At 41.2% G+C, this 124,646-nt stretch overlaps 4 protein-coding genes and 1 long non-coding RNA gene across 6 annotated transcripts; 2 read left to right on the top strand and 3 right to left on the bottom strand.

The window, feature by feature from the left end:
* The first annotated feature begins 20,430 nt into the window (after nt 1-20,430).
* Nucleotides 20,431-29,250, top strand: LOC136695735 (E3 ubiquitin-protein ligase RING2-A-like). The gene is made up of 7 exons (XM_066669997.1): nt 20,431-20,583; nt 21,990-22,084; nt 22,827-22,987; nt 23,561-23,776; nt 24,542-24,823; nt 25,015-25,246; nt 25,390-29,250. The coding sequence occupies exons 2-7, from the start codon at nt 22,007-22,009 to the stop codon at nt 25,540-25,542; spliced, it is 1,122 nt and encodes a 373-aa protein (XP_066526094.1). The 5' UTR covers nt 20,431-20,583; nt 21,990-22,006; the 3' UTR covers nt 25,543-29,250.
* Nucleotides 29,251-29,488: 238 nt separating this feature from the next.
* Nucleotides 29,489-33,218, bottom strand: rps18 (ribosomal protein S18). The gene is made up of 6 exons (XM_066668290.1): nt 33,159-33,218; nt 32,237-32,335; nt 31,645-31,731; nt 30,964-31,065; nt 30,250-30,341; nt 29,489-29,612 (listed from the first exon to the last, which is right to left on the bottom strand). Exons 1-6 carry the CDS (start codon nt 33,159-33,161, stop codon nt 29,537-29,539), a joined length of 459 nt encoding a protein of 152 aa, XP_066524387.1. The 5' UTR covers nt 33,162-33,218; the 3' UTR covers nt 29,489-29,536.
* Nucleotides 33,219-33,886: 668 nt separating this feature from the next.
* Nucleotides 33,887-62,678, top strand: vps52 (VPS52 subunit of GARP complex). Its single transcript, XM_066668289.1, has 20 exons — nt 33,887-34,007; nt 36,091-36,175; nt 37,654-37,706; nt 37,799-37,874; nt 38,146-38,213; nt 38,694-38,869; nt 40,556-40,706; nt 41,332-41,432; nt 42,498-42,630; nt 43,282-43,339; nt 43,707-43,840; nt 44,169-44,324; nt 45,213-45,331; nt 46,324-46,447; nt 47,628-47,723; nt 50,696-50,803; nt 51,325-51,390; nt 53,317-53,428; nt 56,948-57,066; nt 61,705-62,678. Exons 1-20 carry the CDS (start codon nt 33,915-33,917, stop codon nt 61,849-61,851), a joined length of 2,175 nt encoding a protein of 724 aa, XP_066524386.1. The 5' UTR covers nt 33,887-33,914; the 3' UTR covers nt 61,852-62,678.
* A 17,570-nt stretch (nt 62,679-80,248) lies between these two features.
* On the bottom strand, nt 80,249-82,034 carry LOC136695373 (uncharacterized). The gene is made up of 3 exons (XR_010802278.1): nt 82,012-82,034; nt 81,862-81,897; nt 80,249-81,577 (listed from the first exon to the last, which is right to left on the bottom strand). It is a non-coding gene; the product is annotated as an uncharacterized lncRNA (long non-coding RNA).
* Nucleotides 82,035-103,575: 21,541 nt separating this feature from the next.
* On the bottom strand, nt 103,576-109,172 carry LOC136695326 (butyrophilin subfamily 1 member A1-like). Of its 2 annotated transcripts, none has more exons than XM_066669355.1 (6): nt 109,037-109,172; nt 107,678-107,743; nt 106,181-106,546; nt 106,028-106,063; nt 105,884-105,919; nt 103,576-105,359 (listed from the first exon to the last, which is right to left on the bottom strand). In XM_066669355.1, exons 2-6 carry the CDS (start codon nt 107,724-107,726, stop codon nt 105,280-105,282), a joined length of 567 nt encoding a protein of 188 aa, XP_066525452.1. In that variant the 5' UTR covers nt 107,727-107,743; nt 109,037-109,172; the 3' UTR covers nt 103,576-105,279. The 2 variants fall into 2 exon arrangements, with proteins under 2 accessions (XP_066525452.1, XP_066525453.1); XM_066669356.1 differs by having other exon boundaries at nt 105,896-105,919.
* Nucleotides 109,173-124,646: the final 15,474 nt, after the last annotated feature.

The following is a 124,646-nucleotide window of genomic DNA, read 5'->3' as shown; positions in this document are numbered from 1 at the left end:
AGAACACAATAAATAGCTGTTGTTTATAAGTAGTATCTCAGTTCCCCAGTGTCTCTGGTGTCAGAAGTGGGAGGGATCACCTACTGCACTGGAGGGATATCACCACCCTCGAAGGTCCAGCAGCAGAGTAGTGAACTCACAGGCACCTAGAGACAGAGGGAGGTGAAGCAGCCGGGGATAAGTGGGCCAGCAAAAGCAACTGTAGTGGTGCAAGGAGTGCAGCAGCCGGTGACACCGTGAGAGCAATAACAGTGCTTGATGAGGACTACAGTTACAGTGTCAGGACTGTGGAGAAGGTAGCCAACAGTGAATACAATGGCAAAAGTCCAAATCTGGTTGGGACAACAGTGGCAGCAGAAAGTGTGCCACTTCACATCCCACACTATGATATATATGACTGGCATTTCCAGGTTGAGGCACAGTCCCATGTGATCACTGAGATCTACAGGTGGACAGCTACAGAAGGAGCAGTTGATCTCTGTGAAGCATTAGCGGTGTTACCATCAGAGCTTTGTGGTGGTTAAGCAAAGCACCAGAGTCCTTCCAGACATTGCCTATAAAGTGCTGGATGGTTGATAAATAGAATGGCAAGGCTCAGGTCAGGTCTCGACATCATGAGTTGACTTGAAAGGACTGAAACAGCTCACACTTGCGATGAAAGGCTTCAGCCACCTGCAAGGGTTTAGGTTTGTTCTGATTCAGTGCAGACTTTTATAGTAGTGAGCAAGGTTGTGCAGGACCTAAAAGAATGAATTTTGACCCTATAAAGGTAGTGTCTTGAGCTTTTCATGATGCCAGGTTTGATTATAGTAATGCAGCTGGAACTGGAGCTGTCGCCTAATGGAGCTATATCGGCCCGGGGATGCTCACCACTTCCGCTGTGGAAGTGAAAGTCACCGGAAAGCAGTTGTAAAGAACAAAACGAGGAAAACCAACTCTCTAATACTAGAGAGCGATTGGGGTTTAGCATTGGGCCTACAGCTAGCATTTAAGCAGAGGCTAATTTTAAAAGAGAGGCAGCACAGACCAGAGCAGAGCTCCCTGGCTGTCAGAAGTGTAGTATAGGTTAAGATGGTGGATGTGGGCAGAGCTGTTTGAGGTTTGTGAGACAGTAAGAGCTTGGCCAGTCCAACCACACACCAAGCCCAAATATTGCTTTGTTCCCTTATGTTCTTTTGAGGTAAAAATAAAAAGCACTTGTTCATAAGTGGTATGGCTGTGTCTCAATACCATCACCACATTATGTTTTCTGTAAAAGAAACACAGAGCATAAATAGAGAGATTTCTTTATTATTATTTTACAGTATAACAATGAAATGAATGGTGGGACTGATTCATACGTTCATGCATTCATACGTAACAGACAGTGATTAAAAAGTAGAAAAGTGTACAACTGTGAATGTTTTTAATAACACAATAAGTAACATACTGTCAAATATAAAAATAGAAAATTTAATTTAAAAGTTGTGTAGTGTCGCAGTCACACAGCACCAGGGACCTGGAGGTTGTGGGTTCCATTCCCGCTCCGGGTGACTGTCTGTGAGGAGTTGGTGTGGTGTCCGCGTGGGTTTCCTCCGGGTGCTCCGGTTTCTTCCCACAGTCCAAAAACACACGTTGGTAGGTGGATTGGCGACTCAAAAGTGTCCGTAGGTGTGAGTGAATGTGTGTGTGTCTGTCTTGCCCTGTGAAGGACTGGCGCCCCCTCCAGGGTGTATTCCTGCCTTGCGCCCAATGATTCCAGGTAGGCTCTGGACCCACCGCGACCCTGAACTGGTTACAGATAATGAATGATTTACAGTGATTTCATGAAAATAAGGGCCGAATGTTATTAAGGATTTTGAAAATGTTTTGGAAAAAAGAACAATATCTTTACACTGTGCACTCGTAGCATGTCTTTTATTATGAAAAATTACAATAATTATAAAACACATTCATGTCATAGTGGAATCCAGCTTAGACCAAAAATCCCTTATATGGGCATGAGCTGAAATCGTAATTCCTTTTGTATAGAAACCCGCTTTTTTAAAAAATAAACCCGCCCACTGCGGCTGTAATCTGGCGTAATCACATCTGCAGTGACCGATTTGGCTGTTACTGACCCCAGTGTCTCTCTCTCTCTCTCTCTCTCACTCTCTCTCTCTCTCTCTCTTTGTCCTTTTTTTGTCTGTCTGCCTCCCTCTCTCTTTCTCTCTCCTCTCTTCAAGTTCAGCCCACCTCTCATGACCCCAGAGCCACAGGCGGGAAAGAGTGGCTTTTGTCCCGATGCTAATCGCTCGACCAATTCAATATCATTCGATTCCATTACAGACAGCTGCATATTGGGCATCTGCTCCCAGATCTCTCCAGCACAGCCGTCTGCCCCTAACTCCCGCTCAGACGGACCCCCGTGACCCCAGAGCCGCCCTCGACCTGAGACTAACTCCCCCAAATGGCCCGCCGCGGGGCCGGGCATCAGGGGTTTAATATGCAGCTGTGTATATAGGCTCTAAATATAAATTAGAGATTCTATCATTATTATTATTATTATTATTATTATTATTATTGTTGTTGTTGTTGTTTCTGATGTTGTTGCTCTTCTCCTCCAAATTGTGTATAGTGTCTTTCAGTCATTACACTGGAAATTAAACTGGAGTTTAGTATGTTTAGACACTGTGTATGTTTAGTCTTGTGTTGAGGGGAACTCTCAGGTTGTTTACATTCAGAAGATGGAGTGAGTTGGAGGAAAAAAAAGGGTGTTTGTAACTTGTTTGTAAGCTTTTATTCACTGTTTGTATTACCACAGAAACTCATTTGTTACTTGAGTTGTTTAGTTTTGAAGCACTTCCACTTTAAATGATTTGAAACAGCTAAAATGAGTCATTAAGGACTGAACCAATATAATGTGCAATTATTATCGGTCATTGTAAATAAAATATATGTTGTAAAATGTGTCTTCTGCATTTATCTGTTGCAGTGAACACACACACACACACACACACACACACACTAGTGTACCAGAGGCCGTGAACACACATCCAGAGCGAGACCCTCTGTGGTGAGGAAACATCTTCTGAATTATATTACGTTTTTTGATTATGCCGCCTTTGTCGTGTGTTGTCTTACTACATTTACTCCTAGTGTGTATTTTTACAACAAATAACAACAGTGTGAATTAAGTTTCTACCATTTCAGCTAGAAAAGGTTTGCTGTTAATGGTAGCTTTTTGCTTTTTTATGACAAGCCACCTCAGACATACGAGAAAATAACAGTCCACACCTTGGTCAAACCCTGGGTTTCTAGGTAGAAGTTAGAGGTATTCTCCACCGCACAAACCACCACAGACTGGTGACACACTGCAGGGTGTGAGTAGGCAGTTTACAGCAGATGTTTGGATGGTTGAATGTGTGTGTGGGATAGATGTGGATTGTATACAAAGGCTAATGAAAGTTCTTTGGTGCGCATTAATGAAAGCCCCCCACCCCCTTTCCTGACCCTTCGAAGGAGACGGAGTGGACAGGGTTCAAGGTAAAGGTCCTTCTCTTTCTGTTGCTGCCTGACCCAGGCCTTAATCATATGCGCCACTCCCTTTTTTGTTTTCTTGCTCTCTTTCAGGGCTTCTGTCCATCGGGCCCCCCATCCACACACACACACACACATGCAAAAAGCCAGACTGAAAATGGCTTTAAGGGCATCCATTTTGATTGTGCCCTCCTTAAACGTTTTCCCGCTTTTTTGCCTCAGTTGCGATTGTTCACTTCTCCGTGGGTTAGAGGTTAATGCAACACAGAGCAGAGTGAAGTGAAAAGTTCCTCCAAATTATATCAAGAAGAAGAAATAAAGAAAAAGAGAGGGAGCTGCTTCAGAAACTACACAGAAGCTTCATTTAATCACAAGAGTGTAGAGTGAGCGTTTATTACAAGACACTAAGTTATTAACAGAGAATTTGCTCCTCCTTTTGCAGCTATAACAGCTACTTAACCATACTTTAGATGTTCGAACATTACGCTGTGGATTTGATTGGAGATACATAAACACGAATGAAGTCATGTTCTAATTCGTGGTTCCACACGTCCTTGTTTTCCTGGGTTTGTACTCTCGTGTTCGAAAACGAAGTGAAAACTCACTCCCTAGAGCTGCTAGAGTTAGTCTTCAAACTCTACCCCATCAGTAATGCATACAAACATTCATTCACAAACACACACACACACACACACACACACACACACACACACACACTCATTCACTCACACCAGGAGAGTTTAGATTATAGTCTTAAATATAAAGGTGCTTCAAAAGGTTCTTTGAGAGATGCCCAATAAAAAAAAAACATTTTTAGTTCCATAAAGAACATTTTTTCCCGATAACATTAAACGAGTAAGGAACCTTACAATTAAGCGAAGGATTTACAAACCTTTAAATGATTCCTCACACTTACGCAGCACTTTAACAAACATTTTGTGGTTCTTTTATGGAACCAAAAGTGGTTCTTCTACATGAAATCACTCAAATAATACGTTGTAGCACCTTTCATTTTAAAAGTGAAGTCAATTCATTTAACCTATATGGTTTTGGACTGTGGGAGGATACCCGAGACCCAGGAGGAAACCTACGCAGACACAGGGAGAACATGGAAACTCCACCCTGATGGGTCTTGAACCCAAGGTCCCAGCGTTGAGACGTGAAAGTGCTGACAGCCAAGACACCGTGCCGCTGGGTTTTGATGCACTAGCCGATATAACAGAAGTGTCAGTTAATGGTCTCCTCCAAGCACGTGGAGCTCAAGTTATGTTGTGTTAGTAACAGTTTGCAAGGACGTGGTGGAGCTTCACATGTCTTGAGTTTGGCTTTAAAAAATGTTGGAAATTATACAATGCATTTGAAGCATGTTTCAAATATACAAAAGCTAATTTTCCATAAGTGGAATAAGCTTGTTCCGATAGCTACATAAGCTAACACATAAACCCGAGGAAGAAATGCACACACAGAAAAGACGCAGCGACAAAGCCCTGAGAAGGACATTGAGACGTCACGTCAGGACTTGCTCTCAGTGTGATTTACTACTATGTCATTACACACGTAAGCAGCTTGGACGTGACGGCTGGAGGGCTTTTATTGTGAAGCTCCAGATTTGCGTCTTGTTTCTTGTTCCAAACGGTGGTGAATGGGTTTCTGCCCTGAGAAAACATTGTTCTCTTTAATCCTGTTACTGACGCTCCATACTGCACGGATCCGCAGCCTTTATCGCTCGGCCTGCTGGGATTTCCCCTGTCTGCACATGTCCCCGAGACATTTCCTCGATGGAGTTCACTGCGCAGACAACTACATGAGAAAATAAGACTGAAGAAGGACTTTACTGGTCTCAAAGGAAATTGCAGTGTTACAGCAGCAAGAACATTTTCACGTGAACGGGAAATAATATTTAAGAAAATTACACTGATATTTACCTTATGGCATTAAGCAGACACTCTTATCCAGAGCAAGTTACAGACGTGCTTTGTGATCTACTCAGAGAAGGCATCCTACTTTTATATTATTATTATTATTATTATTATTATTATAGCCTCCTCCAGGGTGTGTTCCTGCGCCCAGTGATTCCGGGTAGGCTCCAGACCCAGCGCGACCCTGAACTGGATAAGCGCTTACAGACAATGAATGATTATTATAATTAAAACACCCTTACACAGAGCAGCATTACAGAAACTGAGAATTAAATCAAGATTTAAATGAATATCCCCAGGTGAACAACCAAAGGCAAAAACTCCTTCGAAGCTGGAGGAAGAAGCCTTGGAAGGAACCAAGACTCACTGGGGAGGCCCATCCTCCTCTGGTAAAACAAATAATAAACCATATTTAATTTAATTTAAAACTGCCTTGGAGTCTTTATATGTAATAAATATAAAATAGGGGAGAAATACAAAATACACATAATGTGCAATGCCAAGCAACAGTGTGTGTTGAGACAATGAGTACCTGGGAAACACAAACACAGCAGTGCACAATTAAAGTTACCTCAGCTGCTGTTCAAGACGTGAAGGAGTAAATGAGAGACAAAAGGAGACAGTGGGAGACATTGAGAGACAGTAGGAGACAGTGGGAGACAGACAGAGACAGTGAGAGACAGTAGGAGACAGTGAGAGACAGTTGGAGACAGTGAGAGACAGTTGGAGACAGTGAGAGACAGTGGGAGACAGAAGGAGACAGTGAGAGACAGTGGCAGACAGAGGGAGACTGTAAAAGACAGTAAGAGACAGTGAGAGACATTGAGAGACAGTTGGAGACAGCGGAAGACAGTGAGAGACACTGGCAGACAGAGGGAGACTGTAAAAGACAGTAAGAGACATTGAGAGACAGTGGGATACATTGAGAGACAGTTGGAGACAGCGGGAGACAGTGAAAGACAGTGGGAGACAGAGGGAGACTGTGAAAGACAATGAGAGACAGTGGGAGACATTGAGAGACAGTGAGAGACAGTGGGAGACAATGAGAGACAGTGGGTGAGACAGTGGGAGACAGTGAGAGACAGTTGGAGACAATGAGAGACAGTGGGAGACTGAGGGAGGCCATGAGAGACAGTTAGAGACCGTAGGAGAGTGTGAGAGACAGTGCGATACAAGGAAAGATAGAGTGAGAGATAGTAGAAGACAATGTGAGACCGTGGGAGAAAGGTGAAGCATATTGAAACATTAGACAGTGAAGCATATTGAAAAACAGTGGGAGACTGAGCAAGTAGGAGACAATATGAGACACTGGTATTCAGTTGGAGACTGTGGGAGACAGTGAGAGAGGGTGGGAGACAGTGGAAACTTTTCTTTCTCCATCTGGAAGCCTGATCAGAAATGATTGATTCCTCTCTTGCTCATGACTTGAAGGATGGTGGCTCAAGCCGAGACGTAGTTTAAGGCCAAACGGCTTGAGAAATGAATCAGGAAGTGTTCAGAGGTACTTTATAAAGTTAACATTTTTAATTTGCATTTTTAACATGTTCATTAACAAGAAAATGATGTGAATAACAGACGGTTGCAGATTTTATGTTTTTATTCCCAAAATTCTGCCCCAAAATATACACAGCACAAAGTTATTATCAAAAATTATTTTGTTTTGTTGACGTCAATAAGTTAAACTTAGATTCTGTAGTGTGTCATGTTTTCTTTGCTCTAGTGTCTGGCATGGAGGTCTCATATGAGAGGCATTCACGTGATGCTGCCTGTAGTGTGTGTGTGGTCAGAGCAGACTTCACATCCTGAGGTCCAGGCTGCTACAGACACTGCTGCCTCTTCTTTGTTACGGACAATCCTTTGTACAGGATTTCAATCCTTATTTTTTATTTAGGTTTTGGATTTCTAATACGTATATTTATCATTTGTAATAAAAATAGCTTTTTTGAACAATCGTACATTGGAACTTAAATTCATTTGGATCTGGCACGTCAGACATTTTATCTCAGCCACCAGACTGGTAATTTATAGACCAAGAAATTATAGTTGTTTTAGGAAACATTATACTTTAGATGTTTCTTGCCTTCAGATAAATAACCAGATATGACCCTTTCCAGATCATGTTGTAAAATATAATAAAAAAAATAGAATCTGTGGTGTGTTCGTTCAAATAAGGAAGTTTTTACTCAATAACTCATATTTTGTCAAATTTAGAATTTGACACCTGCAACACACTCTAGAAAAGTTGAGACAGAGATGTGCATCCTGCTGAGTTATATCACCATTTCTTTTAATGGGGTCCTCTACGATTGTGGGAAAAAAACTCAATTCTCTCTGCTTCTTTTAAGGTGGAATGTTATTTTTTGATGGGAAGAAACGACTATTGTTTGTAACTTGTCTGTAAGTTTTTGTTTACCATTTGAATCACCACAGAAACACATTTGTAACTCGAGCTGTATAGATTTGTAGCACTTTCGGTCTGGGTTTACTTTCATTCAGTTAGCGCTCTCCTGAATTTGGAAACATTTCAACCTTAAGTAATAATTACAACAAATACAAGTCAATACCACCCAGCTATGCAGCAGGAATAGAGCAATATACTCATCTCGGTTCATGATTTTCAACATTAGAGTTCTCTACATTCTCTAAAATACTACAGATGCAGCTGACATGAGCAGAGAGAGAAAGCCTAGCATACCGGACTGAGACATTTTGTTGTTTTTTTACCCATCTATAGTCACTGGGGCTTCGTAAGCACATTTTATAAAAAGTATTTTTTTTTATCACAATCGTGGATGTCTCCTTTAGTGGCACTGTTTAAGAGTTTGGGAAATGAGAATACATTTGTTGCAGTTTTGCAAGTGTAATTTTCTCTTACTTGCTTGATACAATGCTTCAGCTGCTCAAACATCTGTGGTCACTGTCACCCGATTCTCCTCTACACAGATATGACCTGCAGACTGACCAGTCAAGCACACGCACTGCGTCTATGAAAACAACGTTGGTGTAGCACCTGCAGAGTGAGGCCTGGCATTGTCTCGCTGAATTATCCATGGAAATCCTCACAAAGATTTCACTTTTAAGGCAGCATATGTCTCTCTTATATCCCAGTAAACACCTTCACACATGGGTACATTCTCAAATATGAAAGTAACTCACACTGTGGGCAATGAAGGACCCCTATAGACAGACATAAACTTTTCCACATTCCACAGCTGATCGTCTTGATAGTCCCAACTCTGTATTTACATGTGCTGAAACATCTGGCCACAGCACAAGATTCCTCTGTCTTTGGGACCATCTGAAATGAGCTCAGAGACCTCAGCACTGTTTTGTCCTAGGATTCATGTATGGCTTTCTCTTTCTACGTAGATTTTCAGGTTGCATTGATGCAGTCAGGGACTGTGTTAAGTAACAATGGTGTTGGGATGGTGCTGTCTGGGGGCTCGAAATTCATGCACATTTAAGAGAGGTGTCTGGCCTTGCCCTGCACAGGGTGAGATTTTTCTGGAATGTTATGTACAGAGGATGGTGGAAAAACCCATATTCTTTTAAATCTTGAATTACAACAGGTTTTTTTTTATTTTTGACTATTCAGAGGCAAAGTTTAGCACCAAGGTTCAGCCACATGGCTTCAGCATCTTCGTGGAAGACTTCATTTGACCTGTGTCAAGAAGATTTTTGTGTCTCTGTAGAGTACTTTTAATGGTAATGTAGTAATGTGTAGTTTACTGGTGGCTGTGCACAGGAAATAACATATGTTTTTATTGTAAAAAATCTATCACCAAAAATGTAAATAAATCAAGGTCATTCTTTCATTGCCTGTTTATCCAGTTCAGGGGCGCAAGGGTGCAAGGTGGGAACACACCCTGGAAGGGGTGCCAGTTCTTCACAGGACGACATGCACTCACACATTCACTCACACCTACGGACACTTTTTGAGTCACCTATCCACCTACCAGTGTGTGTTTTTGGACCGTGGGAGGAAACCTGAGTGCCCGGAGGAAACCCACGGAGACACAGGGAGAACACACCACACTCCTCTCAGACAGTCACCCGGAGGAAACCCACGCAGACACAGAGAGAACACACCACACTCCTCACAGACAGTCACCTGGAGGAAATCCACACAGACACAGAGAGAACACACCACACTCCTCACAGACAGTCACCCGGAGGAAACCCACGCAGACACAGAGAGAACACACCACACTCCTCACAGACAGTCACCCGGAGGAAACCCACGCAGACACAGAGAGAACACACCACACTCCTCACAGACAGTCACCCGGAGGAAACCCACGCAGACACAGAGAGAACACACCACACTCCTCACAGACAGTCACCTGGAGGAAACCCACGCAGACACAGAGAGAACACACCACACTCCTCACAGACAGACACCCAGAGTGGGACTTGAATCCACAACCTCCAGGTCCCTGAAGCTGTGTGACTGAGACACTACCTGCTGCAGCACCGTGCCACCCTAATGTACAATCAATGACTTAATAAAAAAAATGATTGAGTTTATCTAAATTATGCAAAAAGTGAAAAAGAAAAATTGGCACCAAATTTGGCCCTTAATTTTGACTGTTTTTTTTACTGGTGCTTTTCCAGAAATGCTTTTGTATGTAATGGAGAATGGGGGATATGATCGGGAACCTAAAAGAAATGTTAGCCAATGGCCCAGTCACTGTCTCGAGCATCGGGTCACTCCTCTGTCCGAAATGGGTGGCGGTTTTTTGGAATTGTTTACTGGGCCCATATTTGTGCCGACATTGACCGGAGTCAATTGCCTGTCAAATGCTAGCCGTGGCACGGCTAATACAGGGAGCCCACCACAGAGGAGGTCTGGGGGCCTCCCTCTCTCTCTCTCTGTAATTCCCTCTCTCCCTGTATCTTTCAGTCTGTCTCTCTCACTCCTTCCTTTCATCTCAGCGCTCACAGTTCAATGTTAAATGTCCAGTCTTAGCCCCGCCCCCTTTTCTCACCCTCGTCTCCCCTTGTGCTGTCCAGCTGGCTGTGACCCTTGACCTTGGGACCCTCACTCCTGACCCCTACACCCGTTCCCACGCCACGCCCTTTTGTATGGATGTCACTATGGCAACGCCTTGGTCAGTATTTCCACGGTAACAGATGGACAGGGCCCTGGAAATAACTTCATTCAACTGGGCAGCGGACAATCTGCCCCCAAGACCCCCCTCAGTAAAACACACACACACACAAACACACACGCACACATACACACACACACACAGACATATATACATACATAGACATCACACTAATGTACTTACATATACACACACACACACACACACACACACACACACACACATTCATTCCAGTACATATATTTGGATGAAGTCATTACTGTTACACAGTTTCACTTGACAAGCACACACAGCCTTAATGACCCACAGTCGAGAGAGAGACAGAGAGAGAGAGAGAGAGAGAGAGAGACAGAGAGAGACAGAGAGAGAGAGAGAGAGAGAGAGAGATTGGCATCACGCTGCATGGCACATGAAAAACATCCAAAATCCTCTGAAATGTGACATTTCTTTTAAATAATCCCAAGCAAACTGACAGTTATGATGTTTCATGTTATGATTCGTGTTTAATAGAGATGATAATGATAAAAGGATCAGATCAAAAGTGCACTCTAAACCAGAAAAAAAACATATTTATTAAAAAAGAAGAAATGCATCCATTAAAAAAGAAAACAAATATATATTTTTAAATCAAATATTTATAATGTATCATCTTTCATAGATCTGTTGTGAGACATGATGCCACATTTATTTTAAGCTGTTAATGATGATAATAGTAATGATAACAATAACAATATTATTATTATTAAGAAATAATATTATTATTGTAAATTTCTATTGAAAACATCTACAATTGATTTACAGATCAGTTTGAAGAGGTTTTCAGTCTTCTTTCCAAAAGCTTTGATGACATTGATTTTATTGATGGCAGGTTATAAACTTGTCGAAGTTAAAATGATCCAGATTGTTTCTTTAAGTGTGAAGTGTAAAACAAACAAAGTGAATTGTTTCTTTATTGCTGACACTTCCTCTCTCTACATAGAACTGGACTGACCCCTGACCCTTACAGTGAATACATAAGTAAACACACACTTAGTACTGTGTGTGTGTGTGTGTGTGTGTGTGTGTGTGTGTGTGTGTGTGTTTGTGTGTGTTGTAGTAGTAGTAGTAGATCAGCCCCTGCTCTACAGCCATTATCTAAATTACAATTAGAACCATATGAAGACAAATGCAGTGTTAGGTGTCTTGCCCAAGGACTCTAATTATATAAGGTGCTAATCTACAAATTAAGTAACAAATAAGTTACAAATTAAGTTTGGACCCCCTCTGTTGGTCTGTTTGTAGTGAAATGTTGGGGCAGAGTAAATAGTGGTTTTGTTTTCAGTGAAATACAAGCACTGAGATAAAGGTTTTGTTCCTGCTGCATATTTCACTGCAGTATGTGTTTCTCTGTTGAAATGAACTCATTGAACGTCTATCACTCACACTCCTCAATCCCTCCATCCTGCTTCTGCACCTCTCTCTCTCTCTCTCTCTCTCTCTCTCTCTCTCTCTCTCAATGTATTGTAGTGGGGAAGATTTTCTCCATTGAGGTCCAGTCTCTTAGGTAACCCCAGTGCTGCATGAAATAAGTGAAAAGAGAACAGGAGAGAGAGAGCGAGAGAGAGAGAGAGAGAGAGAGAGAGAGAGAGAGAGAGAGAGAGAGAGAGAGAGAGAGAGAGAGAGAGAAGGGGGGGTGGGGGGTAGGAGGACAAGTAAAATAGAGGGGACACAAAATCGAGGGGACAGAAGGAGAAAGCATCAGTTGAGCCTCATCTTGGCCGGAGCACGGACAGAAAAAGAAGTGACTGATGGTCAGCAGAGAGAAAACGAAGAATAGAAGGGGAAAAAGGAATAAGTAAGAACAAGTGCTCAAGGAGAAGAAGTGTGTTTAGCTTTTATTTTCATGTTTTAACGTCATTTTCGCTCCCACAGGCTTTTCCTTCAACTGTGTGCTTTTCTCCAAGGAATTTCTAATGAAGTGCTTCAGCTAACACTCACTCCTATTGTGTGTGTATTTTAACCGGTTTCTCTCATAGCATTGCTTTAAAATTGCACATTTTGTGCAAAAACCTGCAAAGAAATGTGGGTTTCTATAGACACAATGTTATTTTTTAATCTCTTGCCTGGGTCTGTGGTATGGATGTAGGCTTTAATCCCTTTCACTTAAGGCCTGTTTAGTTATGAGGCCTTAAAACAACAGTTAACTATTTAGTAGCTATTTAAACAATTGAATGCACTAAAGGTTTTGATTAATTATTTATTACGTTTTGCTATTTTAAGTAATACTTCTAAAAGTATTAATTGCGTATCATAAATAGGTGAATTACTAAATGAATTTGTTTTCAGTATTACCTACAAGTTCCAATATTATAAATGATCAGGAAATGTCTATGAATTATCAATCAATTACCCTTGAACATTAAGTGCTATGAATGATTGAGCAACTACTATTGATTTTTAATTACTCAGCTACTTTTAAAAAATGCTGAGTAAATTTGAGAAATTATTTATTAATTACTATAATTTATTTTATAACTACTTACTACTAAATATAACATTTCAGTTACAATGTGTTCAGTTGTTAGGTAAGTGAGTGAGTGTTATGTAGCTTCTCATGTTGGTAAATGTAGCTACTACCATTGTATTAGAAGTATCTACATCTAATTACTACAGAGTTTGTAGCGGTTCCTTAAATATACAGAGTAATTATGATCAACTATTACAAAATTACTGTGTAACTACCATTAATAAGTAAATTATTCATTAAAAGCATTTTTATCAGTCTACCATTATTCCAGCATTTTCTATACATTACTACTATAGAGTAGTTAATAAATATTTTTAAGTAAATTCTAAAATTTATTAAGTAACTATGATAAATAATCATATAAGCTCTCTTAAAAATGGAGTCATTTTAGATGTTTCAAGACCAAGCTAAATTAAAATGTAAAAAGGTCTTGTTAGATTTAGTAAACTGTGTTAAAAATAATAGAGATGTGAGAAATACTTTAAAATATTAAGTGCTTGTTAAAATAATGAATTGCATATTATAAATTATTGATCAAAGTAAATTAAAAAAGTAATAATTTTAATACATAAACATTACTACTAAATTATTAAGAATATATAAAGGTTACTTTGATCTACATTATTTATTATGAATGAATAATTAATTGGGCAGTGGTGTGGCACAACATTGTGGTTCACTTTCACAAAGCTCCATGGTCCAGATGTTCTGGGTTCAATCTACTTCTTGATTTACTTGAGAAGTTTAGTGTGTTCTCCCAGTGTCTGCATGGGTTTCCTCCTGGGAGTGCAGTTTTCTGCCTTCCTTCCTACAGTTCAAACACATGTTGGCAGGTGAATTGACTGTGTGACATTTTTACAAGTTTTTTTTTATTTTTTTAAGATTTTGTGTGTGTGTGTGTGTATGTGTGTGTTGTGTCAGTGGTGTGTTTTTTTAAGAGCTGGTGGTTCTGGTTGTTTGGAGATAATGGTTCCTGGAATCTAGAGCTGGTGGTTCTGGTGTTTCAGAGCTGGTGGTTCTGGTTGTTTGGAGATAATGGTTCCTGGAATCTAGAGCTGGTGGTTCTGGTGGTCTGGAGATAATGGTTACCGGAACCTGGAGCTGGTGGTTCTGGTGTTTCAGAGCTGGTGGTTCTGGGGTGTGGAGATAATTGTTCCCGTCATCTAGAGCTGGTGGTTCTGCTGTTTCAGAGCTGGTGGCTCTGGTGGTCTGGAGATAATGGTTCCCGAAATCTAGAGCTGGTGGTTCTGCTGTTTCAGAGGTGGTGGCTCTGGTGGTCTGGCGATAATGGTTCCTGAAATCTAGAGCTGGTGGTTCTGGTTTTTCAGAGCTGATGGTTTTGAGATAATGGTTCCCAGAATCTAGAGCTTTTGGTTCTGGTGTTTCAGAGCTGGTGGTTCGGGTGGTCTGGAGATTATGGTTCCCGAAATCTAGAGCTGGTGGTTCTGGTGTTTCAGAGCTGGGGGCTCTGGTGGTCTGGAGATGATTGTTCCTGGAATCTAGAGCTGGTGGTTCTGGTGTTTCAGAGCTGGGGGCTCTGGTGGTCTGGAGATGATTGTTCCTGGAATCTAGAGCTGGTGGTTCTGGTGTTTCAGAGCTGGTGGTCCTATGTTGTGTGTGTGTATGTGTGTGTTGTATCAGTGATGTGTTGTTGGTTTAAGGTTGTGTGTTCTGTGTGTGTGTGTTGTTGGTTTAAGTTTGTGTGTTCTGTGTGTGTTGTATCAGTGGCGTGTTGTTGGTTTGAGTTTGTGTGTTGTATCAGTGATGTGTTGTTGTTTTAAGGTTGTGTGTTCTGTGTGTGTTGTGTGTGTGTTGTATCAGTGGTGTGTTGTTGGTTTAAGTTTGTGTGTGTGTGTGTGTGTGGTATCAGTGATGTGTTGTTGGTTTAAGTTTGTGTGTGTGTGTGTGTTGTATCAGTGGTGTGTTGTTGGTTTAAGGTTGTGTGTTCTTTGTGTGTGTGTGAGTGTGTGTTATATATCAGTGGTGTGTTGTTGTTTTAAGGTTGTGTGTTCTGTGTGTGTGTGTGTGTGTATCAGTGATGTGTTGTTGTTTTAAGGTTGTGTGTTCTGTGTGTGTGTGGTATCAGTGGTGTGTTGTTGGTTTAAGTTTGTGTGTGTGTGTGTGTGTGTGTGTGTGTGTGTGGTATCAGTGATGTGTTGTTGTTTTAAGGTTGTGTGTTCTGTGTGTGTGTGTGTTGTATCAGTGATGTGTTGTTCGTTTAAGGTTGTGTGTTCTGTGTGTGTGTGTTGCATCAGTGGTGTGTTATTGGTTTAAGTTTGTGTGTGTGTGTTGTATCAGTGGTGTGTTATTGGTTTAAGGTTGTGTGTTGTGTTTTGTCAGTGGTGTGTTGTTTGTTTAAGGTCGTGTGAAGTGTTGTGTGTGTGTGTTTTGTCAGTGATGTATTGTTGGTTTAAGGTTGTGTGTGTGTGTGTGTGTTTTGTCAGTGGTGTGTTGTTGGTTTAAGGTTGTGTGTTGTGTGTGTTTGTTTTGTCAGTGGTGTGCTGTTGGTTTAAGGTTGTGTGTTGTGTGTGTGTGTGTTTTGTCAGTGGTGTGCTGTTGGTTGAAGGTTGTGTGTGTTTTGTCAGTGGTGTGTTGTTGGTTTAAGGTTGTGTGTGTGTGTGTGTGTGTTTGTGTGTGTGTGTGTTTTGTCAGTGGTGTGTTGTTGGTTTAAGGTTGTGTGTTGTGTGTGTTTGTTTTGTCAGTGGTGTGCTGTTGGTTTAAGGTTGTGTGTTGTGTGTGTGTGTTTTGTCAGTGGTGTGCTGTTGGTTGAAGGTTGTGTGTGTTTTGTCAGTGGTGTGTTGTTGGTTTAAGGTTGTGTGTTGTGTGTGTGTTTTGTCAGTGGTGTGTTGTTGGTTTAAGGTTGTGTGTTGTGTGTGTGTTTTGTCAGTGGTGTGTTGTTGGTTTAAGGTTGTGTGTTGTGTGTGTTTTGTCAGTGGTGTGTTGTTGGTTTAAGGTTGTGTGTGTGTGTGTGTGTGTGTGTTTTGTCAGTGGTGTGTTGTTGGTTTAAGGTTGTGTGTTGTGTGTGTGTGTTTTGTCAGTGGTGTGCTGTTGGTTGAAGGTTGTGTGTTGTGTGTGTGTGTTTTGTCAGTGGTGTGCTGTTGGTTGAAGGTTGTGTGTTGTTGGTTTAAGGTTGTGTGTTGTGTGTGTGTTTTGTCAGTGGTGTGCTGTTGGTTGAAGGTTGTGTGTGTGTGTGTGTGTTTTGTCAGTGGTGTGTTCTTGGTTTAAGGTTGTGTGTGTGTGTTTTGTCAGTGGTGTGCTGTTGGTTGAAGGTTGTGTGTTGTGTGTGTGTGTGTTTTGTCAGTGGTGTGTTGTTGGTTTAAGGTGTAGTAAAGTAAAAGTTGATAGTGATCATTTATATAACTTGCTACAGCTCCACTGTGTGATAACACATCTGAGGCTCTGAGCTCTTTCTGGAGCTTCTTTAGCTCGATGGCATCACGGGTCGCACTGAGGAACCAAGTCCTCTTTGGGTTCTGCTGGGGACACACTTAGTATAGTGGGCACACCAGTTATATTGGTGGAAACATGCAGAATGAATGGAAAAAGGGCTACAAACGTTGTTTTGTTCTGAAGGAAAATGGAGTCCTCTCTTAAGTCAGATTTTATTGAGCATTTCATAAGTCCAAATTTGTGTTCAGAGCGCAGCCATGTTAACTGTCATGGTAGGAAAGCAGCTGTGATGATTCTAGTGGTCTGAAGCTCACCTTTTTAGTAATCTGTAACTGGTGGTTTGGTTAGCCTGGAATTTATGGTTCTTGTGGTTCAGAGCAAGTGGTTCCGGTGGTCTGGAGATAATAGTTCCTGAAATCTAGAGCTTGTGTTTCAGCTGTTTCAGAGCTGGTGGTTCTGGTGTTTCAGAGCTGGTGGTTCTGGTGTTTCAGAGCTGGTGGTCTGGAGATGATGGTTCCTGGAATCTAGAGCTGGTGGTTCTGTTGTTTCAGAGCTGGTGGTTTGGAGATAATGGTTCCAGGAATCTAGAGCTGGTGGTTCTGTTGTTTCAGAGCTGGTGGTTTGGAGATAATGGTTCCAGGAATCTAGAGCTGGTGGTCTGGAGATAATGGTTCCTTAAGTCTAGAGCTGGTGGTTCTGATGTTTCAGAGCTGGTGGTTCAGGTGGTCTGGAGATGATGGTTCCTGAAATCTAGAGCTGGTGGTTCTGGTGTTTCAGAGCTGGTGGTTCTGGTGTTTCAGAGCTGGTGGTTCTGGTGGTCTTGAGATAATGGTCCCTTAAGTCTAGAGCTGGTGGTTCTGGTGTTTCAGAGCTGGTGGTTCTGGTGGTCTAGAACTGATTCAGATGGTCCGGTTCAGATGGTCCGATGCTGATTGTCCAAACGCAATTCTTGTGGCTGTTTGATGTCAGGAGTTGTGGATGGACATCATGCTTCTGGCCATTCAAAAAACAACAGATGGACCTCCAGGTAAAAAGATAAAAATCACAAGATTCATCTTCTTCAGAGAATAGAAAAAACCCCAGAGATATTGCAAAAAAACCAGAGAGGGAAAAATGAAGACAGAGAGAGAGAGAGAGAGAGCATTAATATGCTAATAGTTCGGCTAAATGTAAAACAGGTTCACTGACCACACTAATCACTGTTACACACACACACACACACACTAACACACGGGGTCTAATCCGTTACACCCCGCCTCACACACACACTCTCTCCCTCTCTCTTTTTCTCTCTCTCTCTCTCACTCTCTCTCTTTCTGAAGACCCCCGAATATTTACAGAACAGATTTACAGAAGACCATCTGCGAGTCTGAACCTCAGAGAAAGTCTCACAAAACGTATAATGAGACTTAATATTACAATAATAAAAGAATAAAACAAACCTGAGTCTTTCTCTGTGAATCTACTGTCTTTTTCATTCAACAATGAAATTCCTTTCATTTGTGTTTGTTCTGTTCCTGTGTGAGGAATATAACTATTTAGAGAGAGAGAGAGAGAGAGAGAGAGAGAAAGAGAAAAAAAGAAAGGCAGCATGAAAAAGAGACAAATGCTTGTGTGGGTGAGAGAAAGAGGGTGAGGGTAGAAAAGAAAAGCTAAAACCAAACAGAGTGACGGAGAAAGAAAAAAGGGGAAAAGGTCAACAAAGTGTGAGAGAGGAAAAAAGAATGAAGGAAATGAGGAATAGAAAGAAGTCTGTTCACATTTATTTTAGGTTCTGGAACAAAAGCAGAAACACATTTAACATAAAATAACACACAGGCCTCAACAACTTTACAACAATACGAGGTAATTCAGTGTTTACTGTGTCGACTCCTCAGTTTTATCACAGTTCACTCTCTCTCTCTCTCTCTCTCTCTCTCTCTCTCTCAGTTTATCAGAGCTACATCCACAGCCACACCTCAAAGCTCGGTCTCAGACACTGGTTTACACTTCCTGCTTCACACAGTCCAATTAAAACAGGCCACTTCAGTGATGTTGAGGATCTGGACTCTGGGGCGTTCAGCTGATTGTTCTGAGGAACACTAGCAACACATATCTTTTTTTCTCTGTCTGTCTGCCTCTCTCTCTCTCTCTCTCTCTCTCTCTCGGTTTCTCTCTCTCTCTCTGTCTCTCTCTCTCTCTCTCCCTCCCCCCCCCCCTCTCTCTCTCTCTCTAGCTCCACATCCTTTCAGACCCACAGTGTTCTTCTCACAGTGGAAGGAAGGAAGGACACAGGTGTGGACGTGTTCAGATTTGAAACCAGAGTGACGTTTGACTCATAGCACAGTTTTATATTCTTCACAAGTTATGATTATTCAAGTTGTTTATTTGTGAAAGACTCTGCTTAAATAAATGGGACCTTTATTTGACACTTGTGATTGTTCAGTGGTTTTTAATCGTTTATTTGCCTTAACATTAGGGCTATCATTATAAAGATATATATATATCATTTAGAAGATAATTCAGTGTTCTCCCCGTGTCCGCGTGGGTTTCCTCCGGGTGCTCCGGTTTCCTCCCACAGTCCAAAAACACACATTGGTAGGTGGATTGGCGACTCGAAAGTGTCCGTAGGTGTGAGTGTGTGAGTGAATGTGGGTGTGTCTGTGTTGCCCTGTGAAGGACTGGCGCCCCCTCCAGGGTGTATTCCCGCCTTGCGCCCAATGATTCCAGGTAGGCTCTGGACCCCCGCGACCCTAAATTGGATAAGCGGTTACAGATAATGGATGGATGGAAGATAACTCATATCTTCAAAAAAGTTGTTAGGGTCATTTTTAATAAGTCTGAGATGAGTTCGTGTGTATTTTGCTGTTTACGTAGCATCTGAACAAGGTAAAAAAAAATGATTTAATTTAGTGTTTTATTGTGTACTTTTTAAAAACACCATGCTCTTATTTATGTTTCTTTCCTTTTTATTTATTTATTTGTAAAACATTCTATTAAAACAAAGTTATTTCATGGATTCTCATATATATGTATTTTTTTTTCCATGTATTTCCATGTTTCTGTTACTGAATTGAACTTCCTTGTTTTCTTGTGCTTTTGTTTTTCTTTTCTTTGTTTATATTAATAAAGATCACCAGAGATTTCATGATTGCGTTGTTGATTCACTTACTGATATCACCAATTCAAAAATGGTTTACAACAGGAACAGCACGGGTAAAATAAAACAAATACATACAACGAACACATCACAAAAACCCAGGAACTAGGTGTGTTTATTAGTGTCATAAAAACACTAAGGGAAACGGTATAAGAAGAAGACTGGGTGTGAATAATAATAATAATAATTATTAATAATAATAATAATAATAGCGCCCAGTGTCTGGGGAGGCTCCGGACTCACCACAAACCTGAACTGGATAATGGTTACAGACCATTAATGAATAATAATAATAATAATAATAATAATAATAATAATAATAATAATAATTTTGCTATTAAGTCATTTAGGTTAATTAAATACAATTTACGTGCTTAATTAGTTTTTTATTGAGTTTTGTATTTAGTTTGTTTTACTAAGAAAATATTTAGCAATAAAGTCTTCTAAAGTTCTGTTGTCCATATCACACTTTATTAAACGTTAAATAATAGTACATTTCTGCTTCATTTTCTTCACCCGGCCCCTTTCACACGAATCACGTCCATATCTGCTATTTATTTTATCTTGCCTTTATTTTAATTAATTTATGATTAACTTTTAATTTATTTTTAGCTGAAAACACATTAATACAGGAAATAAACTGCTTGTCTGGTGTGTCACGCACTAATACACGTTCCTTGTGTGTGAACAATAAAGGGATTCTGATTTGTATAGTCGTAATATACATGTATATTTAATATTTAAAGTTCAATATTGCAGTTTGAGAATGTGTTCTGAAGAGCAGTACCGCGGCTGGCCGCTGGTGGCCGCCACGATGCGAATGAGGTGGTGCTGGAGGAAGCGTGAAGCAGGAAACAAACGGGGCTGACTCAACTTAACAACCAAAACATCAACAGCAGCAGTGAGATCAGAGGAGTGTTTTTAATCAGAAACAGCCTGGACCCCCCGGCACGGCTGGAGATCAGGAGCAGAGAGACATGGAGCACTAACTCCTCTGAACACCTTTAAACACATCTGGAGGTAAACAGAGCACCAACAACAACAGTGACTGGTTTCTCTCCAGAAACACACACACACACACACACATTCACACATATTTAAACACAACATACACACAAATACCAAACACACTGCTGGGTTCTGTCTCCTCTGCTGCTGTTATTGAAGTGTTCTTCCTAACTGCTTCCTTTATGTAGATTTATTTCTGCAAATATGTCTGGCTGATTAATTGATTAATAGATTTATTGATTGATTGGTTGTGAGAGCTGATGTGAGTTCTAAAGGGAAAAAAAACAGGTTTTACTGTCTTTAACAAACAGATTATACAACCAATTAGGACTAGGTGAATTATTTCTGGCTTTGATAGCTATGAATGATTGATTATTGATAAACTGAGTGAGTAATTGTTTGATTGATTGATTGATTGACTGTGAGCATTGGAGTTTTTTTGTTTCTCTGATCCTTAGAGAAACCTTAATGTAAATGTTGTATTCTCAGTGTTATTACACCTGGCTGAATGAGGGGATGTGAATTAAGGTCCTATCTCTTAAAATCCCTCTCCAAACGATGGCTACTAATCAAGAGGGTACATTTTAATGGTTTATGTTTTTGAATTGAGTAACATGACTAAGATCATGACAGTTTATCACTAAACCACTTTAGGAATCTACATCCTAGAAAAAAATCACCTAATGCTTTAAAAATCCCAGCCTCTATCCCCCCCCGGCCAACCACCTACAGCCCAAGCTCATCAGGGAAAGCCCCACCCCACAGTCTGACAGGATTGGTTCCTCAGCTTTGTGACTTAAGGAACCCTAGCTGTTTTTTGTGTTTGAGACTGTCACTGCGTCTTCACTAAAACTGCTCTCAGACGGATTTGGGAGAATTTATTTAATTTGGTTGCTGCAAGAATCCTATGCCTTGACTAATCACCAGTAACCATCTGATGTCCTTAATCACCCACTGAGCAATATATATATATATATATATATAATACTCATATCTCAAGTAAATAGCTAATGTTTATATAGAAAATATTTAGTTTAATAAAGTAAAAAACAAATTACAATTTCCACCAGCAAGGAGTCGTAGTGCCCTCTGTTGGTCAGCTGTGCCTGAAGGTACAACTGTTCCCTGGGCTCTATGGCTCCCACTTCTCCGGTTGTGTGTGTGTGTGTTCACTGCCGTGTGTGTATTTTCTCATTACCATGGTTAGGTCAAATGCAGACATCCATTTTCTCTAAAGGTATAATAAAGTAACACATCCCCCTGTGAAGCATTAACTGTCTGAATCTTCATGTCATGCTGGTTGTACTTTGAATGAACACATAAAAATGTTCATAGTTATCAATTGTTCACTATGTTTGTTGGTTAAAATGACTTACTGTGCCTTTAAGACCCCTCTTTTTGTGTGTGTTGGTTTTCAGGCTGTACACAGGCTGTGATGGCGAATCCTCTCAGTTTACAGATTCCCAGTAAAACATGGGAACTCAGTCTGTACGAACTGCACCGAACTCCTCAGGTACCACAGCAGAGGAATGTTTCCTTTCTTCATCAAGAAAACCTCAGAAAAGTTCCCGAAACATTCTGAGTGTTCATCCTGTTCTCAGGAGATCACGAGATCTGTTTCCAATAATGCTCCATCCATCTCTCAGCCAAACAAGCCAGTGTAACAGAGTAATGCAGCTGTTGTTCTCCTCCAAGCGTGTTGAGCTGATGTAACCATTAGAATTTTAATTTCTCCTCCAAGTGTGTTGAGCTAATATAACAGAATTGATATTGAGTGTCCTCCTGTGAGTTTGTTTAGCTTATGCAGAGCTTATTCAGCAGAGTCTGTATTTGGTGATCTCCTCCAAGTGTGTTGAGCTGACATAACAGGACCATGTTGAGACACTCAGTCTTAGATTAATCCTAGTTGCCATGATGATATATCCCAGAATATGATCTACCATCAGGAGTCCAGGGATAGATCAAGCTAAGCTTAAATTTTGCTCTCTGTGTGTTTTTAAGGAACAGTAATGTGGTGTTGTGTGTAATCTTGAATTATCTAAGTAAGAAATCCTGCTTCATTAGACAGACGAGATGTTAAATCAGTGATATTTATCACATTGTTTATTTATGGTCTGTATGTTTTATAGAAAAGGAGCATTGAACCAGAAGACAGAATTCATTTTTACATTGAATATCCCCATTCACTTTAGGGTCAGACTGTACATCATCTAGTTAATGAGTGTTTGTGCTGTCGTTCTCCTCCTGACCTGTAGGAGGCGATAATAGACAGCACAGAGATCGCAGTATCTCCCAGAAGTCTCCACAGCGAGCTGATGTGTCCCATCTGTCTTGACATGCTGAAGAACACCATGACAACCAAAGAATGTCTCCACCGCTTCTGCTCCGAGTGCATTGTTACTGCGCTCAGATCAGGGTGAGACTCGCAACACGGCGCCCCCCTGTGGTTGATATTTTTCTTTTTATTTCTATGTTTACTGCACTACACTAATCTTGTGCATATTACAATTCTTGGTCACTGAGTGGTAATGTAGGGTTAGGAGTCTTGTCCAAGGACCCATAGTTTTAAAGAGTATTGTACTTGGGCTTTTCTTGTGTTACCCACTATGCTGCTCTTACCAAATGATACTGAATTTCAAAATACTGTATATACAGCAGTTAATTCTGACCATGTGATTGGCTGAAGAGCATTTTAGCCATCCTGAAATTAGTGACAGCAGTATGTTTTCTTCACAATAACAGTATTATTCTACTAGTCACTTGTTACTAAGCACTGACTCTGTATACGCTGCAGCTAACCGTTACTAACTTTCTAAAAGTTACTTTTAGCACAAAAGGAAAGACAAAATGGAAACTTTAGTGTACTCTTATAAGATCATATATGAGCTGTGGCCCATTCAGTCTTTCTGAAGAAGGAAAGAGCAGAATATCAAATTCAAAATATGTCATCAAATTTCTCTCTCTCTCTCTCTCTCTCTCTCTCCTGCAGTAATAAAGAGTGTCCGACCTGTCGGAAGAAGCTGGTGTCTAAGCGCTCTCTAAGGCCGGACCCCAACTTCGATGCTCTGATCTCCAAGATTTATCCACAAAGAGACGAGTACGAGGCTCATCATGATCGGGTTCTGGAGCAGCTCAGCCGCCTCCACAACAACACGGCACTGAGCTCCAGCATTGAGGAGGGGCTCAGAATACAGGCCTTACACAAGTACAAACACACACACACACTCGCCATGTGTAAAATAAGGTTTAGTGCTGAATCTCTGATGCATTTAGAGCCACTAGTTGTCAGGGTTACTGCAGTTCCCTCCTGTAATAGATCTTTTCCACTGACTGGTACCTACATTACTGGACTCTACTCACTGTTTGGTACTTTGTCCCTGGTTCATTCTCCATTATCACAGCTCCACCCCAAAATGTATCTGGTCTTGTCTCAAAACCCCGTCTCTAATGGGTACAGGGGGCTTTGGAAAGCACAACAATGGTGGCTATAACGTTGTTACATTCGTGTTGTTGTTTGGGACTGAACACAGCTCCTTCATCAGTTCAGACAGATCAGTAGAGTGTGTTCCTTCCTTGTTGCAGCGTCCAGCTCTCGCTGGATTCTTTCGTCAGCCACCGATCCAAGGAGTGTTTGAACCTCTTCAAAAGACCACGGCGTAATTTTACAAGTTGCCGTCGTGAGTCGGATAAAAACAAATGTGATTTAAATACATTTGTCTGACTAGTCAGCCCTGTGCAGGGTTTACATGTCACTGTTTAGTCCCTACTCTGCTCGCTAGGAACCACAAGAGGGCAGGGACTAATAAAGAACCCGGTTTCAGGGACCAAATATTCTGAATGGAAAAACAGAAAGGCAAAATAGAGCCGAGGTGAATAGAGCTGGTACCATGCAGTGGAAAAGCTCCATAAATTGTTTCGACCTATGTGAGATCCAGCTTTGTGACGATGGCCTGTGTGTGTTTGTGTCCAGGCCTCAGCGAGTACGGAAGAATCAGCAGGAGAGTGATAACACCACTTTCAGTGGCGGAGAGGACAACGCTGACTCGCGCTCACACGTCTCCCATGACTCTGCACCCTCGCATCATAACTCTGCCCCCTCTAGCCACACCCCTGAGGCCGGCCCGAGCCGCAGAAAGAGGCCACTAGGGTCAGACGAGTCTGAAGGTGAAGGAGAGAATCCCACCTCTGAGATAGAGCTCATATTTCACCCACACCCCCTACTGGCCAGCACGCAGCACTACAGCAACACCAGGTCTGAATCAGTCCGTCATTCAATTTATTTATTTTCCTTTAAAACCTTGTTTGTTAGGTGTGTTACAGTAAAATATTTCACTCACCTAGACTAATTCCTTGTATGAGATATCTTTGTGAACACAAGGATAATGAAATAATTCAGATCATTTACAAGTTTTAGGAACTCTGCTGTTGCTCTTGTTTCCTCAGGTTTGTGAAGACCACAGCCAACGCAACAGTGGATCATCTGTCCAAATACCTGGCCCTGCGGATCGCCCTAGAAGAGCAGCAGAGAGACACACACTCCAACACTCAGCAAAACACACAGAGGCCTGCTGACAGAGAGAGCGGACCGAGGGATGAGCAAGGAGAGAGCAGTCTCCAAAACATCAGCGAAAAACAGTACACCATCTACATCACCACAGCTGGAGGACAGCTGTCTGTGAGTACAAACAGAAACACACACACACACACACACATAAGAAAAGAAAAACATGTGTCACCATTTTTGTGGATTATTAGTTTAATTATTACTTATCCTCAGTTATATTAGTTATCCTCTCTGTCTCTCTTTTGATTGGACAGACACTAAACGGCTCCCTGACTCTGGAGTTGGTGAATGAGAAATACTGGAAGGTGAGAAAACCTCTGGAGCTTTACTACGCTCCAACCAAAGAGCAGCAGCAGCAGCAGCCCCCGCCACAGAAAACACAACCAACCGGTCCCTCACAACCATGAAGCCCTATTAAAACACAGCACAGATTCACTCCAATTCTTTACCGGAACATACTCGTGAATTAGGCCACGTCTTTAGTGTGTTAGCATCAGCTAACCTTTGACAGAGATTCACTTCAGTTCAAACAGAAGACTGTGGGGTTTTCCATAAAGCAGCCTTCTGACAGTGACAGGGATTATATCCTCCTTCTAATAAAAATAATCTAATTTCAAGCTTTTTCAAGATTCACACAAAAAAATGTTTAGCTTTTGAGTAAAAATGGGTCACTTGAATAAAAGTATACAATTAAATTCTTGATGAATTAGGTATTCTTTTCTTATAAAGATTTTAAGCAAAAATTGAAGTTAACCAGATAGTTTTCCCCGAACCTCAGACTGTGACCTAGAGCCCGCCCACACAGCTCCGTTTTTATTTAAAAATGGAGATATCCCTCTTTCTGTTTTAGAAAATAATCTCGTCCAAACGATTAAAATAACGGCTGCTTTCTCATCTCGAAGCATGAAAGAAACGGAAGTTTAATCCCAAACCACTCCATGCTCCCTATGTAGTGCACTACACAAGTCTTGAAATTACTGCCTGTAGATCTTAACAGTGAGGTATACTTTTCTAATACAGCATCATTTATATTTATTCATATGTGGGAATCTGGAATCTAGTGCTAGCTGCATGTACAGTGTCTTTTAATGCCTTGTGTACTTCACTATAGAGAGGGAGTGAGGAGGGAGTTTCAGCCAGAGACAGGCGCGCTTTGTGACGTCGGCGTTTTTTGAAAATAACCGTTTACCTTCGTTCGCTCGAGAACAATGAGAACGGCGTTTTCGTGTGGACAGGAGGCCGAAACGCAGACAAACGCCTCCATTTTTTAAAAGTAAACGGATCCGTGTGGACGAGAGTAACATCATAAACCTATATTAGGGTGAACGTGTCTAAGGGTTTTCTATGAGACAAAAATCATTGACAATGTATTGCACACTGTGAGAAACAAAACTTTGCCGTACCAAAACTGTCACTGGATCCTCTGAGGTTTGAGGTCATGAAGGAGTGCAAATATGAATTTTGTTACATGCTAACAAGCTAACACCGCTGAGCTTGTGTCACCAGAAAAAAACCCCAAATCTCTCGCACGCACCAGCAAACTTAGTCCAGGTTGGGGTTAAGAATATTTGGCACTTTCAGGCTACAGTGTGAGGAGCTGCAATTGGTTTAGTCCAGTGTTATTTCAGTGCACAGTGGTGTTAGCTTGTATCATAAATGACGCGTTCCTATTATGCTAAACAACTTTCTGATTCAGAAAATTCACTTAGATTCAGTGTCAAGATTGAAACCTCCCTGTTTACGACAGGGGTCCTTTTCAAAAAGCTATAGAGAAAAACCCTAGACAGTGAGCATATATCGGTCTGCTGACCACTCAGATTACTGTCCTGTACAGGATATAACTCATTTATAATCTCCTCAAACTGATTTTACACTCACAGAGACTTTTATTCTGGAAAACACACTAATACAAATATTACCAACAACTGTGAGAGATATAATAATGAGTATAAGACTGATATAAAATGATTAAATGATAAAAATGTTGACACTGTGCTGATTTAAATGATTTACTGATCTTATTTATAAAGAATAACAAAAAGAACCTAATGAAGGAGAAAAATGTAAACTGGACTGTGAATGGAAAAGTGATAAAATATTGCATATTGTCTAAAATTCTGTTTAATCACCAGTGGTCCGCTCAGAAAACACTGTGTAAAGCACTAGTGGACCTCCAACTTTGTCCTCAGTGGAACTACAGTGGTCCACCGTCTCCTTGCTGTCTTCCCTTGATTTCCTAATGTGGGCATATGACAGAGATGAGACAAATCTCTATCCCCTTGTTAAGTCGTGATGTATCGACCTGTCATATCCAGGTCCAAACCGCTGCTCAGTGTGGCCAACTTAGTGATTTTGCAGTTAGATTTAGTGACCTTTCAGACTATCTGGCTAGTTATTAAGAAAAGCCGACTAGCACCAAATGTTGCGACTTTCTGTACAAACCTACTTTATATCCGATAATCGATAGCACAACTCGTTAGTGCTCATTCAGCTTTATTCAAACCGTAAACACGTTTTATGAATGTATGAGATGGGACCAAAGGCGCGATTGGACCCGGAAATGGCAAAACGTCACGCGTGGCGTCACACTTAACAGGAAGGATCATCCTACAACTGGGACTTATTCAGTTTACTGAGAAATGCCTCTCTCGTGAAATACCCAAGGCCCAGCTGACACTTAACAATGACACAAGGATTTTATATTAATGTATATATAATATTTATAGAGACCTCACCTTTAGAAATCACTGGTATTTTACTTCCAAATAATTCTCCTGCAGGATCGTTTAGACAGAGCACCTTCCGACGTTTTCTTTCTCATGAGACGCACACAAAATGTAATTAATTTAAAATAAAACTAATTTCCTCTAAAATTAAAAGAAGTAATCGGGTTTGTCCCACTTTTGCTTATCAGTGAGGATTTGATGGCATTTAGTCATGAGATGCAGATGTTGGGTGATAAGCTGTGGAACACATGCACCATTCCAGCTCACCCCAAGAGGACTGCTCCACAGTCCAGTGCTGTGGATGATATGCCTCTAGCAGACGGCAGGCCTTGAGAATGGAGTACTGAAAGAAGCCCATGTGTGGCTGCTCTAGAGCTTCCTTTTCTATCTCATGTCGTTACAAGTTATACGTTCGCATCGCCTGAACCTTATAAACAAACCCGGTTTTTAAATCTCCAATAACTACACGAATTTGGAACTGTTGATTCCCTTGAAGCTTTCTTTAACTGAGTTTGTGCCAAACTATTCAACATCTACAGCACATATTACTCTGAAAACAATCAGGAGAAGTCTCGGTCTGTGGAGAGCAAGGTTAGACACCACTGTTGAATATGTGACCTCTGAACCCTCAGACAGCACTGCAGGGGGAGGCGTTGGTCAAATAAAGCTACAGAAATATTAACACTTACAAGGTTCCTGTTTTTATTGCATTTTACAAAATAAAACCCAACTGTTTTTGATGGGTGTTAAGGTGTTTACACACGTCTGGGCAGTGTATCACATCAGTGACCACAGTTTAAAAATGATTGCAGGATTGTACAAATATTAAATACACATTTATTAAACACAACTCCCATAAATGATTGCAGCATGGGCTTTTTGACCTTGTATTGAACCTCCTGTTTATGTACAATTACATCAGACCTCTAGTTACCAGATGAACGTAAACCTGCAATTTAGCCACTTCACCACCATCCCTTAAGACTATGTTTTAAACCATGATTGGGTTTTATACTGTGATTTTTAATTATTAAAACCAGTCACTGTTCTGTGGTTCTACAACCTTAATTCTCTTCCATTTTTTGTCTGTAAATGTCCTTTTACTGTTTGTAAATTTTATTCACTTCCCGTTAAACACTGCTCCACTGTCTTATTGCTCTTATACACATTTTGTAGTCTTTAGTAGACACATAATTAACCTTGTTTTGAAATAAAGTTGTATATAAACTTACTTTTTGTTGTGCACCAAGAGCTAGAGAGGATTGTTACCGTCAGTCTGATTATTTATGGAACATTGTTGGGAAAAATATAGGCTACAGAAAGTGTCCTAAAGTAGTTTGAAACCCCTTTGTTTTTATAAAGACCTTTAAATAAAAGTTGCAATATCATTAAAGACAACAAAGGTTCAGCCTCCATCTGTAAGCCTTCAGAAAGTGTGCACAAACATATGAAATGATCACAGAATACAGAAAGGAGGATGCACTTGTATCCATATTTAACGCCGGGCATAGGTCGGCCTCAACTGCCTTTTTCAAAATCACAGGGATTAAATGCTTGTCTTTTGATGTGAGAGATTGTTTGAGAGAGTTTGCATCAGGGGCAAGAAAAACAAGCAGAACACAGGTTTTTATGAACAGTGTGATTTTTATTAACACCAGGGGAACAGGGAGAGCATTTACTTCTTCTTGGACACACCAACGGTACGCCCACGACGGCCTGTGGTCTTAGTGTGCTGACCACGCACACGCAGACTGGAGAGAAAAAAGTAAAGTTAGAGATGAATATCATGTGTCAAAGTGCAGTAAAACAGTCAAAGAACAAACATTTAGAGCACATCCTCCACTTCATTTCCGCGAGCACAAAACACCATCTCCCTCATGTTTAATAAAACCTGCACTGTATAAACATCTTTCAGCTAGAATCAAAGAGATGCAAACAAAGCATCCCGTCTTTTTCAGTGGCTTGCTGTTTATACTGAAAACTCGAGGCAGTTTGAACACGCTGCATGTTCAAGATGCTGATTGCAGGGCAATGAAATTGTCAAACAACTCTTTAACCAATGAGCACAGATTTTTCTTCAAACTTGCCCCTAGAGCCGACTGTGAGAAACGCGCCGCTTAACACTTTCCAAGTCGACTCCACGCACACAATAACTACGCAGCAGTCACCATGTGGAGTTAAATATTTCAGAGCCTTTACTCAGGATCATGACCCACCCGTGTTCAATTAGAAAGAAACGTCACATTTGTTTACATCAACAAAAACACTGACCTCTCTCCATCACACATCCACATAAGATACATTTAAGTGTGCCATGAAATGGGTCGGGTGCATGAGGTAAACAAAATAAACAACCGATAAAGTTTAAAAAGATAATTAGCTGCTCACCCCCAGAAGTGCCTGAGACCACGGTGGGCCCTGATCTTCTTCAGCCTCTCCAAGTCTTCTCTCAGTTTGTTATCCAAGCTGTTGGCCAGGACCTACAACACATACACCATGAGTAAGAGCAGCAGCTTCTCTGCAGTCTCTGTGCTGCTCAGGAATCAGTCAAAACCGCACTGTGCCGTTCTGAAGAATTTACAGTACATTGTCAGGCGTAAGGTGATCATGACACCCGCGTAAACTGTTCATGACCACCGTCAAACATCTGTAAAACTAGTATCAAGAAGAACGCCTTGGTCAGTTTCTCACCAACGGATCCTTGTTAAAATAATTCCCCATTTCTCTTTTCATACAAATTCAATGCCTGTGTCATGCAGCCTTATGAATGTAGACTCAAAGTTAAACATCAAACACTGTACTTCTACATGGTTCAGTGTAAACTGAATGAATTATTACGTTGACAACTGCACCTCTAGAATTAATCCACTGAACTATTCAATTACTACAGTGTTTCCACTGTGTTTCTACCTTCAAGTGGAATCCCAGTAACAGCCTTGACAGCTCATACACTGGAATATTTTAATATTGGATTGAATGTAATAATAAATAAGTGACACTGATAATGACTAAGTCAATCTCTCAAGAAGTCTTGAGAATGAAAGGTTTTTAAGGAGAAGGGGAAAAAAAAAAAGAACACAACAGGGAGGAAATAGTAAGTACCTGGCTGTATTTGCCGTCTTTAATGTCCTTCTGCCTGTTCAGGAACCAGTCGGGGATCTTGTACTGGCGAGGATTCTGCATAATGGTCACAACCCTCTCAACCTGAAAACATTACATAATGAACACTGTAAAATAGACTGGTCTGACATCAGCCACTGACACACGTTTTTCATTAAACTGACTAATTAGTCTATAATCCTGTCAGACCAGGGTCACGCATCCAACTCCCCTGCTCACAGCGTATATGTTCAAGAAAACCGTAATAAGTGTTTAACTGAAGTCAAACTCCATTACGTCTGGAAGCTGGTGGCCCTGTGTCTCACCGCTGAAGATCATGGCTAGCGACTACGACAAAAGTGCTAGGGCTTAAACGTCAATGTTTTCTATAACGCAACTAATAAAATTCCCTGTTGATGGGTTCAATCAATCAAAACCACAACCCAACAGATCTTAGATCTTGAGTTATGGAAAATAACCATAAGAAAATATCAGCTGCTGAATGGATCAGAAAATTAGGTGTCGCTCAGTCCTATAACCTACAGTGCTTTACTAATACAAACCTAAACGTTTCATTAACAAAAAAGTTCATTAACAAAACTAACTGTCAAAGCCCAGTCAGGATTAAACCCTGAGCTCCAGACTTTACAGTGATGCTGCAGAGAAATTAGTCTTTAGTTTTACCTCATCTTCAGTGAGTTCTCCAGCTCTCTTGCTGAGGTCGATGTCTGCCTTCCTCAGGACGACATGGGCATATCGTCTACCTACACCCTGTGGAGAGAGGGGGGAAAAAAAACCAAAACATTTAATCCTACCGCAATAAACAACAGCTAAAAGAAAGACTAAATCAGACAAACATTTCTTCATCTTCAGAACACACAATTTATCCCAAAGGAAACTGCAGGGATTAAAGGACAGAAGCGTGTCATGGGGCAGGAACATGGCGTTGCAAGCACCTCATGAATATCAAACATTATACATTAACCTTGTCCGGTTTTGCCCTGATTACTTGGTGGCATGGAGGTGTATTCACACGAGTTTTCTAATTTGCTTTAAGACACTACATGCATTTTGGTAGCTGACACTCATGATTTATTGTGTGGGTCCAGTGTAAATATTCAAACTTGCTTTGGCCCCTACAGTAAACCATACCATTTCACACTGAGCTGGAAAATTACATTCTGTTCCAGTGTATACAAGTCACGCTGAGAAATGAGAAAGACGCTTAACCTTTGTCTAAACCAGTCTGATCTCCCCAAATACCCTTGAACAGTACCTTGATGGCGGTGATGGCGAAGGCGATCTTCCTCCTACCGTCGATGTTCGTGTTGAGAACACGAAGAATGTGCTGGAACTTCTCTGGGATCACGAGAGACTGAGGAGAGAACAGACACAAAACACCCAAAAGGAAAGTAAGGAAGGGGTTGCTAGGGTGAAGCACTTGACCATCATGCTGCACGTCTGATTACCCCACGGCTCACCTATGGGAACCAGGTGGGCCAACTATTCACTGTATAACAAATAGCACTACGTTCCCCTCCCTTTAAAACCCATAGAAAAATGTGCTCTTAATAGACAAGTAGCTTTGTTTTCCAAACACTTCATTTCATGCCTGGCCCACTGTGTTTTGGAGGTAGATGAAAATGTGAGCTCTTTGGTGGACTGCACCTTTAAGGCAGATACTAATGCTATAAACCAGAGACTACAGACAGACATTTAGATCCAGATTACGGCTAGAATTCACCATTTTCGGGTCAACAGCCAGTACATTAACGTGTGCTATTTATTTAAAGTGTTAAAACCCACCACAGCAGACAGCGTAGGTTTTCCCTCCTCTTACACTCTGCTCGGTAACACCAGTTAACTTCAAGAACACAATAAGCCTCCATTTAACATTGTGCGGCAGTTTTATTTTTCTGGCCGCATATATAGTCTCTAAAGGCAATAAATACGAACAACCCCGAGTATGAATTCTCCATTAGCCCGCTACAGTCACTAGCGGCTAATGCGCTGCACATAGAACAGCACTCGGATCCATTTATCTCCGATTCTTCTAAAATCCTACTTTTACAGACACCATACACATCAATAATTAATACTTAAAGTGTCTCCTTCACATTAATGCCCGTTACACCGCACTTTAAATCTTTAAAAAGCAGATGTTTGAAGATTATTCTCTGAGTTGATTTCGCACTCACCATCTCGGCGCTGGATCCGCGGAAAAAGGACAGAGGCGAGATCTCGCGAGAACTTCAACGACATCTCAGCGACAAACGCCTCTTAATAAAAGTCCTAAAATGTAAAACCTATAATAATAACAACGAATCTCTATAAAAGTATTCATTATTATAATGTAATCTAAAACAAATATATACATTAAATTAGAATTTTATATATATATATATATATCATACCAATTACCAATATTGTTGACAAACATCGTCTAATAAAAAGGTAAATGTTAAAAAAATAAATAGATCATAAAAATTAATTAATGAAAAACAGTAATTATTATAATAATAAAGCGTATTTCTTACAAATAAAAGTGTAAAATTAGTGTTGATGATATCAAATAAATAACATAAAAATATATTTCAGGGGATACATTCCTAATAATGCAGATAAAATTACTTCAGTAAATAGGTATTATGATAATAAATGACACTATAAAATAAATGATAAAATATTTTATCTATTCAAATATTTTATATTATTCCATTTAAGCTCAGAGTTGGAAAAATAAACAAAATATACCAACAATAAAATAATAAAGCTCTCAAATAAATAGTTAATGCGGAAATAAATTATAAAAAAATTACACAAATTTCTACCAATAACCAGCTATTTTGACGCAGGAAACCAAAGCCAGTGACAGAAATGAGAACGGACTTGTATTTGTAGTTTTTTGTTTTTTTTTACCGGTAGTTGTAGTTTTTTGGTGTCAGACTGTGAGAATGGCGGAGGAGTTGGGTTCTGTCGACGCCGCCGCTGAAATAAACACAGCGAGAGACTCTTCAGCGTCGGTCATGGCTTATTTACAGGACGAGGTGAAGAGAGCTTATCTTTACAGCCACCGTTACCTTTAATCTGACGAAGGCGTCGGCAGAATCATACTGGAGTTGTCCGTTCCGCCTTAAATAGTAACGCAATTACGTGCAACCATTTAAGGTGGAACGGAGAAGTCTTATGGGGTTTTTAGACAAAGATATGGTTTACACACTGTATCACTGCTTTGACTTAATGTAACTATCGGGTAAATGGTGGAAGAAATGGTGTTTAAGGTCTTTTTATTCTGAATGATTCTAGATTTGGGTACTATAGATTCCTGTAGGGGATATTACATACTGTCTTTTTATTATATATTAGTCATATATTTGTCAATTAGTTCTTTAATGGTTCTCAGTTTCTAGGTTTGATACTTTTTTATTGTTGTCAATTCAGTTTATTTGTTGACACTGGTTTGTTGTAATATAAACATTTTCACATTCTCTTCACAAAAATGTGAAGAGCCACATTCTGTATTCAGTCATTCATTCATTTTCCGTAACTGCTTCATCCAGTTACATATTACGGCCCTGGTGTGTCCGGCACCCACTTGGGTTCACTGGGTGCAAAGCAGGAACACACCATGGACAGAGCAGCAGTCCATCACAGGGCATCACTGACTCACACACTCACACCTATGGACAGTTACACACACTCACCCAGTCACTCACACCTGTGGACAGTATCACACACTCACCCAGTCACTCACACCTCTGGACAGTTTCACGCATTCACCCAGTCACACACACACTCACACCTGTGGACAGTATCACACACTCACCCAGTCACTCACACACACTCACACCTGTGGACAGTATCACACACTCACCCAGTCCCTCACACACTCACACCTGTGGACAGTTTCACACACTCACCCAGTCACTCACACCTGTGGACAGTATCACACACTCACCCAGTCACTCAGACACACTCACACCTGTGGACAGTTTCACACACTCACCCAGTCACTCACACACTCACACCTGTGGACAGTTTCACACACTCACCCAGTCACTCACACACTCACACCTGTGGACAGTATCACACACTCACCCAGTCACTCACACACTCACACCTGTGGACAGTATCACACACTCACCCAGTCACTCACACCTCTGGACAGTTTCACGCATTCACCCAGTCACACACACACTCACACCTGTGGACAGTATCACACACTCACCCAGTCACTCACACACACTCACACCTGTGGACAGTATCACACACTCACCCAGTCCCTCACACACTCACACCTGTGGACAGTTTCACACACTCACCCAGTCACTCACACCTGTGGACAGTTTCACACACTCACCCAGTCCCTCACACACTCACACCTGTGGACAGTATCACACACTCACCCAGTCACTCACACACTCACACCTGTGGACAGTATCACACACTCACCCAGTCACTCACACCTCTGGACAGTTTCACGCATTCACCCAGTCACACACACACTCACACCTGTGGACAGTATCACACACTCACCCAGTCACTCACACACACTCACACCTGTGGACAGTATCACACACTCACCCAGTCACTCACACCTCTGGACAGTTTCACGCATTCACCCAGTCACTCACACACTCACACTCTTGCCACATTCATCTTTAGAAGTTCCTACTTAAGAATTCGAAGGGCATAATGACAGCATGACATTGTCAGGGATGAGTGTGCACTGTTATGCGATTGACTTCATTTAAAAATGATTGGCATGTGCCCCGCCCCTTAACACACACAGCGTCTTTCCTCTTCTCTGTGTTTTAGCGACATGACCCTTGTTACTGAAAAAAAACAAAGTTCAGAAAGGCAGGGCTCTTTGAAATATTGAACTAGTAAATATTGGTGTTGTAATAGTGGTGCTGTTGACGTGAACTTATGTCAAAGCTGTGATATAAACCAGCCTTAAAAGTGTTCCTCAGGGAACTCAGCCTGCAGTCCTGGAGAAGATGATTAGGGACGGTGTATAGTTTTAAATAACGACATAAAAAATCAGGAAACTGAATCCTTGTGCTAGCTCTGTTTAGCGTCAGATTGATCACTAATGTAAGAATGTATTTTTTATTGGTGTCTTCTCAGAAGTCTGACGCTGACATTCTTCCTGCACTGAATTTGGGGGATTTGGACTTAACAACAGACGAGTTCATTCTGGACGAGGTGGACAGTAAGTTCAATTACTAAATGAGTGGCGCTTTTCCACTGCATGTTACCTACTCAACTCGGCTCGGCTCTACGCGCTTTAAGGGCCTAGTCCCTGGTAGATTTTCCACTACTAAAGCCCCTCAAAATGTTGCTGGTGTCATCGCAAAACCCCATCTCTAAAAGCACCCACAAACTTGGAAATAACAACAACAGTGGTGATAAGGTTAATCGCTAAGCACCAGCTCTATGAAAGTGTCAAACAAATAAATACAGTGGGATTTGAGTTCCTAACTTGTGTTTATTGATAGTCAGAAAACATGTTATTTCTTACTTCTTACTAATTCAAGGAATAAGGTCCCCCCCCCCCCCCCCCAACGTTGTTCGGAAACTCTAATAGGCGTCTTGCCTGTGACGTAGATGGTGGACAACAACTCTAGAAGCTGCACTTAATTTAATGCAAAATGACGAAAAGGTGTGTTGTTTTTGGCTGCAATCATTCAATGTACAGTGGGACATCTGTGAACAAATGGCCCAAAGATCCCAAAATATCCAGAACATGGACTACATTTGTTAACTTTAACCGGGCACTTTGGAAAGGACCATCCGCTCACTCCGTTATCTGTAGCTCATTTCACTGGCGCTTTTCCAACAATATGGGCATGTAAGGACACCAACGAAAGGGGTTCAAGAGCCTCTGTAACATGGAGGTAAACAGGGTAAGGACACTCACTTCGCCTGTTTTAGTTGGTGTTAGTTAACGTTAGCTTGACTTGCTAAACTCGGTGTCTCAGATTATACTCGGCTACGTAGCTGCATTACGGAGGTTTATAGTGTCGAAGGAATTCGAGTTCGACTTCGATCACATTTACAAGAATAACGGTACCTCTACATTTGAGTTTAGCTTATTGCTAGGCTATTGTCATGAATAATGTTGGTTATTTAGCTAGATACTGTCATAACAGTCAGTCGTAACGGTGTTTTACCGCGGTGTTGTTCTGCTGTTGTCCACCAGTGACGTCACAGTCGCGTTCAAGAATTTCCGTAGTGAGCTCGGGTTTTTCCGTCAATTTAATAAAGTTGTCAGTTTTAAAGTAAATTAAGCTGCTATTTTCATTTTAATTCATACTTATATCTGTCAGTAACTACAATAATGTGGAATATTAATGGAGGTCCATTAAGTGGTGCTTAGTCTTTAAGCGGTGTGTACTCATGTTGTATTGGTGTGTTGTTGTTTTTGTTGTTGTTTGGGACTGAACACAGCTCCGTCATCAGTTCAGGCAGATCAGTAGAGTTTGTTCCTTTTTTTTTTTCAACAAGCTGCTGTCGTGAGTCGGATTAAAACATGTTATCTCTGCTGCAGCTGGATACTTTACAGATGGAGAGTTGGTGCTGGACGTCTGCGTTGCGTGGTGTGTTGCAGGATGTTGCAACATATTGTTTCTTTAAAATCATTGTGCACTGAGATAATCTTACTGAATGTGTTTGTGCTTCTCTCCTCAGTCCACATTCAGGCCAACCTGGAGGATGAGCTGGTCAAGGAGGCACTGAAGACGGTGAGATATGGATTAATTTTCTTCATTAAATTACACTGCTTGTTGAGTATTTTGCCCGGTTCCTGAAACCGTGTGTGTGTGATCTTCTCCAGGGCGTCGATCTGAGACAGTACTCAAAGCAAGTGGAGGAGGAGCTTCATCGAATTGAACAGGCCTCCATTAAAGACTGTATCCATTCCTTACTAAACATTTAACTCAGCACGTTTTCAAACTTCATTCATAAGTCGTACAGTGTCAGAAGCCACACAAACAGTGCACAGTTCGAGGTGAGTGTGTGATGAAGGTGTGACTGTGCTCTCTGAAGCACTGTAAGCTTCCAGCACTTGTTAGTGACCCGATTAAAGCAGGGGTCACCTGTCTCACACTTTCTCATGGAGAGCAGAGATACAGTAAAAATATGACAGTGATTTCTCATAGTCCTTGATCGTAAGGTAAACAGATATCAAAGAGAGTCAGAACATTGCGTCACTGCACAACCAGATCACAGCCTGCGACTCCATCCTGGAGGTGAGTCCTTACAGCACTGAGCCCCTGACTCTGGACTAATCACCTCCACACTGCAGAGCTTCAGCAGGAATCCAGATACACACAGACTCTCTGTCTCTCTCTCTCTCTCTCTCTCTCTCTCTCTCTCCCATTCTATTTCTCTCTAGTTTCCTCTCTCTTTCTCTGTTGCTCTCTCCTTCATTTTCTTTTACTTTTTTCTCTAGCACTCTGTCTCTTCTTTGTCCCTCTTTCTTTTTCTGTCTTGCATTCTCTTTCTTTCTGTAGCTCCTCCTCTCTCTTTTTCTTTCTCCCACTCTCTTGCTTTCTGTCTCTCTGTAGTCTCACCTCACTTTCTCTTGCTCTCAGTAATTTTCTTTATTTCTCTCTCTCTCTCATTCTGTTTTTCTCTAGTTTCTCTCTCTCTGTTTCTGTGTGAATGTATGGTATGGAGGAGATGCTGAGTGGTAGCCTGATGTCTCTCACATGTGTTTGTGTGTGTAGCGTATGGAGGAGATGCTGAGTGGGTTCCAGAGCGACCTGTCGTCGATCAGCAGTGAGATCCAGACTCTGCAGCAGCAGTCTGTCAGTATGAACGTGAGGCTGAAGAACAGACAGGCCGTTCGCAGTCAGCTCAGTCAGCTGGTGGACGAGTTGGTCGTCCCTGGCACCATGATCTCGTAAGATGTGTGTGTGTGTGTGTGTGTGTGTGTGTGTGTGTGTGTGTGTTCATAGCAGAGAGAGAGAGAGAGTCTGGGTTGTCTATATAAACGTTGATATTTGTCAGGTCTGATGTACAGTCTTTACTCCAATCCCTGGAGATGCCACAGAATTTGTAATCACAAGAATACAATCTCTCTCTCTGTCTCTGTGAGTGGGCACAGTACTATTCAATTCAGGCTCTTATTAACTTATATAACATGGCTGGATAGATAAAGTGCTCCTCCAAGTTCCTCAGGATTTTCAGACTCTTAAGGAACAAACTCCACACACTGTATTATTTCCTCTGGCTCTGTCCTGAGTGGGAGTCTCCTCCCGAAGGAAAGGCGTCAGAAATAAAGTTTGCTGTTTTCCTCCGATCTTCAGAAGCTGCTTTACGAATTAGTTAGCTAATACTTATTTTACGATCTTCACTCTATTCCAGCGGTGGCCCTTATTCTGGCCAAAATAAGTTTCACCTGCTTTGATCAGTCGTGAAATTAAACTTGGACTGGGCTACAAACACGAACACAAATAAAACAAAGAAAAGATTACTGACAATTACTCTACGTTTACTCTTTTAGCTCCTGTATTGCACTGCTCACTGACACAAGGCGTCCCCTGTAAGTTGCATGAAGGTCTTTTTCTTTAAGAGTCTTTTTGGAAGAGTCGGCTTGTCAGCGTAGACGAGAAGAAAAAGTGCAAGAGAAAATGCGAAGAGTAAAGAATTCGAAGCAGAGTGTCAAGAGGAATGTAAAGATTTCGGTCACAGCCATTTGGGAGGTCTCTGTTCTCTGATTGGTTCCTGGGTCTGGGGTCCACGTGACTATCTCCAGTTTCACCTCTCCAAAAATTCACATTTTGGATGGATACATAGCCTTAACTGAATAAAAAAATACTTCATACATACTTGAATATATCATAATGAGTGTACTGGAGTATTTTTATCAAAAATATATATATATATGGAGTATATTATCAACTATTCTAGATGTCGGAGATCTTTCTAATTTTTCTAAATTGAGACCTCGTGATTGAAACAGTAATTCACATCACTCGGTTAGTTAGTAGACAGTCACCTGACAATAACAGAGGATAACATTAATAACACATTGCATAATGCGTGTTTTAGTAACAAAGAAATAGTCGTCCGAGATGATGTTTAGAGGGAGAGAGGGCGAAAAATGATTTCGCAAATGTCCACTTGGGGGCACTGTCGGTCCATGCTGTTTGTCTGGTTTGAACTCGCGTTGGAGGTCACCACAAGGCAGTCCTGGGGCCACCTGTTGATTTTGGATAAGATAAGGGTACCAGTCGACGCTGATGGTAATAAAGCTGGGGGTTCTTTAATCCTGGTCTCTAAGGCTCTGATTGATCCTTTAGGCTTAATGGGGTCATAACATTGGGTGTTCCACTTTACTGTCCAGAAGAAGAAGGGGGAGTAGTCATCTGGTGTCGTAAAGTTTGCAGAGTCTTTCAGCACACACACACACTCTGTGCAATGCAGGTCCTGTCCAAAACTTATCATCAGAGTGGAGAGTCAGAGTCTTAATTTTTCATTTCTATATCTGGGTCCATACTCCACTACATAGTCTTCATTCTCCCATCTCTGTCTGTCTGTCTGTCCCTGTGTCTGTCTTTATATATATCTGCCTCTCTGCCTGCAGTGTCATTCTGGACAGTCCCGTGACGGAGCAGGAGTTCCTGGAGCAGCTGCATGAGCTCAATAATAAAATAAACTTTGCTAAAGAGCTGAGCTTCAGGGAGACTCTGGCCTGCGCCGACATCCAGGACATTGTGGACCGCCTCAAAATCAAGGTGCGTGACCAGAGGTTGGACTGTGTTATTCTGGGACTGGTATCTCCCATTTATTTCCCATCATTTGTCTCTTAATTTTGTAATATTTGACAGATTATTGATTAATTACTCCATAAAATGTTTTTACAGGTCTCTCCTGTAGTTTGTAGATAAAACTCATAATGAGTGAATTCAGCTGTGTTAAGCGGCACACACTGCTGACACGGCTTGTACAGTTTACAAAGAGAAGCAGGAAATGTGTAGCTCTGGAGCAGCTGCACATGAGGCAAAGACATCAGTGCTCAGTTGCAAGCAATGGATGGAGGAATGTAAAGCTTCCCAGCATGGGGCTGAGGAACTGAGGAACTGTGTTCAGTAGAACAGAGACTACGGGATGAGTTGTAATGTAGTGGACATTAATCCCAGCACCTGGTCTCACTATTGTTTATATTTCTGCCATGAAATCTTTAAAAAAATGTTCTAAAGTTTAGTGAAAACCTTTCTAAACAGAGGCTACTGCAGCTGTAAATTCGATATTGACTTTTTTATTAATAACCTCCATTACGTTTCACCCTACAGTCCTGGTATTGTGTTGCTGTCTGTAATTTAACACGCCTCTGTTCTGTTTGTTGTCTGTGCTCCTCAGGCCGTGAGTAAGATCCGTGAGTTTATCCTGCAGAAGATTTATTCCTTCAGGAAGCCCATGACCAATTACCAAATCCCCCAGAACACACTCCTCAAGTACAGGTATCAACACTCAGTAGTCCCTGTTCACACCCGGCATTAACATGCGGATTCTGTGATCTAGTCACAAAGGACGGCAAGAAACGCACAGCCGTTTACACACAGTGAAGCGTTTGATTTGGAGGATACTACATTGCTGTCAGAGACTCATCAGGATGCGCTACCATTCATACTACGGATGTGATGAGGCCCTAACACGCTCTGAGTAAATGTATCATAACGTGTCTCTGAAACATCCTTCGCCCTGTTCACACTTGTTCACAGTGGAACCAAAACCAGGTGTGAGTTAGGCTTTTACTTCTTCATCCTCACAAGAAAATAAAGGGCAATTTTAAGCCCGAGACTAACGCTTGATGTGGTTTTTACTGTTGTTCTCTTTTTCTGCATCTTTCATTATTCACAGTTTGACAGAATTCACAGGTTGTGTTTCTGTCTTTCACCAGTTTTCCTTTGATTTGAATAAATACCTCACACACAGTGCTAGGGCGGGGCAATTAATGGAACATGGACTGAAATCAACATTCAGTGCTTCTAATCGACATAAACATGTCTATATCGATTATTTTTATTCTGTTATGTCCCCACTGTGTGTTTATGTACTGTCCCTTTAAAACCACACTAACAAGCTGTAGTCACGTGATTCTGCCACATGAAGCCACAAGAGGCCGACCGAGCGACTCCAGTGACTCGTACCAAACAAAAACAGAGCGTTTTGACTAAAATTAAAGATGACACTAAACAAAAAGAAGTCAAATGTAAACACTGAGAAAACAGTGCCAGCCAAAGCACAATCACACACCAAATAGAAACAAAAGAGGATCAAGCTCCCAGCAACATTAGAAAAAATATCCCAGCTTTAACACTGGAGCATGTTTACAGCACAAGCCTCGTCACTGAACTGTGAGGGTCAGAAATACAACAAGTAATCGTTCAGTAATCGTGGTGAAATGTACAATCAATCGTGATATTGATTTGTGCTCATATCGCTCAGCACTACACAGTTCCTTACACTATTGCATATTAATAATAATAATAATAATAGAAATGACAAGTTTTTATTCTCTGTAGGTTCTTCTACCAGTTCCTTTTGGCCAATGAAAGGACGGTAGCGAAAGAGATTAGGGACGAGTACGTAGACACCATGAGTAAGATCTACTACAGCTACTTCAAGTCCTACAGCAGCAGACTGCTCAAAGTCCAGGTGAGAGACGAACGTTACGGTTTATGAGTTCAAATACCAGAAAATGCCAGAGTCTTTCACAGCTCGGTTTAAAATACTCCTCACTTTTAATTCTGGAACAGCACTTTAGTTTTTTTTTTTCTTTTATTATATCACTTTAATTGTTTGAGTTGTTTTAATCGTGTTTTCTTTTATTGCACTATTTTAATTGTTTTCAGTGCGTTATGTATTTTTCTTCTATTCTTGCTGTTATTTTAACGTCCTTTATTTACTGTTATTTGAACTGGCCTTGTGTGTGTGAAAAGAGCTCTGTCAATAAACTTGCTTTGCCTTGCCTTTTTGTTTGCTGTCTTTCTGTTCAAATAACCCTCGTCTCTTTTCCTTTTCCTGTCTTTATTCACTCTGAATGTTTTGTATTTTATGATTATTGATGTTCTCTAACACAGTTAAAGAATAATTTAAAACCATTTATTTCCAGTGTACAGTAGGACTTTAAGAACATTTTTAAATACTAAACGAATAGCTATTTCAGAATTACACTGTGTCCGTGTCTACGGAAGTCAGTCGTGTGTTGGACGTGTGTAGCTCATGTAAAGTCAGTGTTCAGTGAGGGATGCTGAAGCGCTTTGAGAGACGTTAAAGCCGTGTGTTTGCTCTCTGTGTGTTTTTCAGTACGAAGATGTCGCTGATAAAGACGATCTGATGGGAGTGGAAGACACAGCCAAGAAAGATATCCTTCACTCCTCTTAAATATAGTGTTCATTAACTTCAATCACTTTATAAAGAGCAGATGGATGAATAAAATCCACATTGGTCGTGGTGGAAGGGATCAGTGTGTCACTGTGTGTCTATCACTGTATAGTAATACTGTGACGCTGCCTTTGTTGTTGGATGCACTGTGAAAAAGTGAGTGCGTATTCACCGTGGAAACACTGTTAGTTAATTTGGTTCATGGAAGTGCGGACTAAAGTTTCTGGTCTGGTATGAATCTCACAGATCAACGCAGAAAGTCCTCTGTCTTTGACACTGTTGTCCACTTCGAGCTCTGTCCCGTCTTGTCCACAACGACCCGTGACTGATCCTTAACTCCGCTGCAGGTTTCTTCTCCAAGCCGTCTCTGAAGAGCAGAAACACTATATTCACTCTGGGCCAGAGGGGGGCGGTCCTGAGCCCCTCAGAGCTGGAGGGGCCCATCCTCATTCCACACGCTGCACAGAGAGGAGACACCAGAGTGAGTTAACAGACATAGGGCAGATGAATGGAAACATCAGACACATAAATATACTGAATTATTACAGCACAGGGAGCAGTCGGTTTTTACAGAGCGCTCATCGAAGACAGTCGGTCTCTTTTGGAAACACTGCTGTTTTCTCTTCCAACTTTATTCCACTTTAAACTGTGCAGCAGTTGCAGTGCATTCTACTTTAAATCACGAGGCAGTGAGATTCTAATGAATTGTTTACTTAGGAACAGTACCATAACTGCTCTACCATTTAAGGTGGAACAGAAATGATTTTATTAAGGATTCTTATATTTTACTCTCTCTCTCTCTCTCTCAGTACCCCTATGAGACTCTATTTCGGAGTCAGCATTACGCTCTGTTGGATAACGGTTGTCGTGAATTCCTCTTCCTGTCCGACTTCTTCATGGTGGCAGGAAATTCAGCTCTGGATCTTTTCAACAGCGTTATGGGCAAAACACTCAGCATGTTCCTGGTGAGACACACACACACACACACATTAAAAATAAAAGTTCAGCTGTACACAGTCACCATACTGTCCCTGACCAGTGAGTGTCAGTAGAGTGTTTCTGATAAAGTGGCAGGATGAGTGCAAGGGTGATTTTTGACCAGTAGGTGGCGCAAATACCGTGTTGTACACACTTTAAAAAATATTTTTATATTAGATTCAACTTTATTGTCATTGTGCAGAGTACAAGTACAGGGCCAATGAAATGTAGTTAGCATCTAACCAGATGCAATACATAACATTATTTACATAATTTGCATAAAGTGCAGTTGTGATTATTTACATAAAGTGCAGTTGTGATATGACATTGTGATTATGGAAGTTAAAGTAACCATATATACATACTGAAATATAAAACATGTAAACAAAGTAACATTGTGTAGGTGATGCATTTTGTACTGAAAAATAATGGTCCCGGTGTTCGGATCATCTCTGGTGGGAGCTGGTTGAAGTCGAGCTGATGCATGAATCCGGTGTTTGTGCAGTGAATGTTAATTTCCAAAAGTGTCTGTCTGTCGTAGCTGTAGTTCGCAAGAGTTATTTGCGCAAGAAAACTGGAGATAGCTAAGTAAATAAGTATAATATTACAAAAACTGGTTAGACGCTGGGCCTCGCGGTGTGATCGCGACCCCATCTTGGTCAATGTTTTTCAAGTAGGTTTCTGCTTATACACTGTTTAACAAGTTATTAATATCTAATGTTAGCTTTCATTTTTCTTTCTCTCTGCCTCTGTCTCTCTCTCTCACACTGTCTATCTCTCTGTCTCTCTCTCTCTCTCTCACACACTTTCTCTCTCTCACACATTGTCTCTCTCTCTCTCTCTCTCTCTCTCTCTCTGTGTCTCTCTGATTGTAGAAGAATATGTCGACGTATGTGTCGGACTGCTATGACAGTATTGCAATTTTTCTGTGTATCCACATCATCCTTCGCTTCAAAGCAATCACAGCCAAGAGGAACATCCCTGCTCTTGATAAGTGTGTAACACACACACACACACACGTCACGTAATCATACATATATGACTGAACGTTAGTTCACAATGAATTATTCTGAAGTGAGATGTAGGCTTTACACCAGATTCTGGATCTCTTGCTGTGGAAATTGAATTGCATTCAGCCACAGAAACACCCGACAGGTCCGGTATGGATGATGGATGAGTGGATCTGGTACTCCAACTCCCAGCGTTATCAGATCCACTGCTCTAGGGCCAAATGCTGGTGGGTTCTATACCCATCTGGTAGAACAGGGCTGTTTGATCCTGGTCCTGGAGATGTACCACCCTGCACAGTATAGCTCCAACTCGAATCAAGTTTTACCTGATCCAGTTACCGAAGGTCTTCAGGGGCATTAGAACACTGGAGCTGGGTGTGATGGATCTCCAGGACCAGGTTTGAACAGCTCTGTGGTAGAGTGCTGGTACTGAGCACGGTGACCTTAGTCTAGAGCATGGTGTTTTATCCATGTTTCCTATTGAGATTATTATCAGGAAAAAATAAAAGTTAAAATGTAAATGTAATTGTACAACTCTTATTAAGAATGATGTCAGATGATCTAATGTTTCTACTATTTCTTTGAGATTATGCCTCAGTCAAATCTCTGATTTCAAAATCGCTCTGTTACATTTAAAAAATTTTTTAGTTCCTTAAAGTCCTCGTGAGTTTGAAAAATATTGGACTACTATAAAAAAACACACAAACACACACACACACTCACTCACTCACACACACATATACATATGACCATATGGTCATCACAAGGACTTCTTCTTTATAGTAGGAACCTACAGACAGGTGACTGGGACACAAGGAGGACTGTCTTCTAAACATGTGAATGTTATTATTACACACACATACACAGACACACACACATCATACATCACACACCGTTTAAATAACCAAAATTCACACATTTACACAGTGTGTGTGTGTGTGTGTGTGTGTGTGTGTGTGTGTGTGTGTTTGTACAGGTACTGGGAGGCTGTATTGGAGATGCTGTGGCCGAGGTTTGAGCTCATTCTGGAGATGAACATCCAGAGCATCCGCAACACTGACCCTCAGAAACTAGGAGTCCTGGACACCAGGCCGCATTATGTATGAACACACACACACACACACACACACACACACATTGATCCTGCTATATTTGTGAGGACCTCAACTGAAATAATGGTTACTAACCTTAACCTCAGTCATTTTGAAAACTCCTTTCACTCTTAGTTTTTCACATTAAAAGAATGGTTTAGTGTGAAAAATGTCCTCACAGTATCACAAAATGATAGACAAAGTGAGATACTTAAAATGATAGACAAAGTGAGAATACAGTGGACCTTCTACTTGATCCGTTCCATGACCTGGTTCGTAAGTGGAAAAGTTCGTTTCTTGAGTCAATTTTCCCCATTTAAAATAATGGAAAAGTAATTAATGTGTTCCAGACCCCACCCCCCGAAAGTCACTCTATTTGCACTGATATATGTTTACAACACTCTCACATTAGTAAAAAACATACATGTAGCATTACTAAAAATAAAAGAGAAATACAGTGGAAACAGTAATAAACGACTGGCTGGAGGAGTAACACAGGCACTGGCTGTATGACGGGAGGTGGGGGGTGGGTGGAATAACGGAGAGTAGGCGGTGAATGTGGGGAGACGAAGCGTAGATACGGCTTAACTTAGCACGAATTTCGATGTCTTCTATTTACACTAATGCTAAATTGCTAAAGCTACAATGTGCTAATCTTAAAAGCTCACTCAAGTCTGGGCGCTGGGAGACTCACCTATTGGGGTCAGGGGCCATTTCCAGCCGCCGGCTCGGCAGAGGCTCGGGTTCGTTTCTAGAGCCGTGGTTCGTTGGTGGAGGCAAAAAATATTCAAATGCCCGGATCGTGTCTTGGAAAGTTCGTTAGTGTAGGCGTTCGTTAGTAGAGGTTCCACTGTATATGATAGACAAAGTAAGATACTCATATCTTTGTAATATTTTGTCCTCACAAAAGACACATAAAACACACACACTTCTTTCAGTTAAAAATTAAATTGAAGTGGAGGTCTGGACTCTTTTTCCTTGTTCCTCAAACATTAAATATTAATTTTGTTTTAAATGCTCTGAACCTCACGGAAACATTTTGTAACTTGCTCACATACATAGTCACTCGGGGCTGACACACACTTCTACACAACGTCACACTATTTACGTCATGTTAAGGAACTGCTCCAGAATGGGGGTGTTATTCAGTGCTTTTTATTAAAGATATTTTGTCCTTGTTTTTCTGTAGATCACTCGGCGCTACGCTGAATTCTCTTCTGCTATTGTCAGTATAAACCAAACCTTCCCCAATGAGAGAACCAACGCCCTGCTCGGACAGCTGCAGGTAACTTACACCTCCCTCTGTTACTACCGGTGGTGCACAAAGAACATCAGCCGTGTACTTGAGTAAAAGTGCAGATACTCAGGGTAAAACGGTACTCCAGTAAAAGTAAAACCAGTGCAGGTTAAGTGAAGATTTTTTTTTTACCCAAGGGAATCACTTATACGTGAGTGATTCGACTGTTTCCCTGACAACGACATTAACGCCACAAACACACGGAAAAGCCAGTGTTCTGACGAGTTGCTCTGCCTTGTGGGAATGTGCTACTCTGCAGTTCTGTGCATGTGCAGCTCCAGAAATTATGTTTTCTGGTGTTTTTTACGTGATAAATCTCTTGCTCAACCCGGGATGCAAACTTAACTACTTTATTTAGTCGTTGGCAAAGAGCGGCTGCCACTCGGCGAAGAACCCAGCACACGTACGACTTGTGGATATAGAAAACGTCTCGCAATTATTTTTGCGTCCCGTAAATAATTCTAAGGGAATCAACAGTTAAGGAATTTATGCAACACTGTTTTTAAGGGATCACTTAAGATACATTCGATACTTAAGGCAGCATTTAAGGGGGTTATGAAGCTTTCCCTTAAGGAAGCCCCTAAGTTCCACTTAAGGCGTTTTTTCTGCAACACGCTTAACTTTAAGGGATGTTTAAGGGAAATCTTACGATACATTTTCACGTTAAGGTTTTTTAGGCAACTGAGCACTCTTGAGTAAAAGTATTAAAGTATTTACCTTCAAATGAACTTAAGGTTTGAAAGTAATAGGACCATGTACTTATACAGTGTTATAGCTCTAACGTCCTGTTATCATTTCTGTAACATGACTCATGTCTAACACATTGTAAAGGAAGAAACTGTAGTGTCACTCTTGGTTCCCCAGTCATTTAATAGATTATAATTAATGAGTCTGACTCAACTATTACAACACCCAAGGTGCTGCCCTCCAAACAGTGGCATAAATTTACCTCTAGTTCTTTGCACCAAGACATTTACTTTTAAACTGTAGTTTCAAACGCAGAGCTAGAGATGATTATTCATACTTTTATTTCATCTCGCAATGACTATTGTAATGCACTCTTCTCTTAGCTTAGCATATCTGCTAGTAACCGATTGAAGGCAATACAGAACGCTACAGTTAGAGTGCTTACTCGCTCAAATAGACAACCTCATATAACCCCTTTATTAATAGTTCTGCATTGGCTTTGCATTGAGCGAAGGATTCAGTTTAAGATTCTTACCCTTACTTATAGAACTTTACATGGTCAGGCTGTCATTTATATAGCAGATCTACTTCATCCACTTGTATCAGCGTGTTCTCTTAGGTCATGTACCTTGAATCTGCTCTCTGTTCCGCGTTCCTGACTGAGGACCCATAGGGATTGAGCATCTGAAGTTGTTTCTCCTAAATTATGGAACACGTTACACAACTTTTTAAGAGTGGCTGATTCAGTGGAGTCTTTTCTGAAACAATTAAAGACTCTTTAAGCAAGCGTTTGGATAATGCATCAGGTACACTGTCTCGTATTTTAAGGTCTTGCTGTGTGTTTCATGTTTTGTTGTTGTTTGTTTATTTCAGATTATGTAGGATGACCTAGGTTGTAAAGCACTTTGTGACCATTGTCTGTGATGAGGGCTGTATAAGTACATTTTACCTACTTACTTATGTACTTATTTAATCATTTAGGGAAACTAGGTAAAATTTGGTATTTTTTTCTGCTCCTGGGGCTCCCCTTTGTGTAATAAATTTCCACAGCACAGTAATACATCAGGTGGGATGGAAGGTGGTTTCCTACCCTCATCCAAAATGTTACATTGATGAGCCGAGCCTGTAGTGCAGGTCAATGAAGCAACACAATGATTTTGAAGCTGTAATTTTAAGGTAAAAATATTACATAGTGGTTCTTTAAGCTCTCTGTGTTGTCTACATAGTTGCGGAGTATAGTTTGAGTTGTTTCTGCAACTTTGAGAAAAGCTGTTTCTTAAACAGGCTGCGGTTTTGACTTTTTGCCTGATACTCGTTTTTTTTTTTTTACTCGTTTCTCAGCTGTGTGAACGTAGACCATGGGTCCTGCTGTGGGGCAGCTGTGGCCTGATGACTAGAGGAGCAGGGTTGTTACTGGAATGTCACTGGTTTGATCCCCACTCCCTCAGGAACAGTCATGGCTGAAGTGCCCTTGAGCAAGGTTCCTAACCCCCAAAGTTCTCCCTAGGCATAAGGATGTCTGCCCACTGCGCTGTCTCTCTCTCTCTCTCTCTCTCTCTCTCTCTCTCTCTCTCTCTCTCTTCTATGTGTGTATGTGTATGTATGTGTGTGTGTGTGTGTGTGTGTGTGTGTGTGTTCACTGCCCCTAATTACTAGTGTGTGTGTGTTTGTGTGTGTGTGTTCACTGCCCCTAATTACTAGTGTGTGTGTGTTTGTGTGTGTGTGTTCACTGCCCCTAATTACTTGTGTGTGTGTGTGTGTGTGTGTGTGTGTGTTCACTGCCCCTAATCACTTGTGTGTGTGTGTTCACTGCCCCTAATTACTAGTGTGTGTGTGTGTGTGTGTGTGTGTGTGTGTTCACTGCCCCTAATCACTAGTGTCACTGTGTTCACTGCCCCTATTCACTAGTGTGTGTGTGTGTGTGTGTGTGTGTGTTCACTGCCCCTAATTACTAGTGTGTGTGTGTGTGTGTTCACTGCCCCTAATTACTAGTGTGTGTGTGTGTGTGTGTGTGTGTTCACTGCCCCTAATTACTAGTGTGTGTGTGTGTGTATTCACTGCCCCTAATCACTAGTGTGAGTGTGTTCACTGCCCCTAATCACTAGTGTTATATTCGTTGATGACATCAGCCTCTGGTTGTGTATATTTGGGTGTTCTGGAGGCAGTTAATGAAGCACAGTGGGTAACATCACAGCTTTACAATCACCATCAGAAAACACTTCATTACCACTCTGTCTGCTTACTGGATAAACGCATCTTCACCTGTGTTTCAGATTGAGGTGGAGAACTTTGTGCTAAAGATGGCTGCAGAATTCCCCTCCAGAAAAGATCAGCTCATCTTCCTCATCAATAACTACGACATGATGCTGGGGGTGCTGATGGTAAGAGGTTATTTTTTCTGATGGTCATTTTACTGTATGACATTGAAGCTACCTCCTTGTTTCTGCACTCAATCACTGCCCATTTTATCAGCTCCAATGACCACACAGGAGCACCTGCCAGTTCTGACATTACAAACTGTAGAACATATATGTGGCTTTGTTAGCCCATTTTTACCCTGTTCTTCAATGGTCAGAAACCCCTAAAGACCCCCACAGAGCAGGTGTGATGTGGTGGTGGATCATTCTCAGTGCTGCAGTGACACTGACGTGGTGGTGGTGTGTTAGTGTGTGTTGTGCTGGTGTAGAGTGGATCAGACACAGCAGCGCTGCTGGAGTTTTTAAACCCTGTGTCCACTCTCTGTCCACTCTGTGAGACACTCCTCCCTCGTTGGTCCACCTTGTAGATGTAAAGTCAGAGACTGTAGCTTATCTGTCGGTTGTAATAAAATTGTGGACACTCGGAATAACACTTTTGTCTCATTATTTTAATTATGATAATTAATATTGTTCCTGTGTGGTAGGAAAGAGCAGCTGATGACAGTAAAGAAGTGGAAGGATTCCAGCAGCTCCTCCTGGCCAGAACACAGGTAAATACAAGCATGAACTTCAGTTAATATGATAATACCACAGACCTTTTACAGAACATGTAAATTATATTCAAATAGCAAACGCAGAAAGTCCCTGTGAGCACAGCAGCGCTGTCTCTAGACTGTGTTTATGAGTACAGTAAAAACATAATCATTATAATGAATTGCTTTGATATTTTAATATTGTTTCAGGCTACAAAACTGTTAGTGTGTTTTTGTGAATTATTTTATTACTGGTGAGCTCAGTTTTGTAGATTTGATCACTAAGGTGTGTTCTGTTATCTTTTTGTTTATGACGTTTTATACGTGACAGACACAGTGTGTGATGGCATTTGTGTTATTTGAATTTCCATAAAAATGTCTGCAGAAGGGAATAACCAGCTTTTTATGTTTATTTTTATTTTATTATTATTATTTATTTATTTTGCTTAGGCCAGTGTTTCTCAAAGTGTGGGGTGTAGGTATTGCAGGTGGGGCGCAAGGAATCTGTCTTTAAAGATATTAAGGCCTGTCTTTATTAATGCCTTTCTGTTTTGCCAATAAAGCTTATTCAGTAAAAAACACCCACTCTCAATGGATTCATTAACAGCTTTTAAACAGATTAAAAGAACATCAGAGAGGAGACCAGAAAAGTGTAGCTTGCCTGGGACCATGATATGCTTTTTTTTTTTCTACAAACTTGTATTTTGAAACTGCACCATCGAGATTAAAGTGTTGAGTCAGACATGGTTGGTCTTATTTAATCCTTCATTAAGGCTTCTATTCAAATATAAATTTGCTCTAATCATCAGCTTCACTGGCCTTTGATTCACCGTCAGAGTCTGGTTTATAAAGATAACAGTGAGGGATCACTACAGTTCTGAAAGAGGCCTGTATTTAACCGTCAGTGAAACAGAGGAGGAGCTGAGAGTCAGTGAACGTTAACATCAGCTGTGTTCAGGTCGTGAGGAAGCGCTCTCTCTGACCGTGTCCCAAACCGCACACTGCTGCACTGAACAGTGGGGAAATATACACACACCACCCTCAGCAGTGTCTCTGTAGTGTGTGAGGGTCCACAGCCTCACTCTCTAACGTTAATGTGAATCTAACACTGTTCCACATCGTTATAAATGCAGTACTTTACTGCCTCCTCTACATAGGAATCAGCTTAGAGCTAATACTGTGTGTACGGGGTGGGCATTGACTCAGTAAATATGTCCCCCTCCAAATATCAAACTCACTCCTGCGCCCTGCACCTGCCTTTGCTCAGTGTTTCAGACTGAAAAGTGAGGAACTGGAGCCCAGGTTAAATATGAGGCCAGTTCTCTGTGTGTGTGAACACTGATGTTAATGTTGTATTAATATAATGTTAAGCTACTGATTGTTAGAGAGAGAAGGTGGTATTACTTCTGTAAATTTGAAAATTGTGAGGGATGTTAGAAAAACTTTGAGAGCCACTTGGGGTTTACACTGAAACTACAGTTTCGTTCCACATATGTTCTTAGTGTTTTTGTTTTTCATTTTCTATCATGGGATTATTCCCCAGTGAATGCTTGAGGTTTGTTATGTACACAGATGCTGGTCATAAAATTAGAATGAAAAACGTTGATTTATTTCAGTAATTTCATTCAAAAAGTGAAACTTGTATATTATACTCAAATTAAAAGAAATAAACAGTTGAAATATATCGGTCTGTGTGTAATGAATGAGTATAATATACAAGTATCACTTTTTGAATGGAATTACTGAAATAAATCAACTTCTTCATGATATTCTAATTTTATGACCAGCACCTGTAATAAATATATAACAAACCTCAAGCATTCTGTGTGTGTGTGTGTGTGTGTGTGTGTGTGTGTGTGTGTGTGTGTATTAAATCTGGACCTGCTTGTTTTTCTTCCTTGCTTACCTTTGTTCTTATTTTTTGTGTGTTTGTGTGTGTATCAGGAGTTTATTGAGGAGATCTTGGCACCCCCCTTCGGAGGAATGATTACATTTGTGAAGGAGAGTGAGACTCTGATGGAGAAAGGGCAACTGGACAAACTTAAGAACGACGAGGGTAAGAAGACAAAGCCAAGATACATTTTCCTACTGTTTCTTTTCTAAAGGGAGACATAAACCCTTTTATATTGTATTTCTGCACAAGTAAAGATTCACATGTGCAATTCTAATTTGTTCAATGTACAAACAAACGATTATTCCACATTTAACCCACCTGTGGCAGTGAACACACACACACATGCGCACACACACACTAGTGAACACACTCCCGGAGCGGCATCAGGATAGTTTTCAGTGTTGCCTGAATTTTCACTGTCATCTTGTTTGCTGGCAGATGTGCATGGCGGAAGCAGCCAGAATAGCACTGTTTTTTTTTGTTTGTTTGTTTGTTTGTTTTTTTCCCCCCTAGGCTTCTGTCTGACCAACATGGCCTTATGATTAACGTTATATTGCTAGCCTGCTTGTTTGACAGCTGTTAACAGCAGGTTTTCATGTGGATGGAGATGTAAACAGTGATTGTGTGGACAGGATTATTTAAAGAAGAGAAAAAAAAAAAAGATAAAAATACCCATGTTTGTTTGGCCTGAGGAAACACACAAGAAGCAAAACTAAAACAGCAGGTATTAAAGCAGTAATCTGATGCAGGTTTACCAAAAAAGTCCCGAAAAGTCCCTATTGTTCAATATAGACAATTCCCTGGAGGTTTTGTGTCTACAATCTACCACTTCCCACTAAAAACTATCCCAGCACCTTTGTTTACATCTCAATCGGGAAAAAAATACATTTTGTGGAAGGTCAGTGTTGTTCTTCTGTTTAGTCTGGCTCTTCATCCGTGTCAGAAACCACCCAGTTAAGTACAGAAGCTGTGTTTGTGTTGATCAGTAATCAATACAGTGCCATTGTAGCTATTCTCTTTAAAAAGTACAAAGCTAAACAGTAGGAACAGACTGTATTATACTTGTGTTTATACAGCATCAGTCTTTTTCTCCTGTGGTGATGATTCTTCACATTATGAAACAATTAATACAGGGTGGGCCATTTATATAGATACAAAGATAGTGGGGCCATTCTTCATCAATGGAAACCTCAAGGCCACTGGATATGCGAAATTACACATAATAATGTGTTTTCCTCTTTATACACTGAAGCTGGCACGTTCCCTGAGTTTGTCCAGCAAGACCACATCATGGGTGTCAGGTCCAAGCATTCCTAGATGAACAGTTTCCTGGAAAGTGGATTGGTCGTCATGGGCCAGCTGAATCTCCCGATCTGACCCCCTTAGATTTTTATCTTTGGGGTCATCTGAAGGCAGTTGTCTATGCTGTGAAGATACGAGATGTGTAGCACCTGAAACTACGGATACTGGAAGCCTGTGCTAGCATTTCTCCTGCGGTGTTGCTATCAGTGTGTGAAGAGTGGGAGAAGTGGGTTGCATTGACAATCCAACACAATGGGCAGCACTTTGAACACATTCTATAAGTGGTCAGAAACTTGTAAATAACTCATAAAAGAATAAAGTTACTTTAAAACCAACTTTACACACTTTTGGCCGACTTCAAAATGGCCGCCATGGTCACTGCCCCTCTTGAAAAGTTTCCCCCCTCTCATATGTGCCACAAAAAGTTGAGAAGTTAATATCACCAGCCATTCCCATTTTATTAAGGTGTATCCATAATAATGGCCCACCCTGTAGACTGAGACCTCATACTGTAACTGATGAGAAGGGCATATATAAATATGAATATATTACACAGCAGGACAGTTTCAGTTGTGAGAAACCCTTAGTAAATATTTAGGTAGATGTATTAATGTTTGACAAACATGGGGAAAATGTGTTCTGTAACAGTTCACTGGTGCTGTTCATAGAGCTCATTAGCTCTATGAAGCATGAAGTGGTTCCTTCAACAACAACTTTTAAAATGAGTGAGCTGTCAGCTGTGATCATCAGAACCCATTTTAATACTGTATGATCATTTGTGGTGGTAGAAATGATTGATTTAAGCTTTAATATAAAGCAGGACCTTAATTATACTGTGAAAGTCTGTGAAAGGATAGTTGCTAACACTTCCTATGAATCTTGTGTGCATAATGCTTTGTAAATGCATGCATACATAATACCATATAATGATTGCCTTATAAGCCTGCACAATTACTTATAAATATAGCTTCCTTCTACATTGCTGCACTGTACATTGTTCTTATGTGCATTATAACACCTGCCTTTATAAAGTCACACACTCATCTTATAAAGCAGGGGTAATTAATTACAATTCATTAAGGTCCAGTTAGAGAGAAAATTTCCTCAAGCCAAGGTCCGGAACATAATGTATAACCTGCATATGATCAGTGCCAAGTCCTGCATATTGTAGTAGCCTTGTACTTATAGCAACATTTTATGTTGTTAACAACTGAATGTCAAATCAAACTATCCTGGAGGAGTGGGACTTTATCTGTTAACAGCAGGCTGATTGTCTCTTTATGCTGAAGGAGGGGAATCCATGTTCAGCGTTATGAGAATTTCAACCCGTAATTGTTCCCTTCTTTTTGAAGTTTCTGGTTGTAACTCACACAACACTGTCGTCCTGAAAGGGCCCCAAAAGAGCTTTTATCACGTCCCTTGGGCTATTTTCACTGGCCCCAGGACAGCGGTGTATGGAGACCTGCCCTCTGTGTGTCACTCAGTGGAGTCCCAGCACTCATCATAAGATCAGCAATCAGCAGATCTGATTGGCTGAGTAGCCCCACGTGTGATATGCAGAATAGAGTATCAGTTTCCTGGAGCGCTAAACCTGAGCCATAACAACTAGAAGAGTCACACCATTTAAAACAAACAGTTCAAAATTAAACAGCTCTTTAGTGTTCATCAGTTACAGGTCCAGGTCCAGATCGGACAGCATCTAGGTCTGGATTCGTACCGTGGGCCGCTTATTCCTGAACCATTATAAAGTGTTATGTATGTAGCTACAACTAATTGTGAGTAATTATAGGTGTACAGCTTTCATTATAAGTTATTATTTATGGCATATATTATGCAGTATGAATACAGTGTTAACAGGTATGTTATTGAATGATTACCGTTAATTATACATATACTGCATCATAATTTACCTTGTAAGTCGGTGTCAGAGCTGGGAATGACATCACACCTCAGCTGACTGCGCTCCAGTTAAACATTCAGAAAACCCAATATCCCGGGTAATCATTGTTAGCTTGTTTCCAGTTCATATTGCTAACGATATCAGTTGATAACAGCACAAGATGTGATACTTTATGCATCTAAACACCATGGAAACATGTTCACATGCAGTAGTTGGACAGTACTTAATGAGACACAAGTAGATAGAAGCGTGAATAAACTGTATAAACCTATTGCTTTTACAGTGTTGATGAGCTGGCAGCAGGCTTGGATTCAGATCTCAGGGTTGGTGTGACTCTCCAGACTTTCAGATTAGGAAATCTGACTAGTGGCTGCATTACTGTTGAACATGGAACTTGGAAAATCTGATATCAAATGGGACATAGCATAATATCTCTCTCTCTCTCTCTCTCTCTCTCTCTCTCTCTCTCTCTCTCTCAGTTCGTATCACTCAGCTGGTGAGGGGTTTCTCCAGCTCATGGAAGCAGTCAGTTGAGGCTATGAGTCAGGACGTCATGCGCTCCTTCACCAACTTCAAAAACGGGACCAGCATCATTCAGGTAACATTCGTTTATTAGTCTCCTTCGTTCAGGTAACACTCGTTTATTAGTCTCCTTCGTTCAGGTAACATTTGTTTATTAGTCTCCTTCCATCAGGTAACATTCGTTTTAGTTTCCTTCCTTCAGGTAACACTCGTTTATTAGTCTCCTTCGTTCAGGTAACATTCGTTTATTAGTCTCCTTCCTTCAGGTAACATTCGTTTTAGTCTCCTTCCTTCAGGTAACATTCGTTTATTAGTCTCCTTCCTTCAGGTAACACTCGTTTATTAGTCTCCTTCGTTCAGGTAACATTCGTTTTAGTCTCCTTCCTTCAGGTAACATTCGTTTATTAGTCTCCTTCCTTCAGGTAACACTCGTTTATTAGTCTCCTTCGTTCAGGTAACATTCGTTTATTAGTCTCCTTCCTTCAGGTAACATTCGTTTATTAGTCTCCTTCCTTCAGGTAACATTCGTTTTAGTCTCCTTCCTTCAGGTAACATTCGTTTATTAGTCTCCTTCCTTCAGGTAACACTCGTTTATTAGTCTCCTTCGTTCAGGTAACACTCGTTTATTAGTCTCCTTCGTTCAGGTAACATTCGTTTATTAGTCTCCTTCCTTCAGGTAACATTCGTTTATTAGTCTCCTTCCTTCAGGTAACACTCGTTTATTAGTCTCCTTCCTTCAGGTAACACTCGTTTATTAGTCTCCTTCCTTCAGGTAACATTCGTTTATTAGTCTCCTTCCTTCAGGTAACACTCGTTTATTAGTCTCCTTCCTTCAGGTAACACTCGTTTATTAGTTTCCTTCGTTCAAGTAACATTCGTTTATTAGTCTCCTTCCTTCAGGTAACATTCGTTTTAGTCTCCTTCCTTCAGGTAACACTCGTTTATTAGTCTCCTTCCTTCAGGTAACACTCGTTTATTAGTCTCCTTTTTTCAGGTAACATTTGTTTATTAGTCTCCTTCCATCAGGTAACATTTGTTTATTAGTCTCCTTCGTTCAGGTAACATTCGTTTATTAGTCTCCTTCGTTCAGGTAACATTCGTTTATTAGTCTCCTTCCTTCAGGTAACATTCGTTTATTAGTCTCCTTCCTTCAGGTAACATTTGTTTATTAGTCTCCTTCGTTCAGGTAACATTTGTTTATTAACACTCGTTTATTAGTCTCCTTCTTTTAGGTAACACTCGTTGATTAGTCTCCTTCGTTCAGGTAACATTCATTTATTAGTCTCCTTCGTTCAGGTAACATTCGTTTATTAGTTTCCTTCGTTCAGGTAACATTAGTTTTTTAGTTTCCTTCGTTCAGGTAACACTCGTTTATTAGTCTCTTTCTTTTAGGTAACACTCGTTTATTAGTCTCCTTCCTTCAGGTAACATTTGTTTATTAGTTTCATTCGTTCAGGTAACATTTGTTTATTAGTCTCCTTCTTTTAGGTAATACTCGTTTATTAGTTTCCTTCGTTCAGGTAATATTCGTTTATTAGTTTCCTTCGTTCAGGTAACATTTATTTATTAGTTTCCTTCGTTCAGGTAACATTTGTTTATTAGTTTCCTTCGTTCTGGTAACACTCGTTTATTAGTCTCCTTCCTTCAGGTAATATTCGTTTATTAGTTTCCTTCGTTCAGGTAATATTCGTTTATTAGTTTCCTTCGTTCGGGTAACACTCGTTTATTAGTCTCCTTCTTTTAGGTAACACTCGTTTATTAGTCTCCTTCGTTCAGGTAATATTCGTTTATTAGTTTCCTTCGTTCAGGTAATATTCGTTTATTAGTTTCCTTCGTTCAGGTAACACTCGTTTATTAGTCTCCTTCGTTCAGGTAACACTCGTTTATTAGTCTCCTTCGTTCTGGTAACACTCGTTTATTAGTCTCCTTCCTTCAGGTAATATTTGTTTATTAGTCTCCTTCTTTTAGGTAACACTCGTTTATTAGTCTCCTTCGTTCAGGTAATATTCGTTTATTAGTTTCCTTCGTTCAGGTAACAGTTGTTTATTAGTTTCCTTCGTTCAGGTAACATTTGTTTATTAGTTTCCTTCGTTCAGGTAACATTTGTTTATTAGTCTCCTTCTTTTAGGTAACACTCGTTTATTAGTCTCCTTCGTTCAGGTAATATTCGTTTATTAGTTTCCTTCGTTCAGGTAACAGTTGTTTATTAGTTTCCTTCGTTCAGGTAACATTTGTTTATTAGTTTCCTTCGTTCAGGTAACATTTGTTTATTAGTCTCCTTCTTTTAGGTAACACTCGTTTATTAGTCTCCTTCGTTCAGGTAATATTCGTTTATTAGTTTCCTTCGTTCAGGTAACATTCATTTATTAGTCTCCTTCGTTCAGGTAACATTCGTTTATTAGTTTCATTCGTTCAGGTAACATTTGTTTATTAGTCTCCTTCTTTTAGGTAATACTCGTTTATTAGTTTCCTTCGTTCAGGTAATATTCGTTTATTAGTTTCCTTCGTTCAGGTAACATTTATTTATTAGTTTCCTTCATTCAGGTAACATTTGTTTATTAGTTTCCTTCGTTCTGGTAACACTCGTTTATTAGTCTCCTTCCTTCAGGTAATATTCGTTTATTAGTTTCCTTCGTTCAGGTAATATTCGTTTATTAGTTTCCTTCGTTCGGGTAACACTCGTTTATTAGTCTCCTTCTTTTAGGTAACACTCGTTTATTAGTCTCCTTCGTTCAGGTAATATTCGTTTATTAGTTTCCTTCGTTCAGGTAATATTCGTTTATTAGTTTCCTTCGTTCAGGTAACACTCGTTTATTAGTCTCCTTCGTTCAGGTAACACTCGTTTATTAGTCTCCTTCGTTCTGGTAACACTCGTTTATTAGTCTCCTTCCTTCAGGTAATATTTGTTTATTAGTCTCCTTCTTTTAGGTAACACTCGTTTATTAGTCTCCTTCGTTCAGGTAATATTCGTTTATTAGTTTCCTTCGTTCAGGTAACAGTTGTTTATTAGTTTCCTTCGTTCAGGTAACATTTGTTTATTAGTTTCCTTCGTTCAGGTAACATTTGTTTATTAGTCTCCTTCTTTTAGGTAACACTCGTTTATTAGTCTCCTTCGTTCAGGTAATATTCGTTTATTAGTTTCCTTCGTTCAGGTAACATTCATTTATTAGTCTCCTTCGTTCAGGTAACATTCGTTTATTAGTTTCCTTCGTTCAGGTAACATTTGTTTATTAGTCTCCTTCTTTTAGGTAATACTCGTTTATTAGTCTCTTTCTTTTAGGTAACACTCGTTTATTAGTCTCCTTCGATCAGGTAACACTCGTTTATTAGTCTCCTTCGTTCTGGTAACACTCGTTTATTAGTCTCCTTCGTTCAGGTAACATTAGTTTTTTAGTCTCCTTCGTTCAGGTAACATTTGTTTATTAGTCTCTTTCTTTTAGGTAACACTCGTTTATTAGTCTCCTTCCTTCAGGTAACATTTGTTTATTAGTCTCCTTCTTTTAGGTAATACTCGTTTATTAGTCTCTTTCTTTTAGGTAACACTCGTTAATTAGTCTCCTTCGTTCAGGTAATATTCGTTTTTTAGTCTCCTTCGTTCAGGTAACACTCGTTTATTAGTCTCCTTCGTTCAAGTAACATTCGTTTATTAGTCTCCTTCCTTCAAATAACATTCGTTTATTAGTCTCCTTCGTTCAGGTAATATTCGTTTTTTAGTCTCCTTCGTTCAGGTAACATTCGTTTATTAGTCTCCTTCTTTTAGGTAACACTCGTTTATTAGTCTCCTTCGATCAGGTAACACTCGTTTATCAGTCTCCTTCGTTCTGGTAACACTCGTTTATTAGTCTCCTTCGTTCAGGTAACATTAGTTTTTTAGTCTCCTTCGTTCAGGTAACATTTGTTTATTAGTCTCTTTCTTTTAGGTAACACTCGTTTATTAGTCTCCTTCCTTCAGGTAACATTTGTTTATTAGTCTCCTTCTTTTAGGTAACATTCGTTTATTAGTCTCTTTCTTTTAGGTAACACTCGTTTATTAGTCTCCTTCGTTCAGGTAATATTCGTTTTTTAGTCTCCTTCGTTCAGGTAACACTCGTTTATTAGTCTCCTTCGTTCAAGTAACATTCGTTTATTAGTCTCCTTCCTTCAAATAACATTCGTTTATTGGTCTCCTTCGTTCAGGTAATATTCGTTTTTTAGTCTCCTTCGTTCAGGTAACATTCGTTTATTAGTCTCCTTCTTTTAGGTAATACTCGTTTATTAGTCTCTTTCTTTTAGGTAACACTCGTTTATTAGTCTCCTTCGTTCAGGTAATATTCGTTTTTTAGTCTCCTTCGTTCAGGTAACATTCGTTTATTAGTCTCCTTCGTTCAGGTAACACTCGTTTATTAGTCTCCTTCGTTCAGGTAATATTCGTTTTTTAGTCTCCTTCGTTCAAGTAACATTCGTTTATTAGTCTCCTTCCTTCAAGTAACATTCATTTATTAGTCTCTTCCTTCAGGTAACATTCATTTATTAGTCTCCTTCGTTCAGGTAGCACTCTTCATTCAGGTAACACGTGTTTAAACTGCTCTTTTGCAAAGCAGCAATTATTATAACACCCCTCATCAGTTTCTGTTTCATTCATGAGACAGAAGAACACTAGGCTGCCTCGCAGTGCTGTGCCTCAGATCACTGGCTTTTCTGAACAAACCGAATTCTGATTGTGTTTGTCCTTTAGGGGGCGCTGACCCAGCTAATCCAGTACTACCATGGCTTCCATAAAATCCTCTCTCAGCCCACGTTTCGCAGCCTGGCCGTCCGCTCAGAACTCATCAACCTCCACCACCTCATGGTGGAGGTGAAGAAACACAAGCCCAACTTCTAGGAGCCACTTAAAGACTCGCTGAAAAAAAAGTGGTGGGAAATTTAGAGGAAGCAGGAATGTGAGGAGAAGAACGGTGTAGGGACCTTCAGGGGTCTTTCTTCTCGACAAAGAAAAGTCTGGACACTACTGCACCTTTTGGAGGACACCGCTGATCATAATTCCTAATCTGCTTATTTAATGTTAAATGGGAGCTGGACCAAGAACAGTAACATGTAGGTGTCTAGGACTGGACCAGGATGAAGCCTAGTCTTAAACTAAATACTTTGTTCAATGGAGAATCCCCATGTAAAACCCTTTCTGGACCAGGATTAGGCTTAATGCCAGAGGAACTGGATCACTGTTGCTGTTGATGTGTTTGAGTGTCTGTCATTAAGATATGAAATTCATAAAGAAAATCGCAAAAATACAGATGTTGTATAATTGCCATGTGGCATCAAGGACTGAATTCAGATCAATGTGTGAGAAGCACAGAGCTTCACACCTCAAATAAAAAATATGGCAAGAGACTACATTGCACAAGTATGGTTTTTATTTTTTAACTTTACTTCTACTGAACTACCACAGCTGAAATCCTGTCCTGTCTAAGCTTGTCCGACAGTTTATTTTACATGTTTTATAGTCACATCATACCTGTACTGCATTCCCAGCTTTAGCCTCTTGACCGCCTGAATTTTTTTTTTGTTTTGTTTTTATTTTGGTTTGTTTATCTTTGTTTGTAACTGGTAGAACAATTAACCCTTTAAAGCCTGACACATCAAATAATAATAATAATAATAATAAAACAGATTTTCAGATTTAAAAAAAAATATCACACATTTTGTGGCCTTTTAACTAAAACTTTAATTGTTAATTTATAAATTTTGGATCATTAAATGCATCTGAATCACTGAATGCGTCATTATTTGCCCATATTTTTTTTCATTAATTGGTCTTTCACTTAGTTCACTGCATCAGTTAAAACTGTTCTTCAGACTTTTACAGTTTTTTCTTAATTTTCATTCATTTCAATCAAACAGTGAATAGCAAATGATTGTCTCTCTTCTTCAGAACTTCTCAGTAAAATGTAACATTGAGCCAAAGAGAAACACTGCTCCAGATGTCCTTTATCTATGAGTACTCTGCTCTTCTCTCTGACCTTTTTACATTTCATAAACTGGTGGCAGTAAAAACACCAAAATCACGTTTCACATGAAACTACAGTTGTTTCTGTTATTGTCTGAACCTTAGAGGAAAGTGGAACATCTGGTAAATTACCTCAGACTGAGTCGTCATCATCGTCTTCCTCTGGATCTGTCTCACAAAGTCTATGTCAACAACTGAGCGACAAATTTCACACACAAAGGCTTTTGGAAAACTACGAATACATTTTTGTTTCATAAAACTACTTTGCAAAATTGTCAATGTGTTTTGCTGCTGTAAAGAGCAGATTTTCTGAATATTTATTATAATTAATGAGCATTTGACAGCTACAATACACCACATCAGTTTCATGATTTTAGCAACAGTTTTGTAATATTTTGGTAAAGGCATGTAAATACTTCCACTTCATTCACAGTTCAGTGGAGAACTCAGAACACTGCTCAAAAAGGATGGCTGTGTGTTACTGTGTTTCTCTTCATTAGATGATGATAGAGCCACCTCTAAAGATCATGTATCATGTGTAAAGGCTTTAAAGCTCATTTATGTTCAGAGTTAAAATACAGACACGGATAAACATGAAGCCTTCTGTCCGTACTCTGCCTTCATTTTGTCAGTATTTGTGAACGTTCTCTGAAAGCTTAGGGATACAGACAAAATGGAGCAGTTCCACTAGAAACTTTAGGGGCAGTGCAGTCAATAGTTCAAATGAAATGCAACCTCTGGTAAAGTACCTGAAAAGAATTCTCCATCTCCATTTTGCAAAGTAGCTATTTAATGGCCTCACAGACCACTGCCACTTACATCCTGGCCTCTTTCACCTTTTAACGTTCCTCTACCCTCATTATGAATGAATAATGAATTATTGGATTCATTGCTTAACGTCCACTCTCAACTGAGGTTTACAATTCATATTTTACATACGTCAAGGGATAATTAAAACTTTTAAAACTGAAACTGAGTTTCATCAGCTGTAGAATTGTGATGTGGAGAAAACCCAAACATGTGACAGATGACAGTTCAAAGTGAAATTAAATTAAATACATAAAGGCACTAGTCACTAAAGCAGAGGTTCCCCAGCGGTTTCTACACTGAATAACGTTTAAAGCTGCTGACTTTTGTTGACTAATCACAGTGTGGTAGGATATGTGGCTATGGAGCACTGGGATTAATGAGGGAGATCTTTTGGACATTAATTAATACAGGAAAATGTACTCATTCATTGTCTGTAAATGCGTAACCGGTTCATGACAAGCATTTCTGCATGAAATATAGTTTCTCTTTCATTTGACATGTTATTGAAACACTCTGCTGTGTTAAACTGTGTTACTGTGTTTACTGTGGTAAACAGTAACACTGTGTTAAAGGAAAAGTTAGGGGATTTTTTACTGCAATGAAACTGTCAAAAGAAAAAAGAAGAAAAAATTCCAATACCGTAATACATTGTTGTTGTTGTTGTTTTTTTTTTACTGGCGCCCCCTCCAGGGTGTATTCCTGCCTTGCGTCCAATGATTCCACCATTGACTGGTGTTCAGTTTTCTGTCTAAATTTCCAGATGCCTTTTCTGTGCCATGAGCAGAGAAAGAGAAAGTCTAGCGACAGGTGTTCAAGACTTAACACATTTCTTAACACATTTACTGACACTGGCACTTCATAAACACATTATACAGGTTTCACACGCAGGCCAACCTTGACTGGAGGCCAGCAAATGGTGAGGAAACATGCTCCGATTTTATAAAAATTTAGTTTATTTCATGAGGCACTTCTCCATCTGTACAAAACTGATCTTCCTTTGGGCTGTCGAGAAAATAAAGAAAGGAAAGAAATGGTACAGTTTGAGACCCTTACAGATGATTTTAATGTTCTGTGAGGTTTTGTAATGGTTGGTGTGGTGTAGTGAGTAACTCCTGACAAACACTAATATGAGTCATTGGACAAGACTCCTAATGCTACAATAGTCTGCAAAGGCCCGGTGGTTGACTGGCTGACTGGGTTTCATGTTAATAAATAAATATGGGGCATGTCTGATCAAATGAATGGTTTCACCAACTAAGAATGAAAAGGCTCACATCCATCACTGACTGATTACTGAATTATGTTTTTCTTCGCTCAATGACTCGTAGTATAATATGCGACGCTGTCTTATTTTATTTCCAAACCAGAAAAAAAAAGAGTCCAGAAGCCACCATTTTATACACTTCCTCTGCTGCTAAAATTATTTTTCTTCACACAGATATTCCACTGATATTAGTGCAGCTGGAATCTGTTATGAATTTTATCACAACAAAGAGAGTTGGCCTGAAACAGCAAGATCAGAATTCATGAGAATTTCACACAAATCCAACGCATTCTGCATAATTTCATTGCTGCTTGGTCTGTTATATTTACAAACAACATGTGTATTTCCAAATAAAACAGGTCATGTCAAAACAAGTAGGAACCTCAGACCCACGTATTTTCTGACATGGCTGTTTTACCCTAAAATAAATGTTTAAATGGAATAGACGTTGACTTGTGATCCAGAAGCACTCTCTTCAGCTTTTTCTGTAGGATGTGAAAAGGCATTGAAAAATAATGGAATAATTAGTTTACTACAGCCTTCCTACACTTTCAGACTGTATTTAAGTTTTGACTCTTTAAAGTTTTAATCCAAATACAAGATTCCATCTGAAAAGTTACAGTATTTAGTAAAAAAAAAAAAAGTCAGATTACAGAGACACTGGGGGCATATTCTGCCCTTCTCCACGTGTGAATGAATAATAACCCACAAGGGTTCTCCCCCTATCTAAACTTCCCTGTTCAGAACTTCCGCTTTCAGCACCTGTTCCTTTAAATGATAATGAGCCACTCGCTGTTCACCAAGACCCCAAGCGCACAGCAGTGAGGAGCAGAAGCTCTGTATTTTAGTCGTTTTCACTCAGTTCTTTATTTTTCCACTCTAATTTGCTTTGTTTTCACTCTGTTAACTTATTCCTCTGCTCTTATTAATTTTTTTAATTAATTCATTCATTATCTGTAACCCTTATCCAGTTCAGGGTCGCGGTGGGTCCAGAGTCTACCTGGAATCATTGGATGCAAGGCGGGAATACACCCTGGAGGGGGCGCCAGTCCTTCACAGGGCAATACACACACACATTTACTCACACACACACACCTACGGACAATTTTGAGTCGCCAAACCACCTACCAACGTGTGTTCTTGGACCGTGGAAGGAAACCGGTGCACCCAGAGGAAACCCACGTGGACACAGAGAGAACACACCACACTCCTCACAGACAGTCACCCAGAGGAAATCCACGCAGACACAGGGAGAACACACCACACTCCTCACAGACAGTCACCCGGAGGAAATCCACGCAGACACAGGGAGAACACACCACACTCCTCGCAGACAGTCACCCGGAGGAAATCCACGCAGACACAAGGAGAACACACCACACTCCTCACAGACAGTCACCCGGAGGAAATCCACGCAGACACAGGGAGAACACACCACACTCCTCACAGACAGTCACCCAGAGGAAACCCACACAGACACAGGGAGAACACACCACACTCCTCACAGACAGTCACCCGGAGGAAACCCACACGGACACAGGGAGAACACACCACACTCCTCAGACAGTCACCCAGAGGAAATCCACGCAGACAGAGAGAACACACCACACTCCTCACAGACAGTCACCCAGAGGAAACCCACACAGACACAGAGAGAACACACCACACTCCTCACAGACAGTCACCCGGAGGAAACCCACGCAGACACAGGGAGAACACACCACACTCCTCACAGACAGTCACCCAGAGGAAACCCACGCGGACACAGAGAGAACACACCACACTCCTCACAGACAGTCACCCGGAGGAAACCCACGCAGACACAGGGAGAACACACCACACTCCTCACAGACAGTCACCCAGAGGAAACCCACGCGGACACAGAGAGAACACACCACACTCCTCACAGACAGTCACCCGGAGGAAACCCACTCAGACACAGGGAGAACACACCACACTCCTCACAGACAGTCACCCAGAGGAAACTCACGCAGACACAGAGAGAACACACCACACTCCTCACAGACAGTCACCCGGAGGAAATCCACACAGACACAGGGAGAACACACCACACTCCTCACAGACAGTCACCCAGAGGAAACCCACACAGACACAGGGAGAACAAACCACATTCCTCACAGACAGTCACCCAGAGGAAACCCACGCAGACACAGAGAGAACACACCACACTCCTCACAGACAGTCACCCGGAGGAAATCCACGCAGACACAGGGAGAACACACCACACTCCTCACAGACAGTCACCCGGAGGAAATCCACGCAGACACAGGGAGAACACACCACACTCCTCACAGACAGTCACCCGGAGCGGAAATCAAACCCACAACCTCTAGGTTCCTGGAGTTGTGTGACTGAGACACTACCTGCTGCTGCACCACCATACCACCTGTTTATTTCAATTTTTTTCTTTTCAATTTTCAATATTCATTTACTTTTTTCTGCTCTCATTTATTTGTCTGTTTCTCTTATTTGTCCACTTTATGTCTTCCTGGTGATTATATGTAAGGGGCTTCAGCTGTGCAGTCTCTAGCCTTCATGTCAGTCAGTTTCTTTGTCTTAGTTTCATCTGCACCACTGGCACATCACCGTGGTGGATGCAGTTATAGTCTTAGACCAGGGCAGCTGCAGGTTTCAGAGTCAGGCGTAGGAGAAATGTACATTTCTTGCTTTTGTTTCTCATTTTCTCTTCAGATGATGGTGCAGGGCACTGTCCTGCTCCAGGATTTCGAGTCTTTCTTCTTGTGCTCACTTCTCCAAGTAATCGACAACACTGTGTGACCTCCATCATCTCTCTTACAGACTCTGTATGTATGGTAGCAATGTTGTGCTCGCTAGTAAAATTTCTTTATGTTTTTAAATATATTCCATGTCATAATTATCATGTCATAAAACGCTGCAAACTCTGTCATAGTTCACGTTGGCCGCTGGCAAATTCACATTATACAATAATCAATATATTACCAAAAAATGCTAGTTTAGATTTTTTTTCTTGTGATGCCCTGACCTAGAGCAGTTTGGGATGTTTGGGATTTGTTACAGTGTGGTTGTTACCTTCATGTTTTGCTGTGAGTGCAAAATTAACTACATTCACACCCACGTCCTGAAAATAAACTATGAGAAATATGTACTGTTGGATGTCTGATCATGACATTATAATGGTATAATCTCATTGGTCAGACATAATCTTTAATCCTCAAACAAAATGTTACATTTCTGTTTAGTGAACACTTCCACACTAATGTACAAAGAGCAGAGCCAGTGCAGTAATGTTATACAACTCCTTCAAGCCTCTCTCAAATATGCCCATGTCCTCTTAATATAAATATAAATGAACTGACAGAGCTCTTGTGTGTGGATCCAAACTGTGGTCCTCTTTAGCTGCAGTAGCAGCTTCTGTTCTACTGACCCATAAACAATTTTCTTTGGTATCCTGTGTGATATTCTGAACACAGCCGACCCACTTATATCAGATAACTGCTGCAGAGTAAAAAAAAAACAGGCTGTTCCACTAGCAGGATTACAAAAGAAGTGTTATACAAAGGTAAACATTTCTATGTTCCATCTGAAGCGATTACTTCCCTTTTTGCTGCTGCAAGGACAAGGTCAATGCTGGCCACATGTTCCTCGGAAACAGGAATTCTGTAATTTGTTTATGAACCTACTGGACAAAAACAATCCACAGGCAGAATCTAGTTCATGTTGCTTCCTCAACCAATTGTAAATATATTTTCTCTTGTGGTGAAGCAGTTCTTTCAGCTCCTTTGCATGAACTAGCATGACTCAGCAGCATGCTAACTGCACGTGAAAACAAATAGTCTCACTGCCCAGGATTCAGACTGTATCTTCAAAAACCATCTCAGTTATCACTCTGTATTTGAATTAAGGCATAGATCTGTTCTATCCCCATAGATCTGTTCTATCTATTCATTTGCTGAAACTGACCGAGGAGATGACACATTGTAATGAACATTGTAAAGGGGTGGGCTCAGTGAAATCGGTTGGTATTAGTATTACTTGATCTACATTTTGTAGCACAGGACATACATTTTAGTGGATAATCCTCATCTTACACTGTGGTTTGACTGATAGCTACACCAGGAGTAGTTGCTAATTATAATTACTTAAGTACATTTATTTCAGTAAAAAAAGTGATGGATTTTTACTTTGTCCAAGGCAGGACAACCAGTGAACTGGCTACAAGGTCATGGGTGTACAAGATTTGAGGGAGCAATAGCGAGCCTGTCTGGTCAGATCATGTTACTGTTGTGCTGCTGTAGCACAAATTGGTAAACAAGTTATTGTAATGCTGACTGATGGAAATGTGTCAGAACACATCTCTGTTTTGACAAAATTGCAGTTTTCATTTTGTTGCTTTTCACACTGGTTTCCCAGTGGGAGGAGCCTGGGGTTGCGGTGCCAGGGTCCGACTGCTCTACGGCAGTGCTTTATAAATGTGGGTAAATCTATTCAGACTCGTTTCAGTTTCACTCGCAACAGTTGCTGATGTAATGACTTCAGTAAGCCAGAGGTTTCCTGTTAAAGTTCAACAAAAAGCTGTGTAAATGTAGGTTATCGTCAAAAAGTCAGCAACACCTTCAGATGTGTCCAGTGCATTGATGGGTATTAAATCTATTAAGACACATCCCTAACATTTTTGTCAATCTTGGCCTGAAGCAATTTTTAGGTCCCAAGAAAGAGGACATGTCCAGGGAAAAGAGGACATATGACCTCACTACATTTTCCCAGCTAATGGAAATGAGGATGAATAAACTGGGGAGAAAACCTTAAAAATACAACTAGAAAAGTAGTGTATTATTACTGTCATTTAATTAAATTATTCCTTGTCTGAGGTTTGAAATAGTTAAACATACCATCTGACCTGAGATCAGGTTTTAAAGTGTGGATTCATTTACACTCACTGGGTCTGTACTAAGTTCTTTGAGGATGTCATAGAAGAACCATGTTTCTTAAAGAGACGTGAGAGTGTGAAGAATCTTTTAAAGGTTTAAAAATCCATCACTCGATCTTCAGGTTCTTCACTCATTTAAATGTATCAGCAAAAGTGGTTCTTCTATGAAATCCTTATCTGTTTGGCTTTAAATCAAATGTGTTTCATCTTTCACTAACATTATCTGTTTGTTTCTCAGAATCTTGTGTTCTCAAAAAGAACATCATTCTAACAGCTAGCTTTCATTCTGTTGCTTTCTTTTAGTGTGAAACTTTCTGCATTCTCTGGGTGCTCCGGTTTCCTTCCACAGTCCAAAAACACACATTTGTAGGTGGATTGGCGACTCAAAAGTATCCGTAGGTGTGAATGTGTGTTGGCGCCCCCTCCAGGGTGTATTCCTGCCTTGCGCCCAATGATTCCAGGTAGGCTCTGGACCCACCCCGACCCTGAACTGGATAAGCACTTACAGATAATGAATGAATGAACTCTCTGCAGTTATTATAGAGTGTGTGTGAGTGACTGGGTGAGTGTTTTTAATTTTCTACAGGTGTGGGTGTGTGTGAGTGATTGGGTGAAGTTGAAATTGTCCACAGGACTGGAGCTCTGTCCAGTGTATGTTCCTGTTTTGTGCCAAGAATTCCAGGGGTCTCTGGACCCATCGTGACAATTATCTGAATGAAGGGGTTAGAGAAGATGAATGAATGAACAATTTCAAGTGTGTTCCTCTTTAGTGCAGTACAGTAATCCCTCGTTTTTCATGGGGGATGCGTTCCAAGACCACCCGCGAAAAATGAATTTCCGTAAATTAGAGGAAAGATTATTTTTTTTTATGTATTTAACGAGTATTTGGACTTTTAAAACCCTCCCTGTTAACAACCCACCCTTTGCATTAAAAAGTCATTCTATAATGTTTTTTCAGCTGGAACTACATGTGATGTCCTACCAGTTTCTTTAATAGAGTCATTCCTAAGCTGTGATTTAGCGTAAGTAAATTTCACTCGGATGTGGACATGAACAATACATGTACTGTACGTAAGAAATACTTGTAAATGATATCTTTTGTCACCTACAGGCCTAGTCTAATACATGTAAATAATAATAAAAAAATATTTTGGCTATTCATCTTTCACGGTTTTCCTAGATTTTCCCTCAATATCCGCGATATAGCGGCCTTAAACCCCCTTGAAAAACCCACAAAGTAGCGAATCCGCGAAAGATGAACCGCGAAGTAGCGAGAGATTACTGTAACAGTCTCTATTCTTCTGGAAGAAATTACAATAATTCTTGTTGAAACATAGCTGTGAAGATTTGATGGCAGTCACATAGACATTAGAGAGGTCAGTTACTAGAGAGTTCAAACTCTCTGGTTTGTTTATGTTCAAAAGCTCCAAATCATTTAAGGTGCAACAGTATGTTTGTACGGTTGTTTGTACATTTAACTCGTTTGTAAGTTGTTATTCACTGTTGGAAATACCATAGAAATTCATTTGTAACTCGAGTTGTTTAGTTTTTTGGTTTGTGTTTATTCGCTCTGTTGAATTTAGAGTTGGTTCCTACCTAAATAATCTGAAACAGTAAAAATAAGCCAAAATCTCTTTTCATGTTTGTAGGTCTCTCTTTGCTGGTTCTCTGCCATGAGCAGAGAGAGAAAGCCTAGCATGTCTGACTGAGCCACTTTGTTTTTTACTCATTTACTGATCCTCTGGCTTTTTAAACACATTAGACCGGTTTAGAGCGCAAACAGACTGCAGAGCAGCAAATAACGTGGAAACATCTTCTGAATTATTATGTTATACTTCAGCCATATACAAACAACATTTTTCTTCCTTTAACGTACAGCTCAACTTAAAAGACATGGTGCTTTTGAATATAAACACACCAGAGAGAACTGCAATTCCCTTCAATTGTAGACATCCCCTTTAAGGCTTGGATCAGCTTTTGTTCACTCTTTATCAGCCCACAAGCCAATATCTGTTTGGTTATGAACCAAACATATATCAGTACAATTATCTTTTGTTTTCGCAGAACTGGAGAACTTGTGTTATCAAGGACATCCTTCCTGTAACTCTCACTGACATTTGAGAGCTGTGAGAATGTGTATTTGCAGAACAGGGAGTAGAGGGCCAGAGGTGTGTAGTAACTCATTACATTGTGTACTTATGTTTACCCATTTTTAACATGTGTTTATTGCTTCCTGGCTGGTTAACTATGATACGGCTTGGTTTGGCATTTAGCTGACTTTATAAACTGAAATTGGGCAGTGATCCAATGTGAAAAAATAATATATTTAACGTTGTTTCAATTAGCTACACCAGAAGTAGTTGCTAATTATAATTACTTAAGTACATTTATTTCAGTAAAAAAAAGTGATGGATTTTTATTTTGTCCAAGGCAGGACAACCAGTGAACTGGCTACAAGGTCATGGGTGTACAAGATTTGAGGGAGCAATAGCGAGCCTGTCTGGTCAGATCACACTACTGTTATGTTACTGTTGTGCTGCTGTAGCACAAATTGGTAAACAAGATATTGTAATTCTGACTCTGATGGAAATGTGTCAGAACACATCTGTTTTCACAAAATTGCAGTTTTCATTCTGTTGCTTTTCACACTGGTTTCCCAGTCTATTCAGACTCGTTTCATATATAGAGCAACTCTTGCTGATGTAATGATTTCAATAAGCCAGAGGTTTCCTGTTTTCATGTTAAAGTTCAACAAAAAGCTGTGTAAATGTAGGTTACCGTCAAAAAGTCAGCAACACCTTCAGATGTGTCCAGTGTATTGATGTCTATTAAATCTATTAAGACACATCCCTAACATTTTTGTCAACTCTGGCCTGAAGAGGTCCCAAGGTCCCAAGAAAGAGGACATGTCCAGGGAAAAGAGGACATATGACCTCACTACACTTTCCCAGCTAACGGAAATGAGGATGAATAAACTGGGGAGAAAAGCTTAAAAATACAACTAGAAAAGTAGTGTATTATTACTAGTCATTTAATTAAATTATTCCTTGTCTGAGGTTTGAAATAAACATACCATCTGACCTGAGATCAGGTTTAAAAGTGTGGATTCATTTACACTCATTGAGTCTGCACTCTGTACTAAGTTCTTTGAGGATGCCATAGAAGAACCATGTTTCTTAAAGAGACGTGAGAGTGTTAACAATCTTTTAAAGGTTTAAAAATCCATCACTCGATCTTCAGGTTCTTCAATAATTTAAATGTATCAGCAAAAGTGGTTCTTCTGTGAAATCCTTATCTGTTTGGCTTTAAATCAAATGTGTTTCATCTTTCACTAACATTATCTGTTTGTTTCTCAGAATCTTGTGTTCTCAAAAAGAACATCATTCTAACAGCTAGCTTTCATTCTGTTGCTTTCTTTTAGTGTGAAACTCTCTGCATCCTCCGTGTGCTCCGGTTTCCTTCCACAGTCCAAAAACACACATTTGTAGGTGGATTGGCGACTCAAAAGTATCCGTAGGTGTGAATGTGTGTTGGCGCCCCCTCCAGGGTGTATTCCTGCCTTGCGCCCAATGATTCCAGGTAGGCTCTGGACCCACCCCGACCCTGAACTGGATAAGCGGTTACAGATAATGAATGAATGAACTCTCTGCAGTTATTATAGAGTGTGTGTGAGTGACTGGGTGAGTGTTTTTAATTGTCTACAGGTGTGGGTGTGTGTGAGTGATTGGGTGAGGTTGAAATTGTCCAAAGGACTGGAGCTCTGTCCAGTGTGTATTCCTGTTTTGTGCCAAGAATTCCAGGGGACTCTGGACCCATCGTGACAATTATCTGAATGAAGGGGTTAGAGAAGATGAATGAATGAACAATTTCAAGTGTGTTCCTCTTTAGTGCAGTACAGTAATCCCTCGTTTTTCATGGGGGATGCGTTCCAAGACCACCCGCGAAAAACGAATTTCCGGTGGGGAACACCGCCTTCGCAGGAACAGACGCGCCAGGGGACGCCGCCTTCGCAGGATCAGGAGCGGCTGAGGAAGCTGCCTTCGCTAGGACAGGAACGGCTGGTGCCGCCTTCACGGAGACAGGAGCGGTGGGTGCCGCCTTCACGGAGACAGGAGCGGCGGGTGCCGCGTTCATGGAGACCTCCAGACGTGCCAAGAGGCTTGCAAGCTTCTCCTGGAGGTCAGGAGGGAGTGCAGCGACGTCCTTGGGAGCAGAGGGCAATGCGATGACGTCCACGGAGGCAGGGGGCCCTGCAACGACCTCCTGTACTGGAACTGTTAAGGGGGTCTGATGGGCGCACTCTTGAGGGATTTCTTTAACCATGGATCCCCCAGAGGTGCGCCCCTGTTAGCCTCACTTTCCTTGTCCTGAAGTCGGATGCTAACAGCCCCCACCCTTAACCCCCCAAAAAAAATTTCCCCGGACCTGACGGGGTAATCCACCAGCGAGGGGGTGACTCCAGCACGCTTCTTACGCCGGTTCCTTCGATTCACGCTGGAGTAATCATTCGGTACATGTGATAATTAGAGAGAAAACTTAAACAAAGAAAGACTGAGACAGAGAAACTTGGAAACAATGACTTGGACAGAGAAAGGGAACTGGACATAGAAACCTAGGTAGAGGGAGCTAAACATACAAAAAAGAAACAGACTAATCTTAGACAGAGCTAAATAGACACTTGAACAGCTAGAACTAAACAGACAAAGAAAGCTAAACAGACTAAACTTGAACATAGACAAAAAAAGAGTAAACACACAAACAGACAAAGAGACAAAAGAGATACAAAGACTGACTTGGAGGGTATAAGAAATAAGCAAGACAGACAGACCAGAGAGAACAAAACAAAGGTGAAATGTCCGACAAGAGGAAGTGAGAGAAGGGGACTTAAATACAAAACACAGACGAGACGCACCTGAGATAACGAGGGGGCAGGGTAACAAATGAGACACAGACGAGGAGGCGGAACAAAGGCGGGATTTGGGAGGAGACAAGGACAACAACAGACAGAGCCATGTGCAGAGAGAGCACATGGCGGGGAAAACAGGCATGACAGAACGAGGGCGTGACACAAATCTCTTCAGACTCGTTTCATATATAGAGCAACACTTGCTGATGTAATGACTTCAATAAGCCAGAGATTTCCTGCTTTCGTGTTAAAGTTCCCCTTCCCTGGATCACCACCTTAATGTGGTGGAGGGGTTTGCGTGCTTGCGTGAGCCTAGGAGCTATGTTGTCGGGGGCAATAGCACCTGGTAGGGTCTCCCAAGGCAAACTGGTCCTAGGTGATGGGCCAGACATAGAGTGATCCATAAAGACCAAGATGAACAGATCAAGAACAGGGACACAGCCTCCCTTGCCTGGAATAGGGTTACCGGGGCCTCACCTTGGAGCCAGGCCTGGGGGAGGGGCTCCTTGGTGAGCACCTGGTGGCCGGACTTTCAACTCATGGGGTCCGGCTGGGCTCAGCCCGAAGAAGTAACATGGGTCCACTCTCCCATGGGCCCACCACCTGTGGGAGAGGTAGTAATCCTGGTCTGGTGCATTGTGGATCATGTGGCAGCCGGGGTTGGAGGCCCTGGCGTTCTGATCCTCGGTTACTGAAACTGGCTTTTGGAACATGGAACGTAACTTCTCTGGTGGGAAAAGAGCCTGAGCTGGTGCACGAGGTCGAGAGGTAACGGCTAGATATAGTTGGGCTCACCTTGACACACAGTATGGGCTCTGGAACCAATCTCCTTGAGAGAGGCTGGATGCTCTTTCACTCTGGAGTTGCCCAGGGTGAGAGGCGTAAGGCAGGAATAGGCTTACTCATAGCCCCCCAGCTTAGCTCCTGGTTTACCCCAGTGGACGAGAGGGTAATTTCCCTGCGCCTTCTGGTTGGGGAAAGGGCTCTGGTGGTTGTTTGTGCTTGTGCACCGAACAGCAGTTCAGAGTACCATGCCTTTTTGGGGACCCTAGAGGGGTTGCTGGAGAACACTAATTTTGGGGACTCCATTGTTCTGCTGGGGGACTTCAAAGCTCATGTGGGTAATGACAGTGAGACCTGGAGGGGCGTGATTGGGAGGAATGGCCCCGCTGATCTGAACCCAAGTGGTGTTCAGTTATTGGATTTCTGTGCCCTTCACAGTTTGTCCATTACAAACACCATGTTTGAGCATAAGGGTGTCCACATATACACCTGGCATCAGGATACCCTATGCTGCATTTCGATATCGACTTTATAGTCTTATCATCGGACCTGTGGCCATATGTTCTGGACACTCGGGTGAAGAGGGGTGCTGAGCTGTCAACTGATCACCACCTGGTGGTGAGTTGGATCAGATGGTGGGGGAGGATGCCGGACAGACTTGGCAGGCCTAAATGTGTGCTGAGGGTTTGCTGGGAACGTTTGGCAGAGGAACCTGTCAGAAAGATCTTCAACTCCCACATCTGGCAGATTTTCGACTGCATCCCAGGGGAGGCCGGTGACATTGAGTCCGAATGGGCCATGTTCCGGACCTCCATTGTTGAGGCGGCTGAACGGAGCTGTGGCTGCAAGGTTCTCGGTGTCTGTCCGGGTGGCAATCCCCGCACTCGGTGGTGGACACCCCGGGTGAGTGAAGCTGTCAAGCTGAAGAAAGAGTCCTATCGAGCCTGGTTGGCTTGGGGGATTCCGGAAGCAGCTGACAGGTACCAAGGGTCCAAGCGGCTCAGCCATCAGGCGACTCAGGAGGGGAAAATGGTTTTCCACCAACACTGTATATGGTGGGTATGGGGAACTGTTGACCTCGACTGGCGGATTAGGCGGTGGAAGGAATACTTTGAGGATCTTCTCAATCCCACCAGCAAGTCTTCTGCAGAGGAAGTAGAGTTTGGGGACCCCGGTGGGGGGCTCGTCTATCACTGGGGCTGAGGTGGCCGAGGTGGTAGGAAAACTCCTTGGCGGTAAGGGCCCTGGAGGTGGATGAAGTTTGCCTCTGGTTCCTCAAGGCTCTGGATGTTTTGGGGCTGTCCTGGCTGACACGTCTTTGCAACATCGTGCTGACATCGGGGGCAGTGCCTCTGGACTGGCAGACTGGGGTGGTGGATCCCCTTTTTAAAAAGAGGGATCGGACGTTGTGTGTTCCAACTACAGGGGGATCAGACTCCTCAGCCTCCCCGGTAAGGTGGATGTGGGGGTACTGGAGAAGACTGAGTCCGACTGATAGTTGAACCTCGGATTCAGGAGGAACAGTGCTGATTCCGCCCCGGTCGTGGAACACAGGACCCGCTCTTTACCCTCGCTAGGATTCTGGAGAGTGCGTGGGAGTTTGCTCAACCAGTCTACATGTATTTTGTGGATCTGGAGAAGGCATTCGACCGTGTCTCTCCAGATATTCTGTGGGGGGTGCTCTGGGAGTATGGGGTACTGGGCTCTTTGCTATGAGCCATCCAGTCCCTGTATAAACAGAGCAGGAGTCTGGTTCATATGGCTGGCAGTAAGTCTGACTGGTTTCCAGTCAGAGTTGGACTCCGGCAAGGCTGACCTTTGTCACCGGTTCTGTTCATAATTTTTATGGACAGAATTTCTCAGCGTAGCCAAGTGGCGTAAGGTGTCCGGTTTGGTGGTCTCAGGATTCCATGTCTGCTTTTTGCGGATGATGTGGTCTTGTTGGCTTCATCAAGCTGGGACATCCAACTCTTGCTGGACCAGTTTGCAGCCGAGTGTTAAGCAGTAGGGATGAGGATCAGTACCTCCAAGTCTGAGTCCACGGAAAAGGGTGGAGTGCTCTCTCCAGGTTGGAAGTGAGATCCTGCCTCAAGTGGAGGAGTTTAAATACCTCTGGGTCTTGTTCACGAGTGAAGGAAAGATGGAGCGGGAGATTGACAGGCGGATCCGTCTTGGTGAAGAGAGAACTGAGCAGAAAAGCAAAGCTCTCGATTTACCGTTCAATCTATGTCCCAACCCTCACCTATGGTCATGGGCTTTTGGGTAGTAACCAAAAGAATGAGATCGCGGGTACAAGCAGCTGAAATGAGTTTTCTCCGCAGGGTGTCTGGACTCTCCCTTAGAGACAGGGTTAGGAGCTCAGACATCCGGAAGAGACTTGTAGTGGAGCCGCTGCTCCTCCACATTGAGAGGAGCCAGCTGGGGTGGTTCAGGCATCTGGTCCGGCTGCCCCCTGGACGCCTTCCTGGTGAGGTGTTCTGGGCATGTCCAACAGGGAGGAGGCCCCGGGACAGACCAAGAACACGCTGGAGAGACTATATGTCTCGAGTGGCCTGGGAACGCCTCGGTATACCCCCAGAGAAGCTGGAGGCAGTGGCTGTGGAGAGGGAGGTCTGGGTTTCTTTGCTCCGACTGCTTCCCCCGCGACCCGGACCCGAATAAGCGGTGGATAATGGATGGATGGATGGATGGATGGATGTTAAAGTTCAACAAAAAGCTGTATAAATGTAAGTTACCATCAAAAAGTCAGTAACTGATGTGTCCAGTGTATTGATGTCTATTATATGGACAGACAAAATGACTTTTAATTTTGTAAAATATAGAGCAGAAAGTGAAAGGCTGATTTATTACTTTAACAACTTTCAAGACGAAAAGTGCATTCAAGTCAATGCTTGAATTCTTGTGCCCCTTCTGCTCACACTTCAAAGTCATCAAAGTGCATGTTTCAAGGAAGGCCTTGGGGCTTAAGTCAAAAAGTTTGATGTGAGAAAGTCAGCAGACAGCATAAGACAAATCCCTGACATTTTTGTCAATCCTGGCCTGAAGCAATCTTTAACACTTTCCCAGCTAACAGAAATGAGGATGAATAAACTGGGGAGAAAACCATAAAAATACAACTAGAAAAGTAGTGTATTATTACTAGTCATTTAATTAAATTATTCCTTGTCTGAGGTTTGAAATAGTTGAACATACCATCTGACCTGAGATCAGGTTTTAAAGTGTGGATTAATTTACACTGAGTCTGCACTCAGTACTAAGTTCTTTGAGGATGCCATAGAAGAACCACGTTTCTTAAAGAGATGTGAGAGTGTGAAGAACCTTTTAAAGGTTTAAAAATCCATCACTCGATCTTCAGGTTCTTCACTAATTTAAATGTATCAGCAAAAGTGGTTCTTCTATGAAATCTAAGAAACTATTCTAGGACTTTAATTTTTAATAGTGTGTATTTGACCACAGATCCTTATGTGGTTCATCTTTCACTAACATTAACTGTTTTTTCTCAGAATCTTGTGTTCTCAAAAAGAACATTCCTCTAACAGCTCAGACTGAAGTTGTGTACTCAAAGGTCCATTTTCTTTCTGTATATTTAAAGAATCATTGACTCCAAAGAACATTTTTGTATTAAGCAAAGAGTTTATAAAATTTAATGTTCACTATTATTACTTTTTTCTATAAAGTGTAACTCACTTGAGATGAAGCACAGACGTGATCTTGTTTTAAATAGATTCATTACTAACCTAGATTCATTATGTGTCCTCCCCCGTGTGCACACCACACCCTCTGGAACATGAACTGATTGATTCAGGGACAAATTTCTCTCTTAACCTCAAGGGAGTTTTACTTCATAAAGAATAATGTTCTGTTAAAAGTTTAGACAGACTAAGTTTGTTCCATTGAAGAGAAATTCTGTTAGTATGGGTAAAATACCTTTAATCTGACACTACTTTCAATTTGACTACAGCTTCCTCCTACAGGTAGTGAGTGATAACTTCCTGCTACGTTCATATAGACAATGCCATAACAGCACTTGGCACACTGTAACTTCCTTCTTGTAAAGACTCAAAACATCCTCATTTACTGGTATTCAGCCACATGAACATCAGGAAGGCCCGGTACCGATACTGAAAGATAAGTTCGGGTACTCTGAAGCAGCCACGTCATTCCTAATGAGAAGTGTGGGCTGTGGAGAAATAGAAGTGTCTTCTCTGGAGTAATGGAGCTCCATCCATAAACTCTGAGATGATTTGGAGTGGTGACTGCAATCGAGAACTATTCATCCAACAGGTTTTACTTCTGATTATTTGGTGGTGTACCATTAAATCTTCATTCTCATGTTCCTATATCTAGAGTAACGTCTTCTCAGAAGAGTAGAGGCTGTTACTGCAGCGAAGGAGGAACTCATTCTGAATAATCCTCATTTCAGAAGAAATGTTTTATAAGAAGTTATTTACAAACATCTGGCTGTGTTCGGAGGACACTGAACTTCTCCAAAACATTTACAGCTCAAGAAATCAACCTGACTCCGTTTAGCTCTGAGATCACACCAAAGCGGACTAGGATAAATATGTGCTATTTTATTAACATATAACTGTAGTGCTGTAATTTTATTAAAAATATAAAATATTTATAGTTGGTGACAATATACACATTTAAATGACTTACAAAACAATAGAATCATCATCTACAAAGAACAAACTTAGTGTTATAACATATTTTTAAATCATTATACTTTACTGATTTTAAAGTTGTGTATAAATATAAATCAAAATCTAAAATATATCCACAATTTCATTTCTAAATGTTTCACACATTACATCAACTAGAAGTACATTTCACAATCAGTGATTTTATATATTTACATCAGATGAAGACTCATGTTGCTGTGTTGTCCCTGAACCGGTTTTTGATGATGTCATGGTTCTTGTTTGTTTTTAACAGTTTTTCTGTGGCGTTTATATTGTTAATATCTATAATTAAATTATATTGTATCGACCAAAATTAAGAAATGTATTGCGATATATTTTGACTGCATCATCCAGCACTAGCCGATTGTTTTGTTCTTTGTTGAGGACATGTCACTTTTCACTTAGAAAATCACAATAACACGACAACAGTCCAGAAGTCCGCACAGAAATCAGAAATACAGGTTGGATATCTTGATTTGGTTCTGAAGTTGAAACCACTAAAAGAAAACCTGATCCCTGTCTGAGCTTGAGGAAATGTATTCACAGTAAAGGGACCCTCACATCTCCATCACCTTCACCACAACCACAAGAATTTAATTTGATGGTAAGATCGCTCTTAGTCTGGGTCCTCCCCCTCCACTTCTCTGTCCTGAGGGACCAGGAGATGAAGCTCCAGAGAGTTCAGCTGTTGGGTTCCTAGGACCACTCAAGCCCCTCTACCACGACAAGGTGGCGATCTACAGAAAGGGTCATAGCTTCCAGCCTGTGTTCACTCCCAAACTGTGGTGAAAGTAGCCTGGTATCATCAGAGACAGACCCTCACTGATCCATGTGTTAAATGCTCTGTCCCTGATGAAGTGTCTGTTTTCAGTCCAGTGTTGTATTATTAATGTGTTAATGTCTTTGAAATGATCTAAAAAAGTCTCATGACTGATTCTACACCAGGATCTCAGACCTCACTGCTGTGTTCTCTGGTCTTTCTCAGTGAAGGTCGACTGAGGGACTCACAGCCCGTGCTGCTCAGGTTTAAGAGAGATAACAGTGTTGCTGAAGGACACTGTAAAGTCATCAGATACCACTCTGTCCTCAACAACTGATAACAGCTCCAGATACCATTTATAAAGCATGTCCCAGCTCTGTGTTTCCTCAGAGGCCCTGGAGGAGTCCGAGTGAAAGGAGGATGAATGTGATGATGGAGGAGAGAGAGTGGATCACGCCTGTATTACCTGCAGAAACAGAGGTGATTTAAGAGTGATGTTCAGTTCTTTGATACAGATGTAGGAGAACACTGAACACATTCAGTACACACTACAGCTCTGTCTCTCTTTACAATGAAGGAGAGAGATCTGCTGAGTTAATACATTTAAAAAGAGAAAACAAAATCAAATCAAAATTTGATCACTATTACAGTTACAGGATCGTGTTTTGGTGATGAATGACCAAGTGTCACAGAGACACTCAGCAATAATAAATTCCCTTGTTATGAACAGAAAAATTTCTCTTCACTCACTTGGAGACTCCCCCCTTTGTTTCACCTCTAATACGTCTGTGAAATAAAGTAGAAAGATAGAAATAATGAGGTTTAGGTAGAAACTTACACATTACACTAATAACTATCCACTGATAAACACACATTAAAATAGACAACGTATTCACTCACGCGCTGCTGTTTCCACATTCTCATTCTCAGGTGAATCTACAGGACAATTACAATAAAATATATATATAAAATAATAATAATAATGAGGCTTGAAAAAACAGCTAAATAATATTCCAAGAAATCATGAATCTATCTCTGTATAATTCTACATCAGCCCTGATCTCCTCACCATCAACAGAGAGCTCCACACTCTGGAGATAAACACGTTTAGACTGGAGAGCTCTTTTGCTTCGTTTCACCAGCAGGTAGCTCTCGTAGATTCCTGTGTCCTCAGCTCTAACGTTCCTCAACACCAGAGAACAGTTCCCCTTCAGCAGTTGATCTTCAGGAACGTCCACACGACCTTCGTACTCCTCGCTCTGATACAGCTCCTCTCCTCTTCTCTCTAACACTGTCCCAGAAATGGTTCGCCACTCCACATGAGGACTCTGACTGGACGATTGTTCACTGGACACCTTCCTCCAATCACAAGGAAGAAGAGCTGAGGAGCCCACTCTGACACTGATGGAGATCTGAGGTTGTGCAGATACAGGCCCTGTACAATAAATAAAATATAAATCATTAGAGAATCAAAGGTTGTTTCTAGGGGGTTGCTATGACATTCAAAGTCAGTGGTAGTTTCTCGTAAGTGGTTGCTAAATGGGTGCAGGGTGTTGGTGGATGGTTGTTATAGAGTGCTCCTGGTGTAGGTGGTTACTAAATGATTATTGTAGAATTCCAGGTGGTTGTTAGGATAATGCTAAGACCCCTTACACAGCAGCGGTCACTAATACGTGAACCGTGGTCCGGGTCCAGACCCAGAAGCTGTTCTGCCCGGACCTGGACCTGCAACTGATAAACTACTGAGAGATATTTAATTATGGACTGAGTGTTTATTATAATTTTTATAACTTTTCTAGCCATTACGGTACAGGTTTGGTGGTCCAGATATTTATAATTTGTCCAATTCCGTGTGTACACTGACAAATATGGCTGAAATGTATTGAATTCTTACTGTAATTGTAATTTATTGGACATTCAGCTGTTTTTAAGTTACATAAAACACTGATATAACTGCTAGACTCTTTCATTACACAGAACACTGCACTGATCAGATGAACCAATGCAGATTTGGACTTAAATGATGTTCAGGACCTTAGCTTGAGGAAATGTTCTCCAACTGGACCTTAATGAATTTTAATTAAATACCCTTTATTCTGGTAGGGAGTTATTTCAATATCGCTTCCTGCAGGTGACTTCTAAGATGTTGCCCAGGTGGTTGCTATTGTATTTCACATGATTGTTATTATAGTGGTAGGACTGTACCACCAGAGTGGGGGAGACATGCTCTCTGCACATAAATATTTAGACATACATCAAACCCTGGATTTTCCACTAAACAGTGAGTACTCTAAACTTTGTACTCAAGTGCTAGAATTATACAGAGACACACAGAGCAGCAGTGTCAATCACATTCCATCCCTGAAGGTGCTTTCCGTACCAAAATGAAAATGAAAAGCACCACCTACAGCTGATGTAATTTTCATTTCAGTTTTCAGGCTGAAAAATATGTTAATACATACTAAGTATAATTTGAGAGGGCTGTGCATTGAAACAACTCACTGACTGACACAGTACCACAGTAAACTGGAAAATATTTCTCATTTTTAAAAGTATTAATTTTTAAATCGTCGCTCTCCAAAGAAAAACACACATCTCCAAAAAAGTAATTTTACACGAGAAGGAAAAATATCTTTACTTTAAATTAAATTAATTAAAATGGAATTAAAAAAATGTGTTTATTTGATCCCTTCAAGTAGCCCTTGTTGTTTGACAGGCTGCTACTGTAAATAAGGTTAATATATATAAAAATAAATAAATAAATAAAAAAACCCACACGGTAGTCAACAAAAGTTATTCAGAGTAACTTTGGAGCATTTCTATTGGTCCATTAATCATTAATTTTTCACACAGTGAGAAGGAAAGCTGCTGGGTTCAAATTATGTAGTAAACTAAAAATCCACAAAAATGGAGATACATGATATTCATTGGACAGTCATGATATCGTACCTGTACAGACCTATGTATGAAGCAAAAATTCACAAAGGATTTCACATGATATAAAATCTCCAGGGCGGCACTGTGGAGCAGCAGGTGGTGTGTCAGTCACAAAGCTCCAGGGACCTGGAGATTGTGGGTTCGAGTCTCACTCCGGGTGACTGTCTGTGAGGAGTGTGGTGCGTTTTCCCCATGTCTGTGTGGGTTTCCTCCAGGTGACTGTCTGTGAGGAGTGTGGTGTGTTCTCCCCGTGTCTGCGTGGGTTTCCTCCGGGTGACTGTCTGTGAGGAGTGTGGTGTGTTCTCCCTGTGTCTGCGTGGGTTTCCTCTGGGTGACTGTCTGTGAGGAGTGTGGTGTGTTCTCCCCGTGTCTGCGTGGGTGTCCTTCGACGCTCAAAAAACACAATGTTGGTAGGTGGATTGGTGATTCAAAAGCATTCGTGTGTGAGTGTGTGTCACCCTGAAAAGGACTGGTGCCCCCTCCAGGGTGTGTTCCTGCCTTGCACCCAGTGATTCCAGGTAGGCTCCGGACTCTGAACTGGATAACCTTTGCCACTGAGTACTTCCAAAATGGTGGTCAAATCCCAAATAATTAGCTTACACCTACTAACACACCAGCAATGATCTCTGATACCTTAACTACCCCAAAGAACAGACCAAACAAAACTACTGTGAGGTAGAATACACACTAACAAACAACAACCGGGAGTAATGAATGAAAGCTAGTTTACTCACCTGTGCAGGTGGCGAGTGACAGGATGAAAACCAGAAGGTAGCTGCTCATATTAACAGCTGGAGGATTCACTGAAAAAAGTCAGAAGGACCCCATGTACTTAATGAAGATAAACTGCACAAAATAGTTATCGTATTTATTTTCTTTCTTCTAACAAATTTCCATAACTGATGCAGCTCAGATTGCTCTGTTTGAGCAGTGTTTGGAAGTTTAAGATAATGGCAGTGAGTTCTTTGGGATATTGTGTTAGATTATTGTGTATTTTGTAGTACAGCTCTATGCCTGGTGACCATCTAATAACTGTTTTGTTTTCAGTGTTAATATTGTACCTTGTAAGCATTGAGTACATTATATGGAGTACATTTTCAGCATTATGTGATTTACAGACTTGTTTGTGTTTGGCTTAATGTGTGAAATTCTTGCAATAAATAAAGAGAATAACCATTTAACTGAGACCTACAGGTGCTGAGAATGATAATGTTTGCTCACATATAGGCTACTGCTCACTTCCTGACAAGAGACATGACAGTAAATATGGGTTCATCAGCACAGCTCAGTGCTGGGGTGCTATATATTCTTCACCTGGCATTAGGTTCATGTTTCTCTACTCCAAAGAATCCAATTCTATTGTCAGTGTTCCTCTACAGGGATTAGAGAGGCAGTGTGTGCACATCTGTGTTAGTAACAGTTGCAACTTAATGTAGAATACGTTCATTACTAATTTGTCCTCAAATATTTGTACATATGGTGCATTTCTGAAATAAATTAAACTGAATAAATGAACTATATTAAAATAAATTGATAGCCCTTCGGGCGGCACGGTAGTGCGGCAGGTAGTGTTTCAGTCACACAGCTCCAGGGACCTGAAGGTTGTGGGTTTGAGCCACACTCCATGTGACGGTCTGTGAGGAGTTGACTTAGATAAGCAGTTTCAGACAATGAATGAATGAATGATAGTCCTTCTACAAATTCACATGCACAATCCAGGTAATAATAAAGGGGGCTTTCTGACAGTCTAAGCCAGTGTTATCCAACTCTGATCCTATTCTACCTGTTCAAACAAACTTGATTCAACTAATTTTGTGAGTAGGGTGTTCCAGGACCTGGTTCTGATGCCAAATCAAAGCATGTGTAATCATCTGAACACAGAGTACTCTACAACAAGGACATACTTCTATAAAGAATCATTTAAAACCACAAAGAGGAACTAAATGAAGTACAGTGAACTTCTCTGAATGTCTGTTTATATTCTTAATTGAGCCAAATTTCCTGAAAGGTTGCACCACTATCTTGGAATTCATTAAACAATAACTACATTACAGTGAATTTCCATCTTATTAAGTTCACCTCACTTGTAGCTACAGGCACTGACTCTATTGTCATATACACCCACTATGACTGAGTGCTCGTGGTAGGTTTGCTGAATGATTATTTGCAAATTATTAGCACCATTTCTCCCATGTCCAATAATGGAAAGGAGCTGCTTTAAATATTTGTTTGAATAGTGGGCCATAAGTGTTACTTAAAGGTTTACACATTTAAACTGATTATAATCCAATACTGTGCTGAGTACAAAACAAATAACAGTCCTATAGTTCTGTAATCAAATTAAAATAATGATTGTAGACACGAGAGACCTAATGGATTTCATAAGTCTGCAGTTCACCCCATAATCAGATTACCACAAATATATCATTAAAATATCAGAAGTGCTATGTATTTCGTTTTCACTGAAACCTAATATTTTAAACTACAACTAGTGAAGGGTACCTAGTTCTGTTGGAGATAAACTATGCCCTTTTTTCAAATCACAAAGGCTGCTTTTCCTACATTCGCCTTCCCACAAAACATCTAGATCCCCCACTTGTTGGTTTCCGCCCACTTGCTGGCCTCCGGCCTGCAGTGATATGTACTTGGGAAGTAGTGAGGGATTAACGTAACGCAAACAGTGTCGCCAGTCAACACTCGACCACATGTCGGGTTCACATTCAGAAACAAAATGTCAAAGTCCACTTCAGACAAACTGACCAATTCACTGGTAGTAGACTGGTGGGAAAATAAACAAGATTTTGAATTTAAGCTTATGTTCATTGATTCATTCAACAACTAAACTTAAATCAATATTTCTCATGCTAAATATTGAAATGTGATTAAAATTTAATTAATTGTGATTAATTAATTACAAAGCTTCTAATTAATTCGTTTTTAATCAAGTCCCACTCCTAATATATACACATTATTACGATAATTCCATAATATATGACCCTCTTAATAAAAAATAAATAAAATACATAAATAAAGTATTAACTTTTCTTGCTGCACTCCACAGCAATAGCTCCACACCCCACACTTCTGGAACCAATGCCTTACTTCATCAAGACGTTACTCGTACAATTAATATTCCTCCAACAGTTCTGTATAAATAGAGGGGGGGGGGGGACGACATCTGCCGAGTTCCTGAAATTGAAACTTTTCACATATTCTGATAGGGTCTGTGTGGTGGGAAGCAGCTAGTTGTGGTTTTAGCACCTGGTGTAGTATGTGGTCATGTTGGTGACACTTGATCAAATATTCATTCAATCATTCATTCAATATCTGTAACGGGTTATCCAGTTGTTATTATTATTACTACATTATAAAATGTTCATTTATTAACTGATTTTTGTTATATAGAGAGAACTAATTATTTTTAAATAATTCTTTATTGGGCCCAGCAACTGCAATTACCAGCAGTGCAGTGTTACTGGTTTATAATTCTCTTCCTCCACAGAGCTATATTACTTTAAAAAGCTGTATTATTAAATCTCTCTTACAATTTGTGGCTCATAACTCCATTTTCTTATAGAAAACCGCAAAGTGCTAGTTCCCCTCCAATACTCATCTGCGCTTTTATTGTGTAGTGTAGTTTATACACGACCCCTCAGCTCTCAATGAGGTGGCGGTTAGTTTCCGAAAGGTAAACATTACCAACTTATAATGAGTTATAATGTCTTTGATCCCAAACACAACTATTTGCAAGTATAAGTCCATCTGCTCGCACCTTTCGACAGCGATTGAAGACAGAACTCCGAATATGTGAATAAACAAACTGGACTAACCGAACTAATGCAGTCGTGTATTTTGTAGCAGCTGTGACTCACCTCTCACTGGAGCCACACCAGAGGAACGTCAGCTCGACGTGAAACAGACAGCGTCCAAAGGCAAACTTTTATCCCTGATCTAAGTGGGCGTGGCTGTTGACCTTTTCCCAACGGCTAACGGCTGTCTTCTGTTTTCTTTCAAATATGAGTAGTGGAACAACAGATGAGAGGAGGATGTATTTCCAGTCCGTGGCCCGCTGTGAAGATGTGTTTCATTATTGTTATCTGTGCCTCTGGCAGGACTTTCGCACTGTAGTCTGGAGGATATCATATTAACCGTTGTGGAGGATTACAGCGAGAGCAAACCAAAGCTTTCTGAACGCACTGAAGCTCTAAACAGAAAGGGCTTTCCATTAGCGGCATCTGGTGGACAAATCTATGAAGCTGTATAATATAATGTATTCTATTACAACGTATAAAGTCATAAAGTATTCAGAGTAAATCAGGACACATTCAGAACTCATCTGAACACGGCACAGGGGAAAAGCTACTGTGGTTTAATTATTACATTCACACTGTTGTTTGTTGGCACTTATTGTAATGTAACTGTTCTGTTAATACGGCGAACTGAGGAAACACGTCAGTAGAGCTTTTATAACCCGTTTACATCCATCACAGCCCTGGTCCATCGCCTGTAATTCCACAGCATGGTTCATAAGGACTGTTTTAACCTGGACAGGAGCGCAAGGATCGGGTCATTCACATGGTCGTGGACGTCAGTGGTCACGTGATCGTTGTAGGACGAATCAGGCATCAACTCGATGGTTTGAAGCCAAACAAGAAACTGTGTGTTGTTGTTTTTTGACACGTGCCTCAAAGTTTCATATTCAATGGTGACACCATTAGAATCCACCTTGCGCCTCCCATCTTTTATTTAAAAACATACAAATAAAACATTTGCTTTAACTCTAAATGGATTTCTTTATTAATTTATTCATTGTCTGTCCAGGGGTCCTCTTAAAGATGTTGTAGCTAGGGGTAGTGAGGAGGCAACACTAAAATTGGACCAGTGTATGATGAGGGCAAGGAAAGCCCACCACTCTGTCGTTTTAACATTAAATAGCTTTCGTCTGACGATCTTTAATTAAATACTGGAGATGTACAACAGGGTTTTGACTAGTGACAGTTATATTTTGATGTGTCAGAATCACTATTTAAGATCTGTATTTACAATCTGAGTAGTAACAGTGTACATATATATATATATATATAATGTGTAAATATACAGACATATTTTCAGATATCTGAATTGTGGTCATTGCATGTATTAGTCCTCCATGTTACAATGTGCAAAACACCACAATCCTATTTCTCTAGCATCATCAACAGAATCATCCTCTTCACCGTGGTCCACAGACTCACTAACTCACCCACACCAATGGCCCCTGAATTAGTATCAACTGAGAGATGTAATGAGATTGCGTTCTTTTTTAACACTAAAATCCAGAACATCAGACGAGTGATTAGTACATCTATATCCAACAATGAGTCTGTACCCTCTCCATCACCTCATAAAACTCCTTAGTTAAAATGTCAGAGTTCAGTACTGTTGATAATGAAATTTTAATCGACACAGTTAATCATCTCAAATCATCCACTTGCAGTCTCCACACACTATCAACCACCTTTTTAAAGAGTGTGTTTCACACTATAGCACCCGACCTACTCCACAGTGTAAACACCTCACTCATGTCGGGGGTCTTTCAGAGCTCACTAAAAACTTTTTTCTTCTAAAAAAGAAACATTTAGAATCATCTCAGATAAGTAACAACAGACCAATTTCTAATTTACCGTTCATTGGCAAAATCATTGAGAAAATAGTTTACAGGCAAATCACTATCTTAGCCATAAGAGTTATGGATGAGAATTTGCCAGTTAAAGTGAAGGCTGGGAGAGTGGGGAGCTTTCACCAAGAAGAGTGAAGGCAACTACCGTTTTTCAAACTACTGCTAACAAACTGCACTGTACATAGCTCAATACACTTGGAGAAGACTATTAACAGCCCAGATCTGTCATGTCATGTCAGCTCTCTTGGACTCATGGCTTTGTGCATCTGAGACCTCAGAGATACATCTGAGATTGAGCATGTGATCTGACAAATGACCAGCACAAGACCACTTTACCTCCTTTAATTTGATTTAAAAAATCTTCAGACAAAATGTGTTCTTCCATTGGCTGATGATATTGGCTGCTTTAAGCATTATTTATTACTAATTTAAAAATATTAAATTACAACCCGTCTTTTTCATGACACAATAACAATAAAACATGAAAAATAATGATCATTTGTTGCTTCATTCATTCAGCTTTTGTAATGTCTGTGGGCGGTTTAACACACTCACCCCATCACTCACACACCTGTGGACAGTTTCACACACTTACACCTGTGGACAGTTTCACACACTCACACCTGTGGACAATTTCACACACTTACACCTGTGGACAATTTCACACACTCACCCCATCACTCACACACTCACACCTGTGGACAGTTTCACACACTCACACCTGTGGACAATTTCACACACTGACCCCATCACTCACACACTCACACCTGTGGACAGTTTCACACACTTACACCTGTGGACAGTTTCACACACTCACCCCATCACTCACACCTGTGGACAGTTTCACACACTCACACCTGTGGATAATTTCACACACTCACCCCATCACTCACACACTCACACCTGTGGACAGATTCACACACTCACACCTGTGGACAATTTCACACACTCACCCCATCACTCACACACTCACACCTGTGGACAGATTCACACATTCACACCTGTGGACAATTTCACACACTCGCCCCATCACTCACACACTCACACCTGTGGACAGTTTCACACACTTACACCTGTGGACAATTTCACACACTCATCCCATCACTCACACACTCACACCTGTGGACAATTACACACTCGCCCCATCACTCACACACTCACACCTGTGGACAGTTTCACACACTTACACCTGTGGACAATTTCACACACTCATCCCATCACTCACACACTCACACCAGTGGACAGTTTCAGACACTCACACCTGTGGACAGTTTCACACACTCACACCTGTGGAAAATTTTACACACTCACCCCATCACTCACACACTCACACCTGTGGACAGATTCACACACTCACACCTGTGGACAATTTCACACACTCACCCCATCATTCACACACTCACACCTGTGGACAGTTTCACACACTCGCCCCATCATTCAGACACTCACACCTGTGGACAATTTCACACACTCACCCCATCATTCACACACTCTCACCTGTGGACAATTTCACACACTCGCCCCATCACTCACACACTCACACCTGTGGACAGATTCACACACTCACCCAGTCACTCACACACTCACACCTGTGGACAGTTTCACACACTCACACCTGTGGACAGTTTCACACACTTACACCTGTGGACAATTTCACACACTCACCCCATCATTCACACACTCACAACGGTGGACAGTTTCACACACTCGCCCCATCATTCACACACTCACACCTGTGGACAATTTCACACACTCACCCCATCATTCACACACTCACAACGGTGGACAGTTTCACACACTCGCCCCATCATTCACACACTCACACCTGTGGACAATTTCACACACTCGCCCCATCATTCACACACTCACACCTGTGGACAGTTTCACACACTCACCCCATCATTCACACACTCACACCTGTGGACAATTTCACACACTCACCCCATCATTCACACACTCACAACGGTGGACAGTTTCACACACTCGCCCCATCATTCAGACACTCACACCTGTGGACAGTTTCACACACTCGCCCCATCATTTAGACACTCACACCAGTGGACAATTTCACACAGTCACCCCATCATTCACACACTCACAACTGTGGACAGTTTCACACACTCACCCCATCATTCACACACTCACACCTGTGGACAGTTTCACACACTCGCCCCATCATTCAGACACTCACACCTGTGGACAATTTCACACACTCACCCCATCATTCACACACTCTCACCTGTGGACAATTTCACACACTCGCCCCATCACTCACACACTCACACCTGTGGACAGATTCACACACTCACCCAGTCACTCACACACTCACACCTGTGGACAGTTTCACACACTCACACCTGTGGACAGTTTCACACACTCACACCTGTGGACAATTTCACACACTCACCCCATCATTCACACACTCACAACGGTGGACAGTTTCACACACTCGCCCCATCATTCAGACACTCACACCTGTGGACAGTTTCACACACTCGCCCCATCATTTAGACACTCACACCAGTGGACAATTTCACACAGTCACCCCATCATTCACACACTCACAACTGTGGACAGTTTCACACACTCGCCCCATCATTCAGACACTCACACCTGTGGACAATTTCACACACTCACCCCATCATTTAGACACTCACACCAGTGGACAATTTCACACAGTCACCCCATCATTCACACACTCACACCTGTGGACAATTTCACACACTCACCCCATCATTCACACACTCACACCTGTGGACAGTTTCACACACTCACACCTGTGGACAATTTCACACACTCACCCCATCACTCACACACTCACACCTGTGGACAGTTTCACACACTTACACCTGTGGACAATTTCACACACTCACCCCATCACTCACACACTCACACCTGTGGACAGTTTCACACACTCACACCTGTGGACAATTTCACAAACTCACCCCATCACTCACACACTCACACCTGTAGACAGTTTCACACACTCACACCTGTGGACAATTTCACACACTCACCCCATCACTCACACACTCACACCTGTGGACAGTTTCACACACTTACACCTGTGGACAATTTCACACACTCACCCCATCACTCACACCTGTGGACAGTTTCACACACTCACACCTGTGGACAATTTCACACACTCACCCCATCACTCACACACTCACACCTGTGGACAGATTCACACATTCACACCTGTGGACAATTTCACACACTCGCCCCATCACTCACACACTCACACCAGTGGACAGTTTCACACACTCACACCTGTGGACAGTTTCACACACTCACACCTTTGGACAATTTCACACACTCATCCCATCACTCACACCAGTGGACAGTTTCACACACTCACACCTGTGGAAAATTTCACACACTCACCCCATCACTCACACACTCACACCTGTGGACAGATTCACACACTCACACCTGTGGAAAATTTCACACACTCACCCCATCATTCAGACACTCACACCTGTGGACAATTTCACACACTCACCCCATCAATCACACACTCACACCTGTGAACCGTTTCACACACTCACACCTGTGGACAATTTCACACACTCACCCCATCATTCACACACTCTCACCTGTGGACAATTTCACACACTCGCCCCATCACTCACACACTCACACCTGTGGACAGATTCACACACTCACCCAGTCACTCACACACTCACACCTGTGGACAGTTTCACACACTTACACCTGTGGACAATTTCACACACTCACCCCATCACTCACACACTCACACCTGTGGACAGTTTCACACACTCACACCTGTGGACAATTTCACAAACTCACCCCATCACTCACACACTCACACCTGTGGACAGTTTCACACACTCACACCTGTGGACAATTTCACACACTCACCCCATCACTCACACACTCACACCTGTGGACAGTTTCACACACTTACACCTGTGGACAATTTCACACACTCACCCCATCACTCACACCTGTGGACAGTTTCACACACTCACACCTGTGGACAATTTCACACACTCACCCCATCACTCACACACTCACACCTGTGGACAGATTCACACATTCACACCTGTGGACAATTTCACACACTCGCCCCATCACTCACACACTCACACCAGTGGACAGTTTCACACACTCACACCTGTGGACAGTTTCACACACTCACACCTTTGGACAATTTCACACACTCATCCCATCACTCACACCAGTGGACAGTTTCACACACTCACACCTGTGGAAAATTTCACACACTCACCCCATCACTCACACACTCACACCTGTGGACAGATTCACACACTCACACCTGTGGAAAATTTCACACACTCACCCCATCATTCAGACACTCACACCTGTGGACAATTTCACACACTCACCCCATCAATCACACACTCACACCTGTGAACCGTTTCACACACTCACACCTGTGGACAATTTCACACACTCACCCCATCATTCACACACTCTCACCTGTGGACAATTTCACACACTCGCCCCATCACTCACACACTCACACCTGTGGACAGATTCACACACTCACCCAGTCACTCACACACTCACACCTGTGGACAGTTTCACACACTCACACCTGTGGACAGTTTCACACACTCACACCTGTGGACAATTTCACACACTCACCCCATCATTCACACACTCACACCTGTGGACAGTTTCACACACTCGCCCCATCATTTACACACTCACACCAGTGGACAATTTCACACAGTCACCCCATCATTCACACACTCACAACTGTGGACAGTTTCACACACTCGCCCCATCATTTAGACACTCACACCAGTGGACAATTTCACACAGTCACCCCATCATTCAAACACTCACACCTGTGGACAATTTCACACACTCACCCCATCATTCACACACTCACACCTGTGGACAGTTTCACACACTCACACCTGTGGACAGTTTCACACACTCACACCTGTGGACAATTTCACACACTCACCCCATCATTCACACACTCACACCTGTGGACAGTTTCACACACTCACACCTGTGGACAGTTTCACACACTCACACCTGTGGACAATTTCACACACTCGCCCCATCATTCAGACACTCACACCAGTGGACAATTTCACACACTCACCCCATCATTCACACACTCACACCTGTGGACACTTTCACACACTCATCCCATCACTCACACACTCACACCAGTGGACAGTTTCACAAACTCACACCTGTGGACAATTTCACACACTCACCCCATCATTCACACACTCACACCTGTGGACAGTTTCACACACTCGCCCCATCATTCACACACTCACACCTGTGGAAAATTTCACACACTCACCCCATCATTCACACACTCACACCTGTGAACCGTTTCACACACTCACCCAGTCACTCACACACTCACACCTGTGGACAGTTTCACACACTCACCCCAGCATTCACACACTCACACCTGTGGAAAATTTCACACACTCACCCCATCATTCACACACTCACACCTGTGGACAGTTTCACACACTCACCCCAGCATTCACACACTCACACCTGTGGACAGTTTCACACACTCACCCCATCATTCACACACTCACACCAGTGGACAATTTCACACATTCACCCCATCATTCACACACTCACACCAGTGGACAGTTTCACACACTCACCCCATCATTCACACACTCACACCTGTGGACAATTTCAGACACTCACCCCATCATTCACACACTCACAACTGTGGACAGTTTCACACTCACCCAGTCACTCACTCAAAAAAAAACGAAAAAAAAAAAACGGTTACGCTGCTCCTATCTTACAATTTCAGCCGTTGGTCTGTGTTTAGTGTTTGGCATTGAACCTTGTTTTGTGTTTAGTTCCTTAGCGTCTGTGTTTTGCCCTTTTGTTTAGCGTCCCTTTGTCTAGTTTATTTTAAGCTATTGTAATAAAACCTCCTGCACTTACCTCCTTCCCTTACTCCTACAAACCCCTAGTCTTATTACACTGGGCTCATTTCAGCTCATTTATTCATTGAATGTTAGAGTTTTAACTTACGTTTGTAGATACAGTGATAAGCTTGGGTTCATTCAGTGAGTTCCACTACAGAATCGTTACTGTTTTTAATGCAGTGCTGCCTGAGGGTTTGAAGTTCACAGTCATACAATACTGGTTTTCAGCCTTGTGTCTTATATACAGAGATTTCCCCAGATTCTCTTTTAATTATATTATGCACTGTAGATCAAGTTCTTTACTATTTTACATTGAGAAACATTTTTGTTGATCTGTTGCAGTATTCGCGCGCACAGTCTTTCACAGAGTGGTGAACCCCTCACCATCTTTAATTCTCTGTGATGCCCTTTTTAAACCAATTATCACACTGACCCCTTACCAATTAAATTAACATATCTTCTAACATTACACTATTCGGGTCTTTTGTTGCCCCACCTCAACCTTTATGAGATGTATTTCTGTGCTCAAATTCAAACTGAGCATGTTTTTTTTCAATAAACGGTAAGATTTCTCATTTTAAACATCTGAAATGTTGTCTGTGTATTATTTACAATTACAAATAATTTTACTTACGTTTTTACATTGCATGTTGTTTGTATTGGCATTTTGCACAATGTCAACTTTTCTGGAGTAGAGGTTGTACATTTGAGGCTTATAAGATGATGTTTGTTCTTTTAGCGTCTTTATGGATTTTCTCCAAAACAGATGTATATACAGTGGGTGAAATAATGTCACCAATTTTCTAAGTAAACATATTTCTAAATGTGCTGCTTACATGGAATTCTCACTAGATGTCAGTAAAAACCATCCAATCCACACAGGCAAAGAAATCAAACCAGAGATGTCCATAAATTGAGTTATGTGCAATAATGAGAAATGACACAGGGAAACAGTATTAACACTTTGTATTTCAAACTTTGTACAAAAACCTTCGTTGGTGGTGGCAGCTTCTAGACGCCTCCTGTTTGGAGAAACTAGTCACATGCATTGCTCTGGTGTGATTTTGGCCCATTCTTCCTCACAAACACTCTTCACATCCTGAAGGTTACGTGGGCTTTCTGTGAACTCTGAGCTTCTTCCATAGATTTTCAGTTGGATTCAGGTCCGGTCATTGGCTGGGCTCTTCTAGCAACTTTATTTCATTTCTCTGAAACCAATTGAGAGTTTCCTTGGCTGTGTGTTTGGGATCATTGTCTTGCTGAAATGTCCACCCTCCTTTCATCTTTATCATCTTCGCAGATGGCAGCAGATTTTTCTTTATCAAGAATGCTTCGGTACATTTGTCCGTTCATCCTTCAATTATATGAAGTGTGCCAGTGTCGTAGGCTGAAAAACAGCCCCACACCTCCAAACTACACTGTTGTCATGGTGTTTTTGGGGTGATATGTAGTGTCTTTTGGCCTCCAGACGTGGTGTGTATTATGGCATCCAAAGAGATACATTCTAGTCTCATCTGACCAGACTATATCCTCCCAGTATTTCACAGACTTGTCTAAATGTTGTTGAACAAACTTTAAATGTGTTTCAACATGATTTTTCTTCATGGACAACTCTTCTGATAATTCTTTACACTTCTCTGTCTGAAACCTCACACAGAGCGTCTGGTCGTGATCAGTTGAACCAGCTGATATTAATTAGTACTAAGTGGCAGGATTGCTTTCTAATTACTGATAGATTTCAGTATTTCATGAATTTCAGGTCAATAACACATTTAGAAATATATTTACTTATAAAATTGATGATGTGTTCAATACTAATTTCACCTGCTTTATGCGTCTGGGTCCGACCTTTATTTTTAGCAAAAAGGGCAATGGAATAAATAAATAAATCGTGATCTATGTATGTGTCAGACATTCGGATCTTACATGGGCCACAGGTACGTCAGAGCAGCCAATCCGTGTCGAAGTGGAAAAGGGAGAAGAGGTGCATGCACGCACATACACAACCTTGATCGAGATGTCTTGTTCATTTTGACTGGTTTTAAACTATAGTTCGCCAGAACATTGCAGAAAAGCACACACTGTGTGTGATCTATTTCACTTCTAACTTGCCAGAAGATCATTCACTCATTTATTATCTGTAACCCTTATACAGTTCAGGATCACGGTGGCTCTAGAGCTTAGCAGGAATCACTGGGTGCAAGGTGGGAACACACCCTGGAGGGGGCGCCAATTCTTAACATGGCAAACACACTCACACGTGGACTCTTTTGAGTCGACAATCCACCTTTATTTTGAGCGAACAGCAATGAAACACTTAATTGTGCATGTCTAACCTGGTGAATAGATTTAAAAATCATCCACTGAAATGTTAAAATTATTATTTAAAATGAAACCACTTAATATATTCAGGCAAAAAAAAAAAACAAACATAAAAAGGTCTCATGGCTCCTCCCATTGCTTGCTGTCTCACTGAGGGGTTGTGCTCCACAGTTTTAATCAATCAGGGACCAGAGAAAGATAAAGTATTTTAAAGCAGCGATACTTAAGCCCCGCAAGGTTACACCCTGTTCACTGCACAGTTAATCTGACACTGTACTTTGCCCAGGCAATTTGACTGTAGCCTCCTCCTACAGGTTTATTGTACCTCCTCCCATGACATGAGCAGAAAGTTGTGTACTTTTCTAGATAATGACTTTAACTGAACAGCTGTTGATAGAGAGGGAGTTCCTTCTTGTAAGAGACTTAAAACTTTGGCATTCAGCCACATGAACATCAATGATGTCAGGTACTGATTCTGAAAGATTAGTGCTGGTACTTTAGAGCGGCCACATATGAACCCAAATTCATTACGCCTAATGAGACGCGTGGACTACAGGGAAGTGGAACTGCATTATATGCACTATAAGAAGTTATTTTCAAACATCTGGCTGTGTTCGGAGGAGACTGAACTTCTTCAAAACATTTACAGCTCAAGAAATCAACCCGACTCCGTTTAGCTCTAAGATCACACCAAAGTGGACTAGGATAAATATGTGCTATTTTATTAACTTTTTTACTAAAACGTAACTGTAGTGGTTAATACTCATACAAAAAAGATGAGCTTGTTATAGACAGTTTCACCAGGCTGTGATATGAAACACAATGCTGTAATTTTATTAAAAATATAAAATGTTTATCGTAGGTCACAGTGTAGACATTTAAAGGACTTTGAGTGAAAACAGAAACATCAACAAAGAACAAACTTCAAAAGTGTTTAAAAAATTTCTCCATCATTATACTTCAGAGCACAAATTCTATTGATTTTAAAATTGTGTATAAAACTAAATCAAAATGTAAAATACAGCATCTGTCACTGAATGACGCTCATCACAGGACACTGCCTAAGTTTTAATGTTAGTTTAATAATGTAAATATTGACACAGGAGATGTTCTTTCAGTGTGAAATCTTGAAGAATGGATAGGTGAAAACTGGCAAAGAGTAAATATGAAGTCAGGGTTGATAATATCCACCCAACCTGTGGTAGTTAGTCCTAAAAGCGACTATCAACCGAAAAAGAATCAGCATCCGCTCAAGTGTGACGCTGTTGAGGGCATCACTCCAGTCTTCGATTCGCTCGTCGCTGCTGGTGGGATTGTTCCATGCCCTGATTCTCCTGTTCATACCCTAACGTATTCGGTGCAAAGAAAAAAACAACAAAAAAGTTGGGGGGGTGGGGGGAGGAGCTGAAGAGTGGAGATTTGAGCAAAACCTGCAGGCAGTAAATCCTAAGATTCCACCCTCTCCAGAAGTTCCAAATCAGCACACAGTCTTATCCCTGGTACATGCTAAACCTGCTAACAGCACTTATTTTTCTGTGATTGATTCAGCGAATGTGTTTTTCAGCATTCCTCTGCACCCAGAAGGCCTTTTTATTGAAGGGTAAATTGTGGACAAGGTCCTGATTGTCTCAGGGTTATTACAGAATCACTGACAATTTTAATGCAGCCCTTAAGGCTGATTTGAGGATTTCTTTTTCCCCCAGGGGCAGTGCACTTCTTCAGTTATAAGTTATAAGTATATAATTTGTTGGCATGTTGATGCTGAAACATGTCATGTCATGTAAGTACCCAGGGTCATATTTCTCCAGCAAAACTGGATTATGTGGCATGTGATTGGTCCAAATGTCTGTGGGCTGTGGCAGCAGAAGAACAGGCCATTCTAGCTTCCAGAGACATATTGTGTTAAAAACAGGTTTTTTTTTAAGAACAGAAAACCAGTCATTTTAACAGAGAATATGTCATTTGTCAGTAGAGTAGAGTTTGCTGCACAACTCTAGAGCCTGCTCCTTACACAGGATGATGGGGAGCCTTATGATTTTTTGGCAGCCATCTCTCAGGTCTGCTCCTTGAGACCTTATTTAAGGGATATTCCAATTCCTAATGCTGATCTTAATTTATTTGTTGATGGGTCAGCATCCCATGACAGGTGTGGAAAGAACCAAGCTGTGTGCTGCAGTAACAAGTGAATTTCCCCGATGTGGGATCAATAAAGTCAAGTCAAGTCAAGTCAAGTCAAGCTGGTTTTGCTGTTGTGTCTCTGCATGAGTGTTTGTGTTCTGTCAGGTTGCCAGGTTTGCTCTCAGCTCAAGCACTGGTGGCTCTAACAGAGGCCTGTAAACTGGCTGAGGGTAAGAGTGTAAATATTTGACAGATTACAGATATGCTTATTCCTGATGTAGTCATACAGGACATTTCTTACATTTACAGGTAAAAACATCGATCACACTTTACTGGTGCCTTTATTGAAAGCAATTCTTTTGCCCAAAGTGTCAGGCTCATACTTAAGACACTTTATGGGTGACGCCCTCACAGATGCAGCAGCCAAGCCTGCTGCTCAAAATTACCCACTGTTTCCTCTCTTACAGGCAGCCTGTGTTCCGGACGCCCAACCCGTCTCTATCACTGATCTTCCAACAATCCGCTGTCTTCCAAATATCCTGGTGGATCCACCCCCCATCGTGGTGGTCTGCCAAACAAAATTTCAAATGGTGTTTAACCAGCATGTGCTCTTATTCACATGTGCATATACATCAAGACCAGTGGTCTGATGTATATGCACATGTGAATAAGAACTCACTTCTCAGTCCTCAGATGCAGAGTGTACTGCTGGACGTAAAGATGGCTGTGTTTTCAAAACGGAGTATGACAGGCCGTAGATGGACCATGTCTGCCCTCTGCGTAAAGGCTTGATGGTTACAGCAGTACTGTACTTGTACACTAAAAGATTTTCAATTTGCACTCAAAACATTGTGAGAAGTGCCGGATTTGAAAGTAAATACAAGTAAAACCAGGTGCACTACCTCCACCCAATGAGCTGTTTAAACATTTACAGATGGACATTTGTGTGACGGAAGAACATGTTCTCCAAATGTGAGGAATGTTTCCCCACAAGAGAGCAAGATGTGCAGGCTGTAACAAAAGACTTGGTGCATGTTATTCCACGTTAGGGTATTCCCTGACACATTAATACAGCACTCACTCAGCTTGAGAAGAAAATTGGGTATGGAAGTGAAACTGCATTGTGCATATCATCCACAAATGGCAGGTGCAGTGGAAAGGGAAAATGCAACGATTAAAAGCAAACTTCAGAAATGTACAGAAACAGGGCTTTGCCACTGGTCTTGATGTATATGCACATGTGAATAAGAGCACATGCTGGTTAAACACCATTTGAAATTTTGTTTGGCAGACCACCACGATGGGGGGTGGATCCACCAGGATATTTGGAAGACAGCGGATTGTTGGAAGACCATCTGTTGTCCGAAATTATTCACAACCTTACATTCTGTTCACTAACAGGCAGCAGCAGCTCTGCCCAAACCATCTGAGGGGAAGTTACGCTCCTTTAAACAGGAGACTGGGTGGTGATAAAAGATCACAGGCGTAAACATTGGTGGTTGGGTCCATTACAAATCCTGCTGACTACGGAAAGTGCGGATACTGAAGGTCGAGGGATGTGCACCTTGGATCCGCGTGACATTCTGTTACAAAGCAACAATAATTCTCTAAAGCAAGAATGAATGTTTTTTGAGTTTAAATTATTTGACTGATGTTATTGGCAACAGGGCGGCACGGTGGCGCAGCAGGTAGTGTCGCAGTCACACAGCTCCAGGGACCTGGAGGTTGTGGGTTTGATTCCTGCTCCGGGTGACTGTCTGTGAGGATTTGGTGTGTTCTCCCTGTGTCTGCGTGGGTTTCCTCCGGGTGCTCCGGTTTCCTCCCACAGTCCAAAAACACACGTTGGTAGGTGGATTGGCAACTCAAAAGTGTCCGTAGGTGTGAGTGTTTGAGTGAATGTGTGTGTGTCTGTGTTGCCCTGTGAAGGACTGGCGCCCCCTCAAGGGTGTATTCCTGCCTTCCGCCCAATGATTCCAGGTAGGCTCTGGACCCACCGCGACCCTGAACTGGATAAGCGGTTACAGATAATGAATGAATGAATGTTATTGGCAACAGCTTTGTAAAGGATACTTCAAAGTTCAGGATATCTCTGCATGAAGACCATACTATCAGGTATTAATATATGGCAGCAGAAAAACAAATATGCTGTCACAGCAGCTACTAATTTGTCGGGAAGCGCTCGGGAATTCCCCATTATCATGCCATTTCCTTACAATGCTACCACTTGTGCTAAATACATGAGATACATGCACCCAGACCCATTACAATTACAGGGTCTATTGCATGGCATGCGAGGATGAGGACATTCTAGAGCAGTCAATGCTGGGAAGTTATGTCCTAGGGACTGTGCTTTGGCTGCAGGCTTGAAAACGTGGCTCAGAAACATTCAATTACTCAGTAATCCATGAATGTCCCTCTTGGTTGAAATACCTTTCATGATATCTCATGCATTGATGATTGAAAATCCAGATGACAGTGGTCCAGATGGCACCATCTGAGTGTTATATGCGAAATTTGTCGAAAGACACTATCTGCATTGTGGGTAATCGTTCTTGTCCATGTGCATTAGAAGTGGGACATTTCCCAGGCCGTTGTTCTATCATGTGAGTTGTTGATCAGAATCAAAGAGTGTTTAGACAGGGCTAGGATTATAAAGCCACTCTTCAAAACTCTTCGATCTACCAAGCTATATGCGTCTGGTGACTCAACGGAGACCACATACTAATATACTCTGGCGATGTGGTAATGAAGGTCATCTCAGGTCAACACTTTCTTTAAATTGGCCTGGTACATGGGCACTAGTCATGCTGGGAGAACCAACACTGATCTTCCCTAAATTGCAATTACATGACCTCGCATCTAAAAATGTATTTGCATGCACAAAAGAGATTTTCAGGGGGGTCGTTTAATTTATCTGGGTGCTATCGGCATTCCGAGGGGAGTCCCTGATAAATTGAAAGCGCTTGTGACACATTGAGAGTTCTGGGAGAACAGCTGCATTATGCTTCACAAACGACCTATCAAAACCGACTAGCACTAGACATGATCTTGGCCAAAATAGAAAGGGGTGGGTCACATGTTTGGTGACCACTGCTGCACATTTATTTCTAACCACACAGCAGATAACTGATCATTCACCCTGGCCAGGGCAGGACTAATGGCGTTCACAACTGAATTACATGAATTCATGATTTCATATTGATTGGGTGGCTTAGTTTGATTTATATTTTGGCAAGTGGGGGGATTTAGGGCTGAAATTGGTGATCACAGTGATCTTTTCATTATTAGTAATGGCAGTGATTTGATGCTGTATCATTGCATATGTCAGATGTTTGATAACTAAAACCATTGAGTGTTCTGTCACCAGTTTAGAGGTGTACATGAAACTTCACTGCAGTTCCTGATCATATTCCTCTGGACAAGGTGGCCCTTGAAATGCCTCAGTCAATGTATGCCTCCTTGGACCATGATTTTACTGAGGAGAACGAGTAAATCGATTTACCATTTTTATTCTACATTTGCTCATGTTGTGCTCATTTTTACTGCATGAGTTAAGATACCTAGGCTGGTCTGAGGATGATGTTTCCTTTAGCATTTTATTAGTTTACACTGATTTATGGTTCAGTTGTTCCATATTACATGTTTAATCATAAAAGGGGAGGAATGTGATGGGAAAATGCAATCTAACATTGTAATGAGATAATCATGATGATAACCCACCAATATACTGATATACCCCTATAATGATTGTCATACACCGATACATCATGATTAAAGTGTAGAAGTATAGAACATAATGTGCTTAAGCTCATGACCTTAAAGTGCTTAACATTGCACGTCTGTAGTTAGAGAAGTAAGGTCCCTAGATAGATTAGAGGAATCTAATGAATATGGTGAAGAACATGCTGAGTGGAAAAACTTGACCCACCCGCCTGCAAACATTATGCTGAATTTATGAATAGCATAAGACGCCAGTTTGGGAGAGTCTGGGTTTTGTGCAATGAGTGCAACATAATATAATAATAACCGAACTAAACCCATGACAATTGGTGTATGTGACAAAGGTCCTATATATACACTACAACAAATATTTCAATAAACTAGAGATTGGAGTGAAGACCTGGTTCTGTGTCTTTATTCCTCCGATTCCTCCCCTGGCCAAAGAATCATTTTGGAACTTGGTCTTCCTTCCTGGTGGCACTATTGACATAACAAAGACCCAAATAGGATATTTTACATCTTGTGTATGATCATAATATCTGATTTTGATGTCATGGTTCTTGTTTGTTTTTCTGTGGCGTTTATATCGTTAATATCTATAATTAAATTATATCGTATCGACCAAAGTTAAGAACTCTATTGTGATATGTTTTGACTGCATCGTCCAGCACTACCTGAATGTTTTGTTCTTTGTTGAGGACATGTCACTTTCCCCTTAGAAAATCACAATAACACGACAATAGTCCGGGGGTCTGCACAGAAATCAGAAATACAGGTTGGATATCTTGATTTGGTTCTGAAGTTGAAATACCACTAAAAGAAAACCTGATCCCTGTCTGAGCTTGAGGAAATGTATTCACAGTAAAGGAACCCTCACATCTCCATCACTTTTACCACAACCACCTTTCCCAAGAATTTAATTTGATGGTAAGATCGCTCTTAGTCTGGGTCCTGCCTCGTCACTTCTCTGTCCTGAGGGACCAGGAGATGAAGCTCCAGAGAGTTCAGCAGTTGGGTTCCTAGGACCAGTCAAGCCCCTCTACCACGACAAGGTGGCGATCTACAGAGAGGGTCATAGCTTCCAGCCTGTGTTCACTCCCAAACTGTGGTGAAAGTAGCCTGGTATCATCAGAGACAGACCCTCACTCATCCGTGTGTTAAATGCTCTGTCCCTGATGAAGTGTCTGTTTTCAGTCCAGTGTTGGATTATTAATGTTTTAATGTCTTTGTCCTTTGGGCAGAAATGATCTAAAAAAAAGTCTTATGACTGATTCTACACCAGGATCTCAGACCTCACTGCTGTGTTCTCTGGTCTTTCTCAGTGAAGGTCGACTGAGGGACTCACAGCCCGTGATGCTCAGGTTTAAGAGAGATAACAGTGTTGCTGAAGGACACTGTAAAGTCAGCAAGCAATCATCACACACCACTCTGTCCTCGACAACTGATAAGAGCTCCAGATACCATTTATAAAGCAGGTCCCAGCTCTGTGTTTGCTCAGAGGCCCTGGAGGAGTCGGAGTGAAAGGAGGATGAATGTGATGATGGAGGAGAGAGAGTGGATCACTCCTGTATTACCTGCAGAAACAGAGGTGATTTAAGAGTGATGTTCAGTTCTTTGATACAGATGTAGGAGAACACTGAACACATTCAGTACACACTACAGCTCTGTCTCTCTTTACAATGAAGGAGAGAGATCTGCTGAGTTAATACATTTAAAAAGAGAAAACAAAATCAAATCAAAGATTTCTCAACTGTTGCCATAATCTGCAGTGGCGGGAAACATCCCGAGTTTTATTTTGATTCTTCTGCAAAGGCTCTGAACATTGCTTGTAGACTAACAAAAGCCACTTTAAAAATGTGTTATTAGATTTATGGAGGAACTTTCCCACATTTTCAAATCCTTAGCGGGAGAGAACAGTGGTTACTCACACATTCAAGTTTGACACTGTCACCATGGCGACCTGTCTTCATTCCACTATTGACTACTTGTTAAAAATGAAGCATTGGTCTGCTCTATGATATCAAACAGGGTGTCACAGAGACACTCAGCAATAATAAATCCCCTTGTTATGAACACAAACATTTTTCTCTTCACTCACTTGGAGACTCACCCCTTTGTTTCACCTCTAATTCGTCTGTGAAATAAAGTAGAAAGATAGATATAATGAGGTTTAGGTAGAAACATTACACTAATAACTCTCCACTGATAAACACACATTAAAATAGACAAAGTATTCACTCACGCGCTGCTGTTTCCACATTCTCATTCTCAGGTGAATCTACAGGACAATTAGGAAAAATAATAATAATAATTAGGCTTTAAAACAGCTAAATCAAATCCTATGAAATCATGAGTCTATCTCTGTATAACTCCACATCAGCCCTGATCTCCTCACCATCAACAGAGAGCTCCACACTCTGGAGATAAACACGTTTAGACTGGATAGATTTTTTTTTTTGTTTCACCACCAGGTAACTCTCATAGATTCCTGCGTCCTCAGCTCTAACGTTCTTCAACACCAGAGAACAGTCCCCCTTCAGCAGTTGATCTTCAGGAACGTCCACACGACCTTCGTACTCCTCGCTCTGATACAGCTCCTCTCCTCTTCTCTCTAACACTGTCCCAGAAATGGTGCGCCACTCCACATAAGGACTCTCACTGGACGACTGTTCACTGGACACCTTCCTCCAATCACAAGGAAGAAGAGCTGAGGAGCCCACTCTGACACTGATGGAGATTGGAGGTTGTGCAGATACAGGGCCTGGGAAATACATAAAATAAAAGGCATAAGCAATTTCCAGAGCATTGTTCTGGCTTTCAGTGTTGTTGCTAGGTTACAGTGTTACTGCAGATGTGTGTTAGTGGATGATTGTTAGAGGTTGTTTTGATGATATTCCAGGTGGTTGTTAGAGTGTTACAAAGTGATTTTTGGATGGGGAATTGTGAAGAGAACATAGTATACAAAGTGTTGCTAAGTTGTTTATTTGTGCTAGCTGCAGCCATTTGGATGCTAGGCTAGAATATTTTTAATTCAGAGGTATTTTTTTGAGGGTGTTGCTGTCATATACTTGGTGCTTTCTCAATGGTTCCACATGATTTTTAAGAGGGGTTTTCAAAATTTCCTCAATTTTGAGTCCACTCCCAGGACCAATTCTGGGCTTGATTACAGATGGGGCTCATTATTTGCTTTCACATAAAAAAATCATTCAGCCATGTCAATTTATTTTTTGTGTAGATTTACAAAAACAAGGACAAATAAGGAGCCATTCTCATACGAGGACATATTTATCTGATCTAATAATAACTCTGCTCCAGTCCTAAGAAATTGATGTTTTATTAGTCATGCTAAATGGAAGTAATGTGACATGTCGAAGCAGTCACATTAAAATAATCCCTCACACATTTCCACTAGAAGCAAACTCCAAACTACAAATTGGAGGAACCAGAGACTGGTGCTCTAGAGCTCTCCTGGGCTTGAAAACATCACACCTTTTCACAACTTTCACACCTGAGCACATGTACCGAACCCACGGGGCAAGCAGACCTGTGTCCAGAACTAACTGTAGTTTGAAAATTACCTTAGCTGTAGCTCAGTGGATGCTACTGTATCCCAAATGGTTGAATGTATTATGTTGGAAGTGAAATTGTACAACAGCAAGCTAACAATAATTTACCAACCACTTTCAATAGATTTATAACCATGTAAATTGAGTGGTGTTATCCTATGCACTCACTTAACACCCTAGCAACCACCCGATATAAGTCTGCAGTCACCCAACATCCCACCAAGCCCCTGGACTATTACTGCAACCACCAGCTGAGCAAGCAATCATTTCTCATATCTGCTAAACAACACCCTCACTCCCACATGGAAAAATGAATGGAAACTCACCTACACAGGTGGAAAATGACAAGAAGAAAACCAGGAGGTAGCTGATCATAGTTCATGGATGTTGCACTGGAAAAAAAAGTCAGAAGGGGCCTGTCTGTAATACATTTATCCATCCATCCATCCATTATCTGTAACCGCTTATCCAATTTTAGGGTCACGGGGGGTCCAGAGCCTACCTGGAATCATTGGGCGCAAGGTGGGAATACACCCTGGAGGGGGCGCCAGTCCTTCACAGGGCAACACAGACACACACACACTCACGGACACTTTTCGAGTCGCCAATCCACCTGCAACGTGTGTTTTTGGACTGTGGGAGGAAACCGGAGCACCCGGAGGAAACCCATGCGGACACGGGGAGAACACACCAACTCCTCACAGGTAATACATTTATATTATATTATATTATAATATACTATTATATTTTATACTGAATAGATAATTAGTGACTCAAACTTACCAGCTCCTTTCTCAAAAATAAAAAAAAACCTGATCTAGTAACTATACAGTGTCCCAACAATCATTTATATTCCCAGTATTCTTTACTTTATATAACTGGTTACATAAAAAACACACACACACACACACACACCCCACAGCTGTTGTTTTTCAGTTTTCTCTGTCTGCCTGAGTCTAAAGTTCTCCCTGGATTATTTTACTATGGAAATGAAGAGTTTCCAATTCAAACATCATCAAAACTCCACTGACATATTAAAGTGAAGAAGAACATTTTCCTCTCGTCGGTTTGTCTACATAATATACATTTATCTCCCTTCTATTACCAGCATTTTAACTTTATTTATGTGATTATATTAACAAAAAAAAAAAACAGAAACTATGAATATAAATAAGTGCTGTGTTGATTTTACATTCACTCTTTAATTTTACAATGAAATGTGTACATTACTAAATGCTTCAGTCTTAAGAAATGACAATGCGATTCATTTCAATTAATCTCAGAAAATTGTGCAGTTAATTCGTTTATTTTACATTCACTGACAGCATTAACATGTATATAAACATTATATCACTCTCCAAACAAAATGTGTATCTCCACAATAGGTTTCTCAAAAAGTAGAATAGTTTTTATCTTTAGACAGCAATGAAACATTTAGACACATTTCCATTCGTTCATTCTTTGTCTGTAAGCGTTTATCCAGTTAATGCTCGTTTGGTTTGGTTTGTTTTGTGTTTCTGTAACTGGGTCGTCCTCCAGTAGAACAAAGCCAGGAAGAGTAGGCTATATCTGAATCGTCTGCATTTCATTTTCATATTCAGAAATGTTCCCGTTCCCAGGACAGAGACACTGGTATCGTTTCTGATCTGTACCGTTACAGCTCACAGATAGCAGCTGGGACGTACCTGAGGAACCAGGGGATGAGAAATAAGCTGCGTCTCCGAAGGCTGTTGAGCGTCCTTTGTAGACTAAACCGAAATAGGACAGTCTTCTCTACGGCTGATTTACTGTTTGACTGCTGTTAATATCTCTTAACTCCGCTCTGGTTCAACAGAGTAGTGATGTGTCGGTAGCGAACGAATCGGTTCAAAGAGCCGGCTCTTGTAAGTGAACGATGAGAGCCGGTTCCTGTCTAAGACCGAGCCATTTTTTTTTCTAAGGCTTGTCATTCAACCAATCAGAGAACAACAAGCAAAGATACCAATCAGCGAAGGGTTATACCACCAAGCAGGGAGGGGAGGGGTGGGTGGCCGGATCAACCTCTCCAAGCTGAGACACTTGGTTTTCCATCCATCCATTTTCTGTAAGCACTTATCCAATTCAGGGTCGCGGTGGGTCCAGAGCCTACCTGGAATCATCGGGCGCAAGGCGGGAATACACCCTGGAGGGGGCGTCAGTCCTTCACAGGCACACACACTCACACACGTGGACACTTTCGAGTTGCCAATCCACCTGCAACGTGTGTTTTTGGACTGTGGGAGGAAACCGGAGCACCCGGAGGAAACCCACGCGGACACAGGGAGAACACACCACACTCCTCACAGACAGTCACCCGGAGCTGGAATCGAACCCACAACCTCCAGGTTCCTGGAGCTGTGTGACTGCGACACTACCTGCTGCACCAATCTGCCTTCCGAAAAATAGTTAAAGAAAATGTTAAATCAGTTAAATGTTTGTTGACAGTTGTGGTTGTTTTAATCACCACCGTTGAATGCTGCTGTTTTGCACTTTGCAGAGTATTTGTTTATTTTATTACCCAGAAATGGATGATTATTTAATTTAATAAGCTATTTTGTAAAACCTACCTTTTGGGTTCCATTGGCTGTATTTCAGAGTTTACAAGTGATGTTTTATTAAGGTGTTTAAATAAAAATCCAGTTATTTATACAATTGAATGTGTGAGTGCAATCAGTGAGTTATTACAAGACAGCCATAAAAACAATTGGCCATTGCAACACTATTTATTATTTTTAATGTTGAAAAATGATATTTTGTCCATATAGTCATGTAAAATGTAGGTAATATTCTTCTGTACCAGTGGAAATAAGTGGTAAAACAAAGAGCCATTTAAGAGCCGAAAGAGCCGGCTCCCCAAAAAGAGCCGAAATTCCCATCACTACCGCAGAGTCCAACTGTAAGGAAAGGCTTGTCTGTAAATCAAGAACACGCCCATAACAGGAACACCCACTTATCTTTCATTGGCAGATATGTCAGAAAATGGCTTCTCATTGGCCGAGACAATTTAAAGTTGGAACAGCGTCAGACCAGTGACTACAAAATGCAGACATTACTATTACATTCTAAACTAGCTATGTTTCTATATTTAATGTGACCCAATGATCATTTCACGTTGATTGTAAATGCTGTATATGGTTATAACCCCAGGTGTGTGTGTGTGTGTGTGTGTGTGAGAGAGTTCAGATTCAGAGAGGACAGATGTAGCTCATTAATCTGCTAAAAGCTCTAACAGAGAGGTATTAATACACATTAATACACTTGTTCACAGGTGTTTCACACTGTGGACTTTACCAAACCTCTGTGTTGTTTTTCTTTACTGCTACCACACTAGCAGGGTGGTACTAGGAATCACTCAGGGTGTTCCGTGTCCTTTACACTCCATCTGCACTTCTTGGATCAGCCCAATTAATCGTCAAAAAAGGTTAAAACCATTTCAACTTTGCTGCAACAGACTCTAACATCAAGACAGACGATGGATGAAATGCAGAAATTTAGAAGCAAGGGAGTAGAATCAGCATGGACGGAGGTCACGTATCCCCACCAATATCCAGCGACTGTCCCCACCAATAATTTGATCCCCTCAAAAAAAAAAAAAAAAAACACACATGGGAAAAGAACCTGAGTTTTCACCCTCTCTTTCCCTGCTGTCACTGAGTCTCTTTAGTTTAGTTGTGAGCAGCACCAAAACTGGAAGGAATCCTTTCCAGTCATAAGCAAGTACTGCGCAAGACTCATGCATCCTGGTGCATCGTGGGTAACGCACCGGGGTCAAAAGGGACTGAGGATGGCAGCAAAGAAGACAAAGAAGAAGGTGAACATTAGAAGCTATTTTTCAAAGAAAGTGTAAGACACTTAAAGTCCAGTTCACTAATGAAATGAGTCCATCATAATCACAGCAGGCTACAATCGTCTGTAGCTGTGAATAACATGGTTTGGAAAATAACCGCACAACAAACTCACACAACAAAGCAAATCTACGCCCTTGGAATGGAGGAAAGGCTAAGCAGGGCAGTGTACTCTTATGGGTTCTGTACGATGCCACACTGACAGAATATAAAGATTCACTTTGTCGTGCGGCAGCGTGGCACAGTCTGTGTTTTCAGGTTCATCAGGTTTTCAACGGTCCATATTTCCTTCCACTTGTAAACTGTCATTTCCCACTGGATTACAGGCTGCACAAACTCCGCCCCTGCTCCAGCCATGTACACGCCTTCCATACGGACAAGTGATGCATGTGTCTATCATATTGTTTAGTGTTTAGACACCCTGAGTCTCAGCCACAGATAGTCTGCTCACAAGGAGACGGAGAGTCTGACACTTTAAGTTCACAACTCTGGCCTCACTATCAGGATTCGGCCAGTTTTTTTTTCAAAGCTGTGGACATAAAACGCAATACGTCTCCCTCCAGGTGAACAATTATTTCCCTTTTCTTTTGTTTTTGTGTGTGTGTGTGTAAACACACCTTGTGGTGAAATGTTCATTGATGAACACAGCAGAACATGACACTTATTGTTGGGTTTGCTTTTATTGCAGACCTCTCACATGGCCTCGTTTGTTAAATGTTACTGAATGCTTTGGTGCAACAGTACACAAGCAGATGTCACTGTGCTCAATGTTAATGGTGAACTAGAAAGGTACAAAACTCCCAGCACTGGGCTGTATGGGCACTGGAACTGTGTTGGGCAGGAGTTGAAATACAGGTTGATTGGTGTCTGTGGGTGTAGCGGAGTAACAGTATTTGAGCTGGTTATGTTTAATGGTGATTATCACTTATAATAATTACTAGTATTATTACTGAATAAAATGACAAAAATATTAATAATTTATTAAAGATTGAAATACTGTCAACGCTAGGGATGAGTTCTCAGGATTTTCAGACTCTTAAGGAACTCCTCACACTGTATTATTTCAAATAATGGAAACACTTTATTAAGAGGAAAGATCACAGGTTGATAAACATAGCACAATCATCAAAATCTCACGGAATCAACGCAGGTGAAACCAGTTCGAATTTAATAGTTGGCTAGGCTGTATGACGTGTGAATGATGTGTTGCTAAATGATTTAATTAGTGTGTAAATTTATCAAGAGATTTAATTCGACATCAGCTCTGAAGATGAGGAATTTGCTTTTTTCCACGATTCAACCCCTCGATGGGTACAGCAGCACTTTGAGGTGATTGGAGAGAGGTCCAGCCTGGATCCGGCATTTCTGTTCGTGGGAGCGTTGATGCTGGGTCAGCGTAGGGGTTGTCACTTGCGAGGCAGGCCGCTGCAGGCGCCCTCAGAGTGTGGTGACGTCAGTTGAAGGATTTCCTCTGGCTCTGTCCTGAGTGGGAGTCTCCTCCCGAAGGAAAGGCGTCAGAAATAAAGTTTGCTGTTTTAATTGCCGAATTAATTAGCAATTTTACGATCTTCACTCTATTCCAACGGTGGCCCTTATTCTGGCCAAAATAAGTTTCACCTGCTTTGATCAGTCGTGAAATTAAACTTGGACTGGGCTACAAACACGAACACAAATAAAACAAAGAAAAGATTACTGACAATTACTCTACGTTTACTCTTTTAGCTCCTGTATTGCACTGCTCACTGACACAAGGCGTCCTCTGTAAGTTGCATGAAGGTCTTTTTCTTTAAGAGTCTTTTTGGAAGAGTCGGAAAAAATACAAAAGAAAATACGAAGAGAGATAATTCGAAGAGTAAAGAATTTGAAGCAGAGTGTCAAGAGGAATGTAAAGATTTCGGTCACGGCCATTTGGGAGGTCTCTGTTCTCTGATTGGTTCCTGGGTCTGGGGTCCACGTGACTATCTCCAGTTTCAGGGACGAGAGAGAGATGAATAAAGTATACTTCATACATACTTGAATATAGCATAATGAGTATACTGGATTATTTTTATCATATATATATATATATATATCGAGTACATTACCAACTATTCTAGATGTTAGAAAGTAATTCATTTTTCTAAATGGAGACAGGAATTTTTCCTCGTGATTGAAACAGTAATTCACATCACTCGGTTAGTTAGTAGACATTCACCTGACAATAACAGAGGATAACATTAATAACACATTGCATAATACATGTTTAGAAACAATGACACATATGCGTCCGAGACGATGTTTAGAGGGAGAGAGGGCGAGAAGTGATTTCGCAAATGTCCACTTGGGGGCACTGTCGGTCCATGCTGTTTGTCTGGTTTGAACTAGAGTTGCAAGAGGTCACCACAAGGCAGTCCTGAGTCATCTGTTGATTTTGGATAAGATAAGGGTACCAGTCGACGCTGATGGTAATAAAGCTGGGGGTTCTTTAATCCTGGTCTCTAAGGCTCTGATTGATCTTTTAGGCTTAATGGGGTCATAACATTGGGTGTTCCACTTTACTGTCCAGAAGAAGAAGGGGGAGTAGTCATCTGGTGTCATAAAGTTTGAAGATGACCCCTCACTGTCATCCTGGGGGTCACTGAAAAGTGTTCTGCTTAGCCTTTGTTGTCAGACATAGGTGTGTGCGTGTGTGTGTGTGTGTGTGGGGGGGGGGGGGAGTGCAGAGTCTTTCAGCACACACACACACTCTGTGGAATGCAGGTCCTGTCCAAAACTTCAGAAATTCATCAGAGTGGAGAGTCAGTGTCTTAATTTTTCATTTCTATATCTGGGTCCATACTCCACTACATTGGTGTACCTGTGTCCCCTTGTTGAAATTTGAATGCTAAAGTCAATAACGTGTTAATCTCGATAACTTCTTATCTGTTTAAAAGCTGCTCCTCCCGTTTAACAGCTGCTTTTCTTCACTGGGCAGAGAACCATTTCTCAGAAGGAGAGGCTATGCACATGAAAATGCTTAGTCTACTTTGTAGCTTATAGTATGGCTTTTTAAATGATGTCCCTGGTCTTGCAGCAAAATCACGCGTGCAATCAGTGAAACATCTTTTAATGTTTATGTTTAACAGAGAGCTTAAAGGAACACTCTAATATTTTTATCTTACATTTACAGCTTCAAAATCATTGTGATGCTTCACTGTCCTGTAATAGGGAGAATAGAAGCTCTGTCATTCCTACTCTGGGCTCAGCACTGCAGAAACTGTACTATGTAAGTTTTGGTGGAAGGTAGGAAACCACCCCTTTCCTTCCCCTCCCTACCAATTTCAGTATCGTGCTGTAAAAGTTAATTGCACTGGGGGGAGCCCCAGTAGAAGAAAACCCCAAGTCTTGCCTAGTGTTCCTAAAGGAACCATGTTCGTCCGACTGCAGACACAGTCACAGTCACTGTGGTCTGCGTAGATGTGACAAGTTACATTTCTGAAGAGCTGCACATCAGGCTGCTGCCTAAGGCATAGGTTCAACACTGAGGCATTAATTGGGCTTAATGCTCAGGAGACAGTGACCTCTGTTGGTTTGGAGGGCAGCACCTTGGGTTTATGTAATAGATGATATAACCTCATTGACTGTATTTACTCTTTGGCCGTTTCTGCTGTGTTCAGTGTCAGACTCATTAATGATAATCAGTTAAAAGACTGAAGAACCCAGAGTGACACTAGAGTCTTTTCACCTACAGTGTGTTAAACATGAGTCTTGTTACAGAAATGATAACAGGACGTTAGAGCATTAATACGTCACTGTACTTTTACTTTAACACTTAAGTACATTGAAGGTTAAAGGTAAATACCTTTGTACTTTTACTCAAGTGGAGATCTACAACCATGACTTTACTGAGTTATATTTTACACAGAGTATCTGTACTTTAACTCGAGTACATGGTTTGTGTACTTTGTCCACAACTACCTCTCACATGGCGATGTTTGTTAAATGTTACAGAATGCTTTGTTGCAACAGTACACAAGCAGATGTCACCGTGCTCAATGTTAACGGTGAACTAGAAAGGTACAAAACCCCCAGCACTGGGCTGTATGGGCAGTGGAACTGTGTTGGCAGGTGCTGAAATACAGGTTGATTGGTGTCTGTGCGTGTTGAAACAAGGCTGTCCCCTTGTTGAAACTTGAATGCTGAAGTCAATAACACATTTTTACCTGTGTAATTTCTTTTCTGTTTTAAAGCTGTCCCTCCCGTGCACCAGCTGCTTTTCTTCACTGGGTAGAGAAGCAGTTCTCAGAGGGAGAGGTTTTGCACAAGAAAATCTAAAGTATTTTTGGCTTTTTAACTGAAGTCCATTGTCTTGCACCATAATTACACCTGCAGTCAGTGAAACATAACGTCAAAGGCTACAAAAATAAGCTTATTTCTGTTTAATTTTTTACTATGTATAACAACTCACTTTAGATGAAGAATCAAGATGATTAGAAGTCCATGTATGGACCAGTTTATGCTTCAAACAGTGGCTCCCCCACATGGGGGTGGACATAATTGGTCCAAAAAAACTTACAGAATGTGTAGTTTGAATAAGTAGGTTACAGTAATCTGTTACTGTGCTCAGGGATTAAAGCAAAGAAAAAAAAACTCCTTTGACTGAAACTGTATTCACAGATTCTTTAAAGAAATGTGGAGGCAGTGTTACACACCCTGAACCCAGCCAAATTATGATTATATACACACCATGCCACACGTAACAATTTACACTATATAGCGTCTTTCTAGATACCCAAGGGCGCTTTTACAATCCACTCTGCTCAGAACACCATTCCATTCAACACTCAGTACACACACACACTGGAGAGAAGCTGCAGCCAAACGTGCACAGCGTTCTCTCGACCAGGAACGACGGTCCACCTGGAGGACTGCATAGGGCACTAGGGTTTCGCCCAGGACAGAGCACCAATCCATATCTGGACATTCACACACTAAATACTTTTTACGTTCAGCAGAGATGCACTGATTGAAATGTATTCAGCTTATTCTGAATTCCGATTGTCTTTGCGTATTTTCTGGACAGAAACAGTTATTTCCACTTTTCTTTTAATGGAAAATTCCTACATCAACATAAAAATATGCTCTAGGTTATAGGTGAAGTTCAGACGTATATCTGTGGATTAAAGGTGTAGTCTGTGGTTTGTGTTTTAAATGAAGAAATGGAATGAAATGAAGGAATGAGACCTTCTGAGAATGAGAGCTACCTTCAGCATCACGTTGTCCTATTTTATAATGTGGAACAGAAAATTCAATAAGAGTCTGAGGAATAACTGACACATTTAAGGTGGAAATAAATATTTTTACATTGAGAATAAGAAGGAAATGTCTGCCTCCTAAAATGACATTGTAAATGAGCAGCTCTCATTCGATTTTGCCTCACCATCTCCTCCCACTCCTTCTGTTTTCTCTCCATCTAAAGCAGAGCCAGTTCCACCTCCACCACATCACTGCAGCACTCTATCAACTTTAACACTCACTGACTCTAGAGAGGAGAAAAACTGTGTATGTTTGGGTGTTTATTATCACTGTGTTTGTAGGTGAATTCCAAAGAGCGAGCTTGTCGCCCTGAGGTGTGTGTGGCTGTTTGAGCCACTGTCGCCCTCGTGTGGTGGACAAGTGTAAATGTTACCCACACAGAATCAGTTGTATGAGACTAATCAGCTGTTCACTCTCACAGAGCTCCAGGGTCCTGGGTTTGAGCCCTGCTCCAGGTGACGGCTTGTGAGGAGTTTGGTGAGTTCTCTGTGTGTGTGTGGGTTTCCTAACACAGTCCAAACACACACCAAACACACTGTCCGGACCTGGACCTGTAACTGATAAACTACTGAGAGCTATTTCATTTTTAATTGAGTGTTTATTATAATTTGTATAACTTTTCTAGTCATTACGGTACAGGTCTAATGATCCAGATATTTGTCATTTATTATTTTTCCAATTTCGTTATACACTGCGGTTCACTGGAAAGAACCATGGTTCCAAGAATCAGGAACGGAACCTGTTCAAGAACCAGAGTTCTTTTGGTGGAAAAGTGCCATGGCTGACAGCAACCCTATTATGGTTAAAATCTTATTTAACGGAACGTTATCAATTCGTAAAAGTAAACAATCTAAATTCAAATTATTCTAAAGTAAGATTTGGAATTCCACAAGGCTCTATTTTAGGACCATTATTATTTACATTATACATGTTACCGCTAGGCACAGTTATAAGAAACCATGACATTAACTTTCACTGTTACGCAGACGACACACAATTGTATATTTCAGCCAAGCCCGATGACAGACACAGATTAAAGAAAATAGAGGACTGTGTAAAAGACGTGAAAGGCTGGATGTTGCGTAACTTCCTCCTTCTAAACAGCAACAAACAGAGGTCCTGCTTTTGGGTCCAAAAGTGGCAAGAAATAAATTATCAGACTTAATTTTAAATCTAGCTGACTTTCCAGTTAAACCTGGTTCAGCAGCAAAAAATCTTGGTGTCATAATTGACCCGGATTTATCATTTGATCAACACATAGGCAGTAATCACTAGGACAGCTTTTTTACATCTTCGCAATATTGCTAAGATTAGAAATGCCTTATCCCTCCAGGACGCAGAAACATTAGTACATGCCTTTATTACTTCAAGGCTTGACTACTGTAACGCACTACTGTCAGGATGCACCAGCAGCAATTTAAGAAAACTTCAACTAGTTCAAAATGCTGCAGCCAGGGTCCTCACTAGAACTAGAAAATTTGAACATATCAGTCCAGTTCTATCATCACTTCATTGGCTGCCTGTTAAATTCCGCATCGACTACAAAATTTTGTTATTAACATATAAAGCTCTACATGGGCTTGCTCCTGAATATCTTCAAGATACAATTTCCTATTATGAGCCTCCACGTTCACTCAGATCACAGAATACTGGATTTTTAATTGTTCCCAGAATTCAGAAGGCCTCAGCTGGGGAAGAGCCTTTTCTTATAAAGCCCCCAGACTCTGGAATGATCTTCCAGAAAATGTTCGGGACTCAGACACAGTCGCAATCTTCAAATCTAGGCTAAAAACACATTTGTTTAGTTTATCTTTTGGTAGCTAATGCTCCCCCATAGATAAAGGCGGCAGATCCGGGGGGTCCATGGACACAGGGAATTATAGTAAACTGAGACGCTGGTGCTGTCGTCCCGCCGCTTCTCGCGATCCCTCAGGTTTGTTGACGGTGGAGCGGAGGGATGCCAGTGTTTCAGGATGCTCCCGTGTCTGTGTGTCCTCCTGGTTCTCTCCTTTTAGTTAATGCTGTCATAGTCAGATCTGCCGGAGTCATTAGCCACACTCTGGAAATGTTCACATTCTCTGCTCTACAAACACAAAACAGTTCAAAACTAATTCCCTCCCTTTACATTTTTCAGAGTAAACGACTGCCCACCTGTCTGTCTGGACACTGATGGATGACTGTTGAGATCCTCCTCCACGCTTCAGACCAGCTGCCCATGCTCCAGCAACCACCAAGTGCCTTGAAGCTGCCCCTACACTGAAGTTCTCATGGACTCCTAACTATCATCACCAGTAGATTGACCAGAGGAGGATGGGTCACCCCTTGTGAGCCTTGGTTCCTCCCAAGGTTTCTTCCTCAGCTGGGGGAGTTATTCCTTGCCACTGTCGCCCCTGGCTTGCTCACTTGGTGGTTTTTACATTTTTTTTACATTTCATGCCAAATCTTTGTCTTACTGGAATTCTGTGAAGCTGCTTTGTGACAACATCAGTACGTTACAGCGTACAAAGTACGTTACATGTGTGAGTATTGTTTTACAAACTCAAAATCTTTTTGACACTTTTTTGAATCCATAGGTTTTAGACAGACTTTAGTTTTGCTGGACCTGGCAACCCTGCTCTCGGTTTGCTGGTAGAATTGCCAACCTGCTCTCACAAGACATTTACTAACTGTCTTTAAGTGCTTGTTGAGAGGTATGTTATCCATATTTCATAGACTAGCATATGACACTGCTGCTATGACATTCACGTGAGGGTTTAGTCAGAAATGTGTAGCACTGCTTTTCAAAACCTGTTCTGTAGATGCAGCAACGTTAGCTGAGCAGACTTAATACCTGGTAAGTTATGATACCATGTTAGATCGTGCTACTCAGTGTGTATTTACTGGATTAACTTCCAAAATACAAAGGTAAGACACATGAACGTCGTTAGACCTGTAAATCTTCCATTTTCAACAAGCAGATTCTCCACGGCTCAATGGAGAACACGCTTTTCATTGGGTGTCACCTTTATTTATCCAATCAGCAGTCAGTTATCTGCCCATCATTCAGTGCTGCAGCCAATGGAGTCACAGTCCCTCCTACAGAGGGCGCTGAGAGCAGCAGGTCAGAGCTGAAACACTGGGAACTACAGCTCTGCTTTAGATAGAACTAATGTTATCTTTGCTCCTTCTGGCTCTGATTAATTTGTACCTTGTCAAAAAATTTATAGGAGAATTGACGGGTAACGTAATTAAAAGTCAGCATTTGAAGTTGTAAACATTTTGAAGTGGGTTTGCATTCCCGCATTGTGGACCTCACTAGATTTCATTACAGCCCTGAGTGAGGCTTATAGTAAAAACATTAAAGTTCCTGTAAGATTGCTTGTCCTTTTTGAGTTTTAGCTATCATTGTGTGGCACGGTGGCGCAACAGGTAAGTGTCGCAGTCATGCAGCTCCAGGGACCTGGAGGTTGTGGGTTTGATTCCCGCTCTGGGTGACTGTTTGTAAGGAGTTTGGTGTGTTCTCCCTGTGTATGCGTGTGTTTCCTCCGGGTGCTCCAGTTTCGTTCCATGGTCCAAAAACAAGTGTTGGGAGGTAGATTGGGAAGTTGTGTGTGTTGCCCTGTGAAGGTCTAGCACCCTCTCCAGTGTGTGTTCCTGCCTTGCACCCAGTAACTCTAGGTAGGCTCTGAACAGTGGTTATAGGCATTGAATTAATTAAGTTTTTATTTGCTTGCTGTGTTTTTTTATTTTATGACATGTTGAGGTTCCAAATTATAAGATATCACATTCATATTCTGGGGTAGATTTTTGTTTAATTTTTAAAACTAGAAGCACCAAACACCAGTCACTGTGATCGAAGTGATGTCACACAGTAAAAATATCCAAATTGGCAATCTGTCTATCATCTTCCAAAACATTAAGATGAATGATGGAAGGACAGAAAATTTGAAAGACAAACTTAGTGATAATTTTATATTAGTAACATCCTTGTATAAATTCTAGGTGGATTTAGGACATAGATTCACATTTAGGTAAAACCAACACAGCACTTGTAGTGGGGCAGCCGTGGGCATGGGGTTAGAGAAGTGAGCTTGAGGCTGGTTCAGTTCCCGGGAGCGCAAAGTAAAGATTCATCCATGGCTGAGCATTGCCCTTGAGCAAGGCACCTAGCCCCCAAACTGCAGAGGTGTTAACAGCTTTCTGCTCTGGTTGTGTGTTTACTGCCCCTAGTGTTTATGAAGAGTTGCTCACAAGTGTGTGTTCAATACCGCGGATGGGTTAAATGCAGAGAAATAATTTCCCTAAGGAAATAAATTCTTCTTTTTCTTAGTCAGTCAGACCAGCACAGTGATTATAGTGTTAATAATGAGCACTAATTATATATATATATATACACACACAAAATCAATATATAATTAATGTAAATGATTGATATAAATGTTTTTAAACATTATGTGCCTATAATGTTTTTAAAAAGTATGTGCCTATAAGTAAAACTACTGTCATTAGTTTATGATTAACTGAGACATTACTTAACCATTAAATAACAGTTTAGATTGTTTTAAGTACTGTTAATATTTACATTAAACATTTATAAGCTTTTATTGAATACTTAATAACATTAATTATCAATAATTACATAGTTAAGACATACTTAAACATTTATTGATGTCTATTACTGTATTTATTATTATTATTGTAAAGTTAATCATTATTATAAAGTTTGCACACAGGAAAGTGTAATATTACTTGAGGGAGTCTACTATAGACCTAGAAGCAATATGAAAATGGACCAAATCATGTTAATTCAACCTGATCTGAACTTTTATGTTGTAATAAATGCTTTCCACAAGTATTAACTAAAGGAATTAAGTAGATTATTTACAAATGGCTATTTCTAAACTGTATTTTACACACTACTCTTAGAAGAAATCTGCATGGATATTAAAGTAAGAATACTTTCTGAAGAAGTCGCTGGTAGCTAGCTAAATAAAATAGCAATTTAGAGCATCACCAAGCTATTCTTAAGTAGCTATCAATCGTGAGCGCATTATAAATCATCACTGCTTGCCATGTCTGTCTTACCTGGTGTAATTGATTGATTCTTTATTAATCCCACAGCAGGGACATTCACAAATGAAACAGAAGCAAAGGGACAGCAACAATAAGATAATATGCTAAGCTTAAACATTGAGTTCTAATAACTGAGAAGGTGTTTGCAAGTAGCATTTCCATTGAAGCAAAGCTTAAAACACCCCAACCTCTAAAACTGAGAAGACACTTACTACAGCAGTTGTATATAAACAATGAACAGTTGGTTGGGAGTGTCTCCACTGCACGCTTATCTTGCTGCAGTGATAAGCAGGCTTGGCCTTCATGGCAATCAGAATATAGTCTGTTTTGATGTGTGCTGAGTTCCTGATAGCCCAGCTCCATGGCTCCTGTGCTCTGAGAAACAAATTGCTCCACCAACACTGATCTTTAACTTTCCAAGGGTATAAAGTCCAGCCACAGAAATAAGGAAGAATGGTGATGATAGGGCAGTCGGCCAGAACTGTCTCCTCCCCCAGCTCCAGGAGAAGCTGCTCTGAGTCCCAGCTGTGCTTTAGAGCATTGCAAAGCCCCTGCAGGACCTCCTCAGAGTTGGTCGGCTGTCTCCTCACCTGCAACAAGGTCTGACAGTGACATGAGAGTTTGTCAACTCCACACTGTACCCATGTCCCTCATCCGTTTGCTGGATGACCTCCTCAGGCTCCTCTGGGTCAGACTGGATGGGCGGTGTGCTGGGCTGTGTGTGGTGCTGCCGATCCCCGGACCGTGTCTGTGGTTTAGTGTAGTTGTTCCACTGAAATAAGGAGTGAACTGCCCCGACTTTCAACGTCCTTTTTCTCTGTGATTTACTGATAATTTTGTTGCTACTAAAAGCTATGTCTGCTGAATATCGTGTGACTGGTTAAAGTGAAACAATCTCATCTCATTTTGTTTAACGAGTCAAGACAAAGTTCAGACTCTTTTGGAAAACAGTGGAAGATCAAAACAGAGTCAAATAATCTTTAACTGGGGCACAGTAGAACACAATAGTGACTGAGGAGGAAAATAATGATCTGTAACAGTTCTGAAGCCACAACTTGAAAATAATAAACAAAATTCCTTCAACAATCAGTGGCATCTGGTATCACAGTTCAATCACACGTCTCCAAATCCCCAACAATTACACAATTCAGCTTTAAGAATAGTTTTAAATTGAATGTGATCCAATCACATTAATCCCTCACTCAGTGCTACTGCTTCTGTTCTGGGTGAAGGCAGTAATATTTTCGGACAGATCTCTGACGAGTAAAACTCTTCCCACACTCTGAACAGTGATACGGTTTCTCTCCTGTGTGAATGCGCTGGTGTGTTTGGAGATTACTCTGTACAGTAAAACTCTTCCCACACTCTGCACAATCATGAGTTTTCCTCTTGTGTTTACTCGTCTGAGTTTTTCTGTCAGATGTGTGGGGAGTAATCAAGCATGTTTCCTGAGAAATGGAGCTTCTGCCCTCCATATCCACACATTTAATCCCTCCTGATCTCAACATTGTGTTGTATTCCACTTGGAAATTTTTCTTGACGCACTTGTGGAAGAACTGTGGAACTGTCTTGGACAACAGGAGCCAGAGAAAATATTGAAAGAGGTGTTCTTCTGTCCTGGAAGACAAAGAAGAACCAAAGATAAATTAGTTAAATTCACTCTCCCCTTGCGACCAATATTCTGCTGAATGTGTAGTCAGTTTCACCTTCAGTACTGTAACTGAAACAGCAAAAATAAGCCAGTGTTGCCTAATGGTGCAGGAATAGAGCAACATCCCTATCTGTTTTCATACTTTTCAACGTTCTGAACATTGAGGAGAGATAATGTGGGTGGAGGAGAGATAATAAAATTCACATTATTTAGAGGATTATCCTTGTCTAAACAGTTCTCTTTGTTTGTTTTGCTCTGGTGGCACCCAGAGGAGGATGGAAGGTTTGTTACTTCTGCTCTAACCAATCTTTTCCTGCCACTTGTTTCAGCAGCACCCACTTGGTGCTAATACCCAGAATTCTGTGCAGCTTTTTTGTGCAAACACCAATTCATTCTGCTCTGCAATAGAAAACTAAAGATCCAGAGAAAGAGAGAAAGAAAGAGACAGAAACTGAGTTTTACTGTTAGAAAAAATATTAAACAGCATAAGACAGTCACTTTCTGATATTTAACACATTTCCTTTTAAGAAAACGCAGTATAAATGGTGTGTACAGTATGGTGTGTAAAGTACTTAGTTATTTTAATAATAAATTCTTTAAAAATCCTGGATTTTTTTTTTTCTCATTTTGCTTCATAATTGAAGTGTACCTTTCATTCATTATCTGTAAGCGCTTATCCAGTTCAGGGTCGCGGTGGGTCCAGAGCCAGAGTCATTGGGCGCAAGGTGGGAATACACCCTGGAGGGGGCGCCAGTCCTTCACAGGGCAACACACACACACTCGCACATTCACTCACACCTACAGACACTTTTGAGTCTCCAGTCCACCTACCAACGTGTGTTTTTGGACTGTGGGAGGAAACCGGAGCACCCGGAGGAAACCCACGCAGACACAGGGAGAACACACCAACTCCTCACAGGCAGTCACCCGGAGCGGGAATCGAACCCACAACCTTCAGGTCCCTGCTGCACCACCGTGCTGCCCTGAAGTGTATCAATGATGAAAATTACAGACCCCTCTTATCTTCATAAGTAGGAAAACTTACACAATCAGTGGCTGACTAAATACCTTTTTGCCCCACTGTAAAAGCCTCTACTCTTGCTGATCTTTATCTTTAGTAAAACACGGTATAAACGGTGTGTAGCAATTACTCTCTGATCTTTATCTTCAGTAAAACATGGTATAAACTAGTCTTGGGCGATATGAGTACAAATCAACAAGGTTAATTGTACCATGATTACGATTACTTGTTGTATTTTTGACCCTCATAGTTCAGTGACGAGGCCTGTGCTGTAAATATGCTCCAGTATTAAAGCTGGGATATTTTTTCTAATGTTGCTGGGAGCTTGATCCTTATTTGAGCACTATTTATATTTGGTGTGTGATTGAGCTTTGGCTGAAACTGTTTTATTCTCAGCGTTTACATTTGATTTCTTTTTGTCCAGTGTCTTCTTA

This window comes from Hoplias malabaricus, chromosome 4 (assembly GCF_029633855.1).
Source record: "Hoplias malabaricus isolate fHopMal1 chromosome 4, fHopMal1.hap1, whole genome shotgun sequence".
NCBI lineage: Eukaryota > Metazoa > Chordata > Actinopteri > Characiformes > Erythrinidae > Hoplias > Hoplias malabaricus.
This window is presented reverse-complemented; position numbering and strand designations above follow the sequence as displayed.

Bases quoted from the DNA above. Each gene is read 5' to 3' on its own strand.
- LOC136695326 (XM_066669355.1), bottom strand. From the start codon at position 107,726: ATGATCAGCTACCTCCTGGTTTTCTTCTTGTCATTTTCCACCTGTGTA. The intron at 106,064-106,180 runs GTGAGGAGATCA...ATTGTCCTGTAG, and splicing joins TGTGGAGCTCTCTGTTGATG to ATTCACCTGAGAATGAGAAT. The intron at 105,360-105,883 runs GTGAGTGAAGAG...CTGTTTCTGCAG, and splicing joins ACAAAGGGGTGAGTCTCCAA to GTAATACAGGAGTGATCCAC.
- vps52 (XM_066668289.1), top strand. From the start codon at position 33,915: ATGGCGGAGGAGTTGGGTTCTGTCGACGCCGCCGCTGAAATAAACACA. The intron at 34,008-36,090 runs GTGAAGAGAGCT...GTGTCTTCTCAG, and splicing joins TGGCTTATTTACAGGACGAG to AAGTCTGACGCTGACATTCT. The intron at 45,332-46,323 runs GTGTGTAACACA...GTGTTTGTACAG, and splicing joins AACATCCCTGCTCTTGATAA to GTACTGGGAGGCTGTATTGG.
- rps18 (XM_066668290.1), bottom strand. The intron at 31,732-32,236 runs GTACTGTTCAAG...CTCTCTCCACAG, and splicing joins TCGCCATCACCGCCATCAAG to GGTGTAGGTAGACGATATGC. The intron at 29,613-30,249 runs GTGAGCAGCTAA...TTTTCTCTCCAG, and splicing joins GGTCTCAGGCACTTCTGGGG to TCTGCGTGTGCGTGGTCAGC.
- LOC136695735 (XM_066669997.1), top strand. From the start codon at position 22,007: ATGGCGAATCCTCTCAGTTTACAGATTCCCAGTAAAACATGGGAACTC. The intron at 22,988-23,560 runs GTGAGACTCGCA...TCTCTCCTGCAG, and splicing joins GTTACTGCGCTCAGATCAGG to TAATAAAGAGTGTCCGACCT. The intron at 25,247-25,389 runs GTGAGTACAAAC...TTGATTGGACAG, and splicing joins CAGCTGGAGGACAGCTGTCT to ACACTAAACGGCTCCCTGAC.